We start from the raw sequence: 135,317 nt of genomic DNA on the forward strand, positions 1-135,317 counted from the left end.
CCAAAAAACTGAATGCCTATGGGCCATGCCTAATTATTATGGTCAATTTATTTTTCTCGTAATATCATGATGATAAGAATATAATATTTTTAGCTTTGAATAAAATTGAATCGGTTTATGGAAGTATGATAAATTATTTGACTATTTTTTTTGAGTTCATAGTGATAAGGATAAATTTTTTGACTTTGAATAAAATTGAATCGGTTTATGGGAATATGATAAATTGTTTGACTATTATTATAGTTGGTTAGATTATATATATAACCCTTAAATAAAGCCTCTCCATCACCATCTCCTCGCCTTCGAAAACTCAAAAATCCTCTCGTTGTCTTTGTTCTTTTCTAAGTGGAAGAGAACATAAATTTATTTTGTTATTCCCTCAAAATCAATTTTTCATTGAAATAAGCTTCTTCGTCTTGTAATGGCTTATCATTAATATCGTCTAAGCACAAGCTGCTTAGCAAGTTTTTCTATAGGAAGATAATTTCTTTAAATTCAGAACACACATTCGAGTATTTCGTCCATCAACAAGGATGGAGACAACTTCATCTGGAATATTCACAAGGTTTGATCTATCCCGTGTTAAAATTGAGAATCTAACATTTTAAAATATATTTTTTTACGTTAAAAATATTATTTTACGATTGTTTTTGGTTTGCAATAGAGAATACATATGTGAGACATTTCATTGAATGATATATATTTGCTAGTAAGCAACCCCCACAAAACTAAAGCGAAGCTGTAAACATCTAGCTGTATGCTTATCCTGTTTTTTCTTTAATTATGAGCGGCACATGATACTGTGTTTGTATGAATACAAAACATAAAATCTTTAATTTGATAATTTGTAAGTAGAAGATTTATCTCGAAAGAATCACATCATGATTAATTCATCTATAGGTCCTAACCTCGCACGTCATGTCATTGACATGTGAGGCTAGTACTTACAGCTGAATGGATCCTGATGTGATTCATTTTAGCTAATTTTTTACTCAAAAGAGATCAAACGAAAGAGTTTATTCGGAATTGGAGAGAAAATACAATAAAATAACAAAATTAAGGTTTACAGTTTCACTTTACATTGCTAGAATTCGGGGAGTTTCTTACTAACTAATTAAATACCATTTAGGGAAGGGCCTCACATCCTTATCTTGCAAACAATGTAAAGTGTAAAGTCACAAATCAACATTTCTAACTTAAATGGGAAAAGATCTTTAAATGTTGGATCTCCTTTTCTAAAAATATGATGAGAAATCAAGCCTTATGCAAACTCCGTTGATGTTACTTAAGTCATTTACTAGCAAGATTCAAGCTTTACCATGAAAGCAGAAAGGAAAGATCAAGATTTAACAAGCCAAACAAATATAGTTGAGCCCGTTTACTTGAAAACAGACAAAACATAGAATTCAAGATCAAACAGGATCTAAAAAAAATAGAGATTAATAGGGCGGAGCCAATCAAGAGGGAGGGGGGTCAGTTGACCCCCATAACATTTTAAAGTTTTGAAATTATAAGGTAAATTATCTAATGATTTTAGATATTTTGGTACAAAATTTCCTAGTTGACCCATATGTCATGCTATAATTTTATGTCTTTGACCCCATTCATATTTAATTTTTCATTCAACATTAATTTTCTTTCTATGTTTGTTTTGTTTTTTCCTAAAAAATGATTACAATTCTCTAATAGTTTTTTTACATATTGATTCTTTTTCTTTGTATCACCGGATATCTTGTTTTTTTTTCGTTCTTTTTCTCAAAATTGTTTTGACATATATTTCTATAAAATATCATAAATCAAGATAAAATATATTATTTAATATTAATATGTAATTAAATAAAAATAATAATATATATGACTCCTATAAACAAAAATCTTGGCTCCGCGATTATGTTCTTGGTTAATGAGAACTCTGTTCATGTAGCTCTTTAGGAATCTAAGGAGCACTTTCTTTTGAAAATATTTGGTTTATAGACACGTAAACATTTCAGACCGGGATCAAGATCATTTCAAAAGAGACAATGATTGATGCATGCATAAATATGGACCTGTTTATTTATTAGAACATGAAATTTTTTATTTTTATTTTTGTAACCAAAAAGTTTTGGACCAAAATTCAAAACAGAGCAATAAGTCCCCTGGACACCCCAATGACAAGATTCGAATCTGATATCTAAAGAACACTTTCTTTAGATTATATTATCGGTAAAATATATTTGATTATATCTTTTATAGATTCATTTACGAAATATTTTGTATACGTTACGTTGGTCCTCTTCTTTAAATAAACAACCAACAAGCTTACGAGACGATTAGACGGTCCAGATCTGATCGGCCTATACGTTAGGAAACCAATTAAGCCCGATCTCACCAATCGTCTCCCTCGACTTGGAATTTTCTTCTCGAAGTTTCATGTTCTCTTCTATAACCTTCTCGTAACCCTCCCTGGCTCGGCTTAGCTCATCGACTAGACATTTGTTCTTGTTGATGAGCTGAACAAGCATGGACCACAGTTCGTCCATGTGGCGCTGTTTCCGCATACGTGATCTCCTAGCTGACTCGCGGTTCGATACCTTCCTTCTCCGCTTCCGCTCATCATCTTCTGCATTCCGGCTAGAGTCCTCGGACGTGGCAGGAAAGTTTAAAAGTGGAACTCGATCAACAAAGGTTTGGAATAAAGACTTTGGATTAGGGTTTTCACATGGAAGGTTATAGACAAAACCAGCCATATACAGAGAAAAACAGTTATGTGTTTTTTGTAACCTAATGTATTAACAAGTATGATGGTATAGATCAATGAAATGCACTCTAATTTGGTTTTTATAGATGAATAAATTGAGGGTAGTGTGACCTTACACTAATAACTAATCCAAGTGGCTGAAGTACACGTAAAATTTTAATTTAATAGAAGGAGAAGAAAAAGAGAAGTTCTAATCGTGAGATGGATGAGTCATGAAGCAATTGAAAGTTGTAAGTAAGTCGATGGCATGAAGGGGACCATTGCGAGAGAAAATCAAAGATTATATTATAAATTATTCAAAGAAAGCGTAAGAGGCAGCAACTCGTAGACGCACCATGTTTCTTTCCGAGCAACCATATCTAAGTTTTTTAAGAGCATACTTTATTTTTATAAAGGGATAACACTTAATCGATAATCCAATGGTTTATGAAATTTGTGGGTAATGATGTAGCATAAACTGACTTTAGTCCTTGTACATAATTTATAGTGTTAAATAGTTGACAATGAAGAGGTTTTACCAAAACTACTACAGTTCTTGAAGCATAATTGCGAGAGTAGCTAAAATATGCTTTTATAAATTTTGCATTAGGTAACATTTTTTTACCAAGTCATATAAAAGTCTAGTAAACTGATAGAGAAAAAATAACACTTATAGCTAGGATGAAATATATTGGTAATTTATTTTTAGACTAATATTATCTTAGCCAATTAGAGTAAATGTCTACTTGGGGTTGGGGTATCGGATTGGTTAAATTTGCAGCTCGCGTGAGCTCTCTAGCTTTATTAGGTCGTAACTATTTAGTAGCAGTTATAATATTATTTTACCCAAAGTAAAGATTAGATTAATGATGTTTTCAGCTAGTAACGAAGTTTCCTAGATCCACTTAAAGCCAATCATCTTAGTGGCGTGATGGCAGCAAATTGCAAATGAGTCTTTTTTTTTTGTCATCCGAAATTAATTAAAGTTTAAAAGAGTCATTTCTGAAGAATGTTGTTTACATACGTGATATGAAGCGGTTCTGTACGAACTTTTCGTGCCAGAAGAACAATTGCAAACGAGTCTATTCATATTATAATGACATTGTTAGTCGGCTAACAATTTTGCTATAGAATATGAATTAATTCAATAACATAAAAATATAACTCTGTTATTCATAATCTATGTAAGAAGAGAAATTACGTTTCTATAAATATTAATTAATCCATTAATCCATTAGCTGCTCGAAGGGGTAACTAATGAAAGTCAATTAAAGTTTCAAGTGACGTATCACATTCTCACAATGAAACAATTATTTTGCTGATGTTATGGACCATTAAGGTTTGTGTTGATTATTGGAAAGCAAATATTATAATTTTAAACTCTAGTGGTAGAGATTTCTTGTTTGTCTTTTACTAGTTTCCAACTACTCTTGTTTTGTCCATTTTCGCTATTCCACAATCTAAAACTTTCGGGTTCATATCAACGTCCAAGAGGATATTACTAGCTATGAGGTTTCGATGTATGGTTTTGAATCATGAATCTTGATGAAGATATAAAACCTCGAGCAATCCCTCCTACAATATTAAATCGTTTATTCCAATCCATCTAGCTTAAGTTAAACCAATGCTCTCAAAAGTGAATTTCTTTGGCTAAGCATTGGTTTAACTTACCAAGCATTAAGTAATGAAGGCATTACTTTTTTTTGGGCACAAACTCATAGAAAAGTATTTTCTCTTCTTCCTCAAAACAAAATCCAAGTAGTTTTATCAGGATTTAATTTCTATTTTGAAGCTTTGTCACAACAACTTGTTGGGTGGTGGCTTGAGAGATAAACCAAAAAGAGTAAACAGTTAGTTATTATTGGACTTTGTTATAGATCAAGTCCATGTGTATGTAATTAGGGTTTTGTTTCCGAAAACGAAGAGAAAAAAACTAAGCTAAGAAGCTCATAATTTGAGAAATGTAAAGTTACGAATAGAGTAACAAAATGAAAAAAGTAAAATTTTATAGGTAGTTACTTGAAATAGACATGAGAAGTAACAACAAATTCAAGTAACTTTCTTCCTCAACACTTTCTAAATAGAATGGTGCCACAAAATAAATAGGTAATTTTATAGTTATGAATGGTGCCACAAAATTTTTTAATGAAACTTTAGGTGTTTGAGCAATTAATGAAACTTTGTCTTTTTCTTTTTTTTCTCTCGTGTGTTTTATCTTATGGATAAGTCTTTGAGCGGTAACAAAACAAATATCATGTTTGCGATTCCAAAAAGATGTATTTCTTGGACGATCTAAATAGACACCAAAATATACAAAAAAAAGAGAGGTAATTTAAATTACCTCTAATGCTTGTCTCTGGTGTCATCACCTATGTCTCTCAACACCTCTACACCCCTCGTCCTTCCACTAAACCTCCTCCATCCACTACCACCCCCTGCCCGCTGGCTATGTCTCTCAACACCTCTACCTCTCCACCCCTCATCCTCCATGTCTCTCAACACCTCTACCTCTCCACCCCTCGTCCTCCACATTCACAACTATCGACAACTCGGCCACGTAACTCCCCTCATCTCTAAACTCTCTAGTTACTCCTCCCCCTCCTCCACCTCTTCCACATCATCTCTCCACGTCACAAGTTACCTTCTCCATCAAATATCTGCTCAATCGGGTACCATCGAACCCCCCTGGTGGCTGACGTTCCTAGTTAGGAAACAAACCACTTTAGCCAGGGATCGATTGGTAACATAACTTCTGATATAATTAAATTTAAACGATTAAAGCAATAACCGTTTCACAAACCAGAAACAAATTCATAATCTATGCGTTGTGGGTTTTGGTTTACACCCGGTTTGTAACGGTCTCTTTGTTCAAACATTAATCATAATCGTAATTTTAATAAATCAAAAACCATAAAATCATTAATCTTTATGCGCCTTATCCAAAAAAAAAAAACTCCTAAAACCCTCTCACCAGCCATTGATTCACAATCTCAAATTCATCACAGCGAAGAAGATGCGATCTTCGTTTCTAGTTTCGAATCCTCCGTTTCTACCTTCTCTAATCCCTCGTCACAGTTCTAGAAACTCCTTCAGACGTAGCAGAGAACGCTTCTCCTTCGCTGAGTCTCTTCGTGTTTCTCTTCATGGAATCGGAAGAAACATTGAGGTTGGGTTATTTCCTTGACTCCCATTTGAACAACATTGAGGAGGAATGTTTTGTGTTTCTTAAAGATGGTTTTGATTTTCTGGGTTTTTTGTTGTATAGGTCGCTCATGGAGTTCAATTTGATGGTCCGATTATGGATAGAGATGCTTTGGAGGTGAATTTAGGTGATGATTTGATGGTTCAAGTGTGTGTGACTCGTACATTGCCTCCAGCTTTGACTCTTGAGCTTGGCCTTGAGAGCCTCAAGGAAGCTGTTAACGAATTGAAGACTAATCCTCCTCAGTCATCTAGTGGCGTCTTGCGATTTCAAGTACGAGTTTTTTCATATCTTGTTACTTCATACATATATGTTAATGCTGATGCTATTAGCTTAATATGTGTTTTTGAATTTGTAGGTGGCTGTGCCTCCAAGTGCAAAAGCTTTGTTTTTGTTTTGCTCTCAGCCGACATCTTCTGATGTGTTTCCTGTGTTTTTCCTCTCCAAGGAAACTTTGGAGCCTTCTTATAAATCACTCTATGTAAAGGAACCTCATGGGGTTTTTGGAATTGGGAATGCACTCTCTTTCGTTCATCCGTCTTCAATCGACTCCAAGGGACATAGCATGATGAAAACGTAAGCTTTTGCTTTTTAGCTTCAATGGGTTGCTGCAGGATACAACACTATGAATGTGCTTTAGTCTCATGTTCACATGTTCTAAAGCGCTGCATTTTACTTGAAGCAGTTAAGCTAACTAACTTCTGCAGATTCCTCTCAGATGAATCAGCTATGGTGACGGCCTATGGTTTTCCAGATATTGAATTCAACAAATACTCTACTGTAAATAGCAAGGGTGGCTCTTCTTACTTTTTCGTTCCTCAGGTGAAGTGGCATTGACTTTATCGTCTAGCTGTTGAATTACATCTTTAACTTGTTTTTGGTATATCTGGTTGATCTGTAACAAGCGTTCTTACATTGTACATGGTTTAAATATCCAAATTTCAACAGATTGAGTTAGATGAGCACGAGGAGGTCTCTATTTTAGCAGTTACATTGGCATGGAATGAATCTCTCTCTTACAGATTTGAGCAAACAATTAGTTCATATGAGAAATCAATTTTTCAGGTATGCTGATGTTCCAACATTTCTTTTTAGTATCTGCAATAAATTCAACTAAAACTAAGAATCTAAAAACATTCCAAGCATTTTGTTATACATGTCCAAGGCACCACGTTCTATCCTTGAGGATACTAAACAGTATATGTAAAACTGTGCCTAGGTTGATTATTAATTTATTGGAATCGGGAACTAAAAGCTTCTTATTCTTCACCTTTGTGAAAAAATTGTTCTTATATCCATTGAGTTCAAAAGAACAAGAGATGACGACATTAGGTTGTAACTCCCTGCTCTCTAAAAGTTGGAATGACGTAAGAACGTATGTGCTATGGTACTCTTTATATACACATGAACTGAGACAGCTCATCACCTGAAAGTAAAAGTTACTTGCGACTTATCTGTGCTTGTGGTTTGGAAGCAACACTAACAGTTTTAAAACATTACTTCAATACAAAAAAAACAATTTCTTTACGTTCAATAGAACTTTATCATCTGGTTTCTTTAGTTTGGAACTGATCAGTTGAAACCTTTTTAGTGCAGATTTGTTTGACTTCTGTCAAAATCTGATGGAAAGTTAATTTTTTTTAATAATTGCAATTGGTTCTTATATAAGATTTCCTGAATGCCTGTTTCTTCTTTGTTCTGTTTTTTTCTTTAATCTCACTTTTGGTTCATTTTCTGGCAGGTTTCTTCTCATTTCTGCCCAAATTTAGAGGATCACTGGTTCAAACATCTAAAAAGCTCTCTAGCTAAGTTTAGTGTAGAAGAGATACATCCAATTGAAATGGTACATACTTTACTTAGGTTCTTTTTCCCCTATTTCTTAAGTAGCTGAACAAGATGCAAGGACAGATCTGATTATTTGTCTTTTTTTTTTTTTGGTCAAAGATTATTTGTCTATTCATCAAACTGTTTCCTGCACAAATTTTACCTTTCTCATCTCCAGAGAGTCACTTAAACATTATCTGATATTAAAAATCTAGCAACCCGTGTTCCATGTGGATCTTATTTTGCTGACTCTCTGATACGTTCTATAAACCTAAAACTCTCATGCAAAATGGAAGAAGTTTCTTAAAAAATTGTTTTACGCGCTTGGCCCACATGGATTCTTCTTACAACTTTTTTGTCTGGACTAAGCATGTAAACTTAGTTTCCTTTTCATGCCACTCATTATTATGTTTATGTTTGCAGGAGCATATGGGCTTTTTCACTTTTTCTGGGAGAGATCAGGCTGACGTCAAGGAACTGGTATCTTCTTTACCCTGGTAATTTTCATCCCTGTATTTCAGAATTTATTTATCGTCCTTGAAGGTCGTCCGTTGGAATTTCTTCTCTTCAGACCATTTGGATTCTATATGGTTTGATTTCTAGCTTTTGTTGCAGAAAAGTATACAATCATCATGTCAGTTCCATTGCAAGCTTTCACCTGACGTTGTTTTCTCAAACAATATGGTACGTAAAGATATAAATATGGTTATATTTTATAAAAAAAACTTAGATGGGTAGGCCTACATTTTACTAAAGACTGTTCATCATACACTCATAGTAATTGCGGCATGTCTATTGTGAGAGATTCTTTACTTTGACTTATTTGGGAAGTGGAAGAATCGACATGTTGTTCAAATTATAAAGCATTTTGATTATTGCACAACGAATGTTACAAAGATGCTCAGTGGTTTGGAAGGGATGTCTTTGTCTAGTGGCTGTAACTTTTGAACCTTGCTTTTCTAGTTATCATCAAAATTTTAGGAACAGAATCTTGGGATGGTCTGAATTCAAGTTTCTTTTCCTTTGGTTTTCTTGTTTTTTTTTTTTTGATGCTATCAGCTGAATCGAGAGACTGAAGTGAGCAACTTCTTGAAAGATGAGGCTAACATCAATGCTGTATGGGCATCAGCTATAATTGAAGAATGCACTCGTCTTGGTTTGACGGTGAGCTGACCTTTCAAATCATCTGATAAAATCTCAAATTTGGATGTCTTTTGTCATAACACACTGCCACAGTACTTTTGTGTAGCTCCTGGATCAAGGTCTTCCCATCTTGCAATTGCTGCTGCCAACCATCCCCTTACAACGTGTCTTGCATGCTTTGATGAACGATCTCTTGCGTTTCACGCTATTGGTTATGCTAAAGGATCCCTCAAACCAGCAGTCATTATAACATCATCAGGAACTGCCGTTTCAAATCTTCTTCCAGCGGTCAGAGTTGTGCTTATTTATGCTTCACCAAATTATCTTGTTAGCTTGTTGCATGCCACATACTTCGCCAAACACTTGTCCCCTTACAGGGTTTGTCTTATGATTTTTGACAAAAAAGGTTGTTGAAGCCAGTGAGGATTTCTTACCACTGCTACTACTTACCGCAGATCGTCCTCCTGAACTTCAGGGAGTTGGCGCAAATCAATCAATAAATCAAGTAAGGTCGAGATAAGACCTTTCTTTGAAACTATACACACTTATTGTATCCCAGTTGGATCTGTTGGCGTTTTTCGTTTCTTTATCCTACAATTTATTTTGTCTTTCATGTGTAACAGATAAACCACTTCGGTTCGTTTGTCAGATTCTTCTTCAATCTTCCTCCTCCGACTGATCTTATTCCAGTCCGAATGGTCCTTACCACTGTAGACTCTGCTCTACATTGGGCAACAGGTTCTGCTTGTGGACCAGTACATCTCAATTGTCCTTTTAGAGACCCACTTGACGGTAGTCCAACAAATTGGTCATCCAACTGCTTAAAAGGATTAGACATGTGGATGTCGAATGCTGAACCATTCACAAAATATTTTCAAGTACAAAGCCATAAAAGCAATGGTGTAACAACTGGCCAAATTACTGAGGTCTTACAAGTAATCAAAGAGGCTAAGAAGGGTCTTCTTCTTATTGGTGCAATCCATACAGAGGATGAAATTTGGGCTTCGCTTCTGTTGGCGAAAGATCTGATGTGGCCTGTAGTTGCAGATGTCTTGTCGGGTGTAAGGCTGCGCAAGCTTTTTAAACCTTTTCTTGAGAAGTTGACGCCTGTTTTTGTTGATCATCTTGATCATGCCTTGCTTTCAGACTCTGTCAGGAATTTGATAGAGTTTGATGTTGTTATCCAGGTAAATATATCATCCTTTTATTTTTGCTTCATGCATCTAAGACTAAGTATTGAAGATGATAGATAGACTGATAGAGTTACACAGGTACTGTTGGATATCTTGTAGTACTTCTCAATTCAAAAATTTATTTGGGTTTGGAATGCCTTGAAGAAGTTTCAATAATGATAAGGAATTGAAACTATGTAAAGCATGACTAGATCTTTCATCTGCATCACATGTTTAGGGTTCTTTTTAACATATGCTGAATTCAACACGAGAATTCATTGAGTGGATATTAATTTTGTTGATGTGCATCTGACAGAGTTTGTAAAATGAAATCATGAATAGGTTGGAAGTCGGATAACAAGTAAAAGAGTTTCTCAGGTGCTAGAGAAATGCTTTCCATTTGCATACATTTTAGTTGATAAGCATCCATGCCGACATGACCCATCACACCTGGTCACTCACAGGGTCCAAAGCAACATTGTTCAGTTTGCTGATTGTGTGCTGAACTCTCAATTTCCAAGGAGGAGAAGCAAGTTGCATGGTCATCTACAAGCATTGGATGGTGCTGTATGTCCTCCAGACAAACCTTTTCCTTAAAATGCCTTATAAGATCAAACATGACCGTTTTCAGAAACATATGTATCCCTGTAGATTGCAAAAAAGATCAATTTAACTCTTACTGCTTTTAATAGTTCATTCTTTTATGCAGATTGCACGGGAAATGTCATTTCAAATATCTGCTGAAAGCTCCCTGACCGAACCTTACATTGCACACATGCTTTCTAAAGCACTAACATCTGAATCTGCTCTTTTCATCGGGAATAGTATGCCAATAAGGGATGTGGATATGTATGGATGTAGTTCAGAAAATTCTTCTCATGTGGTAGATATGATGTTGAGTGCAGAACTACCATGTCAATGGATACAAGTAACTGGAAATAGAGGAGCTAGTGGCATTGATGGGTTGCTCAGCTCGGCCACTGGCTTTGCTGTAGGATGCAAGAAGAGAGTAAGATTTGAATTGATTTTTTTCCCTTTTATGCGTGAAGTGGAAGAAGTGTCAGAACCATTTACTCATGTGTTTTTGTTTACCATGTCAAAAATTAAATTTGTTAATTGGTAAATCACCATATATCAGGTGGTCTGTGTGGTGGGGGACATCTCTTTCCTTCATGATACAAATGGATTGGCGATTTTGAAGCAGAGGTAGCCCTTTTCCTCTGTTTTTATTGTTGTAGTTTCACTGTTGGTGGATTTTATACACCAAACAGATATGCCATGGTTTATAAGTCAACATAACGATTAATTTCTGAAGTTTAATCTGACTTGTTAGGATTGCAAGGAAACCAATGACAATTCTTGTGATAAACAACCGTGGAGGTGGAATCTTCCGACTTCTTCCTATTGCAAAGAGAACAGAGCCTAGCGTGTTAAATCAATATTTCTATACATCACATGACATTTCCATTGAAAACTTGTGTTTGGCACATGGGTAAAAAACATATTAACACTTTTTACTTTGTTTTCCTTTCCCACTTTGCTATTATTTTAATGTTCTCTGGTTCTACAACATGTAGGTTTTGGAGAAAAGAAAAATGGATAAGATTTTTCTGAACTTTTAAGTTTTACATGTTAATTTTGTTTTATATACCCATGACCATAGCACAGATATATATAGAACATACAAGAAAAAGAAATCCAGTATTGGTAGCGTAGATGGTCATTTAATTTGTTCACTGTATCTATTTCTTAGTCTATAGTTGAGTCGGTTCTCCATGATTTACGATGTCCTTGATTATGTAGGGTCTTCATGGTTTATAAGAAGAAATAACTCAGCCAAATTACTATATATGCAGTGTGAGGTATGTACACGTTGGGACGAAAAGTGAACTTGATGATGCTCTATTTGTACCCAGCGTGGAAGAGATGGATTCCATTGTGGAGGTTGAAAGCTCTATAAACGCTAACGCAATCGTTCATAGGTTGTCTTGGGCTTTTGTTTTATTTTTGGGTTTTACATGTCCTCACTTCTCGTGCTCTTTGTTGACATTTAATACTTGTTCACAGCACTTTGGAGAGGTTTGCACGCCAAGCTGCAGAAAATTCCCTGGGCATTATCTCTACCAGTTCTCTTCTTCATCCGATGATCGGAAATGTACTTCTTTGCCAAGTCTCTGGAATACAATATTCGAAGTACAGGTAAGAATTCCTCAGAGACTAAATCTGAATATTACCGTTTTCTTTTTCTTTTTGTCTAATAAAAACTCTATTTGCAGAGTCAAACTGTGTGACAGACCTACCATATGTTCTGATGAATTCTCTCAATTCCATCGAGAAGGATTTATACTCTCCCTCACTTTGGAGGATGGAAGCATTGGCTATGGAGAGGTTGACTATTTTATTCTTTTTAACTTTTCATCAGTATATAGTACATTCTTTTACATTTGTGTTACTTCTCCCAGGTCCCACTGCCAGATGATTAGCTTGTATTAAACTTACACTGAGAATCATGTTCTCGTATTGTGTTTCATGAGCAGGTTGCACCTCTGGACAGTAATGTAGAGAACTTAATGGATGTTGAGGGGCAGCTTCAGTTAGTTCTTCACCTCATGAATGGAGCTAAATTTAGTTACATGCTTCCTTTGTTAAATGGCTCTATTTCTTCCTGGATTTGGAGTGAACTTGGAATTACTGTAAGCTTCCCTAGCCTTAGTTCTGTCAGAAGAAAATTAGTTTAATCCATACAGCTGCTCTCTATCAGGAGAAATTGCAAAGTAAAAGACTGTTCCGCAAGATAGACTGCTAGTTCTTCATTTTTTTCAATCTTGCTAGGTGCAAAAATTCTGGATCTTCGTAGTCTTCTTGTTAAGAAATAGAAAACTATCTACAGACGAATAATTGCCTGGGAATCATAATTGAAGGCTTATCAATTTCCTTCTTTTTTCTTAGGCATCATCGATTTTCCCTAGTGTCAGATGTGGTCTGGAAATGGCTCTTCTAAATGCTATGGCAGTAAGACATGATTCTAGTTTGTTGGGGATACTTCATTATCAGAAAGACGAAAATGGTTCTGCTCAGCCACATTCTGCTCAAATATGTGCCCTTCTTGATTCTGAAGGTACCGCATTGGAGGTCGCATACGTTGCTAGAAAACTTGTTGAAGAAGGGTTCAGTGCTATTAAACTTAAAGTAAGCCAACGTTTTTTAATCATACAAACAAGATTACACTCAATTATCAAGTAAGATAGCTGGATTATTATTTTATTTTATGATTGAGTGTTGGCTTTCTTAACGTTCAACGCTATTAAACTTATGACTCAGTGTTAGCATTTTCATGCATAAATTGAGGTGGTTGGCTTTCTCACTTTCCATTTTCAAGCTATCGATTGCTGACTGAGGGACAAACCTGCCTAAAATGACAGGTTGGTCGTCGAGTGAACTCTGTTCAAGATGCTTTAGTTATGCAAGAAGTAAGGAGAGCCGTTGGCGATCAAATTGAACTCCGTGCAGACGCAAATTGTCGTTGGACTTTTGAAGAGGCTACAGAGTTTGGTTTGTTGGTGAAAAGCTGTAATTTAAAATATATTGAGGTCTGGTACAGTATGAATTATCATCGCAATCTGATTGTGTTCTGAAGTATTACTCCAAAATAACTGATATCTGTTGCCTATATAACTTCAGTGATGAACTTTTTGTATATCTCAGGAACCTGTCCAGAATAAAGATGACCTTATAAGGTTTCATGAAGAAACTGGATTACCAGTGGCACTTGATGAGACTCTTGATGATTTTGAGGAATGTCCTCTACGTATGCTTACCAAATATACCCATCCTGGAATAGTTGCTGTTGTAAGCCCCTGGTCATTTTTTACATCATTTACATGAGCCTGACACTGTCAAAACATATGTTCTTTCTTGTGTGCTAATTTCTTTGATGATCATTTAATCTTGCCTCCCCTTTTTGATTGATTTGGAGGTGGTTCTTAAGTTTTTGTTGGTACAATCATAATATATCGGCACTATCATTTTAAATTATCGGCTCTATCTTATTTCATTTTTGCTTTCAAATTATATAGGCTTGACTTTGTTTGATCATACTTGGAATTGTAGGTTATTAAACCAAGTGTTGTGGGAGGGTTTGAGAATGCAGCCCTGATTGCTCGGTGGGCACAGAAGCATGGAAAAATGGCTGTTATTAGTGCTGCATACGAAAGTGGCCTAGGTTTATCAGCATATATTTTATTTGCATCATATTTGGAGATGGTAAACGTCAAAGCATCCACAGAGCAGAAGCAAGGAACATCCCCTTCTGTAGCCCATGGTCTTGGAACTTATCGGTGGCTTAGTGAAGACGTAATGATGAATACATTAGGGATATTTCGTAGCCCTTATAGTGGATTTGTTGAAGGATTTGTTGCTGATGCTAGTATAAATCTAAAGGATGTTAAGATAAACAACAATGTTATTGTTAGAACCAGTAAAGAAATTCCTGTCCAGAGGTATGAACTGAGGGTGGATGTAGATGGGTTCTCTCATTTCATTAGAGTCCACGACGTTGGGCAGAATGCAGAAGTAAGCTTGGCCTTGTTTGTGATTTTGTATCTCCGAAGCTAAAAAGATATAAAGCTGTTCTTCGTCAATTTCTCTCTTGTTTTTCACTCTGCTGTAATACATTTTTCAGGGAAGTGTAGCTTTGTTTCTTCATGGATTTCTTGGAACTGGTGAAGAATGGATCCCCATCATGAAGGGTATCTCGGGATCTGCGAGATGCATTTCAGTCGATATTCCTGGTCACGGAAGGTCAAGGGTACAAAGTCATGCTAGTGAGACCCAGACGGCCCCAACTTTCTCAATGGAGATGATAGCGAAGGCATTGTATAAGTTGATTGAGCAAATTACTCCTGGGAAAGTAACTATAGTTGGATATTCCATGGGAGCAAGAATAGCACTGTACATGGCTTTGAGGTTTAGCAACAAGGTGGGTTCCCTTAGTCTGGAAATTTAACATTGTTTAATGATGCGTATAATGGTATTTGGATGCTGTTCTATAGATCGAAGGAGCTGTCGTGGTATCAGGGAGCCCGGGACTCAAGGATCCAGTTGCAAGGAAAGTTCGAAGTGCTACAGATGATTCCAAAGCACGAATGATGGTTGACAATGGACTAGAAATCTTTCTAGAGAACTGGTACAATGGAGGCTTGTGGAAGAGGTGACTTTCTTAGTACATACAACTTTGTTAATATCTTTTTTTTGTTCTCCGGACTTAAACTGATCACTCACATGAGCGATTTTTACAATGACTAGCTTGAGAAATCATCCCCATTTTAGTAAAATAGCTGCAAGCCGCTTGCTACATGACGATGTTCCTAGTGTTGCAAAGCTCCTGTCTGATCTAAGCAGTGGGAGACAACCGTAAGTTCATGTTGCTTGCAACTATTTATATTTTTTATGAATTTGATTCAAATGCGATAATGTCTGATCTATGATGATGTTGCCCCCTTTGAAAAATAGGTCATTGTGGGAAGAGTTGGAGGATTGTGATACAAATATCTCGCTCGTATTCGGAGAGAAAGATGTCAAATTCAAGCAAATCGCTACTAGAATGTACCGCGAGATGAGTAAAAGCAAGAAGAGCGTAAACAATATCATCGAGATGGTTGAAATCCCAGAGGCTGGTCACGCTGTCCATCTCGAGAGCCCTCTTCGCATGATTCTCGCCCTTAGAAAATTCTTAACAAGAGTGCACAAAAGTTCACAGAGACAGCTTTCTCAGAAGCTCTTGTTAGCACTAAAAGAAATGTAAAACAGATTTGAAACATGAAGACATGGTTATGATCATATGATTGGACCAGTTTCAGGCCTTTAGTGCTCAACTATTTCAAATTCCAATTGTATTAGCTTCAGATATATGTTTTCAAGAATAATAATAAATTGATTCAAACACTATTATATAGATACTAATTGATAGTCTCTCTCTGTCTCACTATTTTAACGCTCAACAGGTACATGTACAACCATAGTCACACGAACAGACACAGGTTCCAAGCTCGCATTCCCTAGGACAGTACTTGTTGCAGGTCGATTGTCCATTTTATGTGCTATCGGCGGCAAGCAATTACAGTTCTTCTTTCCTTTGGGACATTTGCCGCCGATGCAATTCACTTCTTCTTTCACCATCTCTCTGGCATCACCTAAAGACGAGCCTTGTTCACAAATACACACCACATACGTCAAAACAAGACCAAAGCAAAAACAATTATATTAAAAAGAGAAGTTATCATAGAAGAAGCATACAAAATGCTATGATTGTGAGGGAGAACAAGAAGACAAGCTTGAGAGATGTTTTCTCCATTGTAAATAATCTCGAAATCTTTTCTTGTTTATTTTGATAGTACAAGTTAAGAAGAGAGAAGTCAGATTGTCTTCTTTTATATACCAAGTTTGATTACTCATTGTTTTAATCCAACTTGTGAGATTTCTCCATTTTAGGAAATCATTTTATAATTTGTTGATTTTGTTGTTGTAGAGGGAAATAAACCATATACATAGTTTGTGTTATAAATACAAGAGATAATGAGTATTTACAAATAGTGAATGCTATTGCCAAGAGAATCCAAAGACATTTTCAATATTGAATCAAAATTTCCTTTAACAAAAGAATGAAAGAAACAGCACAAAAAGTAGGGCCAAAACTTGTATGTGTCTCAAGTTGCTTGATGAACCTAACAAAACAAACAAAACAATGTCTCTACATGCTAATATAGATAAATTGTTTTCCACAATGCCTTGCCGCGAGAAAGACATTGATGTATCCTCTACCATGTCAAATTCATGCCGTCTTCGCGTGATTCTTGCTAGCTCTTAGAAAATTTCTAACAAGAGTGTGCAAATGTTCTGCAGAGAGATAGAGAGCTTTTTCAGAAACTCTTGTTAGCACTAAAAGATATGTAAAACATATTTGGAACCTGTTTCAGGCATTCAGAACTTAATTGTATCAAATTCCAATTGTATAGAGTGATGCAGAGATATTTTTTACAAGGAGAATAATAGACTGCATTAAACAATTTTATATATGTATTTGAATATCATTTGTTCCTCTCTCTGTCTTATAAGTTATGATGGTTTCTAATCTCTTTAACAATACTCACACAAACAGGTTCCAAAATTACAGTTCACAATCTTGCAGCTCTTAGGACAGTACTTGATGCATTCGTTATCTACGAGGCAAGATGCATTGGTCTCATAAATGTCCATTGTTGGTGCTATAGGAAGCAAGCAGTTACAGTTCTTCTTTCCATCAGGACAATGGCCGCCGATGCAATTCACTTCTTCTTTCGCCATCTCCCTCGCGGCACTCAAAGACAAACCTTCACAAATACACACACAACAAAACTTCAAACAAAACCGCAGCAAAAAAAATTGTATGACAAAGAAGAAGTTATCATACAAGGAAGCATTACAAAATGATATGACTGTGAGGGAGAACAAGAAGACGAGCTTGAGAGACATTTTCTCCATTGCAAATTTTAACCTCAAAATCCTTTCTTGTTTCTTTTTTTATTGTACAAGTGATGAAGAGAGAATTCAGATTTTCCTCTTATATAGAAGGAAGTTAAATGGCAACAAATCTTTTGTGTGAAGGTTTTACCAAGTTTAGTCTGATTTTTTTTTTATTACACTTTGTTTTAGTCCAACTTGTGAGATCACTCCATTTTAGGAAATCACTTAATAATTGAAAGGGAATGTTTTGTTTTTGTAGAGGGAGGAGATAAACCAACACTTGAGATATACATTGCTTGTAATAAATACAAGATAAATGAGTATTTACAACACAATGTACAAATGGCGAATGCTATTGCCAAGACATTTTCACTGAAGATATATTTCCTTAATAAGTCACACCAAAGAATGAACATAACAGCACAAAAACTAAGGCCAAAACTGGTATGTGTTTCAAGTTGCTTGCCCTTCTGATCTCCGTGCACGTGCTACTCTTTTCAGACACAGACTGGTTCTCTGGTTCTTTCCTTGTTCTCTCATCCTTCTGTTCAAAGAGAGCAAAGACCACATAAGACTAGTAAAAAGAGAGGTTCTGGTTTTCACATTCAACTACGATCTATATTTTGTCCCATCTATCATTCTTCAGAAGCATCAAAGCTATACACTAATACACAATAAATTACAAGGAATATCGCCTTTTCTTGTGGAAAAATAAACTGAATACCTGCCTGCAGACTTTCAGCAAGTGCCTCTATTCCGTGACCATCTGCGTGAAACGGCAGCTCTTTGTCCCCAGCATAAGATCCATTTTTTTGGTATGTATTTGAGCATTGATTCACTCTCAGTATTTTGTTTTCCTTAGCCAAAGAATATAGCTGGAGACAAATAACATTAATGTGTCAACAATGCTTTGCTTTTGTGTCCCTAAAGAAAACACTTATGCACTTAGCCAAAAGTACCTGCTCTTGTATACGCTCCCTTTCACTGGATAATTGCAACAGCATATCCATCAAAACCTTGTTCCTTGTAGTTATTTCTTGTGCATACCTCTCTTTCTCATCGTTAGCTACATCCAACAATGCTTCTATGGATTTGGCTTTTTGCCTTAAAAAGGTCACGTCTTTGTTGAGTTCAGAGTTTGTGGTAGAAAGCACGATGCATTGCTCCTCCACTGTCTCCATTCTACTCTCGGCTTTTGAGGCTTTAGACTTGAGATCTTCGATTAAGGTCTCCATGTCCCATATTGCTGAATACAACATGTTCTGCTGTTCTTGACTTGCTTCTGATGATACCTTGGAGTTTTGTACTTGAACTTCTAATTCCCTGACTTGCTTCTCGAGAGAGTTCACCTTCTTTGTCTTTTTATCATCAGCATCTTTGAGAAAATTTAGTTCCTCAGTAAGTTCAACATTTGCAGCATTTAGCTCTTTAATCTTAGCTTCTCCAGTCTCAGCTCTGCTTTCAGCCTCGTAAAGGTTTTCTTTGACCGACTCATTTGCATTTTCCATTTCAGCTAGATGTACCAGGATTTCTTGTTTAGAGGCGTTGACACTTTTCAGCTCAAGCTCGGTATTTTTCAGTTTTTGTTCAGCTGACTTCACATATTCCCTCAAAGTGAGTACTTCTGAAACTATCTCACTATTTGCTGCAATTGTTCCCTCAAGCTTTTGCACCAGAAGATCTTTCGTTTCGAGCTGTACAGTGCAATCTTCAAGCTTAGACTTAAGTTCGGATTCCCGTTGGGCTGACCCATTCAGACTAAACTGGAGAATCTGTAGACGACCAACAAGTTCTTTTGAAATACCCGTAAGCACCTCTGAAGAATTATCTGCCTCTAGAAACCGACCCCATATAAACTCTGATGCTTCTTCCATCCGAGAAGATACCTCCTCTGTGTAGTGTAGCTTGAGTTTCAATTGTTCTTCATTTTGCTGGAATTCCATTAACTTCTTCTCAAGCTCTAGCTCTCTTGACAATGACTTCTCTAGCATCCTCAAAGCATTTTTATGCCTTAAGTCCGATGGTTTCAGCGCATATTTCTGCCTTAAATCTTGACCGCTTCCTGAAAACTCCACTGACTCCTCGTTTTCACCTGCCAACATTTTTGTCAATAACAACGAGAAGCTAAGAGAACCAAAGCACAAAAAACTTTTTATGACCATATATCAAAAGTGATTACTTGTTCCATTTCTTATGTAATGAAGTGTTCTTCGGAGCTGAGCTAATTGCAAAGTGATCTCTGAGACTTGTCCTCTAGACTGCTTCAAGGATTCTGCAGATTCACCCAACTTGCCTTCGACAACGATATAATTTCCATGTTTGCAAGATGATATCTTATAAGAAGTGTCAACGATTTGAGCTTCCAACACATCCAAAACCTCGTCCACCTCCTTTAACTCAGACTCCAATATACCGCATAACAGATCAAACGCCAAAGCTTTTTCAAAGGATGCTGGAGAAGAATCAGGTGTCCCCATCCCTTCAAGATCATTATCCCATGCCAAAAGATGCATAAGAAGAACATGCAGGTTCAGCAGCTTCTCACTAGTATAAGCTGAGTCTATCTCTAATTTTGTCAACATCCTCAACATCTCTTGCTCCTCCTCACTCCTACTTGACACAGCTTCACCATGTTCCTCCCTAATGATTTCCTCCATTCTTGGCCTGCAAATCAAAATTTCAAAGCTTAGCTAAAAACAAGAAAAAATGGAAAAAATCAAAATGATTACATTGTAAGTTTGTGACTATGAATTTGTCTAGGAAAATGGATACTTAGGTAAAGGCACTATCTTTCGAATGGAGTTATCGCAATATCGCCTACTTAAAAAAAGGAGACAATGCTCATCTCCCAATCTACTAGTTCTCAATTAACACATTCTCTTGCCTAGAGAATATAAACACTTTTCTTCTCTCTCTCACTACAATGGCCTCGAGTTCCAATCCTAGCACTAGTCATAGCTAATTCTTCTTATATGAAACCAAGGAAATCATTCATCAACTAAAACGTCCTTCCCAGAAACACATTATAGTAAGTGCCAACCAAATCAAAATCCATACTTTGTCACAAAACCTATGCAAAGAGAAGTCAATTTGAGAAGAATCCACTTGTCAAGAAGCCAAGTCAGTTAGTGTTACATACTTGTAAAGACTCAGCATTTCAAAGAGATCCACCAGAAATTTCTTACTAATTTAGCAATTTTACTACAACAAGATTCAAACTTTACCATAAAAGCAGAACAAAAAGATCAAAATTCAACAAGAATAAACAGTTAGAAACAGAGAAAACCAGAGAGTTCAAGATTCAAACAGGATCTGGAAAGATCAAAACTTTACCGATGAAAATCTGTAATTCGAGTAGATGAATAAACAGAGAGAGCCTTTACTCCGTCAACGAACTTCAATTTTGCCTTTCAAGAGTGGTACCGTATTTTCTGGCGACAGAAAAATGATGCTAAAATGCGCGGAGGTTGTTTACAGGTCATCCAATGATAAAGAAAGAGCCGCGCATGTTAGTGTTTCCTGCGTATGTTAGCGGGAGTGCTATGTTGTGGTGGACGTTGAATTATTTGGTAAGGAAGAAGAACGACTGCTTAAGCATCTCTTATTGGTTACAGCTGAAAAGGCCTAAATATAACTGTAACCTTACGATAATATAGTTAGACAATTAATGTAATATTTCAACACTTAAAAAAAAAAATTGATTTACCCTATTTTTGTCTTTGATAACATGTATAATAACATGATACAATCACTTTTAAGATTATCAACACTGATATTTTGTATTTAAAAAATCAAAATTTGAAATATTCTTTTTTTTTTGTTAATATACAATTTAATTCTCGAAGCTAGTACAATTTATTATAGAATAGCATGTAAGTATAATGAAATTATATTGAATTTATGACATGTATCTACTCTAATTTAATTTTGTGACGGTGCCTAAACATGATGAATTAATGTATATCTGCAATTGAGATAACTTGTTCGCTGTCAACATATGGTTGAGACTTGAGACCAACGATGTGATTACTCTGTTTACTCTGGTTTAGTTGTGTATGGTGGTGAAATGGGAATGATCGTCTTTATAGGCAGTTATTATGGTGAAATGTTAAGAATATGACAGAAAGATCACTTGGATGAGACGAGGGTGATTATGATTGGGCTCTTAAGTGGCCGTAACTATGTATAGAATCACGAACGTATAGAAATCACCTTGATGTACGTGAACAACATTTGTTGAAATACATCATAAGATTGTTTGTTTTGTATATGCATGGACAAAAAGATCGTCTCACTTACCATTATTAGTTACGTCGTTCATGCATTATTGTTATATAGTGCATGTTAAGACTTAAGACATTAGACATTTGACTTATTGTCCCTCTCAAAAAATAGAAATAATCTGCTGTCAAAAAATATATATATATATAAATAATCTAATCTGTTCATAGGTTAGTTCGTCCGTCAACAACACTGATTCGAACCTTTACCTACATAATTATTAGGACGTGTCAAAGTTATGTTGCTAGAATAAATTTAGGTGATAACTCGATACCATTTTTAGAGCATAGTTAAAACAAACTTGGTTATATATATAACAAAAATCGTTCTACAGCTTAAATTGTTTTTTTTTTCTATTCTAGGCGTTCTACAATTTGATAATATCACTGATAATATACTATTTGATATAATGTTTGTCCGGTTGTTTGGATTTGTTTGATCTTCTTTAAATATAAATATATTACTAGTGTTACTTAACAAACTGATAAAAACTACAATTTTCTTGTCGTCAAACATAATTTATATATATATATATATATATATATATATATATTTCATATGCCTTTTTTTTTTTTGGCAAAGTATATTTCATATGCCTAAAAGTCCAAAATAATACTTATTCTCTTACTGCATGGGTAAAACAAATGACTAGGTACATAGTGGAGATAATCAATATTGACATTTTAATTAAGCACCCTAAGCTTAAACTATGATTCAAAACCTAAAAAAGGAAATGGTTGGGTTAATTGTTAAACAAAAAGTTAAACTATGGTTAATAATTAGAGAATTAAAAAATAGAAAAAGAGAAGATAAAGTGAAGGTGTGGGCTGGAGAATTCAATTATTATAAGGTTTAGTTTTTTAGGTCTTTGGAAATTGCAAGTCCCAAGGCCAACTAATAATGACCTCGATCTTTGCGCTAACCGGACCGTCCATCTACTCTTCCTTTTACACTTGTTCATGATTCATAGAAATATTGATGGTAGGAGAAAAAAATAAACAATTAGCGTTAGTAATCATTTACCTAGTTAATAAAATACACCTTGTTAACTTTTATAATTAAACTTAAGTAATTATGGCCATCGATTGGTAATTTATTTTATACTCCATTTCAATATTCTTAAACTAAGAAGTAGGTTTGGGCAAATTAAATAATTAATCGAATCGAAGGATCGAATCGTATCCATTGTATCCGAAATAGAAAGAACCGAACTAAACTTAACCGAAAATTTGAAAATATTTGAATGGATACTAAATTTTAAAATTGGTACCGAACCGAAATACTTTAAGTAACCAAAAATACCCGAAATACTATTATATGTCCAAAAATATTAGTTATTTATCTCCAAATAATCAAAAATACCTAAAAATACTCGAAAATAACCAAAAATATCCAAAATATCCGAAAATACCCAAAAATAACCTCCGAGTAACACACTAACACTTCGTGAGGATTGAGTTTGTTCGCTTTGTGATGAAGTACAAAAGGAGTCGAACCAGAATTGGCACCGGTTTAATGGAGTAATCGTTTTTTTTTAATAAGAAAAGAGTAATAGTTTAAGTATGATTACGACTAATCAAATTATTTTTAAGATATTTATAAAATGAAAAGTGGAGAATTCCACTGCGTTGTCCAATGTCAATAATAGAACTATAGAAGGATATATTTTTTGAAAAGCCTAAGAAATAATTGTAATCTTTTTTCTCGCTAGCAAAATAATTGTAGTTTAAGACCTCTATCGACCACGAAGATCTCGTAGATTATTTGACTAACCAAGATGTACGAATAATTTTTATTAGAATAAAGTTTCTCAACTCTCAAGTTGCCTAAACTGACAGAATGTAACAACTTGAATATCTAATTAAACTAAACTATTCCAAGATACAGTAAAAGATCTAATTATATGTTCAACAATGAAATATTATTTTAAAATTTTTAACATTATTGTAATTGCTATGAATATTTTAGTAGTAAGTCTTAGCAGTACTGTTTACATCTAGACTTGAGCTGAAAAAAATATTCTTGAGCGAAAGCAAGCGGTCAAAAGACACAAAAATAACTTTAAAAAAAAATAATAATAAATCTCCAACAAACCGTGCATGAAAATAAAAGTATTTGTTTAAGAATTTACCTATGATTCGGTACAAAATCCAAAACATTGAACATGAAACCAATAATTGTTATGATTATTCGCAAGCATTATTCTACCATATAGTATTTTATATAAACACTGGGCAATAGAAAGATTAACCCTCTTTTTATAGTATATGAAAAAAAAAACATTTGAATATGGAAACTTGAACTTATTCAACATTGAAACTAGCTGATAAAATCATAAAAGTATGCACATGTAAGACATGACTGACTAAAAAAATAAGTGTTGACCAAAAAAAAAAGTGTAAAGACTGACTAAAAGTAAGCTCATAAAAATAGTCTTTACACTTTTTTTTTTGGTAAGGAAAATAGTCTTTACACTAATATTTGTGTAAAATTATTTCGATATTTATAGTAAGACAATTAAAAATATTGTATAAAGTAAGCTTAAGCTAGATGGATTTTAAAGGAAATAATATTTTACCAGACAAACCTAATTCATTAATTATAAAAACAAGAAAAGGAAATCATGAAAGCCTGTTTTTCGAGGATTTTAATAACAAAAAATAAAATAAAATAATAGTAGAATAAAATAACCCCAAAATGAAAGTTGTCACTGTCAACTGATTGTAATAATTGGAATAACTACGTGTTTAAATTAAACCATACAGATTTAACTAATCAAATCAATTTTAACCAATCTTTGAAACTAAACCTTTTAGCTCAAAAAAAAAAATAAAAAAATAATCCGCTGCAAATTATAATGCTTGAATACTTTGGCTATGGCGGTGTTTATGTTTAATGATCAAAAAGCTCTGTTTTTTATGCAAGCGTGGGTATAAATCCAGAACCTTTTCCGATTTTATTTTTCTTCTCCTTTCTTCTTCTTCTTCACTTCCTTTTTTTTTTTCTTCTCCATTTCTAAAAAAAACCACTCGTTTGCTTATCTTTTTCTCTCTCTGTCTCTCTCTCTCTCTCTCTGCAGCTGAAGAACAGAGAAAAGGGTTTTTATTATCTGACCCAAAGGACCCAGTTTCAATTCAGCTTTTGTTGTTAGAAATTGAGGAAAAAGATTCAAAATTTGTTCATAAAGTGGTGGCACATATTCTGTAATATGGGTATCTTTCTTCTGACTCTTTTAGCTCGATTATTAGCTTAAATCTGGTTTAGGGTTTTTGGAGTTTGCACGGATAAATCATGATCCTTTTTGTCTTCCGTTGACTGATACTGTTCCTTTTCTGAATCTAGTGATTTGGGTTTCTCTTGTTCTTCATTGAATCATTGTTCTTCAAGGTGGATGTATCACTAAAAAACGAAGTTGAATGTGTTTGTGTGGTGGTTGGTTTGTAGTGGTTTTGATCTTGGAGGTTTTTTGATTAGTGGTGTTCATCAAGTTTTAGAATTGAAGATGGATTTAAGTGAGAAAGATGAGTTTTCAGCAGAGAAGAGGAATCCTGATAACTATGATTCGGTTAATAATCCGTCTGGAGATTGGCGAGTTTCGGGTTCTAACCCGATTGATTCATATCCTTCAGAGAATCTGATATCAGCTGGTCCTGCGTCTTGTTCTCCATCTCAGATGATGGATTCATTTGGGCAAACTCTTTGGTATGATCCCACTAGTGTTCAGGCTATGGGTTATGGCGGTTTTAGTGTCCAGAACAATGGTGGTAATGCTTCGTCTTCTTCGTTTAGGGGTAATATTGATAGATCTCTTGAAATGGGTTGGAACTTGCCTAATTTGTTGCCTCCTAAAGGCAATGGTCTTTTCCTGCCGAATGCGAGTACTTTCCTTCCTCCGAGTATGGCTCAGTTCCCGGCTGATTCAGGGTTCATAGAGCGTGCTGCGAGGTTTTCGCTTTTTAGTGGTGGGAATTTTAGTGATATGGTGAATCAACCACTTGGGAATCCTGAGTCGATTGGTTTGTTTCTTCAAGGTGGTGGAACAATGCAAGGGCAGTGTCAATGTGATGAACTTAATGTTGGTGAACCTCACAATGATGTATCTACAGCAGTGAAAGACCCAACTGTTAGATCTTGTGAACAAGCTAAACCGAATGTTCCTGGATCGGGCAATGTATCCGAGGATACTCAGTCTAGTGGTGGTAACGGTCGGAAAGGTAGAGAAACTTCTTCCAACACAAAGAAGAGGAAAAGAAATGGGCAGGTGAAGATTTGAAGTTACTCTTCTATTTTTGTTCTCTCAGCCTTTTTATGTTTCTTTTTAACATTCGTAATCTTTTCGGTTTGTAGAATTCTGAAGCAGCTCAGTCACACAGATCTCAGCAATCTGAGGAAGAACCAGACAATAATGGTGATAAAAAGCGGAATAGTGAGCAAAGTCCAAATTCACCTGGAAACAAGACAAACAGTGGGAAACGACAAGGCAAACAAAGTTCTGATCTTCCAAAAGATGGATATATTCATGTGCGGGCACGAAGAGGCCAGGCTACAAATAGCCATAGTCTTGCAGAAAGAGTAGAATTTCTACAACTATCTTGGAAGTTGAGTAGAAGCTATCTTTTATGGTATTTTCATCTAATTAACTTTGTGATTATAGGTTAGGAGAGAAAAAATTAGTGAAAGGATGAAGTTTCTTCAAGATCTTGTACCGGGTTGCAACAAGGTAAGGTCTTTGTTGATAATGATGGATATTAATATGTAAGAACAGAGACAACGCTAATGCAGAAAAATAAATTGTGTGTTTGCAGGTGACTGGGAAGGCAGTTATGCTTGACGAAATCATAAACTACGTACAATCACTACAACGCCAAGTTGAGGTATGACATTTCCTAATTCTCAACGAAGTGCTCTTTGTGTTTGCTTTTTGTAAATCAATTCTTTTTCTCATTTTCTTCTCTTTTGCTTAAACAGTTTTTATCGATGAAACTTGCAACTGTGAACCCACAAATGGACTTTAACCTTGAAGGTCTTCTTGCAAAAGATGTAAGCTATTTTTGCAAGTCTTTTAACTAATTCTCCTCATCCTAAGGTTCTAGTAAACTGAATTATATGCGCAGGCACTTCAACTACGAGCTGGTTCTTCATCTACTACAACACCATTCACCCCAAATATGGCAATGGCTTATCCTCCTCTACCACATGGATTCATGCAACAAACCCTTTCCAGCATCGGAAGGACCATTAGCTCTCCATTGTCTTCTATGAATGGTGGATTCAAGCGACAGGTATGTATTAGCGATTTAGTGGTCTGTAAAGTGAACAATCCGAGCTCATAATCTGATTTTGTTGGTGATTAACTTTGTAAAATAGGAAACAAATGGATGGGAGGGTGATTTGCAAAATGTGATCCACATTAACTATGGAGCTGGTGATGTCACACCTGACCCTCAAGCAGCAGCTACAGGTGAAATCTGAAACCTGTATTACCTTTTTTTCACCAAATGATATTAGTAATTTTTTTGGTAAACCTTCTCTGTAATTTTTTCTTATTACAGCATCTCTCCCAGCTGCAAATATGAAGGTTGAGCCATGATATTTCTTCTTGTTAGATAGAATATTAAATTATTGTAATCTTTTTTTTTTTTTCTTTTTAAAAGTTACTATATGTACTATATTATAATGATGTTACTATTAACGAATACGATACTACGACTACTACTACTAAGCCTTTGAGATTAGTGGAAGAAGAGTATAAATTGTGAACACCAACATTGCAAAATAGTTTTGTATAAGTCATAACATTTTTAGTTTGTTCTGCTATCTCAATATTTGTATTGTGGATTCGTTGTCACGACGGAAAATGCCTGATACGGCTATATGAAAATATAACTCGTTTTGAAAATTTGTCAAATAAATGTTATAATGTATAATAGGATATCCAATGGAGTATAGTGATGATACGATTTTTGACTGAGTATCATATTGTCGGAGTAATGAAATCATAAGAATATTTGAGAAAAAAAGTCTTAACAACGAAACTAGAAATGTTTTTTTTAAGAAGCCCTGTTTTTTACAAACCAAAGAGGATACACACTATTATATTTGAAGTAATATTATTCGTTCTCTATTTTAAAGTTTCATTTCTCTATCATGGAGTGAAACTATTTTTGTTTATAAATGATATTTTGACATTTAAAGTTTTCTTTTACTTGAACAATATTATAACACAATTTGTAGTCATTTAGTTAATTAAGTTGTAGATAATTTATTTTGTAAATTAAAAACTAGTTATATAGAAAAAATAAATCATCAAAATACAATAACAATAATATTTCTCTACTTAAAAATACATAACTTTTATTGAAATTTTGAGTTACAATAAAGTGAGTAGGTTAAATTCACAATTTAGATAACTAATTTTGTTTTAAAAATGAATAATTAAGTGAAGAAAAAATATATTTGGAATATTATTTTTAGAGTGGGAAATAGATGAATATGCGAGAGAAAACTCTAACTCTATTTAGAATCAAAAATAGAGTAATGGGTTGAAGATATCTTTAGCGAAACACTTTTTGAACTGCAAACGGTCTAATCACAAGTGAATATCATAAAAATAATTTCACATATATACCATCAAACAGATCAAATCTAGAACTTGAAAAACCTATTGCAAGATCTCTAATCCCCAAATCTACGAACCTATAAACGTCTAAAAGTATTGATCAAAGAAAACTTATTGAACTTACCGCTATTACTAATGGTTCACCTGCAAAATGATGTTCAGAGGCTTTTTTGTCTTCATCATTACCTTCGACCTTCTTACTCCATATTTGATAAAAATAAATAAAAAATTATAAATATAGTAAAAATCTTACCGCAATGATTGGGAGACTCCAGTTTTGTGGAAAATTAGCTATTGCTCCTTAATGGATGAGATTGTAGCAGTTATTATGATCCACGATCTCATCCATCAAGTTTATGAATTTTTCATGAAGGTTAAAATCAAAAAATTTGTGTGTATCATCTGTGCATAAATATATGATGCTTCTACGATTTTTTTTTTGTATTTTGAAGATTAAATTATTCAGATTTGGAAAATTCTTGAGCACAAGAGATAATGATTCCTCATCCAAATATACAACACCGACTCTAAAATTGTGTACTTTTTTTTATTTAGCAGACATGATTACTTTAAACTTTCACAAAACAATCATTAAATAAATTTCTACTTAAATATTTAAGAGATGAGTTATGAGATCATATTATATATGAGTTATGTCTTCATCAAGTTATGTATCTTAATCTCATATTTCTCATAACTCAAGTATGAACATTATGAATTCATGTTAATAAACTTTGTAGAATAATCAGAAATTGTTGATTTTCTTCTTATTTTGGGATATTATATATTTTGCCTCTGTTGTTGATATCATATTACTCATTTTGGCTTTAACAAGAAGATCTAAATAAATTGTACTAATTCAGTATAATACAAGAAGACGAGATTAGGTATGTTAGATAAGAAAATAATTCTGCATATTAAAAAATTACAGAATAAAATAATCTACTAAATAATCATTTACTTGCAAAATAGATTTTTATTTGTATTTAAATCAGAATGAAACTATGCTTTTTTTTTTTTAATTAGTAAAAAGATTTACAGAATTGTTGTAGACTAAGCCTAAAGAAAGTCAAACGGATCTCTCTGGTTTATTCAACTAAACCGGTTGGTTTAGTTCCATCAGATTTGACTATAAATGTTTTATATACCCAAAAAAACAAAGATGAGTATGGCGTCGAACTACTACTCTGCTCAGATAAAGCAATGCATTGGGTTGGGAGCGAGTCGCCATGTGAAGATGATCCATGGGAATATTATCAGAACTCTTCCTCATCCAGAGACGTTTTTGCATAACAACATCGTCCACGCGTATGCTTTAATCAGAAGCTCCATTTATGCACGCCGAGTGTTCGACGGAATTCCCCAACCAAACCTTTTCTCCTGGAACAATCTTCTTTTGGCTTATTCAAAATCTGGGCATCTCTCAGAGATGGAACGTACCTTTGAGAAGCTTCCTGATCGTGATGGTGTCACTTGGAACGTGCTTATTGAAGGCTATTCCTTGAGTGGATTGGTTGGTGCCGCTGTCAAGGCTTATAACACGATGATGAAAGATTTTTCTTCTAATTTGACTAGGGTTACGTTGATGACAATGTTGAAACTTTCTTCTAGCAATGGGCATGTTAGTTTGGGGAAGCAGATTCATGGGCAGGTTATCAAACTTGGGTTTGAGTCTTATCTTTTAGTTGGGAGTCCATTGTTGGATATGTATTCAAAAGTTGGTTGCATCTCTGATGCAAAGAAGGTTTTTTACGGGCTGGACGATAGAAATACGGTTATGTACAATACGCTGATGGGTGGACTTCTAGCATGTGGAATGATCGAAGATGCACTGCAGTTATTTCGAGGAATGGAGAAAGATTCAGTTTCTTGGTCAGCGATGATTAAAGGACTTGCTCAAAATGGAATGGAAAAGGAGGCTATTGAATGTTTCAGAGAGATGAAAATAGAAGGCTTGAAGATGGATCAATATCCTTTTGGAAGTGTACTACCTGCTTGTGGAGGATTAGGAGCAATAAACGATGGGAGACAGATTCATGCTTGTATAATCAGAACCAATCTTCAGGATCACATATATGTAGGCAGTGCTCTCATTGACATGTATTGCAAGTGTAAGTGTTTACATTATGCAAAGACTGTTTTTGATAGAATGAAGCAGAAGAATGTTGTGTCTTGGACAGCAATGGTTGTGGGTTATGGCCAGACCGGGCGTGCTGGAGAGGCTGTTAAAATTTTCCTTGATATGCAAAGAAGTGGAATTGACCCAGATCATTATACTCTAGGACAAGCGATCAGTGCGTGTGCCAACATAAGTAGCTTAGAAGAGGGCTCCCAGTTTCATGGAAAAGCTATAACTGCTGGCCTAATACATTACATCACTGTTTCGAATTCATTGGTGACTCTGTATGGAAAATGTGGTGATATTGATGATTCTACTAGGCTGTTCAACGAGATGAATGTCAGGGATGAAGTCTCTTGGACTGCAATGGTTTCTGCGTATGCCCAATTTGGAAGGGCTGTCGAGGCTATACAGTTGTTTGACAAAATGGTTCAACTAGGACTAAAACCTGATGGAGTGACTTTGACCGGTGTTATTTCTGCTTGCAGCAGGGCAGGGTTAGTGGAGAAAGGACAAAGATATTTTGAGTTAATGATAAATGAATATGGAATAGTGCCGAGTAATGGCCATTATTCTTGCATGATCGATCTGTTTAGTAGATCTGGAAGGATAGAGGAAGCCATGGGTTTCATAAATGGGATGCCGTTTCGTCCAGATGCAATTGGTTGGACTACTTTACTCAGCGCATGTAGAAATAAAGGTAACTTGGAAATAGGTAAATGGGCGGCTGAATCACTCATAGAATTAGATCCTCACCATCCTGCTGGCTATACCCTATTATCAAGCATATATGCTTCAAAGGGGAAATGGGATTGTGTGGCCCAGTTAAGGCGGGGAATGAAAGAGAAGAACGTGAGAAAAGAACCCGGACAGAGTTGGATCAAATGGAAAGGAAAATTGCACAGTTTCTCAGCTGATGACGAGTCGAGTCCATATTCAGATCAGATATATGCTAAGCTCGAGGAATTGTACCAAAAAATCATAGATAATGGTTATAAACCAGATACCAGTTTTGTCCACCATGATGTCGAGGAAGCTGTTAAAATAAAGATGCTTAACTGTCACAGTGAAAGGCTTGCAATTGCTTTTGGGTTGATATTTGTACCCTCAGGCCTACCTATTAGAGTAGGAAAAAATCTTCGAGTGTGTGTGGATTGCCACAATGCCACTAAACATATCTCAAGCGTCACTGGTAGAGAGATACTTGTCAGAGATGCTGTTAGGTTTCACCGTTTTAAAGATGGAACTTGCTCATGCGGAGATTTCTGGTAGGTTTTATCTTGGAATTTTCTGAACATAGAGCAAAGCATGATGAATCTCCATCACTAATCTGAAAAATCAAAACAGAGCCGGGTAGATTCAAGTAAGACTTATTTCTCTTTGCTTCCAATATTTTCTCATTTTCTGATGCTAGTCTTCTAATTTTATTTTTGTGCTGCCAATCTTTGTAATAGGATTCGGAGCCTGAATAGTTGCATTGGACTCCAATTGGGTGAATTGTTCATATAATTTGACTGCAACATGGACAAAGCTGGAGAACATGAATGGTAAGGGCTAACTGGATTTGTGATTTTATATATCATAAAGTTGAAGATTGGTGGTTTAGTTTCTGTTCTTTCGATACACTAACTGGAAATCGGTGTACTATAAAGGCGTGTGGATCCATAAACAAAGTATTCACGTTTTAATGATCAAAGTTGTCAGGAGAATGTGAACTACTATTTCTTTTGTGACCACAACGTAATAAAATCACATTTCAAACTGAATACTTTATACACAGTGAGCAGAGAGAGAGAGCAATAGTTCATAACAGTTAAAAATTTTGACATGTTAGTTTTTTATGTGATATAAGTAGAGAAACTTGGCATCTTGTCCAAACGCCTCAAAATATTTTCTGCCATCTGCCTTGTGTTACCATCTCCACGATGGAAGGCACTAACCAACATACCTGACAGCATCCTATCTTGTGATATTTCACTGGCATACTTATCTCCGCCTCTAATTATGAACTTGTCAATCATCCAAAATGCTTTCTGCAATAGAGACTCTTTCTTGTGTTCTTTGACTGCATTTAGAATTAGTTGTACTGCATTCATTTCACTCAGCATGCTTAAACTCTTCTCCACATCGACCTTGTCATCTAATAGCGTGCATATAGCAGCTAATGCTGACTCCACTACCTCTACTTTATCACTCTGCAAACATGCTAGTAGCTTCGTGATTGCATTTGCTTCAACCAAGCAAAATGTGTTTTTTGCAGAACATACCCCTCTGTGGATTGCACAGATTTCTATTTGCTTCTTTTTGGATGAACGGAGGGAAAAAGACCTAGGCATACTCAGGGATCCCATGAATTTCGTGCTCCTAGGTTGAGGTGGCCTCGATAAAGTCATAGTTGTAGATGATAGATTTTCTAGTCCAGTCGCTGATAACCTTTGAACTTCGTCGCTTGATGTTTTCATCAATAAATCAACAAACACTGATGTCAAATCATGGTTTCTGGCTAGGTACATCATTTGGGGCTCGTACAATGTAGTTGTGAATCTCACTAAGATGCCAACGAGACCTTCCAGAAAATCAGTAGCATACCTGCTTGTTCGTGTTCCACTTCTTTGAATCAGATGGATTGCATGCAGAATTTCAGACACTATGCTCTCGTTGACCAGTGCTAAATTAAGAGTCAGATTTTGATGAGGCAGTTTAGCAAGTAACTTAGCTGAAACAGCATGCTTTTCTGTTATTTGATTTGCTTCTACTGGGCACTGGATAAGATTCTCTGGCTGGCCTCTAGTTTTACATAGTCTCTCTGATAGCGTGTGACCGATGTAGGGGGTAAGTGCTATCAGAAGTTTTAATGCTCCAACCCCCAATTCTTCATGAGGATTGTTGATGAGTTCTATCATGGCGAAGCTTGCGTCGGTTTCTTTGATCACTGAGACAATTGTTGCCATCGCCCTGGGTGATTTGGACAAGGATAGGAGTATCCTGATCAAATTAATGTTAAGATCGTCTGGGCTTGAGTTCTTGAGCATTTGGATGATGTTGTATACAAAGTAATCCGAGCCTAATGTGTGGCCATGAGTATTCACCTCAAAGGTCTCATGTTCCAGCCCAGATTCCAGTATATTTGCAAGTATTGTAGCAGCTTCGTTCCTGGAGTTCATCAGATCACTAAAAACTCGCTTGGTGAACATCTCTTCGACCATGATCTTGATGATGCCAACTTCTACCAATATCTGGTTGTTGGGGTGATACAATGAAATATGAGCTAGAGCTTTGAAGGCGGCTCTTCTAGCGTCAGTATTTTCACTTTGCACCAGCCCAATGAGCGCAGGGCAAGCCTTCTCAGCTACGTAAGTTTTTTTCTCATGTCCAATATCAATTTCCACAAGGTACGCAGCCATTGCCACCTGAGTCTCTTCACTCCCTGCCATATATCATTCGGAAGCAAACTGATATTAATCAACATCAATTCATTGTTTATCATTTCACCCCAGGTAATGCTTACATAGTAACTAAGCTCCATATACTTTGGAGAGAAAAGCAGTAATGAATTACCTTCTGCTAGATGCCCCAGAAGAGGTTCCAATAGCCCACTCTCTGCCATTTGCTTGATATTCTCAGGACACTTCTCTAGATTTCTTAAGATTTTGTCTGATGTTTCAGATGCAAAGGCATCCAACTCTCTGTTATACTTCGCGGTAACTAACATCAATATCGCCCCTGTAGCAGTCCCAATCTTCTCACACGCATGTTGGGATTTCGAAAGCTCAAGCAGTAAGGCTTGTGCTGCATGTCTTACAGGCTGGTGACTGCTTCCCAAAAGTTTGATTATGCATGACATAGTTATTGTCTTCGTAATCATTTCCTGTAAGATACTTCGAAACATAAAAATCTATTGAAACAAGAAGTAGAAGTCCTTTGTCTAGGACAAAGAAATACAGCAGCGCATATCATGTAAGGTAGTGTGCTCTTGCATAATGGGTAAGTAAAAGAGATCCAACCTTTCCGTCATCAGTGTCTTCATCCGCCAGTGTCCTTAACAACCGTAGCAGCTCATACCTCACATCTTTACTTCTGTATGTCAGGTATCTATCAAGCAGCTGAATGATCCCAGCTTCACGGACTCGTACCTTGTTGTACTGTTTCCCTTCACAGGTCATTTGCAGATCTCTGAATGCGTCGATAACCATACTTTCTGAACCGCCTAAGGATAAAGCTGCATGAGCCACTTTGATTCTTGCTGCCTCGTTACGTACTTTCCATTCCTGAATGATGGTTTTCAAGACAACATTTTCACTTAATTCAGTGGTCAACTTTTGCCCGGTAACTGGACAGTTGATCTCATCGGAGTTTCCAAAACTGTCAAACCACTCTATTACTGCTTGTCTTTCGCAGGTTACTCCTGTTTCTGTGGTGACAGGATCATCCATTATCTCTTTGGTCAATGGGCAGATGAAAGCTTGGTATGGAGGCTCCATGAACTGTGTCACCTGTGGTAACATTGACAAGGATTCGCTAAGAATTCCATACTTTCTCTGGCTGCTAGCATTCGAGCTCTGGCTTGGGATATCTGGTATTTCGGTAATTTGTGATTGTGATTTACTGAGATCTCCATGCTCTCTCTGGCTGCTAACATATGTGCTCTGGCTTGGGATATCTGGTATTTCGGTTACTTGTGATTGTGATTCACTATGATTTCCATGCTTTCTCTGGCGGCTAACATATGTGCTCTGGCTTGGGATATCTGGTATTTCGGTCATTGATTGTGATTCACTATACATCATGTAACTTTCATAGGAAAATTCAGGATCAGTGGGATAGAGATCTTCCTCCATTTGCTCTGACACAATTTCCGGTGAATGCTTTGCAGAAATCTTCTGCTGCCCATTCTGTATCATCTCACTTTTACTACCATCTCCAATGTTAGCATTCTGCATCTCATTTGAAAGAGACTGAATAACCACTCCTATATATTCTTCCTCGTCGAATGTTGATTCGGGTATGGACTGCAAAGTTTCACCCATCTGCTTCACAACACCTTCAAAACCTGCCTCAATGCTTCTCAGATCAGTAGTTGATTCAGCTCCGTTACTTTCTTGAGATTTCTCAACCAGATTCTTGGCCACATCTACACTATCGGATAGTGATTCAAAAATATCAATTGAACATACGACGTTGCTCTCTGCTGTCTGTATCTCCATTAACACAACTGAAACTCGATAAAAGTAGCAAGCGCATTCGAGGACCTCTCTGTTTCTGCTTGCAAGGACTCCAAAGATGTGATCACCTCAGAAATGGACCCTAACAACGATCCAATCAGAGTATCACTTGTGCCTATATCTTCTTCTTGAGTCTGAGATCACAAAAATAGGCGGAAAGGTGAGAGATTCCGTTGGTTTCAGAATTGAGATGATTCGAAAGATATGATCAAGAATTTTTTTGAAGGTGCAAAAGGAAACAAGAGAAGATTGAAGAAAGTCTTACCGACATCCCATTTGTTCAAAGATGGTCTTGTCTCACTCTGCTTACCAAGTCTCCAACAGTTAACTTCATCTAGCAAAAGACTTGAAGGACACACTTGGTCCTCTGTTTCAGAGAAGTTGGAACCCACTAAAGGTAAATTTGTTGCTCTGATGATGATTGAGGAGACGACTTTTTAGGAGGAAGTGGGGTCACAGTAAAATTGAAGGAGTCAAATCAGAGACTCTGATTCAGAGTAGTTTGTTAAGCATATTCTTTACGAAAACATGTGTTTGGATTTTGTTGACTTTGTTTGCTTCTTCTTGCACTATCTCTCTTCTGCAGATGATGGTTGGTCTGAAACTTTTTGTTGTACTTTGACGTCTTCCTGATATTTCCGTGTACTTTGTTTAAATACAAAAGAATTTGGTGGGTACTGTCCAATGTCGTTGTCTTTCTTTCTTTATTGGGTTTTGTTTAATGATAAAATCTTGAATTGGTAAGATATGCCATTGGATCACATTGACTTGTATATATATCTCTCTTCATGTTCGTTGTAGTGGTGCAGAATAATATTTGATCAAGTCGTTGTTTCTTGCTTGGCTCTTGGGTATAAAATATATATATCAAAAGATGTGGAGTTTTTTATTCATTACCAATTGTTTTGAGTTAGTCTATCCTTTCTTTACACTTTTTACATTGCTTGAATTAAAATTACAAACTCTCTTTGAATTTGAAAGCATTGGAAGAGATAACTTTTCTCTGTTTTCCATCAATTGGAATTATGATGACTCTGACATACTTATTTGGAGAAAGAGTAGGCTTTAGCATCCTTCTTATCATAATGTAGCTAGCATTTGGAAAGATTTAAAGATCTGATGAGTCTTAATACTCCATCTAACATTCAGGGCAGAGTAAGTGATTGAGTCTTTGCCTGAGGGAGGTGTTTTGCGTAATAATCTCTGCTTATTCTGCTTTTTTCAAGTCAAGTTGCTCCATTTGTTGTTTCATTCATTCTCTCAATTGAAGTTAAGCGTTTGAGTCCACATTTAACATTATAAGAAAACCAATAATGGTATGAAAGCTTTCACAGTTCTAAATTAACAATAAAGAGCATACATTTTCCCTCTTTTCTTTTCTTAATTGTATCTAGTTTGGGTTTAGAATCTGAAATCTTTCATTTGACAATAATCATATGTCCATTGCTCACATCCATGTGAATTATATGATAGATATATAGAAGAAACACACTACTGAGAACACTTGAATAAGATCTATTTTAAGACAAAAATCATCAATTTGTAAAAGCTCTGTCATTTTCAAAACTCAAAACTTTACACTTAAAAAAAATAAAAGCTTTGCATGTCACAGGAGAGGACTCAGATTCGCCTTTTCTCAGACAAATTAGAGGATATACTCATCCGCCATGGCTGCTAATTCCTTATAGCCCTGCCATGAAAGAGAGTGTTACCACAATGTCTGGTCTATTGACTTCTTAAGAATCATCATAGTCGAGCTTAACCCAAAAAAACAACCTCCGGGAGCAGAGCCTCATACTTAAACTAATGAAGGTCAAGAACCCTAAAAAATCTCTCCTTTTTGGGAAATTTATAGTACCCAATTTCCAGTTTCACCCTCAGATGATTATTCAACACTCGGACCGATGAAAGGGTATTTCGGTCATTAAAGAAAAAATACAAAAAGTGCCAGTGACGGTTAACTAAACCGGATTCAGGTTTACTTAACCGGTTTTAGGAGTCCTCGTGAAATCATTCAGGTTTACATGGGAAGGTGGAAGTTGGGTGGGAATTATTTTGTAGCCTCGGCCTTAAAGGAGTGAAGCACAATGATCTTAGGATTTTGTAGGAGAGGTTTAAAGGAGGAAGCAGATGCCTTGTTCAATAAAATGAAAGAAAACCCAAATAGTGGTACCTAATTAGGGTACGTCTTAGAGATGGTGACACAGCTGTGTCTGGTGGAGATGCTTCAACAATAATTTTGGTCACTAAATATGTTGCATGATGGGAGATTGGACAAAAGCTTTCTTGAAACAGTTTCATTATCCTCTAGAGAAGAGGAGTGGTAGAGCATCCATCTTTCGTTCAAAGCAACTGTGAGGTGAATCAGCTTTTTAATTATATTGCTTTTTTCATGTGATTACTTCTTGACGCAGTTTACGTTTTCATGTTAAAGTTGTTTTGTGTCCGAGCTGCTTCATGGACAAGACTGGTGTTACTCTTTGTTCTTTCCTTGATAGGTTGCAAACACACTTGTTAATCAGTGATGAGAGTCTACATTATAAGAACTTTATTTCGCAAGCTAATCTATGTACAAGAGACCATTTTGATTGGAATTGAGATAAGTGCATGGTGGTAATCCAGCTTGGTTCAGGCTTAAGTATCCGTATATAGCAATCGGTGCTTTAGCACCCTCCGCTCATACTCTTCAGTTTGATAAGATTATTCGTCTTGAAGCTTCTATGAGACCGTTTCGCAGGATTTCAAGGTCTGTATATTTCTAACACAGTTGGTACAAAAAAGTATATTCAATGAAAGCTGTTAAGAGCTTCTCATGCCTCTTGCTAAGAGCCGGACGTGATTGTTAACTGTTTGAAGTCATCAAGAGAAGCTGGAGGTTTTTTTCCACCATGAAAGCTAGCTGGTTACAAGAACTCAACAAAAAGTTCAGAACTTGGAAGTAAAAATCTGCAGCTTTCCCTCATTGTTGACAAAGCTGCGCTCTCTATCTTTTGATGATCTATTGTCTAATCCTTAACAATCACAGGGATCTTCACTCTGTCACTTCAGCCTCAAGGTGGCTAGAGTCAGCCTTTATCGATACAGCAATGGTTAATTGTCCAACTCCATCAAATTCCATGGCTCCACTGCCTGCTTATCCGGTGGAGGAGGTAATACATGTTAGAGTGTACAAAGTACTATCTTTATTAATTGTACTGGTTTATTCACAATGAGACATCCTCCTATTACATCAGTCTGCAAGATCATTGAAGACGGAGAAGCCAGCAAACTTGATCGTGCATTTGCAGCTGCAAACTATTCAGATTCAGAGAATTGCTTCGATATTGAAAACCAAACTGATCCTCATGGATTCATTCAATGGTTGGGATTGGCAGGTATTCAAGAGTCTATCTGTTTCTCCTTGTTATTCAACTTACTTAATGGATCAGTGCTACTATCAGATATATGAAAAAAAAAAGGATTGCACAGATATGGTAATGCCAATAAACTATTCGAACCAGAACATGTTTCCACCATTTGAAAATGATGACAAAGGAGACCAAGACCCCACTGGACTACCACCGAGGTTTGTTCAAGTTTTTTCTCTTTTCTTTTCCAAATAACAGACCTAAAGCTCAGCTTTTAATCCGAGTCTGTTAATTGCGGAGAATATAGATGGTGTTGAAGAGATTTGGTAACAACATTATATTCTCCAATACCAATAGAATGCAGGATCCATGGAGCAGAGAAGGGTAAGTCACTCATTCCATATTCCATGTCAATATAATGAACAAGGAAACTGAACCCTGTTTGGTTTAAAGCAGGAACTCACCATACACATCTCAGGGCTGCTACGAAGACGACCCTGCGTGAATGAACAGAGGAGGCAAGAAGTTGCTGAGATTGAGAAATGGATCAGTGAGTATTACACTGATCTGAGACAAGAAGAGCAAGCCAAGTAAAAGGACCAAACACAACATTAGAAACATTGTCTGTGATGAGATCGTCCAAGAGTACAAAATTATCGAATTATTTTTTCTCCCAACCAACACAATTACGTTAAATTATGTAGTGGAAGTCCCATGCTAGAAATCCGTTGGATTTGTAATCAACCCGAGTTTTAAAGGATTTCATTGCTTATGATGAAACAAAAGACACAAACATGTAACCATATTGGACCGGGAGCTTCCTTATAAAATTCAGCTAGTGATTTATTAAACAAAATAGGTGATTAAGCATGATGCGGGGATAGCTCAGTTGGGAGAGCGTCAGACTGAAGATCTGAAGGTCGCGTGTTCGATCCACGCTCACCGCATTTTTTTGTTTTTTTTTCACACCAAATTAAAAACATAATAAAGATAGAGATAGCGATGCAAGATAGAACAACTCAAATTAAATGATACATTTTATCAAAAAAAAAGTTAATTGATATAGTTAATTATCCGTTCATCGGTTAAGTCGGTGAATATAAACTAATGTATTCATGCATCCTATGTATGCGTTAGTTGGGAGAGATCAGACTGAAGATTTGAAGGTCGCGTGTTCGATCCACGCTCACCGCATTTTTCATTTTTTTTTCCACACCAAATTAAAAACATAATTAAGGTAGACATCGTGATGCAAGACATAACAATCCAAGTTAACTGATACATTTTATCAAAAAAAAAAAGTTAATTGATATTGAAAAGATTTGTTTTTTCTTGTTATTGGGATATTCCGAGTTAATTATCCGTTCACCGGTTTAAGTCGGTGAATATGAATAATAATGTACTCATGCATCTTATGTATGCGTCAGTTGGGAGAGCATCAGACTGAAGATCTGAAGGTAGCGTGTTCGATCAACGCTCACCGCATTTTTCATTTTTGTTTTTTTTTTCATACCAAATTAAGAACATAATAAAGATAGAGATAGCGGTACAAGACAGAACACCCAAGTTAACTGATACATTTTATAAAAAAAAAAAAAGTTAACTGATACTAAAAAGATTTTTATTCTTGTTATTGTATTCGGAGTTAATTATACGTTCAACGGTTTAAGTCGGTGAATATGAACAATAATGTACTCATGCATCCTATGTATGCGTCAGTTGGGTGAGCATCACACTGAAGATCTGAAGGTCGCGTATTCAATCCACGCTCACCGCATTTTTCATTTTTTTTTTCACACCAAATTAAGAACATAATAAAGATAGAGATAGCGATGCAAGACAGAACAACCCAAGTTAACTAATACATTTTATTAGAAAAAAAAAAAGAAAGTTAACTGATATTGAAAAGATTTTGTTTTTCTTGTTATTGGGATATTCCGAGTTAATTATCCGTTCACCGGTTTAAGTCGGTGAATATGAACAATAATGTACTCATGCATCCTATGAATTACAAATAATGAGAATATTAAGTTTTGTTCCCAAATTTAGCACATCATCTACAAAGTTCCAAAAATAGCACAAATTTAATATAAAACTATATTTAATATGTACCTTAAATTGAAAATAAGGAATCCAAATAAGGGAAATGATCATCGGATTCAAAGATGTCAAGATATTTGGCTAGACTTAATTCGGTAAAGAAGTTGTTTTCTTATCGGGAATAATGCAAATTAAATGCTGAACTTTTTCATTACGTCGTTTTTAATCCCCAACTTTTCCTGAAACGATTTAAATGCTGAACTTTCTTTGACTTTCCATTTAAATGTCAAACTTTGTTTGACTTTTCCATTTAAGACCCGACGTTCATAACCCTAGAAATTGATTACACTTCGATGGCACACCACGGACTCCGACAACGTTCGATGTTATAGAACTTGAACTCATTATACCAAGTTGAGAGAATCACAAGAATGAATCCAAAAGAGAATGAGTAAATCCCAGAAGAGAATGAGAGAAATCTGAAGCTTTCGATTTCTAGGGTTATGGGTTTGGGGATTTTTCGATTTGGGGCAAATGAGTTTGATTGGGGTTTTGTAAATTCAAAAAACGACGTCGTTTATGTGTATTAAAACGGCATCGTTTTAATTTAAGAGGAGCTATTAACGGCATTTAATCGGCGTTTAATTGTTCCGTTGATCGACTTAACGTCGGGTCTTAAATGGCAAAGTCAAATAAAGTTTGGCATTTAAATGGAAAGTCAAAAAAAGTTTACTATTTAAATCGTTTCAGGCAAAGTTGAGGATTAAAAATGACGTAATGAAAAAGTTCATCATTTAATTGGCATTTTTCCCTTTTCTTATCTCATTGTTTGACCTATCTTATGTTGAAATACTTCTTTGACCCATTGTTTTTCTTGTTTGAAGGCAGTCAGGACCGGCCCAAATTCTTTGGATGCCTAAAGCAAAAATATTTTTGGCCCATTAACAAAATCTGTCAAAAAAGCAAAAAATACAAGTTTTAACATTTATGGGAATCGAAACTGTGACCTGGACATTAATAATGTTCGGACAGACCACGGTAACATTTTTAAAAAATGATGCCCATAAACTACTTATAATTATTGCTGCCTAAAGCCCTCGCTTCATGGGCTTTAGCCATGGGCCGGCCCTGGAAGGCACTATCGGATTCGTGCTTTGAAGCGTAATTTTCAATCTTACAACGATGAGTCCTTTCAACAATTCTACCTTCACCGAGATCTGCGTCATGCAATCCAAGAAGTTTGGTGTTAGCTATTTTGTAATGAGAATCCATAGTTGAACTCCTCGTGATGTAGATTTTTGTTTTTCTAAGTAGTTGTTTTGTTGTTAGATGGAGTTTGTTAGTGAGATCTAATGTTGGTTGAGTGTAGTGTACAGTTTTACACTATGCATTGAGTTTTTTTTTTTTTTTTTTCATCAAACACCATTTCTATTAAGATATCGGAAAGAGACTCTCCGGGAGAGTCTCTTTCTTTCTTTTTTTTTTTTTGATAACAAAAAAAAAAAAAAGACTCTCCGCTAGAGAGAGCCAATCAGGAACCGATGAACTTACATGGGAGAAGAGACTGTTACGAGCCCGAGCTTTTTTGGCTAACAAGTCTGCTCGAGTATTAGAACTACGAGGAAGAAATCTAACATTAAAAGAAGGGAAAAAACAAACGAGTGACCGAAAAGAGGTCATTTCTGCTGCAAAAGTTGGCCAAACGTCTTGGTTGTCGAGGAGAGAAATCATGTCAGAGCAATCGGATGCGAAGGCGCCAGTGGTAATGCCTAGCGAGATCATACATTCCATTGCCTAAAGCAAGGAATCAATTTCCGCGTGGAGCGGTGAGAGACTTCTTCTCGAACTCTTTAGGCCAAGATGAAGAATGTGGTCTTGGTCGACTAAAACCCAACCATGTCCACTTAGGGTATCCTCCGTATGCCAGGAAGCATCAATCTAACATTCCGAGATCCGGGGAAGAGAAGAGTGGGGTAGAACTGAGCGGGCAAGAGGCTCGGGATCTGCCGCATCTTTCAAGTTAGCTTGCTTCCAGACAGAAGCTTCTCGTAAAGCCAAGGCCAAAGTCTCCAAAGGGGGTTCTTTGAAGTTTTCAAATAGAAAACGATTACGGCTTTTCCAGATATACCATAGTATCCATGGAAAGAGTTCTAAAACATCCTCCTCTATTCCAAACTCTCGACCTCGCCAGAAGAGGAAATCGAAGTTGTAGAAGAGGGAATTTCTAGGGAAGATGTGTCCGGAAGAGGGAATAGGTGATAATGCCCAAATTTGTCTCGAGGGCGGGCATTCAAAAAGAAGATGGTTAATAGATTCTTCTTCCCCTCCGCAGCGAGGGCAAACTTTGTCGGTACCAATATGTCGGTAGACAAGTTTTTGGCTTGTCGCTAGACAACCCGAGATACATTACCACGCGAAATGCATAAGCTTCCGCGTAGTTTTAAGCTTCCATACTTGTGCATGAAGAGTCGAAACACCCGGTCCCTGAAAAGGGGGGTCACAAGTAGGACGAGACAGAGCTCTCCCGGCCCAATTGTGGAAGTCGGATTCACACACTCAAGTATTTTGTTAAGTGGGAAAGATTATTCTTGAGGGACAAAAATAAATATGTAAAAAACTTATAAATCGATACGAAAATTGCTATAGTATTTCTCTCTTGAGAGGAAGATCCCCTTTTCATGGCCATTGGCCTCTATATTTATACATAAATAAACGACATTAAAATGAGTAATTAAGCACAATTATTTCTTCTTAAATGTGTCCGTTTTGATTCTTCGGCTTTAATGCTCAACGTTTGAATTTGAGTTGACTCTGATCTTCATGGGCCTCGCCTCTTTTGGCCCAAGTGTCCTTGAACCGACTTGCCCATGCCTTTTTCATTGAACTCGTGTCACAGTGCAGTCACTTCGGATTCTCGAAATGGTGACAACCATTTCGAACATCCCTTCGGCTCACGGGTCCAATGGGCTTCATCCTTTATGGGCCATTACCCTGATTACGTGGCAATCTTTGGTTGGTCTCGTACTTCTGGTGCGGGATCCGACACCAACAATTAGCCCCCCAAGTTCTTCGAAGTGCTATTCCAATTCGGAGGACTTTAAATGCTCAAGTGGCCAAAGATTGCGCTCGAGAATCTTTATGATTTCCCGCCGAAAATCCCATCACTCCTTTAATTTCGGCAATAGCCATTTTTAACCGAGTGACATCTGTCATCATTATGACCGTATATTGATTAATTACTATTAAAACGGGAAAAACCTTCCCACTTCCCACACGACTTCCGAGGCGGTTTCATCATTAGCTTGAGGTAACTTCTTTTCACCATTACTCTCTTCTTTTACTTTTGTACTTTAATCAAAACCTCTCTCTTCGTTCCTTCACCAAAACCCTTCTTCGCCGGATCTTGAATTTTTCTTTCTTCCCAATGACTTCTGATTCCGATAGACCCGAGTCTCCGTCTTTCGACGAGAGGCGTTCTAGTAACGACGAGTGCACCCGCCCTGGTGACATTGCCGGTCCGCACTATAGGTCCACTTGTACTCTTCAATCCCTCGAGCGGTTGAAAGAGCTTTGCCGGATTCCGCCGGAAATTATGGCGGAAGCACAAATAGCTTCCCCCACAGAATCCCCAGAGAACCATCGTGATGGTTACTTCTGTGTGTATGAAATTTATTTCAAAGGTTGCGGGCTGACCTTTCCTCTTCCCGAAGCCCTAGTTCTATACCTAGCGGCTCTTGAAATCGCTCTTCCCCAATTAACCCCAAATCTTCTCCGTACTATTCTTGGAATTATAACAATCGCGGCGGAGGCCGGTTACGTTATCGGAGTTGCTGAACTAAATGAGCTTCTGAGCGTGAGAAGTTCATCGAAGAAAACGGGGTATTTCTCAGCATATCCCAATGCCAACAGGAACATCATTTCACATCTTCCGAACAAGGATGAAAATTGGCATCATCCTTGGTTTCTAATTAAGAAAACTCCCGCTTCGATTGGAAATCTCGCAGATTTTCTCCCTTCGAAGTGGTCTGCGAAACCCGGTAGTGATTAGGTTGCCCGTATCTTTTCCGATTGTTTCTTTATCTTTATTGGCTAACACCGTTGTTTCATTTCGCAGCTTTCATCGCTTCCAATCTCCCATCTGAAGAGTTCATCGAATTCTTCAAAATAATTCTTGAAGGGGAAACCCTTTGGAATTCCTTCACTCTTGAACGATTCCTAGAAGCTAACCACAGACTCAGGATTAGTCCGCCTGGTCATCTTCACCAAATTCCTCCCCCTCCCTCAACTCAGGGAATGTCATCTCGGGCCCTTGCGGCCAAGCGTAAGTTGCTTTCCAAGCCGATGGCTGAGGCTTGCGAGGAGAAGAAAAAGTTTCTCGCGACTTCTATAGACAAGAAGGACTACAGTAGAACCTTGCTGGTTGATGATGGCAGCACCGAGGGAGCTCGATCTGTCGCTTCCTTCAGATTAACTCCTCGTCGCGATCGTCGCGACTCACGTTCTCCTCGGAGGGATCGATCTCCTCGCCGTGATTCACCTCGTCCTTCCCGAGATGATTTTAGTAACGAGCCAATTAAGAACTTGGTTCGCCGAAAGAGAGACAAGTCCTCTCGCAGTGATCCTTCCCCGCAGAGGGAAAAGTCAAGGGCCCGGACTGACCGCTCACCTCGGTCATCCCCTCCTTCTGAACCAATGGGTCCTCCACGACCGGTTGACATGTCCTCCTCTTCCCAGCCTGATAGTGGAAAGACCGCCCGGAGCGCGTCTCCGAAAAAAGGAGATTCTGAATCTCGAGATGCTCCCTCGAGGCTGAAGCCTGCTCTTGTACCTCAAGTCAAATCGCTTTCAGGTTTGGTGATTTACACACACTTAAACTTTTGTCTTTATTAAAATTCCAATTTTTACAATTCTTCCTTCTTCGCAGCTATGGAGACAGAAGGCAGCGTCTTCCGATGCTTCAGGACCCGTTCGGGTTCGATCTTGCCAGATTTCAACAAATGGCGCCCTGCGATTCGTGAACGTTATTTGCTTCACGCGCATCACTCATCTCGGGTTAGTTCCGCTTTCTTTTATGTATATTTTTTATTGTATTGCCATTCTGCGAACTGACTCGTCATCCCGGGTTCATGTATAACGCCAGGCTCAAAGCAAATTTAACGACATGATCGAACATTACGAAGGGTTGGTCATTGGCCGGGAGAAGGAGATTGACATGTGGACAAAGAAACTCTCCGCCCTTGAGGCCGAACTCAGTTCTTCTGCCGGCTCCAAGCATGATCTGGAGGACAAAGTCGACAATTTAACATCCGAGCTCGCGCAGATAAAGGGGGAGCTGCAGGGTCAGTACGACCAGAACTTCAAACTCCAGGAAGAGTTTTCTGGTATTCAAGGTAGGCTTCAAGAGTCCGAATCAAACGCTGATTCCCTGAACAACCAACTCATCGAGCTCAACGCGAAGTACAAGGCGATCGCCAAATTGCGTGACTCCGAGTTGGCGAGGTCGGCATCAAAAGCCAGAAAAGAGGTCAAGGGACGTGGGATGGAGTTGATCCAAGAGGCCATCCGATTCATGCAGACTGAGAAGGCTAGGTCTGACTTGGAATCTGACATCAAGGAGCACGAGAGCAACCTGATCCTACTGGATCAAATCCATGATGCAGATTTCTCCGAGGATCAAGAGAGAACCGAACTATCGGCTAATCTTTCTGAAAAGTGGAGTCGCTTGGCAGCTCTTCCTACTTCGACCTTCAACCCTTAGGACTTCGAGGAATTCTTCACCGAATCGCCTCCTATAAGCGAATCAGGTCTAGACTGGGCAGGTAATGCTTGGCTCCTGACATTTATTACCTTTCCTTTTCTTGCACCTTTGATTGACTGGAATTATTATTCCTAGGCTCAAGTGAGGCGGAGGACGTTGTCCCGCCCGTAGCTCCTATGGTATCGGAGGTCACTCCGGAGGTTGGTTGTACCGCGGAGGGTGGTCAGGGAGCTTCATCTGATCAAGCAGCTGCCAAGGACGCGAATGAAGCTTCGACTGTTGAGCCGGACTCCGAGGTGGCTGCTGCTCCGTAGTGGCTGTGTCCACTTTAAATTAGGGATTGTCCCTTTATTTTTAAGACTTAATTTCAAACTTATTTTTGCCTAAGGAGGCTTTATTATTATTTTCTTTTGAACAAGATATTTGCCTGAGGAGGCTTTTAAACCTTTCTAGGTTGTGACCCAAGGGGGTTTGGTTAAAATTAAATGCGGGTTTGCAAAGTCCGCTTTTAACCTTTTGTGGCCTTGTGGCAATGCTTTCGAGATTTTTAGGCTGATCAGACCTTTCTCTTTAGAATGCGAGAACTGAGCTCGGCTTAAAGCGAGTTTCCCACTTCGGGTTTAGTCAACTCGGTAAACTTGTTGGGCTTGAGCCTTAGAAACTTTTGTAGTTAATGCGACGGTTGCCTTTTCCTTTCTCAAGGAAAACGGCTCGTCTTTTAATGCAATAATTGCCTTTTCTCGATTTTCCAAAAATGATAACCCACTCGGAAACGCTACCATTAATGGATTTATGGTTCCAAGACAAACCCTAAATCATTATAAATAAAGGCTTACCTACCTCTAGGCTTTATTAAACATGACTATAGAATCTCACTTGAGAAATATTTTAAGAATGGAAAACGAAGAAGTAGCCCCCATCGCTCCCGGCAGCCCACTTTTCTTGTCCGGCGACGGATTTGAACCGGCTGGCGTTCTCTTTCCTCACGCCGTCTTTCACTTCCCTTCAAAGGAGAAGAAAGAGGCTTGCGACTTCATCGACAAGGTAAATATTTAAAGTTTTTGACTTAAAAACATTTTGCTTCATCTTATTCACTTTTTTTTATGTTAGGTCGCCGACAAGCACCGTCGCTTATGTGAAGAGAGGCAGCGGCTGGGCCTCAAAAGGCAAACACTCGAGGCTCGCATCGCTCGAGTGGAGAGGAAGATACGGGCCTTGGAAAGCGATCCCTTTCAATGGGAGTGGCGGAACTTCGACTCCGTTGCTGAGATCCCGAAGATGCTTCGGATGTATCTCCGCGCCAGAGGAGTCCCAGGTCCCGTGAACGCCCCTGTCTGCGCCGTTCCATCCGACAGTGAAGAGGAAGAGGACTTGGAGGAGGAGGCCAGCAACTGCCGGAAACGCGTTCGGGATCGTTCCGAAGTGGATGCCACGAACAAGGCGTCCACTTCGGAAACTAAACCGGCGATGAAGGAGCCTGTTCCTGAGCCTCTCCCATAAATGTTCTTTTAACTTCTTCACTTTCTTTTTTTTTTTTAAAAACTCGTAATGGGCTTCGGCCCTTTTTATTTATGGAAATATTTGCTACTTTCCTTTCTTTCCAAATATTCTTGGAGATGCGTCTTTTAATGCATGATCCATTCGAGGGCATAAATCTCTCCGCGAATCACTCCATTCCTTGGATAAAATCCGCAGCTTGCTAAGGATATGGGGTTCCTATAAATTATAGGTTCAATTTCCTTTTACTTCTCATCCTTTTTTTCATTTTAGCAGGTATGGAGTTCAATCTTCGCTGTTCAGAATCTATGCCCGACTTCTCCAGAATCGGAATGATGAATGAAGATGTTTCAAATGAGCCAAACAGGCAGCCTTCCCCACTTCGCGGCTTCTCGAGATCTCAGATCCAAGCTCCATGTGCTTTGATCAGGAATCTCCCAATCAGAGACCAAGGAACAGCGACGGCGTTCATAGAGACACTTGAGCTTCAACACCGGAAGCTTATGTCGGAAAAGAGGAGACTCCGGAAGAGGATTAACCGGATGCAACACAGGCTTACTACAGTGTCAAGAAATCTTCACATCCTTGAGTCTCACCCCGGAGAGTGGATTGAGCTTGGAATCTCTGACTTTGCTCGAATTCCGGACTGCATGATGTCAATCCTCGATCTTGCTGGTCAAGGAGTTGAAGTGTTCTGCTCGTCAACAGAGATTTCGTAGTTCGAAGTGTACGATGTGGGACACTTCTTTTTTTTTTTTTTTTGAATAAAACGCTTTACTTCCAATCTCTTGTATGTTCGCATAGCCGAACCTTCTTCCTTTAATAAAGAAATAAAACAAAAACTTTATTAATAGCTGAACCCGTTTTCGAGCTGCCTACGTACCCATTTCGGGATCAAGCCAAATCGTAGTTCATGTACATAAACAATGCATTAAACATAAAATTTCTTTAGGTTGATCACATTCCAAGGTCGCTTGACCGGATTGTCTTCTAAGTCTTTCAACCTATAAACACCGTTCCGAACCACTTCAGTAATGATGTAAGGTCCTTCCCAATTAATACCAAGTTTACCGGCACCTTCTTCTTTTTTGTTGTCAAAGACGCGCCTTAATACATAATCTCCCACGAAGAACGGCCTACTTTTAACTTTAGAATTGTAATACCGGGCTGCTGCTTGTTGGTAATTCTGGATCCGAATTAGAGCTTGATCACGCCTTTCATTTATGGTATCTAGTGAATCATTAAGCATTGCTGAATTTTCTTCCTCATTTAACGGTGCTTCCGTTCGGCGAAGTCCGGGCACATTGAGTTCGGCTGGTACTACCGCTTCCATGCCGTAAACCAAAGAGAATGGAGTTTCTCCTGTAGGTCGTCTAGGGGTTGTTCGATAGGCCCACAGGACGGGCTGGAGTTCTTCATACCATCCTCCCTTTAGATGACTTAAGCGTTTCTTGAGATTGCTTAATATTGTCTTGTTCGCGGCTTCAGCTTGTCCGTTTCCTTGCGGATATCGTGGAGTAGAATAACTAACTTTGATTCCCCAGTCCGCACAAAAGGCATCAAACTCGTGTGAAATGAATTGTGGTCCATTATCAGTGACTATTTCGTACGGAACTCCATGTCGACATATAATGTTCTTCCAAATAAAAGTCTTCACCGCCGAATCCTTGATACCAACATACGCCTCAGCTTCAATCCATTTCGAAAAGTAGTCCGTAAGGACTAAAAGGTACTGTACACCTCGAGTTGATTTGTGCAATGGTCCAATGATGTCCATTGACCACCTCATAAACGGGTATGGGGCGGAAATGGAGGAGAATAACTCTGACGGTTGATGGATTAATGGCGCATGGAGTTGGCAGCGCTTGCATCTTTGGGCGAACTTAACACAATCTGTGATCATAGTGGGCCAAAAGTACCCCATTCTTTTAACTTTAAAAGCCATAGCTCTTCCTGATGAATGACTTCCACATAATCCTTCATGCACTTCGCTCATGACGATTTCGACTTCGGGCCCAAAAATGCATAATAGGTAAGGGTCACTAACACCTCGCCTATATAACGCATCTTTTGATAGGCAAAATTTCGCGCTAACGACTTTCATTTTCCTGGCCTGCCATTTATTCTTTGGGAGCTCGCCTGTCGTGATGTAGTGCTTTATTGGCTCCCTCCAGTCAGCCCCCCAGTCTTTAGCCGGAATTTGGTCAACTCTGTGAAATATCCGTGGCTCTGGTTCGGGATGTTCGTTTGGTTCAAGAATATTCTCCTCGAGTAATGGCTCGGTTTCTAACATCGTTTCTGGAATCATTTCTTCAGCTAAGACAACGGGTTCCTTGTTAGATGTATTTGATCCCTTTGACTTTCTTCGTTTGTTGGGTGGCGGTTCGATCTCTGGTTCGCCACGGTCGCGTGCCGCTGCTCGAGACCTTGTAACGACGAGGGTTTCCTTGCTGTCTTGAATGCTTCGCTCCGAGATGCATTCTACTGGAATAACTCTCTTTAACTCAGGATCTGATGTTGACGCCAATGCGGCAAGTGCATCTGCAGTTGTATTCTCTCCCCGAGGTATACGGATTAATTCAAATTTCGAGAAATTTTTAGATAGATCCTTCACCACTTCGAGGTATGCTTCCATTCTTGAATCTTTGGCCTCATAGTCTCCATTAAATTGGTTAACTACTAATTGCAAATCGCAATAAGCCAATATTTCCTTTGCTCCAACTCTTTGTGCTAGTCGAAGTCCGGCAATAAGGGCTTCATATTCTGCCTCGTTGTTGGAGGCATTAAATAACAATCGGAATGATTGTTCTAGAATTTCTGATGTTGGAGACTCCAACTTGATTCCCACTCCTGATCCTTGTTTTGTTGAAGACCCGTCTACGTGTAATTTCCAAGTTTGGTTCTCCGGTTGCTCTATCGTTCCAGGTATTGGTAGTTCGGTCAGGAAGTCTGCTAAGACCTGAGCCTTCATACTGATCCGGCTTTTGAACTCTATGTCGTACTCGCTTAATTCCACCGCCCATTTCGCCAAACGTCTGGACTGACTTGGACTATGAAGTATTGTTCGGAGTGGTTGGTTAGTTAATACTTCAACCGGATGGGATTGAAAATATGGACGCAGCTTCCGAGCCGAAGTTACCACCGCGAGTGCGAGTTTTTCCATCATTGTGTATCTGGTTTCTGGATCCGTCATTGACTTGCTCACGTAGTAAATTGGTTTCTGCTCCCCACGGTCTTCCCGAACCAAGACTCCACTAACCGCGTGGTTTGAAACTGATACGTACAAGTAAAGTTTTTCATCTACTTCCGGTTTGGACAGTACAGGTGGAGTGGTTAAGTATGCCTTAAGCTGCCCAAAAGCTTCTTCACACTTCTCATCCCAAAGGAATCCTTTGTTCCCTTTTAGAATTTGGTAGAAAGGCAACAACTTATCTGTTGACCTCGAGATAAAACGGTTCAAAGCCGCAATCCGCCTAGTCAACCGTTGTACTTCTTTGAAGTTTCTTGGAGATGGCATGTTCAGAAAGGCGTTAATTTGATTTGGATTGGCTTCAATCCCTCTTTCTGTCACGATATAGCCAAGAAATTCTCCGGATGGGACTCCAAATGTGCACTTCGCCGGGTTCAGCTTCATTTGATATTTATTGAGAATATCAAAACATTCCTCCAAATGTTTAACATGATCTTCTTTCTTCAATGATTTAACCAACATATCATCTATGTAGACTTCCATAGTCTTCCCGAGGTGATTGTGAAACATTTTGTTCACCAATCGTTGGTAAGTTGCTCCTGCATTTTTCAAACCAAAAGGCATTACCTTGTAACAGTAGATACCTCTATCTGTGATAAATGACGTCTTTTCTTGATCTTCGGGGTTCATCATTATCTGATTATAACCCGAGAAGGCGTCCATGAACGTTAACAGCTCATTTCCAGCGGTGGACTCTACAAGTCGATCTATATGCGGGAGCGGAAAACTATCTTTAGGGCATGCTTTATTCAGGTCTGTAAAATCGATGCAAACCCTATCTTTCCCGTTCTTTTTCTTGACAACGACAGTGTTTGCTACCCACTCCGGATATTGCACTTCTCTTATGGACCCTATCTTCAAAAGTTTATCCACTTCGTCGTTTACTATTTTTGCCCGCTCCACTCCTAGCTTTCTTCTTTTTTGTTTTACCGGTTTGAAGCTTGGATCTACATTTAGTTCATGACAAATTATACTCGGATTTATGCCAGGCATGTCCGCTGCTGACCATGCAAATGATGCTTTGTTTTTCCTTAAGAGTTCGATCAAAGCTTCTTTTATTTGGCCAGTCAACGTTGCTCTAATTCGAATTTTCCGATCTGGTTTATCTTCTTCTAATACTACTTCTACTACCACATCCTCTTTTTCCTGCCCACTAGGAAATTTTTGCCTTAGTCCTTCTTTTGCGGGCTTTGTTAATTGCTATTGGATCTTCAAACGGTGGCTAGCTAAGTAACAACTCCGCGAAGCTTCTTGATCTCCCCGAATCGTTTCCACCCCATTTGATGTTGGAAATTTGATACATTGATGGTATGTAGAGGGGACTGCTTTCATCCGATAAATCCAGGGAGTCCCGAGGATGATGTTGTAAGCTGCGGGCTTATCGAAGACAACGAAGTCCACGATCTTCGATACCTTCTTGGCAAGGACCGGTAGCTTGATTGTTCCGAGAGACATGGCTGACTCGCTTGTGAATGCAACTAACGGAGATGGGGGTCCTACTATGTCTCCTCGGCTGATTCCCATTTTTTCTAGAGTACTTAAAAAGATTAAGTCGACCGAACTGCCTGTATCTATAAGGATCCTCGATACTTCGAAGTTGGCGACATCAAGGGTAATGACTAGAGCATCATCATGAGGCCTTTCGAGGTACCGCGTTTCTTCTTCATCGAATGATATTGATGCACCTTGAAAATCGACTTCTTCGCTTAAGCTTGCTTTGAGTAAGACATTTCGTCGATGCTTTTTGATTGAACTTATTGAATCTCCGCAAAATCTGGATCCTCCTAGAATCACATTGATCTTACCCTTAGAACTCCTTGGTTCTTCCTCGTTGGACAATCTTGGTCTTTTGGAATCTTGATCTTTGGAGTTTTCCCTTGCTTCGTGGTATTCCTTCACAAAATCTTTTATATCGAATTTAGAAAGATCGCCACTAGCCCAAAGCTCTGCGAGGTGCTTTTTAAGAACGCTGCAATCCTTGGTTAAATGTCCGGTTATTTTATGAATGTCGCAATATAGGCTTTCATCACGGACCCAAGTGCTTGATCTTCCTTTCCCTTGGAATTGCTTCCCGACGGTATTGTTGAAGGGTTGCGACCCAAACTTCCTTGGTCCTTTGCTCTCTCTAGGCTCGAACTTCTTGGTAGGGACGGTGATTGCCGGCTTTTCTTGTTTATTCCGTTTGGCAAAACTTTCTTTTTCGTCTTCTACCTCCATCCAGTTGTTTGCGCGGAAGAGTGCATCCTGAATTGTGTCTGGTTTATGAAGTATTAAGTCTTCTTTAAACCTTGAATCATGTCGCAATCCTTTTCGTAGGGCAGATAAAGCTGATTGCTGTGAGATTCTTGGGAGTTTTGACAGCACTCCTTTGAATTTGGTGATGAAAACTCGAAGTGACTCATTAGATCCTTGCGTTAAGTTCCAAAGATCGGCATCCGAAACGCTTTTATCCATAAGGATAGAGTATTGCTTTAAGAACTCGGCTGATAGTTCGTCGAAATTGCTGATCGAACCCGGCTCTAATTGGGTGAACCACATTAGAGCTTGGCCACACAGATTCTCCGAAAAAAGCTTGCAGTAACCTGCATCCTCATCAGCTTCATCCAATTCGACTCTTCCAGCAGCGATCAGAAAAGCTGCAAGATAGCTTTTTGGATCCTCCAATCCGCTGTAAGGGTCCAATTTGAGTTTCCGGGAATCTTTGATCCTTAAACTTGCAATTCGCGGGATAAAAGGGGTTCGCCTAGCTTCTTCAATGACTCGATTGATGTCTGGCTCCGAACTTGTAGCCTGATGAAATTTTGATTTCATTTCTTTTAATTCCTGGCTAACCTTCCTCATGGTCTCGAACTGGTCGAGGTTCTCCTGCTCGTACTGAGCTGCAAGTTGTTCTTCATCCCCGAGCTGCGTCTCTTCTTCCGACGTCTGAGCTACATTATTAGTAGCACCGGGAGTTGTTTGTCCGCTGGTTTCATTTCGTGCAGCGGAACTTGGCGAGTTGAATATCCCTCTTCGGGTTCCCACCGGGTTTCCTGCACTTAAGGAGCGAACACGAGTTTGTATATTATTGACGTTTTGACTAAGAGATACCTGGGATGTTTGTAACGTATCGACGGCCTTCTCCACATCCGAGAACTTTTGTGATATGTCCGACATGGTTTGCTGCATAGCTTTGAGGGTTTCGGCCAATGATGTCTCAACGGCGTCTCCTCCGGACATTATCGCTTATCTTGGAAATGTAGAAAAGAAGAAATCTGACCACTCAAGAATCCTGATATCCCCACAGACGGCGCCAAAATGTGGAAGTCGGATTCACACACTCAAGTATTTTGTTAAGTGGGAAAGATTATTCTTGAGGGACAAAAATAAATATGTAAAAAACTTATAAATCGATACGAAAATTGCTATAGTATTTCTCTCTTGAGAGGAAGATCCCCTTTTCATGGCCATTGGCCTCTATATTTATACATAAATAAACGACATTAAAATGAGTAATTAAGCACAATTATTTCTTCTTAAATGTGTCCGTTTTGATTCTTCGGCTTTAATGCTCAACGTTTGAATTTGAGTTGACTCTGATCTTCATGGGCCTCGCCTCTTTTGGCCCAAGTGTCCTTGAACCGACTTGCCCATGCCTTTTTCATTGAACTCGTGTCACAGTGCAGTCACTTCGGATTCTCGAAATGGTGACAACCATTTCGAACATCCCTTCGGCTCACGGGTCCAATGGGCTTCATCTTTTATGGGCCATTACCCTGATTACGTGGCAATCTTTGGTTGGTCTCGTACTTCTGGTGCGGGATCCGACACCAACACCAATAACCGGACTTTACCGTGTAATTTCCGGATTTTGTATGAGACCTACTAAAACCATCGCTCAAGTAAGTACAACTTGGTCGGATCCCTAAGATGACTGGAATATCTACAGGATTAATCAAAGATTGAATGCGATCCAATTTCCACGTCTTCAAGGTTTGGTCGATGAGGTCATTAACATAGAGATGTGGATCTCTAATGTTAAGAATGCTCTTTGCAGGCCGTGCAAGAATGGTAGGAATCCACGGGTCTTCCCAAACTCGGGTTAACATTCCAGAGCCAATGGTCCGTCGAAGGCCTGAAACAAGTAGTGGTTTGGCCGCCATAATACTCCTCCATCCATAGGAGGGACGATTAGAATTTCCAATATGTAGAGGATCACTAAATCAAAAATATCTACCTCTCAAGACCCTGCTCAAAAGAGAATTTGGGTATCTAAGGAGGCGCCAAAGTTGTTTTGCTAATAGAGCAAGATTAAATTCTTCAAGCGTTCTAAAGCCCGGGCCGCCATCAGAGTGTGGCGTGCAAAGCTTATTCCAAGCAATCCAGTGGATACCATTACTATGTTCATTAGTTTTCCATCAGAAATTCGCAATTGCACTACTCAACTTTGAGCGGATAGCCTTAGGGAGAAGAAAACACGACATGACATATGTCGGAAGGGCCTGTGCTATGGATTTTATAAGGACCTCTTTGCCTCCTTTGGACAATAATTTAGCGGACCAAGTATTAAGTTGTTTTTGAAGCCTATCCCTCACGAAAGCGAAAACTTGAGTTTTGGAGCCATGAATCTTCTCTGGTAATCCCAAGTATGACCACATGCCCCCATCTTGGAAAATACCCAAAGACTCCTTGATAGTATTTCGGGCTAAGTTGTCAACATCATGGCCAAACATAACCGAGGACTTTACAGTATTTAACTGTTGTCCCGAAGCCTCGCCATAAATGCGGAGAATTTTGATGATTTCCTCTCCTTGGATTGGGTCTGCTTTACAGAAAAATAAGCTATCGTCCGCGAAGAGGAGGTGGGAGGTAGAAGGGCTAGCAGGAGAAATTTGAAGACCTTGAATTCTGCCATGCCATTATGCTTCTTTGAGGTTAGCCACCAGAGCTTCGGTACACAAAATAAACAGAAAAGGAGAAATAGGGTCTCCTTGTCGAATTCCCTTCGTCGGTGTAATGGACCCTCTCGGTGCTCCATTCAAAAGAACTTTATAAGAGACTGATGAAATGCAAAAAGAGATCAAATCTACCCATTTTTGAGCGAAGCCCATTTTGAGCATTAGGGCTTGTAAAAATGACCACTCTACCCGATCGTATTCTTTACTCATGTCCGTTTTTATAGCCATAAACTTTTTCTTGCATGCCGGATTGGTTCGTAGAGCATGAAAATTTTCTTGCGCTATAAGAATGTTGTCTGTAATAAGTCTTCCCGACACAAAGGCAGATTGAGTCTCAGAAATTAATTCCGGAAGAAGTTTTTTAAGATGGGAGCTAAGGACCTTTGAAATAACTTTGTAACTCACATTACACAAGCTAATTGGTCGGAACTCTGTCATTTTCCTCGGTCTATCAGTTTTTGGAATCAAACAGATATTTGTCTCATTCAACCGCTTATCGAAAGAGCCTGAAGAATGGAAGTCTTGAACTACTTTTACTAAGTCCGGCCCGGTTAAATCCCAAAACCGTTGGTAGAAAAGGGCTGTCATTCCATCCGGGCCCAGAGTTTTGTCCGGGTTGAGCGAAAAGAGGGCTCGTCTAACTTTCTCAGGGGAAATTTCTTTTATAAGATTCTGGTTCATAGCTTCCGAGATCAAAACTGGCACGTCCCAAAGGGCGGAATGGAAGTCTTGTGGCTTTGAAGTAATGAAGATATCTCTGAAGTAGTCCACCGCTAAACCCTCTATATCCACTTCACTATCAACCCACATACCATCTTGGTTTAACAACCCAATGATCTTGTTTTTTGCTCTTCTTTGCTTGGTAATAGCATGGAAGTATTTAGTGTTCTTATCGCCGACTTGGAACCATCCCTACTCTTTGCCCTCCAAAAGATCTCCTCTTCCCTGTAGGCATCGCATAGTTTCCATTTTAGGGCTAACAAATCTTCTGCAAAGATGGCCACATCTTCCTGGGCTTGGTCAATTTGATTTTGTAAGTCTATAATCAACTTCTCAGAGTTTGTAGAACTCGATTTCTTCCAAATAGAGATAGTTTTTCTACAGCTTGAAACTTTTTGCAAAAGAGGAACACCTTCTTGAGAAGGGAAAGTCCAGCCTTGAATGACCGATTCTTTGAACCCCGGTTTGCCAATCCATCTTTTAGCAAAAATAAAATTTTTGACAAACCGGTGAGGACTATTCTGAATTGAAGCTAGGAGGGGTCTATGATCAGAGCCCCATAATTTTAAATACTCCACATTTGTGTGGGAGAAAATTGTGTGCCATTCTTCATTACCCAAAGCTCTATCTAACCGCGATTTGATAAGACGACGAACTCTCCGACCCGTAACGCCACAACTACGACGCCCCACCCAGGAGAACAAGTTACCCTGAGATGGAACCTCGATCATTCCACAATTTTCAATCATACAACGGAAAGGAAGGAACGATGATTCCGACCGACGTTTACCGCCTCTCTTCTCATGGTTTCCAGTAATTTCGTTAAAATCACCGATCATAAACCATGGATCAGAACGAGTAATGCCAATACGAGTCAAACGCTCCCAAACTAGTTCTCGGTACTGAACGACCGGATCTCCATACACAAAAGTAATAAAAACTCTGTTTCCATCAATAATAGTCTCAATATCAATAAGCCAATATCAATAAGCCGATCACTAACAAAACCAAACTTAACCGGATAGTCCTTTGAATAAAAAAGAGCGAGACCACCACTGTTACCACTTGGTTCAACAGTTTTTAGTGAATCAAAACCTAAAGATACTTGCATATTTTGAAGATGTGTAAGGTCATTTTTAGTTTCCGATAAAAAAAAAAAAGAAAACCTGGAGAATACATACGACACATTTCCTCCAGTCGACGAGTCGTAAGTTGCGCACCCGCCCCTTGACAGTTCCACGCTAGAATCCTCATGTATTAGTTCCGGAAGGAGAATAAAACCTCGCCGTACTAATAATTGAGAAAATACTCTCCATAAAAAAGGAGGAATATGATATAATCCGGATAATACAAATGAATCTTAAAGCCAAACTTCTTATTTTGGTGGGCCAAACAGGCTTTAAGTCCATAAAACTTTCTAGGCTTAGACAGACCTGAATAAAAACGTAAATGGGCCAAGCCCAAACCCGTTTTAATAGCAAATATCCTAAAACGATACTATCTCGACCTAGCTCGGTCATAATGGAGATGGAGCGACGGCGAGACTCGGTGGTGAAGAACGGTGGTTGTGCGGTGGATGACGCATCACCGAAATGAAGGAGACACGAAGCCAACACTTGTCTCACCGGTACACGAGTCAACCAGTGGAAAAGGAGTGAGATAGAGAGCTTCCGCCGACACAAAATTTCAGCCATGGGGGCCGAGAAGGCGCCAACAATGGTCGTGGCAACCGGCAAGAGATATTTAGTGGCCGAGCCATAGATGGGTCTCGACGGCGGCAAGCCGCACAGTCGGAATAAACAACAAACTTTTTGAATCATGTAAATAAAATAATTTCTCCTTGAGCCAAGAACACCCGAGAGTAACAAGTTTGACACAACATTATAACTTAGCAAATTGCTAGAATTAGTGAGGGGAGTTCAAATCTATTGACGGAGATCCAAGAGCATCACTTCGTCACCGTCCGTACAAGCCATCACGAGAGAGAGAACCTTGTTCTGTGAGAACGGAGAGAAGCGGAGGAGATCGCCGGCGAGAAGAGAGACCAACGATGCCGGAGAATGGAAGTCGCCGGAGAGGTCTCGCAAGAGGAGCAAGCACCGATCAGTAAAGGCTACCATCGGAGAAGCAACGCCGGAGGGAGAAAGCCATTTCGTCAAGGTCTTGCGGTTCCTCGTGAAAAAGCTAGTTTATTTCCTCCTTCAAACTCGTTCTCTCTTGCAGATCTAGGCCCAATTAGTACAGCTTCAAGAGAAAAGATAGGATGGGAGAGATGAGGAAGACAAGAGAAGCTCGGATCTGTTGTCGGAGATCCGATCTCAACATTTCGCCACTGTCCGTACAAGGCCGTACAATCTCCTCTTCAGAGAGATGTGTTCTATCAGTCTGTATAACTGTTTTCCTGCCTAAAATAATTCCATCAAGTAGTTACTCCACTACACAAATACTTGCTAACATATATCTTCTATGTAACTATGTTGATGGAGCATATATTTGTATATATATTGTAAACAAAAAACCAAATTTATGAAGAAAATTTTATGGAGCATTGAGTTATCACTCTCTATCTACTACCAGCTTGATTGACATGTTCAATCTACTAATGTTATTTTTGTGGGTAGAACCCAAAAACTAATGTTATTTTGAAAGTTTGTGCAGTGTGTGCTATAATTGTCCAAAAAACTTGTTTTAGTACTATTTTAGAATATTTCTCTATAAAAATAATATTTTAATTAATTATTATTAATCATATATAACTTTAATCAAAATATATAGAACAAATCCACGCGTATCGTGGATTCAAAACCTAATTCAATAAAAAAAATAGAAAAAATAGTCTACCAAATAATATTTTATGGATTGTCTATGTGAAAACTAACATTTTTTTGAAGTATATTATATAGCGTCCTTAGCAATTTTAGATTTTTCATTAAAAATAACACTTCATGACTGTTTTGGCGTTACATATGTGATTGTGTTATTTGTATATAACTGAAACACGTCTACTACTAATAACGCTTCATCAGAAAAGTTGTTCCCTGAAGGCCTTCTATTCAGTTCTCCAGAAAAACAAATACTATTAGAGCATGTATATGGGTGATATCCATATAGTATCATTAGGAATTTTTTAGTATTATTTATAATGTTTGTTTATTGTTTGAGATTTTTTATGATACTTCTACTAAATATGTTTGCATTGGTGTGACCGGTTTAAGTATCATAAAAAAAAATTACAAAATCAAAAATAAATATATTAAAACATAAGATTACAAAAGGTAATATTAAGATTTAAAAAAAACGTAGAATATACTTAAGCAAAATAAAACATAAAATTCAAAAAAACTGAAAAAAAACATGATGATAAAAATAATTTAGTCGCTTGTAGTCAATTACCTTGACTCCATTGAAAATCTATATGTTGTGGTATGTCTTTTAGTGAGTTGATGAAACTTAGATATTGGTTCCTCCAGAACCATTTTATTTGTCTGATGTATATTTCTTGCTTGTTTGATAACCCCTTTATGTGATTGATGCCAAATTCAAGAAACGTGTAGTATCTGCAATTTTTGGTGTGTAGTATCTGCAATTTTTGGTGTGTAGTTTCAAATTTTATTATTCACATTGGTGTTAATTATGTAGACAGAATCCAACATGTGGCATAAGTTCTCTGATCAGTGCTATTAAAAATTGATACTCTGTTTCGTTTTTAGGCTGTTTGAGAACTGCTTCCTTGCAAAAATTAGTATAAGAAGAATTTGGCACCTACAGTGTTTTACTAAACAAATTCTTAACCTTGTCGATGAAAGAATATACGATGTAGAACCACGCAATGCTCCAAGGAGAATCAAATGAGAGAGATGCGAGTATCCCAAGAAGTATTGTCACATAGGCTGCAGCAAGACTCCAATAGAAAGACACCATGTCATTGAAAGATTCATCATCTTCCACTTCACTATCTGGTTCTTGAAAGTTATTGTTGTTGCAGGTCAGAAGATGTGTTAATGATACTTTGCAGCAGAAGATGTGTTAATAAAGTCTCACTTACACCAATTCTGTGATTTTTTTCACTCTTGCAGGTAGAGGGAATGCCACAGACTGCAAAGTAGAGAGCTACATACCCTCCAAGTGAGTTCCTTGCAATGTACTCAGAAACTTATTCAAGTGAAATCTTGATCTCAAACTATAACACAAACAGAATTAAAGAACATGGATGAATTCTAATATCTATTGCATCCTGAACTTTCCCATGCCCAAAGCAATACCAGAAGACTCCATACCCACACTATCAGGTGTTGAGCTGGAAACTATTAAAATCCATGAGTCTACGGCACATAGCAACAATCTATAATGAAAAAAGCTAACACACTGCACCTCCAAAATCTCCTATACTTTCCAACATTAAAGGTTCTGAATTCATGATTAACAAGTCAATAAACAACGACTATTGAATTCTAAGACCATATATTCCCAAATCAGTCTTATACGTTCATGAGACAAACAAATTAAACAACCAATTCCATCAGACATAGCAGAACGAGCAACATAGATACAAAAATCAAAACTTTCAATACCAAACTCGTTATGTAACACAGAAAGACAGAGAACAAACCACCTAAGGCAAAAGGGAACCAAAGTTCATACATTTCTTCAAAGGCTTATTAGTGGCCTTAACCGCAGCTGGAGCTAGGTTTTCGAGAGAGAGTTGAGAAAGAGGTGAAAAACCCTAAACGGCGGAGGAGAGATGAGATCGAATCTAAACAGAAGAAATGGAGAAGTGAAATGGATCGAAGAGATGAAGCCGGAGGGGAAGCGGAGGAGAGAAAATCGCCGGAAGCGGAGGAGAAGCAAAGGAATGATCGGGAAGCCAGAATCAGCGAAGGAGAGAAATTCGGTGGGTTTCTCTCGCGAGAGAAGAGAAGAGAGAACAAAATGATTTTTTTTTTCCACTGCTTTCGGGAAAACGCAACCAATCAACAGCCGCCATGTCATCTGATACTAGGTATCAGAAGTTTCACTGGACTGATACGGATCAGGCCCGTTTTAACTGTTTGATCCTTTAAATAATATTTTTTGGGCTTCTGATACTGTAAAAGTATCACCCATACACATGGTCTTAGTTTCTTAAGGACTTTTCAAAAAGTGTTTTGCAAATTAAATTTCTACAAAGTGCTAGAGCAGATCATCTCTAACCTAAAAAGGACAAGAATCTCACACCTATAAAATTATTCTTTTACAATGGTGAGTTTGTGTACGGTCCCACAAATAGACACAACTAATTATCTATCTATTGAATAATTTAGATGAATTTCAGAAAATCTGAAATTATAAAACTACTATATGCATATATCTTATGACAATCAATAGTTAAAAATTCAACAAGTTTGGAAAGAAGTTTTTTTATTTTTAAGTTGGAATATAGTTTTTTTTTTTTTTTTTTTTTTTTTAACTAAGAGGGGTTTTGGGTCTAGGCCTTAATCCCCCCATGGACCAGGAACAGCCTTTGCTAATACCTTATAACATGGCGTAAAGCATCCCTTCTACCGAGTTGGAAAATAGTTAAAAACACCAAATCAACAACATAAAGATAGATAGGGATAATGATGATCGTACAAAACACATCCTATATTAATAATGCGAGATGATCGATATTTGAAGACAAAAACCTTCTCTCTTATTAGCACATTGTGGGAGGAAGCCAAAACATGCGACCGGGTGGTGGAGTAGAGTCGGAGAGATAACGTATGGTGCGAGAGGCGAGATCACATATGCCAAAACCGGAACTATGTCCAGCAAAGTAGACAGAGTTAGGGTTAAGACCAGGGAAGTCCTTGGCAGAGAGACAGAAAGATTCATTCTCGCCCAAGAAAATGCAGAGATCGCCAATGTCATCGGTATAAGGACCAATCCCTTGCTCTTCGTCTTGCCGAAACACCATGATCTTGTGGGTCTTCCTGCAAAGGTCTTTTCTGTTTATGTAACGTGCGTCTCCCCATGTCGCAACTTCTCCTTTGTCCGTAAATCTCTCCACAAACCTGACAACAACACAGATGAACTCATCTTCAATCCCTTATAACAACACAAAGTAGAGAAAAAGACAGAAGAATGGGTTTTTATTACCATGCAACGATGAAGGATTGGCCCGAAGCTGACTCGACTAGTTGTTGTTGGATCCTGAAACGAGAGAGACGCATTTCGTTCTTCAACTCTGGTAATTCGTCAAGAAAGTTAGAGAAGAGGAATCTCTTGTAGCCACTAACCGGAGTGGGAAAACCGGTTTTCGGTGTGAAATCTGTTGGACCAGTGTAGTCAGGGTTACAATTGTTCAAGTAAAATCTCCGGTCTCTCTCCGAGTAAATGACGGTAGAAGAATGGAAAGATGGGCAAGGCACGTTGATGCGAGTCCACTCGGAGTCACCAGTTCGACAAAGACTGACTCGTGACCCGTAAAACTTGACGGCGACTACACAATCTTCTTCATTTGAAGATGAGACAGAGACATTAACATGGTGTTCATATTTGTCTCTGGTTATTGGAGGTAAAGAAATGATCTTCTTCGAAGGGTTTAAGATGTTAGTGAGACGCACTGTTAAATCTTTCTTGTTCACCAAAGCTAACCATCCTCTTGATGATCCTATCCTACGAGATTTATAGACCTCCTTTGATAGAATCTTGTTTTCGATCTTCACTTGCTCTTGTCTCCTCGGATCGTATAGGTTAAAGTTGACAACTTTTCCACCGCAAGGAGATATTCCGACAACATCGTCGCCGAGGAGGAGGTAAGGTGTTGCCGCCGCCGTGGCCGTAGAGAATTTTGACCGTCGGAAACAGAGGAAATGGTTCCGGGCTGATGAGAGCTTTGAGATTCGGCACAACAAAAGCTGAGACATTGTTGTAAAACCCTAATTTAGGAGAAGAGAGTCAAAGACAGCAAAACCCTACAAAATCCAAACTTTGTTCTTTCCTTGTGGAATAATTTATTAGAGGTGCAAGAAAATGTAAAGTTTCTATAACCGGAAAAAGCCTGTGAAGAAAATTCAGAAACACACCCAGTATTTCTATGCTGTTTTTAACATTACCCCACTATTAATAGTTGTTACATAGAAGTTCCTGTCTGGTATATAAATGATCATGATTCATATGCACATATTTAGGTTTGATTTTCTATAAAACTCCACATTTGAACAGATCAATACGCTGTCCTATGACATAGGAATACCATATGTGCTGCGATTAAGCATTATAAAATCAAAGGAAATGATCAGTTAGGCTTAAATCGATAATCTATTTAGGGGTGTCAAAATGGGTTAATACCCATGGGTAACCCGAACCCGCCCATGATTTTAGTGGGTTTGGGTAGAATTTTTTTACCAATATATATAAATGGGTTTTAGTGGGTTACCCTATTAGGGTTATGGGTTTAATGGATAAAACCCATTAGGGTCATGGGTTACCTATGGGTTTCATAACGAAAATTAAAAAGTAAAATTTATATATATCTATATTAATATATTATGTAAAATTTATATAAATATATGTAAAATATCTTCTTTTCTTTACAACTATATATGTAAAATATCTAAAATAACTATTAAAGTTTACATTTTACCTAAAAATAAAAGTAAAAAGTAAAATCCGATTCGGATGCATCTAAAGAAGATTCAAATGTTCTTTAAATTAAGACTATTTTTTCTTTTTTATTTGGTTTTATGGTTCTTTGGATTTGTGGTTTTAAGATTTTAGGATGCTTTTCTATTTTAATATCTAGATTTTTTTAATTTATTATTTAAAAACTTTTGTTGGTTTACAATTTTATGTTATTTTTTGGATTTTTATTATTTATATATTTTATTATACATATATATGGGTACCCATATAACCCATTAAGCCAATAGATTTCTACAATAATGGGTTTGGGTATGTAAATTCAACCCATATAAATATATGGGTCGGGTCAAACCCGTCCATTAAACACTCGAACCCATATGGGTTTGGGTCGGGTCGGGTCGGGTTACCCATTTTGACACCCCTAAATCTATTAAGTGTTGGGGTGTTTTGTAGACAAGAAAAAAAATATATTGAGAAATGCGGTGAGCGTGGATCGAACACGCGACCTTCAGATCTTCAGTCTGACGCTCTCCCAACTGAGCTATCCCCGCTTCTTATTTATTAACTTATTTTATGTAATAACTCACTAGATAATGATATATTGTATCAATTTTTGGAAACTTGTTTGTTTCCATTTTTTGGGTTAGTGGAGTATCTTTTCCTATGGGTTCAATGGTGTAGGAAACATCAAACAACCACTTCTTTAAAGCAATTCATATGATGTTTGTGGCTTCAATTAGCCTCTCTTAGAAGGAACAAACTTTTTGATCAACAATTCAATAGCAAACTTGCATGGTTTTAAATATGTACTACGAACTCGAATAGTTCTGCTGCAATTATTCTTCCTAATAACAAAGTGACCTTAGTCAAAAGGATTCAAACTAGTAAAATGTAGATGCTTTGTTATACTTCTCATGAAAATATGAAGACATGAACTTGTTTGCGAAATTAGTTGCTTCGATAAAGAGGTTTTACTATGTATGCCATAGCATATGAATGTTCATTACATAATAGGAGAAGATACTCATCAAATTCATCTGTCCAGATAGTACAAGTAGTACATTTTCTCTAGATTCTTCTGATTTGTTGTGTCCCAACATGAAGATGATTTTCACTTATCTAACCTTGTTTCCTTGACCAGCGAATCATCACATTGTCCTAAGATCCTCTCTTTCCAGTTTGTAAGTGAATTTTGAAGCTGTTAATTGTTAAACATGAAACTTAACACCAGTGTTCTAAAATACGCTATACGCTAGGCGTACGGTGGAGCACCGTATAGCGTATAGACGTATATACGGTCGTTTATGCGGGGACTATACGGTAGATATTTTTTATTAAATAAATATAAATATATATAATAACAATGAAACATAAATATAGTAACATGATGATACTATACATGAATACAAAAAAATTCAAATTTTCAACTTTACAAAATATTTTTAAAATTTTAAATAACTAAGGGTCTGACTGGTTTAAACGCAGCGGTTGCGGTTGCGGTTGCGGGAGTTTGCGGAAGCGGGCGGTTGCGGCTTTAAGCGTTATCAAGCGTTTTGAACGACTGGTTTAGCGTTTGAAAATTAGTGCGTTTACGGGAGTTTTATGACTGGTAAACCAGCGGGTGCGATAGCAGTTAAATAAAAAAATGACCAAAATAAATAAAAAATATTTCAAAAAAAAAGAAATAAAAACACCAATATATTATGATGATAATATTAGAAAAATTGAACATGCTTAATAATTAAAACCATAAATAAAGTACTAAATAATTATTCAAAAATAAATAAATTTTGTAACAAGATAGTACTTTATGCATCTGGTTTAACATCAAAAATTGCATCAAGTAATGGGAAAAACTGTAAATAACGTTGAATTCAATCAAAAAGCAAGTGAGTTTCTATTCGAGAAAACAAATCGAAACATATATTCAATCAAAAAGCTAAGCAATACGTAATGAAAAAAAAAAAAACGATGCCATGAAAAATATTCAAAAAGTTACACATGAGGTGATGAATGAATAAAAAGATATATGATACTTACATTTGGTTATTAATTTTCATCAGTTTGGATGGAAAACATTGAGAGAATAGAGTTTCAGAATATTATTAGGGTTTCTGATGAGAACGTGATACAAAGTGATACAAAGATGAAGATATATATAGAATTAATATATATTATTATAATAATTATAAGTAAATGTTTAAATTTTTTTTTTTAATCCAACCGCTACCGCCCGCAACCGCAAACGCTTGCGGAAAGGAGCTTTTGAAATTCAGCGATTTTGAGCGGTTCGAAGCATGACGGAGCGGTTTCTATGATTGGTACCAACCGCTAACAACCGCAACCGACCGCTAGCAACCGCTAGGAGGGTGCTAGCGAGATAACCAATCAAGCCCTAATAAGCATAAAAATAATGGAAAAGAATGATAATTAAGTTATTTTATAGTTAATTATTATGATTAATTTTTTGAGAGCCAAACTAATAATTTTGTTAAATCATTTTTCCAAATATTAATAAAATGACATTGTTTTGTTTTGAGTACTTTTAAAAAAAACGTCGCATATGCGGATTTCACCGTATATACGCCGTATAATCGCCGTATTTGTAGAACGTATAGCTTTCACCGTATTAAACAACTAAATAGCTATAATACAGTACAGCTTTCTACCGTACAGCGTATATATGCCGTATATACGGCCGTCCAGACCGTATTTTAGAATACTGCTTAAAACACTTTCAAAGTGTATCCATCTCAGCACCGAAACCTCTGTGTGAATCAGAGTATCTTATGACTTCAATTTCCTTGCACGAGTCAAAAGTCAAAACTTCAGCAACGTTAGGACTGTGCAATAAACAAAGAGACAGAGACAGAGACAGAGACGATTCCTTGTTTCTCGAATGTTGAGAAAGACTCTAACTTTAATCTCACTAAGAAGACCCTTCTCTTCAATTTCCCGAAAACCATCGCCTAAAACCCTAACCCCACACCAAAAGTCCTCCTTTGAATCAACTCTCCACCATTCACTAATCACCCACGACACTGATCAAGCATGGAAGGTCTTCCGATCCTTCGCCGCCGCTTCTTCTCTCCCCGACAAGCGTCTCCTAAATTCTCTCATCACCCACTTGTCCTCGTTACACCACGCAGATCAAAACACTTCCCTCAGGCACAGACTCAAGCGTGCCTTTGTTTCCACGACTTACGTTATCGAGAAAGATCCGATTTTGCTTGAGTTTGAGACCATCCGTACGGTTTTGGAGTCAATGAAACTAGCGAAAACTTCCGGGCCAGCGTTGGCTTTGGTGGAGTGTATGTTTAAAAACAGGTACTTTGTTCCTTTTGATCTCTGGGGGCGTTTGATTATTGATATCTGTAGTGAAACTGGAAGCCTGGCTGCGTTTCTTAAGGTTTTTAGGGAAAGTTGTAGAATTGCAGTATATGAGAAGCTTGATTTTATGAAACCGGATTTGGTAGCTAGTAATGCGGCTCTTGAAGCGTGTTGCTGGCAGTTGGAATCTCTGGCTGATGCTGAAGATGTGATTGAATCTATGGCTGTGTTGGGTGTGAAGCCTGACGAATCGAGCTTTGGGTTTCTTGCTTATTTGTATGCGAGAAAGGGGCTTCGAGAGAAGATTAGTGAGATTGAGAATTCAATGGATGGTTTTGGGTTTGTAAGTAGAAGAATCCTTTATTCTAATGTGATCAGTGGATATGTTAAGAGTGGTGATTTAGATAGTGTTTCTGATGTTATACTGCATAGTCTTAAAAGAGGAGGAGAAGACTCGAGTTTCCGTGAGGAAACGTACTGTGAATTGGTTAAAGGGTTTATAGAGAGTAAAAGCGTTAAGTGTTTAGCCAAACTGATAATCGAAGCTCAGAAGCTTGAATCTCTGTCCATTGACGTTAACGGTTCAGTTGGGTTTGGAATCGTAAATGCTTGTGTCAAGCTCGGATTTTCGGGTAAAAGTATTCTCGATGAAATGAATGCTCAGGGAGGATCTGGAGGGATTGGGGTGTATGTGCCGATCTTGAAGGCCTATTGCAAAGAAGGCGGAACAGCTGAAGCTACTCAGCTGGTTACAGAGATCAGCAGCTCTGGGCTTCAATTAGACGTTGAGACCTATAACACTATGATCGAATTTTCCATGACGAAACAGGATTTCCTATCTGCGCTTACATTGTTTAAGGATATGAGAGAAACAAAAGTATCAGATTTGAAAAGATGCTACTTAACAATAATGACAGGTCTCCTTGAGAATCAGAGACCTGATTTAATGGCAGAGTTTGTGGAGGAAGTTGTGGAAGATCCTCGCGTAGAAGTGAAGTCCCATGATTGGAATTCCATCATCCATGCCTTCTGCAAATCTGGGCGCCTAGAAGATGCAAAGAGTACATTCAGAAGGATGGCTTTCCTTCAGTATGAGCCAAATAACCAGACATACTTGTCATTGATCAATGGATATGTGAGCTGCGAGAAGTACTTCGAGGTGGTGGTTTTGTGGAAAGAGTTCAAAGACAAGAAAGCAAAACTGGAGCATGCTCTTGCGGATGCGTTCTTGAATGCATTAGTCAAAGGAGGGTTCTTTGGCACGGCGTTGCAAGTGATAGAGAAATGTCAGGAGATGAAGATATTCGTGGACAAGTGGAGGTACAAGGCAACGTTCATGGAGACTCAAAAGAATCTCAGATTGCCAAAGTTGAGGAAGAGGAAGATGAAGAAAATGGAGTTTCTTGATGCCTTTAAGAACTGGGCTGGTCTTACCACATGAAAAAATCTCTCAACGATCAAATCCAAAACTTTTCTCTTGGTGCGGCCATGATAAGATTAACAGAGAGAGTTTATAGTCATTCGTTTTTTTTAACGTTTGGAAGCTCAAAGATTGTTTCCGCATATGCTTAACTCAATTCTTTGAAAGTTCCAAGAGAGTTTGGATAGTTCTTATTTCACATTATTAACTCATTAAGTATGCACAATAATAGCATCCGATGTATCTCTTGTTTCTTATATTATGATTTATTATGCATTTTAGAGTACAGAATAAATTACACGTCAATCAAAACTACTAAAACCACAGCAAGCTGGAACTGTATCTTTTGGTAAACTTCTGTGGTCGATAAGAAACTGCAAGTAATCTGGAGTGCCACAGCCACTGGTTTGATACTCCGACCCAATGCCTTCCCTTCTGCCAAGCTTTGAAACACTCTTTCTGTGTATATTTACAAGTAAACCGAAGCCCACCTCTGAGTTGAGGTTAAGCATCAACATTCCTTATTGCTGATTGCAAAGAATCTTTCCCCTTTGATCAATGTTGCTGTTGTATTGGCCTGAAGAAGCAAACATACTCTGCCCTGAATGTTAGATGTGGAGTATTGGAGCTTCAAATATGCATGTGACCTGAATGTGCTGCAGCTCAGTTGAAGAAGTATGGCGACTGTAGGACCTTCCTCAGATCAAAGTCGCCTCGTTCTGGTAATGGCGGAAAACTTATGTCTGGGAAGGACTTTTGGAAACTCTCCAACAACTATCAATACACAGATAAACCAGCCATCATGAGTTTAGTTATAAGAAAACAAAGAAATAAAATTGTAACGTTGGTAGTATTCCCCCTGAAATATGAAATAAGTAGATTCTTTTACGTTTTCTAAGATTGGTTTTTCGTAGAGCTCGACAAACTTCTCTCTGAGTATTGTGTTCATTATTTCAACATCACATGCATGCGTCCAGAACGAATCATGCACCCCTACAAATACGAAATTGGTATGAAGAGTACGAATCTAGAATGAGAAATCAACATCAGGTAAATGCATATGGAAAGGCTATAGAGCTGACCTGCGAAACTCAAGCCCACCCTGTTGCAGGCAACTGCTGTCATCATCATGTGAGACCCATCAAGAGAATGTATAAAATTTGGTGCAAAAGCAGTCATCTGCCTCCTCGCCGCGACCTGAACCAAGAATACAGTATGTGGTGCAGAAAGATGAGACTATTCTGCTTAAAACTCATCAAATCAACCCAAATGCTACATTACGATAAGATGTAGGCTGAACCCTACTCTTTCTACAAATAAGAATGTCAGAAAAAAAGTTATGGTGAATGAAATTTGGTTGGGTTACCTTATCAGTCTCACGGCTTAGAGTCAACACCTGAAGGGTAGTCTTAACCTGCCAAAATTGATGCGTCTCAAATTCAGTGATATTCTATCAATTTTTTTCAGCTGATCATTTGTGCTCCTTCATTTATCAAAGAAGTCAAGAGCATTACCAAATGTCTTCCAGGCTTCCGATAAGGCTGTACAACTGGAAGTCCAAGAGGAGTCGTCCAACAAACTGCTTTGTTTTCTGAAGCTATTATCTGTCCACCACAGAAAACAACTCTCATTGTCGTAACCATTTGTCAAGTGAAAATTCCTTCGTAACTTATAATTTCTTAAGCGGAAGCCTCAATAAGAGCATCACGGATATAAGAACTGACCTTTGCACAATCACCAAACCAACTCTTGATAGCTCTAGCAGCTTCAAACATCTCTTCCAATGCTTTCAAAGTGATCTAGAAACAGAACCAAAAAAGGAGTGAACATTCGATGCCAAAATGCAAAAATCAATCGCAGATTAAAAATGCATAACCATAGAAAGTATATTGTTGCCCAAATCAAGCAATTAAATTATCATTTCCTTACTTTTGCTGCATAACAAGCTGCATGAAAAGTCAGTGAATCGTCCTCAAAGGTACCACGTTCTTTTAACCTCTTCTTTATTTGGTCACGTGCGCCAGAATAAGTAACACCATACACTGATGTCATGACAGTCTGTTTTACCAGCTTTCTGTCAACCTAAGGAATTTCAATAGTAGAGTCCTGTTGTCAGATAGGATGATTACAAACAAGCATTACAGTGACACATAGTAGCAGTACATCTGATCCTTATAGTGGTGGGATAAGAATGGGTTGTCAGGCAACATGTTTGGCAGAAAGTGGCCAATATAACAAGCAAGAGATGTGAAAAACCTGGTCGAGCATGAGTTTGGCATATGTGGCATTTGGAAATGTTTCAGGATCTTCCTTTGCATCTTGCTGCATGATCTTGAAAACCCTGATTTAATGAAACCAAGTTAAAATCCTGTCTGAGTAGAGTGTTACTATAGCCAGAGAGATAAGGGAATATAAAGATAGATAAAGTACCTAGCCGCAATTTCTGCATAAACATCTGCCGGCTTTTCACCTGTTACAAGGTTGACAGCATCTGCGCCCAACTATAATAGAACCAATTTGAAAGAAATGAATCAGAGAACCTTCAGGAGAAATACATTTGCCTATGCTCGAAAGGATGCATACAAAAAAAAATTATAGTTACTGTAAAACTAATGGCATACCTTATCCCTCCCAAGAGCAGCATAGTGTTGTAAACCATTACATGAACCATCCTTGCAATAGAAAAATAATAAAGGAAAGTAAGATTATCTACTTACAGATGATGATCTCGAAGCAACAAAGGCGCCTATATAATTTTCATTTCGCCAGAATGTCACAAAAGTTGTTCATGTACAAGTATAGATAAAATCTAGCGAGTACCTGGTGGATGGGGATATGAGATATAGCAGCTTCAGGAAAGGGGCTTCTCAAGGCTTCTGAAAGATTAATGCAAGCAGCCAAACATTGAAAGGGATCCTCTGCGTTAAGCCACCATCTTTTTCCTTCAAGAGGTCTATCAGAAGAATCATATATATCTTCCAAGTGACTCTCAGTAAACGCAATCCGATCCTCATAAGCCAGCTTATCGACTCCACCAGCATATAAGTTTGCTATATGTATCTTCAGCCAACGCAACCCGGATTTCCCAAGAGGCTTTCCCTCACAAAACTCAAGGATGCCTCGGCAGAGATCAGACCCGAGATGGTTAAGATATGGATGTATGGGATATGCTCGGCCACGAAAATCAACATTGTGAGGGTAGTAGAAACCTTCCTCGTCCTTCATTTTACGTGCCACCTGCTCAATCAAATCAAGATGTTTTTATACATCACAGCAGCAAAAAAGAGTGCAAAAAGAAGTCTTCTCTTACCTCGAGTTTGAGCTCTATATCACACCTTTGTGAATGTCTCTCATTATTTTGCTTAATTGCTTTTTTCGATTCCCATTTCCAATTTTTAAATTTTTCATGGTCTTCCCTTTCCGGCTCCTCTGGAACGGGTACCTTTTGTAGTTTATAAAGACGTGAGAAAAAATCAAAATTTATGAAAGAGATGTAGGAATCAAAATTCTTCATTCTTCTGAAGAAGATGGCTAGCGGATGGGTGAATAAGAGAGATCTTACATCTTCACGGTCAACCAGACCACCAAGGCGACCTCCATTAGCCCAGATTCTGTCCACCAAACTTAACACCTTTTTGTTTATTCTCCATTTGGTGTTTCCTAGAGTATCTAAAGCCTGATTAAACAAAAGGAATCACATGAACTTATCTGTTAATAACACAATATTCATAAATTTCGCAACTCCCATCTGCTTTTAAGCATCCAATAAATGGTTAAGCTCAAGAAATATTAACTCGCAATACAGGTAAAGGAACTCAGACCTCAAACACTGGCTCCAGTTGCTCCTTTGGCGTTCGTCTCATTACAGTACGTTGTTGTATAGCTCCATGTGTTCTCATGATGAATGAAGGCAAGAAAAGGTGTGCCCCTTGATCATACCTGTAAAATACTGTCAGTAGCAATTCTAGAAACATACTTGAGCAAACTGTAGATATCCCCTGTATGACGGCTATATAAGAACGAATGCCATAAAAGGATAAATCTATAAAGGGGATCTAGCAAGAGTAAGAAAGGAACAATATAAGTCCTAATTATTGGTGAAAAGATCTCATACCCTGTCCAGTTCTGGGGAGGTATTAGCATTGGCAAGTAGGGAATGACCATATGTCTAGCCTGTTTAAGACAAAGGAAAATTGTGAGAAAAGAGTAGGAAGATTGTCTCAGACTCAATTAAAAATGCCTTGATCTATAGTGGTAAAAGATTGTTCCGACCCAAACATCACAAAGGTACAACTGATACCAGATAAAAGAACAGTAAAAACATAGTCCACGATTCTGCTTACTGATTTGTCAAGGCCCTTTAGGACCAAAGGATCGCATTCGATGCAACCATATCTCCTGCTCGTTTTTCTGAGGAAGAATACAATAGAATGTAAATAAACAGCAGAGACAAGGAGAGGGAGAGACAGACAGATACATGTGAATGAGCATAAACAGAAATGCAAAACTCTTACGTATTTTCTAATGTGACAGTTCTGAAATTTTGCTTAAAAGCAGGTCGGATGTCAGGTGGACCATCATCAAACTGTTCAGCTGGAGGTTGTATATATGCATTTTCAATCAGCAGCTGAATCAAACGTGCGCCGACCTAGAAGCACAAGAGCCAATATGATTGAATCACAGAGAAGAGAAAAAAAGAGAAGGAAGAGAAGAATTATTATAAAGCTCTGTGCATTAACAAGTGTGGAAGTATAAACAAACCTTCACTTGAGCCTCTTGACCCCATGGCTTGAATGAGTCATGTTTCCTCACTAATACTTTTACTTCCCTCAACTTATTTTTTTCCATCAGTACAGTAGCTCGTTTCCTCGCCTTTTCCGTTTCTTTGGCCACGGTTTCTTCTGAAACATGCACAGCTTCTGTATTGATCGTCTTGCCAGTTGCATTTTTTTTATTATTTTTCTGCAAAAAACTGTTGATCCTGACCTGATCCAGTAACAAAATACACAAACCATCAAACCAATATACACTTCATAACCCATGGGGCCAAGGCAATATGTATCAATGACACATTACTATATTCACTCTCAAACTATATCATGAAATAGCATCAAAAGCACCACGAGAAATTAAAACCCACCTCCTGCTCAACGGCTTCCCCGATCTGAGTAGCAGCATTCACTAACTTAACAATGCCAACACCTTCAACGTTAGTCATCAACAATCCCATCATCTTATTCATAGTGATAACAGCCATCTTATCAGCCGGTAACTGCTCCATAAAAGGCGCATACGGAATTTTCCCTTTCTTGATTTTGAATAGATCAAGATCAGCTTGAATAGCATTACGCACAGGCTCAAACCAGCCGAGAAACAAAGTCTTCATATAAGGCAAATTCGGTGCAAGCTTCTGCTCACACATATCTGCAAGAATCTCTCGACACTCTCTGGCCGCTCTTTCCCATTCTTCAGTCTCCATTTTCACTTGTCTTTGTCTCAGCATATAGTACTTTTGTGCTCCCATTCCCGCAATAACTCTCTTTGGCGGTGTCGCTGCAAGCCTAGCTTTTTTACGGATTCTCTCAGTTTCTTTCTCCATTTCTGTTATCAACTCATTAACTTCATCAGACCCAGAAGACTCATCTTCAGGATCAGTCGAATCAATAGCTTGCGCAGCTGTAGCATACCCTTCAAACACATAGCATTGACCATAACGAAACGAGCTCAATCCACCAAATTCGTCAATTGGGTTTATCGATAATCCATTTCTAACGCCAATAAGATTAACAGAAGAAAGAATCCCACGAACTCTATTCACTTGAAAATGAGTACCGGAGCTAGAATCAGATAAAAACTTAACCTTTCTCAATGAAGCTCTTCCCAAAATGTTCCTCCACATTTTTTAATCGTCTTTGTGATCGCCACGAAATGGTAACTTCTGATAGATTACTTCTTCCGCGAGCTATGTAGCTACTGGATTTTGTAGAGGTATCAATACAAACATAGAAATCAAAGAGTGAAGATTCGATGAACAAGACTTGTGTGAAGAGAAGAGAGATCTGGAGAAAAGAGAAGGCGCCGTGAAAGTGAAGTACACAGCCACCGAAATAAACCCTTCATAAAACCTTCGGTTTCTGCTTCACATTTCATGGATCTTTGTAAAACCCGACCCGCTTATCATATCCGTTACCGAACTTATTTGGGCTCAAAGCCCATATTCTAGCACGAGTTATTAATTGTTAAAAATAAAAATATAACAACTTAACATAACATCAACAAATCAGAGTGGCGCAGCGGAAGCGTGGTGGGCCCATAACCCACAGGTCCCAGGATCGAAACCTGGCTCTGATACAATCTTTTTTTTTTTCTTTTTCTCTTTTGTAACTCTTGGGCTTCTCAAGCCCCAATAAATTACCCATAATTGCCCCAAGACTGATCATTCAATAAGCCCTTCATAGTATTTTTCGGTTTTCGGTAGGACGAGGGGAGATTAGTTTTAATGTTAATACTTTTGTTTGGGGAAAATCACATATTTAACCCTCAAAGTGTAACTAGGATGCACTTTAAACCTCGAAAGAATTCTACTAACACTATAAACCACTAAAATTGTTTTACTAACACTTTAAACCTCCAAACTAATTTTTCTGTTTGCAAAGCCATAAAAAATGATGAAACAATCAATTTATGTTTGTTTGATATATATTTCTTTAATTTAGTTTTAATTTTAATTAATTTTATTATTTATAACGATTTTGACGATAAAAAAAAAGTAAAAAAAAAAATCATCATCTTCGATTATTCACCGTCTGAACACAATTTTTCAAATTTTTATTTAGTTGATTGTATATGTTTACCATCTTTTTATTCAGTTGGTATTATGAGATTCCAATTTATCTACTGTAGAGAGAGTAAAGATACTTATGGATCAGTCTAAAAGATTGTTTCAACAGTTTATCAAGAAATTTCATGGTCGGACAGTGAGTAAACGATGAAAATAAAGTTTTTTTTTGTTTTTTATAGATTTTTATTAATCGTAATAAATAATAAAATTAACTAAAATTTAAATTAAATTAAATAAACATATATTAAACAAACATAAATTGATTGTTCCATCATATTTTATAGCTTTGCAAACAAAAAAGTTAGTTTGGAGGTTTAAAGTGTTAGTAAAACAATCTTGGTGGTTTATAGTGTTAGTAGAATTCTTTTGAGGTTTAAAGTGCTTCCCAGTTACACTTTGAGGGTTAAAAATATGATTTTCCCCTTTTATTTATATGTAAATGAAAGTGATACATAAAAACATAAGAGATTAGAATATGTTATTGTTACTCATTCGATTAGACCATATGCAAGGGGAGAACTTTTGAGTGTGTTCTTAAGATTTAAAAATAAGAAATAAGGTGAACAGTAGTAAAACAGTTCTAACTTATGCTGCAAAATGTTCTTCCTGAAGAATAGTTTTTATAATTTTAAGAAAGTTGTATTCACTATCAACATTTTTATTATTTTAAAACCCTTAAGAACACGTTAAGTGTTCCCATTGCCTATGCTCTTAGAAAGTACATAGTGAAAAAATAAACAGATCAGAAAGAGGCCACGTGCATCACGTGACAACCTTAAATCTGATAGGTTAGAATCCCGTCTAATCACGTGAACCCCACGTGTCATCACAAACAACGGTTCATTTAACGGATAATCACATCGTTTCGTACACGTGTCAAAACCAGGAAACTGACGGACAAAAACTCAAGTAACCTCACGTAGTCTCTCCCCCAGGTAATCAAAACTCAGCCGAGTCACGAGTCACCAAAAAAAAAAAAACCAAATAAGCAACTACAAGAAGCTCGTCGACGGCAAAAGTAAAAAAAAAAACTCTCCGGCGAATATGAGAACCGGAAAAGGAAATCAAGAGGAAGAAGATTACGGAGAAGAAGACTTTAGCTCGAAACGTGAAGGTCCTTCTTCCAACACTACTGTTCATAGCAACAATAACAACAACAGAGGTAATTGTTCGATTTGGGAGATTTTTTGAATTCGTAGTTGTTGTTTCTTCGATTTGTGTTTTCATTGGAGCTATTGTTGATCTAAATCGAGATTGATTTGGTTTGGAGAGTTTGTGATGAGATTTCTTGTTTTCTCTGTATGATTCGGTGTTTGATTTTGAAAGCAGATTCAAAGGAAAATGATAAAGCTAGTGCGATACGTTCTAAACATTCGGTCACTGAGCAACGGAGAAGAAGCAAAATCAATGAAAGGTATGTTCGAATAAACAGAGGATTTGTGTTTGGGAATTTTGCTCTGCCTCAGTCAGATTGTGGTTATTGGTATGGGACTTAGTTATACTATATCATCTTTGTTTCCTTAGTAGTATGAGTGCTGAATTTATAAATCTCTTCTCAGATTTCAGATATTGAGAGAACTGATTCCCAACAGTGAACAGAAAAGAGATACTGCTTCCTTCCTTTTAGAGGTATTCAATTTTATGATGTTTAATACGAATGTTATGGCATTTAGATTTTGTTAGCCTTAATATTATTGCTGTTACAACATTCTAGGTGATAGATTATGTTCAGTATTTACAAGAGAAGGTGCAAAAGTATGAAGGATCGTATCCAGGATGGAGTCAGGAACCAACAAAGTTGACGCCATGGGTACAATTTTCACCTTCTTCTTTTGTCGGTTTCTCAACGAGTTTCTGTGATTGTAGACATTGTAGCAGCCTTACTATTTCGATTCCCACTGCTATTTCACTATTCTGAGCATGTTTTTGCACCTGCAAGTCTTTCTGCTGCCAGTTTTGTGTGACTTTTAGCTGAAGCTTATGTTTTCTTGACTGGAACAGAGGAATAATCATTGGCGAGTTCAAAGTTTGGCAAACCATCCAGTAGCTATAAATAATGGATCTGGTCCAGGGATACCTTTTCCTGGAAAGTTTGAAGAAAACACTGTGACTTCGACACCTGCAATTGTGGCAGAACCGCAAATCCCGATTGAATCTGACAAAGGAAGAGCTATAACCGGCATATCGATTGAAAGTCAACCTGAGTTAGATGACAAAGGATTACCACCACTACAACCAATTCTTCCAATGGTACAAGGCGAACAAGCTAATGAATGTCCTGCAACTAGTGATGGGCTACGCCAAAGTAATGACCTGGTTATTGAAGGTGGAACCATTAGCATCTCTAGTGCCTACTCGCATGAGTGAGTTAAACCTGATGTTCTAACTCTGCCTCATTTCTGTTACTTTTTTTTTATCGAATTGATCTGTTGGTTTCTTAATAATGTGTATTCTGAAATAACCAGGTTATTGAACTCATTAACACAAGCTCTCCAGAACGCAGGAATCGATCTGTCGCATGCAAAACTTTCTGTGCAGATTGATCTTGGGAAACGAGCCAATCAAGGACTAACTCATGACGAGCCATCAAGTAAGGTAAACTAGTCGGCTTCACTTTTTATGTAACAGTAACCATATGCGGTGATGTTGATACATACTTTCTTTGCAGAATCCATTATCATCTGATACACAAGCAAGGGATCCAAGCATTGAGGAAGAATCTGAACATTCTCACAAGCGGATGAAAACACTGTGACATTTCTCTCTCAGGCTCCACCGCTTTGGAATATATAAATGTATTGACAGATTCCTTCTATCGTGTACATTGTTCGGCTTCTAGGGGCTTCCTATAGTCGTTAAGATAAACTTTGGTTAGTAGATTCTACGTTTTTTGTGGTTCTGAGTTTGTATCAACTTCTGCATCATTCATGTAACCTATCAAATATAATCTCTTCTGGAATAGCAGATTACGTTTCAAGTTATTGCATTATTTTTTCTGATTTTGTCTTCCTTTTTTTTGTTGTTGTTTATCCTCGTTGGAGAGAATGAGATCAGGGCAATAAAAGACTATTATAGAATCATTTGAAGCTAAACCAAAGATGATGATATGATTCTTTTATCTATTGTTGTGATAACCCATAACTTTGAGAAGAAAAGCATAATCAAAGGCAGTCTCTTCGCACTGAGCATAGCGACCACCTTCACCAAAATGGCCTCCGTTCATATTTGTTCTCAGAATCACTGCCCGTGAGCAGTCGTGGCACGTACTGTCCCGTATCTTAGCCACCCATTTTGCGCCTTCCCATACTCCAACCCTGACCCAAAAACACACGCAAACTGTGATCCAAAGATTCTTATTTAAAACAAAAATGGGTTTAAGGGTTCTTGTGCGAAGCTTGCCTTGAGTCATGAAACGAAGTTGTGACAAGCATGGACGGATAGCAAACATCTTTTCGGATGTTATCATATGGAGAATAGCTAAGGATGGATCGGAAGTCGGTTAAGTTGTCTGGGTTACCGAATTCTTCATGGTCTAGGAGTGTGAGAGGTAAATTTGGATCCGATAATGTGTTTAACACATCAACAAAAGGAACCTGCCCAAATGGTACACCTTGATGATATGAGCTTTTGATTATTCTTTACACAACTTAATGCATTTGCTATGCCATAATATTCTTACCTTCAAAATCGCAGCTTGAAATAGACTCGGGTGCATATTCATGGCTGCAGCTGGAAGAATAGCTCCTGCGCTGTACCCAATAGCAGCAAGATGATGTCTATGAACATAGCCCTTTTCGATTAGATATTTTGCACTGTATATGAAATCTTGGATTGAATTTTGTTTCAACAATCTAGTTCCGGATTTGTGCCATGAAAAATCCCCACTGCCTCCTCCCCTGAGGCCAAAATGAAACTCTTATAGCAGCACATTCAAATAAACCACTCTTATACCAAGTGAAGACAACGTGAAGCAGATGATAATTGACTGCTTTGGTTATGTTTAGTGACTGACCTCACATCAGCAAAAGCAATCACCCAACCACGATCAAGCATACTCAATCGATTTGTGCACCAGCTTTTGTCCAAAACTTCACCGTAAGCGCCATAACCTATCAACATTCCTGGGGATTCACTCTTCTTCCATGCTTCTCGTGAATACAAAATTGTAAGAGGGACTTCAACTCCGTCGTGCGAAGAAACTTCTTGTCTTTCACAAACATATGCATCAGATGAGTCCTCCCATTTAGGCATTCGAGGACCATCTTCTCCCTCGCTTGTTCTATCATTAAGTTTATCGCTATTCTCTATAGAGCGATCTGCAGCGTACCATGGTTTACTACTATCAGAATTATCTAAAACCCCTCCCTCCTGCTGCACAATTGAGAACAATCTTCTTGACACGTCATAGTCGACGATAGTGTCAGGAATCTGCAATTCCAAAAATAACAGTAAGATATTCAGAGAAAGTATCAGAGTAGAAAGAATAATTCAAATGCAAATAAACTATGTTATGGTTCAAAGCTAAAACAAATAGAGGAACCCGTTTCCTAAAGTAAGTAACTAAGTATATATACCACAGGAGACGAAAGCACCACTCGGTATATAGAGCTCTGGAAGTTGTGGTTTGAACCCGGGGCAACACTGCATGAATCAAATGGAAGAGGAAAATACCAAGGAACAAGATCATCCATATGCTGCAAAAATAGAAACATACCTTAGTAAAAATGTATGAACACCAAGGGACAGAGAAAAAAATACAAAGCAAGATTAATCAGAAATACCTTTGTATGTGCTTTTATGGGCATATCAATGGAACAGAGCATAGGTAAGCCGTTCTTATTAAGGAAAAGCACTAAGTAGTCATTGAACATGTCCATATCTTGTATTACCACATCATCATCTGGACAGAAAACAGTCTGACAAGAAAAATCAGTATTATTCTCCATCTTCAAAAGGTTTCGGAAAATGAGTGTTTATAAAATAACCAAAACCTGCCAGTCAGATGCTTCTTTTCCCTCCACTAAGCATCTAGTTAAATAATAGCCTTCACCAGACCACTCACTAATTGCATTTGAGGGAGAATTTGTAAGAATGTAAAAGAACCCATTGTGATGTTCAAGAAAACACTGCACACCAGGAACTCGCTCACGAGCTCTTTGCAAACCAGTCATTGGCTTATCAGCATTTACAATATAAACCTGAAAAACAAGATAACTCAGCTTGAGCTTAAAGTATATCGGTGAGACGACACCAAGAAAACAAAAAATGCAGTTGAAAGTTAGAAACAGGTAAATTCCTCGGATGAAGTCCTTGAGTTTGAATTGATAGTAACAAACTTGCCATCTTTTGTGGTCGTTATGTCTACACAGAAACTGGAATCCCTTTCAGTAAACACTACAGCATCATCTCTCCCATCTGATTCAACATTTGTGACAACAACCCTGCAAAAACAATTCACAATTGAGCAAACACTCCCCAAGTTTAATAATATTAAAAGGCTATCTATCTACAATGAGTCACTGTACTTGCCTGTGAGGTCTTTGGTTTTCATCTGCAACAGTGTAAAACAATGTGATTCCATCTAAAGCCCATGCCAAGCTTACAACTCCATCAACTTCCAACCTCGGAAGTAAACGACTAGTTCTCAAATCCTTAATTTGGAGAATGAAACGCTCACCTCCCTCGGGATCAACCGTATACGCAAGATAGTTATGATCAGGTGACACCCGACAAACCCCAACATGAACATAACCTGAAGTAAGTAGTACACATAACACTTACTTAATGATTTATGACTCTAAACCAACACTGCAACATTATATACTAAAGGAATAAACTTTACCAAACTGCTCTGCAATTTGATTCCAGTCAAGCACAACTTCTTCTTCTTCTGCTTCTTCTCCTCCACGAAAAAGACCAGAGAGCCAATTTGTTTTAACCTTCTCCAATCTCCTACACAGAAGAGGATACTCTTTTGCTTTGGGTATGTATTGCCTATATGACCTGCTCAAGTACAATTTTAAACCCGAATCAATCAAAGCTCACTCCTTTTGACTCGAATCAAAGAAAAGTTGCAAGATTGGAGAGATGAACCATTGTCCCCAACGCTCAGGAGGAGTGAAAAGCTCTTCAGGAATGCGAGTTTTCATCTCGGAGACTAAATCACGCCTCAGGGTTTCTGTGTCTGCCATGAAAGCTTGAGCGTATGAGTTCTCACGCTTGAGGAAGTCGACGAAATCGGAGTCGTCCGTATTCTTCATCCAACGGTAAGGATCTTGCCTTGTGATCCCATGAGATGAGATTGCTAATGGGATCTTCTTTGGAACCGGAGGAGCTTCCGCTGGAACAGAGAGTGATGATGTTCGTCCAACAAAACATTGCGTCGAGAAAGACAAAACAGATGATATTGTCGCCGGCTTGTAACGCCGGAGAAGAGATGTTACTGCCATAGCAATGACAGAGCAAACTTAAACCTCTCCAGCGACTTTATATCAAAGTTTCGATATTTTGGATAATTTTTGTATTCAAAGTTGCAAGCTTTTTTACTACAACAAAAAGAAAGTCTCGTTTTTTTTTTTTTTATAATTTGCGAATCGAATGAATAAAATGCGTCTTCTTTTGCATTGTCGCTTAAAGCAAAAGCTATACACTAATAATGAAACAGATCATATACCATCCTCATTTACTTCCCCACAATTGGGTGTAACAAAACTTAATATATCTCTAATTTTTTGCTGCATTTGTTTCTTTCTCTTCTTCAACATCCTGCAAGTATGTGAAAGGCAGATTTAGATTAAACCAAGATGTTCTCTTGTTGTGTCTTTCAAAGACCAGAGAGAAGGCAGATTTAGATTAAACCAAGATGGTTAACTTACAGAGTTGCCAATCTTGTCAAAGTCATCATCACCCAAGCTTCCATCATCATCACCATCACCATCATCTGCAAGGTTTTACAATTTACTCAAACAAAATCAATATTTAAGACAGCTAAAACTTGGGAAGCTACAACAAGTCAAGGTCTCTCACCAGGAGCTTCGTCGCTGTCTTCTAGATCTCCCAGAAGGAATGTATCGAGATCTTGCTCAGATGATGCAGTAGATGTTCTGTTCATTGTCACGTTCTTTTCAGCTAATTCTGTCCCTCCAACCCCTGGACTCTTCTTAGCTTCTTCATCTTTACTCCCTGCTTTGCTCCTAAGTTCCTCCATGTACTTTCTCTCATATCTGAGCCAAAACAAATAATTTCCGCTTAATCCATGCAGCTAAATTCACTAATACTTCTCAAAAATACACACACGAGTAAGGGCCAAGATCTTCCTCTATGTACTTTCCTTTAAAGGTTCCTTTTGGTTTTGCTATTCTAATTTGTGAGTTACATGGTTTTCCAAGATACCTACTGAACCGAGCTAGAAGCAGCATAGATGATTCGCAGCAACTAGAGAATTCACTAAGACTGTCTCTGGATCATATCTGTGCTCCTAAGGTACAATCACATCTCCCATATGCATCTAAATATCTAATCACATGTCTTAAGCTGTAGTGATTAAGCTATGAGACTTCATAGCCTTAGGGTTTCATTTTACCAACATATACATCGAATCACGTGTCTTAAGCTGCAATGATTAAGCTATGAGACTTCCTAGTCGTAGGAATATACAGGTCTTAAGCTATCTTTACCACCTCCTACACGCTTAATGCAATTCTCAATTTAGGTCTTTCCTCTACTTAAACTGAGTGTCAATAACATTTTCAGACTTTGAGAAGAGATGGTAGAGCCTTACGGTGCAACATGAGTGCTCACTAAAGTAAAGTATATCCTCCAGAACCTCCTTTCTTTCATCACTCGCGGGCATAATTCATATCTCAACTTCGAAATTTGCTGCAACATACACAAAATGAAAACATTAAACATAAGAGATGAATCTACAAGTTAACAAGTATGCAAGATCAAACTAATTCTCAGATTCAAGTATTACCTTAACGGAACCAAGAACAAGAGTGGCATGTCTCTCCTGCCACTCCGAAAGATCCTTCCGAACATTCGACGCACTAGTTTCCAAATCAGAAACTTGCGACGATTCATCTAATCCACATTCATCATAACACATTGCAAATCCTCAATTCCAAAACAAAGAATCACCAAAAGAACAAAGATAACGCAACAACAACAAACAACCATACCTTGTACAGGAAAAGCCTGAAACGTAGCAGATGTCAAACCTTTAACAAACTCTCTCAAATCATCAGTAATACCAAAGCTAACAAGCTCAGATTCAGAGATCACAGAACCACCACCACCAGATCCTGATCCTAATCCTCCAGGTATAATGTCGGCAATCGATTTAATATTCTGGATCTGATCAGCTTGTTTCAACGCAACGACTTTAAGCTGATCCGCTTTCGTTGAAACCTCGGCGGCGAATTCCTTAGATTTCTTCGCCGTCTCGGCTACAAATTCGGAGACATTGAGAGAATCGGCTTTCTTAGAAGCTTCGAGAGCGAACTCTTTGGATTTTTTAGCGGTTTCGGAGACGAGATTGACGAAAGTTGTTGAAGATGATTGTAGTGTTATGGTTTGTGATTTCTTCGCTGCTTCTTCTGCAAATGATTTCGCTCTCTTCCACAGATCTTCCATTTTTTTTTTCTCGGTGTAATGATTTTTTTTTTTTCCGATCTGTTATTTAGCGTTACTGACGAAATTAAAGGCAACGTTACGGCAAACGCGGAAGAAAACTTCTGGGTCACGCAGAGGTGTTTGACTTTTAAGAGTTTATTGGTCGCACCATTCCTAACTTCCTATTGGCCAATGGATAATTTTGTTTTTATTTGAAAATATGGATTATTTCAAGTTTTTGTGTTTCAACAATTTAAATCTAAATGTTTCGAGTTTAAGAAAAGAAGTAATCACATAAAATAAGTGTTTGAAACAAAGTGAAAGTGTGAAATACTTGGACACCATAATTCAGTCCATAACTTCACCAACTTTTTTTTTTTAAGTTGGATTTAGACTTTTCAAGAATTTTTTTTTGGTATCAATGTTCCTTAAGTAAAGAATTTTCAAGATTTTACGTAGAATAAGTGTCAGTTTAATCATAATTCATAACAACATTATATTATTTTCTACCAATTTGTTAACCACTACAATAATTTTACGTTAACTATATTCTGTAGTTGATTTTGGTACTAGAAACGTTAAATAATCGATAAAAGTTAAAAACCAGCACAACTAGATCTCAAATTTTCTACAACATGGTGTTTGTATATAAATCTCCTACAGTACAAGAAGAAAAGGCACAACTATTTTTGCCAATAGCTATAGTACATTTTTCTATATATTAGCAGGAGAAGTGGAGAACAACAAGAAGAACAAAAATAGTTATGGTTTGAAGTAAAAAATACCATAAAAAGAAATAATAGTTTAGGGAAAATAGAAGAAAAGATAGATGGGAAGAGATTGTGAGAGGTACGAAAGAATATATGGTTGGGGTGTTGTCGAACTCAAATCTTTGTATGCAGCAAGAGACCACTCTCTGCCCCCGACGGGACCACTCCTCCGCCAAACTATATATTATTATTTGTATTGATAATATCGTGTTAATTCGTGTAATATAATCGTAATTATCAATTAGCCTACTATACACACGAACATAGATTAAATAAAGTTGAATCGAGTTCAAAGATGTATACAGTGGCTTGTGGGTGAGGCTGATAGGGACGTGGACCATTTTTGGTAGATTTTGGTGAAGAGATCGAGCCAAGTTGCCCATCTCTTTGGAGATTTATCCAAATCTTTTCTGATTGTTACGTTTTGTTTATATATACTTCAATTTTTTAGCAGTCATTAGCTTGTCGTTCCAATCTACTTTTCATACTCTTTTTGTCTGAATGCATTTCTCTATGTATATTTGGTTTCAGATAACGTAAAATCACTTGTATTTATTACAAAATGATATATAATTTTAGTTTTACAATATTAATAGTAATATATATATATATATGCTAATTAAAGCCTATTATGGCAAAGTAGACATAATAGGTTAAGTAAAACTAGGAGATCCATACATAATATAATTTAAGGAAAGATTGCAAATAAATCTTAACTATTTTGGAAAAAACATGTGATTCTTTATTCGCTGTAGTGGCGGAAACATTAACATCATGTGATTAGTGTGTGTTAACATCATATGATCCATGTGTGTTAGTTGGTGCAATAATAACCAAACTTAAGATTAAGGAAGTGTTAATGTATTGATGGTCGGCTCATGATCGGAGTTTACTATTAAAACGACTTTTTTCTTTCTTCGCCAGCTCGTCTCATCCTAATTAAGCTACGTTCAACTGCAGCTATATGAACTTGGTTGAGCCATTCTACAAGTTATATATTTGCAATTTTGCATTGTGTGATACAGTATCATACAAGCTTCGCCGGAATTTTGGTTTCGTGACTCATACGCAACCTATGCGCGTATGTTGAAACTAAGTCTCTGACGCTCGCCGCAACAGATATTCCGTTGGTAAAGTCCGCCGTATAAGTTAAGGTTTTTTTACCTTGCAGCGACGTGAGAAGAGAGCAAAATATTTAAATTTTTGCTTGGTTCCCAATTGCATAAGAAAATAAATATAAATACATGCCACTATAGATCGAACAGACCTATAAGGAGGGCAGCAAAATGGACATTCAGTGGCCTAAATTAGAGTCGCGAGTTACGTCTATATGGAAATTTGGTGAAAAATCAAACCCTCTAAGCTAGAAAGTGTATCTATAATTATGATTCTTTACATTTTTTTTACACCACTCATGATTTAATTTGTCCAATTGGTTTAATTTTAGTATTGGTTCTGTTCATATATGTTTTAGGAATGTGCAAGTGTGCAACATATAGTTCTATGAACGATAGCAACGTGGCAACGTGGCAACGTCGGGTTAGTTCAAACTTCAAAGAGCTGATAAAATGCTCTTTTAAAAAAATGGTTGCAATTATACTTTTACGACCAAAAAATGTTCTTAGCTAAGATTTTCTACATATCGATAGTTTTGTATAAAACAAGCATAATTTTTACATTCATGCCAAAAAAAATAAAAAATCGTCACATTTTCAACCAAATTAATTTCAAAACAGGTTACCCAATGAAAAAAAAATGTCTCATAATAGTGCGTTTTTCATGTTTTACTATTTGGTATATTCATTGGCAAAAGAAAAAGTAAGTCAAAAGTCGACTCTTCAGTAAAATAAAGGTCAATCTTTCTCATGAATAATGCTCTCACGTTTTATACACATTAAAGCTACTTATCAAAGGTGATGATGAGAAACGAAACATTTTCAGAGTTGAATCATGTACTAAAATATAAGCCCTTGGTTTTTATACGTACTAAAAAATGTAATGCAACAATTTTAATAGAACAAAAACAAAACAAATTTTTTTTAACGAGACAAAAATTTAAAAGTGTGCACGTTAGCAAAAGTCAGAATCTCACAAAACCTTCTTGTCTTCGCATCTGGCTTTTACAGCTCCGTCTGACGTGGACCTTTTTTAGTCTCGTACCGACGTCTCTTCGTTTTCTCCAAGAGACTCTCTCTCTCTCTCTCTTCCTTATTTTTAGGATTATTATTTAACGAATTTTTATTATACTTTTGTCGATAAATCAATTTAGCAGTCGTGTCGTGTATAAATGCAATTACGATACTTTTTTTTTTTTTAATTTATACGTGCAACAACGAGTTTCTTAAAATAATTTAGTAGTAGTACTATTCACTTTATAGGTGAGAAAAAAAAAAGTTAAAAATTTGGAAATTTTTAAAAAAAATTAAATGAAAGACACGTGACACGTGCGTGACTGCCACTCTGTCTCCACATGAAAATCTGACTCACGGGTCTGCCTCACGTCGCGTGCAACTTCGCTTTTTAATATTCCTCTAATTCTGTCTTTTTTAAAGTTAACATTACTAAATTTAAAAATAACCCCAAATAAAAAGAGTTTTGACGATATTTATCTGTTTCTGGAAGCATATCTATATTCTTAAGTTTCTCTATTAATGATTCAAAGTGGTTCAAGTTGTTTTTGAGGTCAAACAAAATGCATATATAAGTCGACGAAATTCTATATGTTTGTGAACTGAAATATATATTTTTGAAAAAGAAAGTTAATTAGTTGATCGATTGTTTGCATTTGTATTTATTTGGCATAATAATATGTTCTTTTAAAATAAATCACTCTTATTAATTCATAGTAAAATATAAAGCCTAGGCCATCTTTTTGTTTGATACTCCCTCCGTTTCGTTTTAGTTCTCGTTTAAGGTTTTCTCACACAAATTAAGAAAAACATTAAATTTTCTGTTTTACCATCTATTAATATATTTTATAAAAAAATCATTGGACGAAACATTAAAACAGTATGGATAAAACTGGAATTTTTACCAAACATTTGCATCGAATATCTAAAATGACAACTATTATGAAACAAAATTTTAAATCTAAAACGACAAGTAAAACGAAACGGACGGAGTAGTTAATTAATTAAGCTTTTATTTACTGTAAATTGGGAAAGCTTAATTTTCTTCTTTAGTTAGGTAGAAATAGAATTAGGGGCGGTGGTGTGTGTCTCTGTGTAGTTGACCGTTGACTCAGATTATTTTATAGTTTTTGATTAACTAATACTAATAATAACTCTATATGGCTTAAGTAATAAGTATTATTATTGCGTAACGGAAGACAGTTATTTAGTAGTTAATCACAGGTTAAAATTTAATGATTAATTAGTGTGTTTAGTGTAACACTAAACTGAGACTGAACCAAGAATCCTGTGGATTCCATAGGCCTAAAAGGCTATGACCTGATAAGACCTAGTCGTAGGGTTGGGGACCATACTGTAAAACCCAATTTTGATTAATAATGTATTTATAATGAATTTTAAAAAACATTTATGAAAACCGTTTTCGAAAAACTGTTTGGATGGTCAATAGACTCAATACGAAACATATATAAATTTAAATTTTATAAAAGCATCATTATAGGGGGATGTTAGCTGAATCTTAGGTATTAAAATGATTTATATTAAATAGTTAATACCTTAATAAGCTAAGAAACGTTCCTTAGCTTATTAAAGTATTAACTATTTAATTTAAACCATTTTAATACCTAATAGGTGTCACGTGTCACGTTTTGATTGAGCGGATTTCACATATTTTACAGATACGCCTTCTAATTTTTTCGATAATAGAGCTCGAATTCGTGATCGAAGTATGCATCAACAATTGAAGAATGATTTGGTCGAGCATATATAGACAAAATATAGAAGAAATTAAGTTTAAAATATTTGTGATTTATGTTATAAATTGTATCTCATGTATGTTTTAATTTTTTTAATTTGCAACAATTATTAAATTTTCTATAATTATAAATTTTATTTTTATATTAATATATATTTTTTTAAGAACCACATGTTAAAAGCCTACCATTAATCACACAAAAATCTTAACTCAAAAATACTATATCTTAACAATCACTTTTACAAATAAATTATTTAAATATTACTAAAATCTATCTCTAAGAAACTACCTATAATGATGCTCTAAGGGATTTGCAATAAATAGGTCAAATACCAAAAAAAGGGAAGAAGAATTTTGTAATTGCAAGGCGCTTTTTTATACTCCAGTTTGCAACTTTGCATGTTTGTTTGTCTCATTTAAAAGGAAAATCAAAAGAAAATAACTTTTTGGCAAGTGAAAATCGTAGACAATAAAAGTGAAAAAAGGTTATCCAAAGGGTAAAGTTTTTTCTTTACTTATATCATGGTTATTAGCCTTGTTTGAAAAATCGCTAGGCGCTAGTCGGGCGCTCGGCATGGGCCTAGCGATTAATCGGAAAATCGGATTAAAATCGGGGATTAATCGGGGATTAGTTTTAGGGTTATTTTAATATTTTTAAAACATATTAATCCAATATTATTTTCAAAATTGCAGTAAACACATAAAAATGTATTTTTGAGACAAATTTTTATGATTTTTATTACAAATTTATGATTTTTATTAAAATTTGAACATAAGTTATTGTAAAACATTACAAACTCCCAATTCAAATAATTGAATAACAAAAATAAAAAGTTTGTTTATACTAGCAATCTAAAAATAATCGGGGTATGTAAGATTAGGCGGGGAATAATCGGATTAGGCGGGAAATAATCGAATTAGGCGGGAAGTAATCGGATTAGGCGGAGAGTAATCGGGTGACTTATTTCTTTAGGAGATTAGTCATTAATCGAGGCGGATAGGGTGGGCCTAGCGATTAAACGGGGAGTAATCGGGTCTAGGCGGGGATTTTTAGAACAAGGGTTATTAGTATCACTAATGTATGATACATCAAACTAGATTTTTGTCATTCGTTATGTTTTAGTATTACTTGACTAAAAATAGATTAAATATTTTAATTTTATGAAAATTAACGATATATTAAAAGCGGATTGATGTGCGTAGCAAAAAAATTTCCCCCTAGCAATATTTTCTTCTTCTAAATTACTTACATTTTACTATAGTTTTAAAAATCAAATGGAAAAATATTGTGAGCTCGTCACAAAGTTTTCCACCACCGACCAAGTTAGAGAACATGTTTTTTTGTTCATGTATGCAAGTATGCAAATATTTTTTTATATAAACTAACATAGTTAATTACAAATTTTTAATATATTTTTTGTTAATAAAGAAATTTTTTACATCCCAGTAATTTATTACAACAAAAAAAAAATAGGAAACTCAGAAAGTGTAGAAGCTAGCATTTACTATAATACTAGTATTTGCATTATTTGATCATTGCCGGTCTAAATGACGCACTTCCATGAATTCGCTTGGAAATTATGTTGCATATGTCGGCCACGACGTTTTTTGCTCCTTAATTCCATGGTCCAAATCCCTTCTTATATGCGGAAAGTATTATTATACAACATTATAACTGATAAGTGATAATAATAAGTGTAGTTATAAAGTTCAAAAAAAAATGCATGTAGTTATAAAAATTCATTCATATAAAAAGAAATAAAAATAACTGTAGTTGTAACAATTAGCAACTACTCCGACTCCGAATATATAAAAGAAGGTTACAGTGAGTTAAGCGATATTAGTATATATATTACTCATACCAAGTAAAACGTACTAGTACTACATTTTTTTTTTTTTAGTACTACATTTTCTTTACCGTTATAAAAATGTCCACTACATGCCTGCACCGTTAAGGGTAATTTCATTACCATGCAAACTTGTACTGTATATTTTATAAGGGTCAATGCAGGAACAATACTATAATATTATAATAGAAGAAAATCTCAAAAAATTGGACCAAATTAATTGAACGACGAAGAGAAAATCCAAGTTCGTGACTAAGAAGTGACTAGTCCATATACGTTAGTAACATATAGAGCCCCGCGCTTGAATCTCGACAAGACAAAACCATGAATTAATAAGGAACATGGTCACCTTCACATCACTTCGATTCGGACAAACGTAATACTTTTATATATATATTTAAAAAATCTTTTCTTTATAGCTAAACCCTTGCCTTCGATCTCCGAAAGCAACATTTTGGACCAACGACCTCGAATACACACAAACAGAGTTTATAAACAGTGTTTTAGCCACTATTTAACTATTTCGTCTCTACGTTAATCCATGAATATTTTTTTTATTTTCTCCTTAGGTAATAAAAGCCAATCATGGTAGATATTATTAACCATGTGTAATAATATCAAATTGCGCCAACGGGGGCAAATATATCTGTCATTTACACAGTAAAAGTAGTAAAGGTTTCTATAAAATTCTGAACATATATACACCAATAATTTAGGCCTCTTGATTGACTCGATGTGTGTATCAGAATTGAACTATTTAACACGATAGTATTAGAAACTAATTTGGAAAATCCAACTCACATGATAGTTATGTCTTAATGCCACCGTTTGGAGACCCCGACATTCACTTTCGATTTTCGGAGCTTTATTTGTCCATCTATTAGCCAGTACATTGTCCAGAAAATTCAAAACACTTGTGAATTGTTTTACAAATTAGCTCGAGCTTTTTTCCGCATTTTTTCTTCGTTTGCAATAGTGAAAAATGCTTTTCAAAATTATAAAAACAATTCTCAATATATACCTCATTATTCGACCCGGACATTCATTTTTTATTTTTAGAGCTTATTTTGGTCCATATGTAAGTTAATGTAATGTCCCAAAAATTTCAAAACACTTGTGAAATGATTGATCTTACTTATCAGTTCAAACTTTTTTTCTTGTTATTTTCTTTTCACAATATTGAAATTTATTTCAAAATAGATTATTTATTCTGAAATTGCTATAACTCAAACATGTTTTACTGTAGATATTTATAAAAATAAGTAGCGAAAAAAAAAGATATCTTTGAGAATCGATTATTTAAATCTTCTTCATTTACCACCAATTGCTTTTTTTTTCCTAAATCATAGTAATAAAAATTACCTCTAATATATTTTGGCCTCCAACACTAAAACTTACTAATAAACAATAGATGTACTAATATTTTGAGATAAATGACAAATATCATGAATTAGGTATTAGCTTGAAAATGAACAAGTGGAAGAGTAAACAAAACGTGGGTCGTGGGATAGATATGAGAAAACCAGAGGGGAAGGAACACAGTAAGAGAAAGGTAGGTTCGGCCGCAGCAGATCCCTAGACCGGCTCTCATGCAGCACGATGCTTTATTTTGTATGCCTAACCATGTGACTGCAGTCTCTCCATTTAATTCAGTTGGCCGCTACTTGTTTCTTTGTTTTTTTTTGTTCTTAACCTGAACCTATGATCAGTTTTTAACTCTGGTTAGTGGTTACTCACACACTTTTTTTTTTTTTTTTTTTTTGTTAAAAGTGGTTACTCACACAGTCACACACTTGTTGTTACTACGTCCAACTTGTTTATTTTTGTCAAAATGTCTCAAATTTATATAAACCCATATAATACTTCTTAATATGTTGATTGGTTTTGTCACTTTGATTTCTTATTTTTTTCAGGTATATATATACATATACATATATATATAGGGCTGTAAACGGAGCGGATATCCGGTTTTTTTAGGATATCCGTATCCGTATCCGTATTATCCGCCAATTTGGTATCCGTATCCGGATCCGGAATTCCGGATATCCGGTATCTGGATATCCGTTAAAAATCCGGATATCCGTGAATATCCGTAGACATGCAAAAAAAAAAAAATCATTTTTTCATATAAAAATACTGTATTTTCGTATAAAAATACTGTATTTTCGTATAAAATACCATATTTTCGTATACAAATACCGTATTTCGTATAAAAATACAAAATAACCGGATATCCGTTATCCGTTTTTAAAATTAACATTATCCGTATCCGTATCCGTATCCGTATCCGGAATATCCGTATCCGTATCCGTTTTCCCGGATATCCGTTTTTTCGGATAAAAAACGGATACAGATACGAATATCCGCGGATACCGGATAATAATCTCAGGCTTACATATATATATATATATATAGCTAATAATTGCAAATATTTGAAAAATCGACATCACATGTAGAGGTGTCAAGCGGGCCGATAGCCCGCGGGCTTTGTCCAAGTAGCCCACGGCGGGGCGGGCTTAAACATCATTTTTTATGCCCATAAAATAGCGGGCCTCGCGGACAAGCCCATACGGATTACGGGTTTTTGCGGGTTTTGTCCGCGGATTTGCGGGCCGGCCCGCGGACTACAAATATTTAATAAAAATAAATAATTAATATAAATAAATAAATATTTTTACATAATTCTGAAATATATGAACATATAACGAAATTTAATGTATAAAATTATAAGATTTACAAAAAAAATTAATTCTAAATTTTTTTTAATTGAAAAATTGTTAATTTCAAATTTTAAAAATTAATTTTATTTTTTTAATTATTTTAAAAATACTTAAAACTAAGCCCGCATGCCGGCCCGCTAACCCGTTGGACTTAGCGGGGCGGGCCAGGACATATCATTTTTGTCCGCGGTCCTAGCGGGCCGACCCGCCGCGGTCTCATAAACTTAAATGCCCATCGCGGGCCGGCCCAAATGGGCGCGGGCCGGCCCGTCTGACACCTCTAATCACATGTATGAAATCTAATTCCTGAATATTCAAAATATTGTATTTTTTTCATAAGTTCTTACATGTTATACATTTTAGTCGTATGTCGTAAGTACATTTGGGTATGAAATATTCAGATAATTCATCATGGGTACTAGATTTCGATGTCGTTTCATTTGTAAAATATCAGGATTTTTAAAATACTTTCTATACAAAATTATTTACATGTTTGAATGATATGTAGGAAAAAATATATCAAATTATATTACATGTTGTAAAGCTTTGAAAGTTATATTATATGTTGGAAAAATTATATTAAAAACTTTGAAAACACTACATATTTTTGTGAAACACTTTAAAATTATGCCAATAAATAAATATATAAAGTTTTCAACATTGTTATATAGATTCAATCATGGCGGTCTGGTGGATCATCAGTGTGTACAACAAAACACATTCCCCATTCATTACCAAAAAAAAAAAAACACATTCCCCATTTTCTTAAAAGAAATTCCAAAAATAAAATCGTTTCCCAACATATTTACGTTATGACTTACGTACGATCGTATGGGACTCACATATTCACATCTAATAGTAGTATTTGTCAAATGGAGCTCAGTTTTCTTATAGAAAAAAGATGGAACACAAATAGTGTGTGTAGAAAAAACTCACACAATTAAATTCCATAGTGTTTTCGGTTGTTGAAAAACATGGAAAATGCCGGGGAGGTCTCGAATCTGATGTATTCATTTATCAATAATTTGGTAATGTGTAATAATAAAATAAATAAAATCTTTAACGGAATATTGGGAAAGAGATGTGAATGAAGAAGGTACGGTCAATAGACAATGGTACGTAAAAGAATAGTACATTGCCACCCTGTAAACTCTGTAAGCGTTATGTTTTCACGCTATTGATTTTGCTTTTCCTCTGTCTCTCAACATTTATGTGTTCCATCGGTTTAGTTCTTGAATCTTGATTGTTTTTAATTCCGACCGAATCTTTAAACAAAACTACTTGATCGTAACAACATTTTACGTTTTTTTTTTCTTTATCAACAACATATGTATTATAACGAGGATTTAAATCCATGTAGTAGTGACTCAACAAATATCTTGGTCCATTACTTACGTTTTTTTTAGTTACTCAATTTAATTGGATCATTTAAAATAATCATCAACGTTATGGAAAAACAAAACAAAACAATAATGTTTCTTTCGGAAACAAAACAATCCTCTTTATTTATGGAAAAATTTGTTGGTCATTTTGGTTATAAGAATTTAAAAACGGTTGATCCTATCGGTTGTAGTGGCGGTTTAGCTCTTTATTACAATAATGATTTTAATGTTTCAATTATTTACGAAAGCAATCGTTTAATTGATATTGAGGCTATTTATAAAGAAAAAACAATTTATCTCACATTTGTCTACGGAGATCCGGTACCAAAAAATAGAGACCAAATTTGGGAACGGTTAACGCGGATTGGGATATCTAGAAATTCTCCTTGGTTTTTGATCGGAGATTTCAATGAATTGACCGGAAATCATGAAAAAAGAGGTGGTAAATTGAGACATGCATCTTCCTTTAACGCTTTCAATTCAATGATAAATGATTGCGGCCTCATGGAATTTCCATATCTTGGAGATTGGTTATCTTGGAGGGGATGGTGGGATAAAAAGCCTATTCGGTGCCAGTTGGATAGAGCGTTAGCAAACGAGGATTGACATGAATTATTCTGCAATTCTTATGTTGAATATTTACAAATGGTAGCTTCAGATCATTCCGCGGTAGTAGCTTCAATTGCTGATAAGATACCACGTGGTAAGCGCTGCTTTAGATTTGATAAAAGATGGATCGGAAAAGAGGGATTACTAGAGGCAATTTCAAGCTGGTGGAATCTCGACTCTAGTGCTGAAGATGGAAATTTTGTGGAGAAATTGACTAACTGTCGAAGGGCTATTTCATAATGGCGGAAAGATTTATCTCCTTATGGACGAAAAACAATAGAGGACTTGAAATCGGAACTTAATGCAGCTCAACGGGATGATACGACAACAAGAGAGGAAATTACGGAATTAACATTGCAGCTGAAAGAGGCTTATAGAGATGAGGAGCTATATTGGTATCAAAAAAGTAGGGGCCTTTGGATGCAATTAGGGGATAATAATTCGAAATATTTTCATGCTCTTACAAAACAGAGACGTGCAAGGAATCGGATTACTGGTCTACATGATGAAAATGGGATATGGTCTGCAGAGGATAAAGATATTCAAAACATAGCGGTTTCCTATTTTAAAGATTTATTCACTACAACTAATCCTCAAACCTTTGAGGAGTCTCTAGCAGAGGTTCAGACAATAATAACGGATTCGACTAATGATTTTTTAACGGCTCCCGCGACGGAATGTGAGGTCCGAGCGGCTTTATTTATGATGCATCCAGATAAGGCACCCGGACCAGATGGGATGACAGCTTTGTTTTTCCAGAAAGCCTGGATTACAATTAAATCGGATTTGTTAACTCTCGTTAATTCTTTTTTACAAGGAGTTTTTGACAAGCGGTTAAATACGACTAATATATGTCTTATTCCAAAAACGGAGCGACCGACTCGGATGACGGAATTACGGCCTATTAGTCTCTGCAATGTTGGTTACAAAGTTATATCAAAGATCCTATGTCAAAGACTTAGAAGATCTTACCAAATCTTATTTCGGAGACCCAATCTGCTTTTGTAGAAGGGCGACTAATTTCGGATAATATACTAATAGCACAAGAGATGTTTCATGGTCTGAGAACTAACCAGTCATGCAAAGGAAAATTTATGGCTATTAAGACGGATATGAGTAAAGCTTATGATCGGGTTGAATGGAGTTTCATAGAAGAATTATTAAGGAAGATGGGTTTTTGCGAAAAATGGATTTCGTGGATGATGTGGTGTATCACAACAGTCCAATATAGGGTCTTACTTAATGGACAACCAAAAGGGCTAATAATTCCAGAGAGGAGACTTAGACAAGGAGATCCTTTATCTCCTTACTTATTCATTCTCTGTACGGAGGTACTCATTGCGAATATTAAGAAAGCGGAACGTGAAAACTTGATTACAGGTATCAAGGTATCCACAGCTAGCCCGTCGGTATCTCATCTCTTATTTGCTGATGATAGTTTGTTATTTTGCAAAGCCAATAAAGAACAATGCGGGGTAATTTTGGGAATTCTAAAACAATATGAAGCGGTTTCAGGGCAACAAATTAATTTTTCAAAATCATCTCTTCAATTTGGCTACAAAGTTGATGAGTTTATTAAGGAAGAAATAAAAGCGGTTCTGGGTATCCACAATCTTGGTGGCATGGGATCTTATCTTGGTCTACCGGAAAGCCTTGGTGGATCTAAGACAAAGATCTTCTCCTTTGTTCGAGATAGACTTCAAGTTAGGATAAATGGTTGGTCGGCTAAGTTTTTATCGAAAGGCGGAAAAGAAGTTATGATTAAATCGGTAGCTTCGGCATTACCAACATATGTTATGTCATGCTTCAGACTACCAAAATTAATAACTTCTAAATTTACGAGTGCGGTCGCAAAATTTTGGTGGAGCTCAAACGGTGAATCGAGGGGAATGCATTGGATGGCTTGGGATAAACTTTGTAGTAGTAAATCGGAAGGTGGGATAGGATTCCGGAACGTGGATGATTTTAACTCAGCGTTACTGGCTAAACAATTATGGCGTTTGATTATGGTTCCTGAGTCACTATTTGCAAGGGTATTTAAAGGACGGTATTTCCGGAAATCCAATCCATTGGATAATATAAAATCGTACTCTCCTTCTTATGGTTGGAGAAGTATAGTGTCAGCTAGATCTCTGGTTCTTAAAGGACTTATTAAAAGAGTTGGTTCTGGGGCGTCCATCTCAGTATGGGAGGACTCATGGATACCAGCTCAATTTCCGAGACCAGCAAAAAGTAATGGTTCAATTACGGACCCATCTTTAAAAGTTAATCAACTTATCGACAGTCGGTCAAACTTTTAGAATATGAATCTCTTGGCGGAACTTTTTGATCCAGAGGATGTCGCGCTGATTAGTGTTTTGCCTTTGGGTGTCTCAACTAGGCCTGGGCAAAATACCCGGAACCGAATACCCGAACCGAAAAACCCGAACAATACCCGAACCGAACCCGAACCCGATTTTTAAAAATATCCGAATGGGTCCTAACCTCCTACCCGAAAAAAACCCGAACCGAACCCGAACCGAATCCAATACCCGAATGTACCCGAATATATCCGAATACAAATATACACCTAAAAATATTAGTTATTTTTATATTTATAATACCCGAAATACCTAAAATTACAATCATAAATCCGAATATATTAGGTATTTTAGATATTTTTGGTTATATTTGGGTAAAGAGTAACCAATGTATTTTCGAGAAATCGGGTATTTCGGTTAGATTTGGGTATATATGAGTTAAAAACCCGAACCCGACCCGAACCCAAAAATATTCCGGGTATTTTTGGTTATTTTCAGGTATTTTGCTTTTTTTTATTAAAATACCCGAACCGACCCGAACCCGAACCGAACTTTTAGAATACCCGAATGGGTCTTGACCCCCTATCCGAATAGACCCGATACCCGAAAAAAAATAACCGAACCCGAACGGGTACCCAAATGCCCAGGCCTAGTCTCAACTAAGGAGGATACCCTTGGTTGGCATTTCACAAAGTCAGGAAATTATACGGTTAAATCGGGTTACCATACCGCACAGATAGAGACTTCTGATGCCAACCTTAAATTTTTTGGCCCGGATATCAAATCTCTGAAAGCTTATGCATGGAAGGTGAAGTGTCCACCAAATCTACGACATTTTTTGTGGCAAATATTATCAGGTTGCATACCTGTTACAGAGAATCTGAGAAAGAGAGGTATAAATTGTGACACCGGATGTGTTAGATGTGGCGCTGCGGAGGAAACAATTAATCACACACTTTTTGAATGTCATCCTGCAAGACAAATCTGGGCTCTTTCTCCAATCTCTTCGGTTACAGGGATTTTTCCCTCGACTTCTATTTACGCGAACTTGGATCATCTTTTCTGGAGAATTCCATCAGAGATTGATTCATCTTCATTTCCATGGATAATTTGGTATATTTGGAAAGCGAGAAACGAGAAGATTTTTGATAATGTGGATAAAGACCCATTAGAGGTTCTACATTTAGAGGAGAAAGAGGCACAAGCTTGGCAGGTTGCTCAATCTGAGCTACATATTGACAACCAAGGTTCTTTAGATACTGTAACTCGAAATCGCGTGAGAGAGATTTCATTGGATTCCAGTTACTTCGGACATCGGTGTTTCGTGGATGGATCATGGAAAATGACTGATATTTTTTCAGGAACAGGGTGGTACTGTACATCGGCAAATGGAGAGATGCCAACTATGGGAGCTGCAAACATCCGGCAAAGTCTATCCCCCCTACATACAGAAATCGAAGCTCTACTCTGGGCGATGAAGTGTATGATTGGTGCTGACAACCAAAATGTAGCTTTCTTTACAGACTCTTCAGATTTGGTGAAGATGGTGTCTTCCCCAACCGAATGGCCGGCCTTCTCAGTGTACTTGGAAGACTTGAAGAGTGACAAGGAAGAATTTTCTAATTTTTCTTTATCTTTAATTCCGCGTAGCGCAAATGTAAAAGCGGATAATTTGGCACGAAAAATTTGTACCAAACCGCATCATATCACTTATATAAACAACATTCCCCAGGAACGACTATTTTGAGCATCTATTTTATTTAAACTGTTGACAAAAAAAAAAGTTTAACATAAACACAAAATATTATCCATTTATTATTTTATTTTTTATATATGATCCATTTATTACTATTGTTTATACATGTTTTTGGCTTCTTTTCTCGTTCTCTTGTAAATTCTAATATAAGGAAAACAAACGTTGGACAATAATTTGATACGGTACAATTATTCCATATGGTCGCTCTTAAAAAACACCCATTTGCAGTTATCTTTTTTTCCTGATTTGAAATGGAAATAAACCCATATAATATATAGTATATATATTCCTTTTTGGTGCAAAAGTTAGGAAATAAATATATATTCTTCTGAGATTTATGGCACATTGTATATATCTTAATAATATTCCATAGAATCAATACGGGTCATGAATCTCTCTTCACGATGGAATATATATACGATTTATTAAGATGGAATTATGGAATCATATCATTTCTTTTTCACACTAATAAGGAAAATATATTACACGATTTCTCAAGAATCATATATAATCGGCTTAAAATTCGAAACAGTAAAAATTAAATTTTCACATCTTCTACTCCGAGAAATTTGGGTTACAGATTAGAGGAGACCTTGTCATAATTACTATTTACCATCACGTGGTTAAAACATAAAAATAAACATATTATTTCACATGCTAACTTATCCGCGCATTTTAGCTATTTTCCACTTAAAACACGCTGCTGGTAACTAACATACGCCGAAAGTTACAGTTCACAGTTCACACATCTTTTCTCTTCCTTCTTCTTCACTGTATATTAAGAACAGTAAGCAAAATCTTTTTTTTTTTTAATTTCCTCTGATCGAAGCCGCGGGAAAGTTAAAATAATATAAAGAAAAAATAAAAAAAATTCCTGAGAGTTGCTCGTTTATGGGAGAATCGTGTCAGATTAATTTCTATTTTTGTTGGTTTAATTTTCCATTTTTAATTTAATAATTTTAAAGAAATATTATTAGAGTGTTAAAAAAAAAAGATCTTGTGGGTCGCCATTATATATGCAGGTCTTTCTCCAACCTTTTGCTCCTTCGAAATTTACTGAAACTACTTTATTTTTCTCCTTCTCTCTCAAGTGTCAAGATTCAAAGAGTGGCTTAAACCCAAAACGGAACATTAATGGGTACGTTTCTTTTTTTCTTTACTTCTCATTGTTGATTCTTCTTCATACGATTTTTGGCAAGAAATTTCCATTAATGGTCATGAGTTTTTCAGTATTTGGTAGTTGCAGGTGAAAGCTTTTTTTTTTTTGGTTATGATTATCAAATTAGGATTAAAAGGGTTTTTGTTTTTCTTCTTCATTCTTCTTCTTCTGGGGTTTTTCTCTGTTAAGCTTTTTAAGAAGTTTACCTAGGATTTGATGTCGGTGGTATCTCTGTTTATTGTTATTTACAAGAAAACAGAGAGAAAGAAGAGACTTTTTTCATGGGTTTTGTTCTGGTTTTTGAAAGTTTCTGTCTTTCAAACTCACTGATTTTTTTTTGGGAATATTTTGATTACAGATGTTGGTATGAGTTTTTCACAAGATATGGATAATGAGTATGAGAAACTGATAAGAAGAATGAATCCACCAAGGTATATTTCAACTTTTTTCTTCTTCTCCTTTTTGTTGTTATAACTACTTTTAATAGTGATATGATTTTGGATAAAGCCTCTCTTTTTTTTTGTTTTTTTCAGGGTTGTGATTGATAATGACTCTTGCAAGAAGGCAACTGTGATAAGGGTACTTTTTAATTTTGGTTCATGTACATTCATCTCTGGTGTATCATTTATGTAGCCTTGTCCTGAAGTTTTGTTTTTTTTTGTTTTCTTGATGTTGTTAGGTGGATAGTGCAAATGAATATGGGATTCTTCTTGAAGTTGTACAAATCCTTACTGATCTTAACCTTACTATCACTAAGGCGTACATATCTTCTGATGGTGGTTGGTTTATGGATGGTATGTTCTAATTCTTAAATGGTCTTTTTTTGGATTGTCTTGCTTTTGAACAAGGAATTGATTCTCTCTTCAACTTGGCAGTGTTTAATGTCACTGATCAAGATGGTAACAAAGTCACTGATGAAGTTGTTCTTGACTATATCCAAAAGGTGAGTGTTTTTTAAACTTGTTCTCTTTTTCTTATTGTGAGTTATGGGTATATGAGAGTTTAATGAGTGGGTTGTGGTTAATTCTCAGTCTCTGGGGCCTGAAGCTTGTTTCTCCACTTCCATGAGATCAGTTGGTGTCATACCATCAACAGACAGTACAGTTATTGAGTTAACCGGATGTGACAGACCAGGCTTGCTGTCTGAACTGTCAGCTGTCTTGACCCATCTCAAATGCAGTGTCCTAAACGCTGAGGTTTGGACACACAACACCAGAGCAGCTGCTGTGATGCAGGTCACAGATGACTCAACCGGGTGTGGTATTTCTGATCCAGAGAGGTTGTCTCGGATCAAGAATCTTCTCAGAAATGTGCTTAAGGGAAGCAACACACCAAGGGAAGCTAAAACCGTAGTGTCTCACGGTGAGGTTCACACGGATAGGAGGCTTCATCAGATGATGTTTGAAGATAGAGACTATGAACACCGTTTGGTGGACGATGATTCCTCCATCCAAGATGAAAGACAAAGACCGGATGTTTGTGTTGATAATTGGCTCGATAAGGATTACTCTGTGGTCACAGTTAGATGTAAAGACAGACCAAAGCTTCTGTTTGACACAGTCTGCACTTTGACTGATATGCAGTATGTGGTTTTCCATGGAAGTGTTGATACTGAGGGCACAGAGGCATATCAGGTAAAGAAAGATCCCATTAACATAGAGCAGAGAGTTTTCCTCTTTCCATTTTCTTATCTGTCTTGTCTTTGCTTTGCAGGAGTATTATGTGAGACATATAGATGGATCCCCTGTAAAATCAGAGGCAGAGAAGCAAAGAGTCATACAATGTCTTGAAGCAGCTATCAAAAGGAGAGTATCCGAGGTACATGATCCAGGAATATATAGTTTTATGGTATATACTCTCTTTGTAACTGTAACTGAGGATCATTGTTTGATGTTTTAGGGATTGAAGTTGGAACTGTGCACGAGTGATAGAGTAGGCTTATTATCTAATGTGACCCGCATATTCCGTGAAAACAGCTTAACAGTCACAAGAGCTGAAGTGAAAACCAAAGGAGGCAAAGCTCTAAACACATTCTATGTCAGTGATGCATCTGGTTACTCAATCGATGCCAAGACCATAGATTCCATAAGACAAACCATAGGCCAAACTATCCTCAAAGTCAAAAACAACCCTCAAGAACAACAACAAAGACAGAAATCGCCTTCTCACGAATCCCCAACCAGGTTTCTCTTTGGGGGTCTCTTCAAGTCGAAATCTTTTGTCAACTTTGGCTTGGTCCGATCCTACTCTTGAAGAAGAACTTCACTTAGCTGTGAGGTTCAATCTCCTCTAGGTTTTAACTGCTTTAAACTTGAGAAGAATCTGTAAATCTATCACCAGATATAATCTTAAATTCTTGGTCTAGGCTCCAACTAGTTGATGTCATGACTAAGTGTCAAGTGTTAACCTGCTCTTCTTGTATATATATCAAATCCTCCTCATTATCTTCTTCTTCAGATTATTTATGTCAAATTAAAATTTCCATGGCCTAAAACAAAATAATTACAATAAGACATAGTTATACTTCACAATTGGATGATTCAAAGAACTTAGTTATTTTTGGAAGAAATATGATTGAATGATTCCAAAACAAACCTCCCAAATTTACACCAAAAATTGATTAGTTTTTTTTTGTTATTGGCGTATGATATCGAGAAAAACATTACACATAAGTCATAACTGCAAAAGAGTTTTCATGAGTAAAATTTGTATAAAAGAAATCTAATCTATAACATGTAATAAAAATGAACATGTGAGGGTGTGTGTAGATATTGTCACCACCGAACACTTTATGGGGGCGTGTTTACTGAAACTATGTCGATGAAGATAATAGATTCTCGGGTCACATGTTGAGACCAACAAAGTGATACACCTCCCCACCACCACAACACCGCCCAATTTTCTTTTCACATTCATTGTTAAATGTTACATTTTTTGTCTTTTCAATTTGAAATTTCTCATAATTACTAAACTAACATATTGACATGTGACTCGTCTCAATTACATGGATTTCAGTGTGGGTTTAGGATTCTTCATAGCAGAGGAAATCTTTTAAGTTTCAGAGATTGTCTTTATAAATTATGATATTGCAGACTATCACATGCATATTTAACAACATTATTTTTGAGTTTTTTTCTTCTCCAATTACAAAAAATGAATATCTACTCTTACTGTAGATATTCATGTTTCAAAAATTTGTTTCCGACAATAAGAATAAGCATTTTTGTTTTACTTTCCACAGGTTGAGATTAGTGATTTATTTATAATGTGATTTGATTTAAAACATTTAAATTGTATGAAATATATGTAAATTTCGATTGGTAACATTGCATAATCGCATAATGACATTTATACAATACGAATTATGTATTTATGCGATATGTATAAAACATTATGCATTTTCATCTAGAAGAATTAGCTAAAACCTAAAAATAAATACACGGCCGTACGCGGCCACACATGTTTCCAACAATAACGCATTCCTCATGCCAAAATTAAAATTCTCATCTAATATAAGACTAAAACATAAATGTTATAAACCATATGGATGGACTCCATAACCGGCCAATGACCCATTAGGGTTTTACCTTATTCTCTGTATCCTGCTATTATCCTTGTATATATATCCCTTATACTATTAATGAAAGATACAGTTCACAACACGTTATCAGCACGATAGCCTTTCACCCTAAAAATTAAAAATTCCGAAACCCTAAATCTCTCTCACAAAAACCAAAACCAAAACCCTAGCCGTCTCTGCAAACAAAATTCTAAACTCTATCGAGATAAGTTTTCTGTTCATATTTGTTTCTGCACGAATTTTGCACGGATTATCTGTTATCAATCCTGTCTGTATTTCTGCACGAACTTTGCACAGATGATCTGTTATCTATTCTGTCTGTAGTTTTGCACGAATTTTGCACGGATTATCTGTTATCAATCCTGTCTGTATTTCTGCACGAACTTTGCACAGATGATCTGTTATCTATTATGTCTGTAATTTTGCACGAAATTTGCACGGATTATATGTTATCAATTTTGTCTGTATTTCTGCACGAATTTTGCACAGATTATCTGTTGTTAATTCTGTCTGTAGTTTTGCACGAATTTTGCACGGATTATATGTTATCAATTTTATCTGTATTTCTGCACGAATTTTGCACAGATTATCTGTTGTCAATTATGTCTGTAGATTTGCACAAATTTTGTATGGATTATTTATTATCAATCCTGTCTATATTTTTGTACGATTTATGCACGGATTATATGTTATTGATTCTGAACGGTTTTATGCCGTATATTACAGAAACTCTATTTTTTTTTTATTTTTACTAATGTAATAGCCATGTTTCCATGAGCAAAATTTTGAGTTTCTCAGGAATCATGATTATATATATTGAGATTTTGTAGGAGGTCCCAACCAGCTAAGAGACATAACTGTTTCCAATCTCCGTATTAGATCTCGGGTCTCTCTTTCTTATCCAATTAAGATAAGTGCTATTTATTATGCTTTATATACATAATCCAATTAAAGTTTGATAAGATAAAATTTGCATGAAAATTGGCGCATGTGATTTGATTTATGATTGGAGAATTAATTGAGAAGTTAGTGAATGGAAAGATGTTTAATAGCATGATAGATTGAATGTTTTAATATAAACCCTAGGTTAAACCGAAAGTAAACCAAAACCCTAAATCCTAGGTTAAACCGGTTTAATAAACCCTAAGTCACGGTTTAAGATTAAGTTTCCCATATAAGGAAAGTTTCCATAAATATAAAATCTCCATAAATAGAAAGTTTCCATAAAAGGAAAGTTTCCAGAAATAGAAAGTTTCGTAAAATAGCAAGTTTCCCAAAATAAAAGGTTTCCTAAAATAGCAAGTTTCCCAAAATGGAAAGTTACCAAAATAGGAAACCCCTTCATAAGGAAATATTCCAAAACCTTAAAGTACATAATTGTTTAGGATTTCTTTCTAGATGAGAAATAGAAATTTTCCATAAAAGGAAAGTTCCATATAAGGAAAGTTTCCATAAATAGAAAGTTCCATACATAAAACCGAAATCCTAGCAAAAACCCTAGTACTATAAATCGCGGATGCTAAAACCCTAAAACTTAATCGCGAAATCCTAATATCCTAATCTAGTATGATCCGATTGTTTGGTTGTTGCATACTAGATCAATCTTCTAGGGTTGATTTCATCCATATATATATATAACATGATTGTTTAGAAAACACTTGCTGAAGACAAGCATGGCTCGGTCTCAAATACCGCATGACTTGGTATAACCAATTACATGAGTTCTCATTTAACTCTATATATTATAGATATCAGAAATCAACTATTATGAATACACGGCACTCAATGCCTCTGGTGACAATTATTTAAAATAGGCTTTGGACACTGAGATTGTCCTAAAGGAAAAAGGGTTTGGTGAATCTATTATGGAAGGAAACAATGTCACCAGAAGAGAAAGATATAAGGCGATTACTGACATACGCCATCACCTCAATGAGAGTCTCAAAATCAGTACCTCACTATTAAGAATCATCTGGACCTCAGGACAGAGTTGAAAAAAAAAAAAAAAAAAAAAAAAAAAAAGAAATCAATATAACCACCAAAGAACGGTGCTATTACCCAAAAGCCCGATTCGATCGGGAGAATCTCAGATTCCAGGAATTCAAATCCATGAATGAGTATAACTCAGCACTATTTATAATAGTGTCAATACTGAGATTCTGTGGTGAGGAAGTTACTGAGAATGACTTGCTAGAGAAAGCATTCTCGACCTTTCACACAAACAATATATTGCCTCAGCAACAATATCGTGAAAAAGGTTTTTACCACATATGCAAGTCTAAACTCTTGTTTTTGGGGAGGACTCCTCTGTAGAGAGTGCTAAGGAGTGAGGCTTTGGAGAAACCTTGATGAGAACATTGATTCTGATATGATACTTGTTGAGCAAAACAATGAGTTATAAATAGTGAAATGAGACCTCCTGGTCCTACCCCATTATCAGAAGCCCGTTGGGCTGAAGAGCCTAAAGAGCCTAAAGAGCCTAAAGAGACTAAAGAGTCTAACCACGTCCAAAGAGATAAGTATCATGGACACAGTCATGGTAAATGGAATGGACGTGGTAGAAGTGGAAATTATAATTTATATGATCAAGGAAACCATTCATATGGTTAAGGCCACCGACCCGACTTTGGTCGTAATCGAGGTAGGCCACGGTATACCCAAACCACAACACTCAAATAAACTTGTTTGCCACTGATGAGGAATGGGGAAACCATTGGACTAAGACGTGCATGACACCTAAGCATCTCGTTGATCTCTATCAAGAGAGTTTGAAAAGAATCAAGAAGCTCATTTAGTTCATCACGATGGTGAAGAAGATTTCGACCATGAGATAGATGATTATGAGAATTCAATAAACGAAATATCTAAAGACATGGTTCATTAGCCAAATTGCGGGTATAGCTAAATTTAGTGAAGGCTAAGGGTAGGCCCATGGCAGGCCCATATTCCCAAGGGCACGCATCCTCAGATGCTTCATATTCACCTAGCTCAAAGGGGCTTGTTGAGTTTCAAAGAAATGTGTTTGAATGGTTTCCACATTGAAACTAAGGGTGAAGGGAACAGAAGATTCCCATATATTACTAAGAGCACCCAAGACCATGAGAAGGTCTTAGAGACTATACCCGCGCCATAGACCTTTACTATGCTAAGGTCAATATGATAGAGGCTAATACAGTAAACAAAAGGGTTTACTGAGAAATTCACTAATGGCATGACCGGCTTGGCCAGCCTGGTTCTAACATGATGCGTAAAGCTGATATTAAAATCAAAAGGGCACACTCCTTAAGGACCTCACGTGTGCAGCATGTACACAAGGGAAACCCATACTAAGGTCATCACCAGTCAAAGCAACTAGAAACATGGTGTTTGCTAGATTGCTGGCCCAGACCATAAGTCTGTGAGCCCACATACTTAAGACTATATGTCTAGATAATGCTGGTAAATTATGTCTCAAGCGTTTTATGGCTACAGTATGTCCATGAGGGGGAGAGTAGTATACCCCGTGGCACATGTCCATACTTGAACTGACAGTAGCTGCTTGGGGACACACAATATTACATGCAACAAGAGCTTATACGCATCAGGCCATTCTAGTGAGCATAGATATTCCCCATCCCAATTACTAACGGGTCATGAGCCAGACGTTTCCCATCTTAAGACATTTGGGTGTTCAGTCTATGTACCCATTGCACCACCACAGAGAGCAAATGATGGGACCTCAAAAGGGGATGGGAATATACGTTAACAATGATTCTCCCACCATCATTAAGTATCTCGAGCCAAAGGCCAGATTCAAGGATTGTCATCTCAATGAATCCGTTTTCCCAACACTGGGTGGAGAGACTAACAAGCTGGTCAAAGAACTTACATGGAATCAAACATCCTTCACATGGCAAGATCCTCGGACTCCATCAGAGATCCAAAAGACTATATATCTGCAAAAGCTAGCTAAAACAGTTGCCAAGATTCCTATAATGACCCAAAGAGAGTAACAAAATCGTACATACCAGCTTGTAATGCACCAGTACGTATTGATGTTCACAAGGAACACAATCAAGTTGCTACAGAGGCTACAACACGTAAGAAACGTGGTAGACCCAAAAGGTTCCAAAGACAAGAACCCTCGGAAATCAAAGAAAGGTGCAAGGAAAACCGTGAAGGTTCAAGAAACTATAGACATGGCCGGCTAATAGACATAACCCTAAGGTACCAATTAATGAGGTTTGGGACGCCAAACCTCAAGGTCCTGAAGGTGTAAAGAGATCTCTATAAACTATATCATGTCTAGAATATAATGGAACCAAAAAGATGTCGACATCAATGATAATATATTTGCGCACAAGGTAGCAACTGAAATGAATGAGGATCAGGAGCTCACGTCTATACTAGAGTGCACTCAAAGACCTGATTGATTAAAATGGTACAAGACCATAAAACGTGGAGCTAAGAATCATTAAGAAGAAGAATGTGTTTGGTCCAATACAAAGGACACCATTCAATGTAAAGCCAGTGGGACAAATGAGTCTTTGTGATAGTGTGAAATAAACATAGTGAAAGCGTGATATATCAGACACGGCTTGTCGCACAAGGATTCACACAAAGACCAGAAATAGATGAGATATACTCCCCTGTGGTGGATGCTAAGACATTTAAATTTTTGCTAAGTCTGGCTATATAAAAGAGAAAGATTTGCGGCTAATGGATGTAATGCCTGCATATTTATATAAGTCCACTGGATAATATATGAGATTACCAGAGGGTATTGAGCTCAAAGATAAGAAAGATTCTCGAGAACATCACTGCATAAGGCTGGACAAATCCTTATATGGACTGAAACAAAGCGGACATATGTGGTATAACCGGTTAAGTGAATATCTCATCAGAGAAGGCTATAAAAACGATCCGATCAGTCCATGTATTTTTATCAAGAGGTTTGCAAACAAAGGATTTGTAATCATAGCAGTGTATATGAATGATTTAAACCTCTGGGTAATCGACCAAACAGTTGAGTATATCTAAAGAAAGAATCTGAAATGAAAGACCTAGGCAATAATTAAGTTCTGTTTGGGATTACAACCTGAGTACGTGAATAATGGAATCATTGTGCATCAAATGGCATACACTGAAAGAGTACTCAAGGAGATTTAATAAGGACCAGGCCCGCCCATTGACCAGGCCCAATGGTGGTGAGAAGCCTCAGATTGGATAGTGATCCATTCAGTCTGGAAATGCCATACCTCAGTGCCATATGAGTTCTAATGAATTTGGCTAGACACACTAGACCAAACATTTGTTTTGCCGTGAGTCTCCTGTCTAAATTTAGTTCATGATCAACCCAAAGGCACTGGAAAGGTTTAAAGGAAGGTTTGGTTAAAATTTAAAGTTCATTCTTCCTGCGTTGTTTACTTGGGTTTTATTCTATACTGATCTAACCAAAGAAAGTCTAGTTTGCTTTGGTTTAGTTTGATTTACTAATGCAGGATATTCATAAGATCAGATTATGGTATGGTCAATGAATAGGAACTATGTGTGGCTTGATCCCTTCCAAGGGTACGTAGGCAGCCTTCCTTAAGGCGCATCTACTACTACATCAAAGACCATCATATTTGAAGACAACGCAGACTGTATTGCTCAACTCAAGGACGGCTACACTAAGAGAGACCGGACGAAGCACATTTTGCCAAAGCTCTTATTCACTCATGAATTACAGAAGGACGGTCAGGTCAAAGTTCAACAGATCCGGTCAAGTGAGAATTCAGCCGACCTATTCACCAAATCATTGCCGACTTCAACGTTCCGGAAGCTCATTCATCAGATCGAAATGTGCGGACTTAAGGATCTAAGTGATGCTCAAATCAGGGGGAGTAATGCGTGTTGTACTCTTTTTCCTTCACCATGGTTTTGTCCCACTGGGTTTTCCTGGTAAGGTTTTAATGAGGCAACATTCCTCAGCGCATTATAGAGATCCCGGTTTAGTATCGGGCACGGTTATGTCTTCCAAGGGGGAGTGTTATAAACCATATGGATGGACTCCATAACCGGCCCATGGCCCATTAGGGTTTTACCTTATTCTCTGTATCCTGCTATTATCCTTGTATATATATCCATTATACTATTAATGAAAGACACAATTCACAACAATAAACATTTTATTAAGAAAAGCAAAAAAACACACTAAGCATAACATTATAATAGATCTCATATCTATCCAATCTATTGACCATTGACCAGGTTTTTTTTTGTTTGTTTTTTTTTTTTGCCATATTGAGTCAATACAGGCACCACAACAACAACCACACTTTCACCCAATTTCTAATTTTTTACGTTTTTAAAAATGGATTTTCTTCTTTGTTATTATCCATACTATTAATTACTCTATTAAAATCCTCACGCTAAGCAACCCCTAATTTCGTTCTCATCATCTCCCTCTTTACAAATCAGCTTAAAACCCTTTAAAAGAAAAAGAAAAAAACATTCAACATTTAAAACATCAACAAACCCAAACATCAATCCACACACAAAACAAGACTTGATACATTATCAGTTTGTATCAAGAATCAAGATCAAGAATCAAGATCAAGAACCAAGAATTAAGAACCAAGAATCAAGAAACAAGAATCAAGAACCAAGAATGGAGGATTCAGGGCGTAAAGGAGATCCATTTCCAGGTTTTGAGATGAGAGTTCACAACGACGATTGCGTTTTCCGGCGATCTCTTAGCTGCCGGCTTCAGAGAAGAGCTCCTTGTCCTCTTCTCTTACCACCAAGACCTCCTCCTTCTGCGGAGGCTCCTTCTACTACGACCAACGTTTCTGCGTCTACGTTTTGTCAAAACGGCACAGATCCGATCCCTCTCTTGTCTCCTCTCGTTCTTCCTTCAATGCTTCAACCTAATCCAACCACCACCTCTCACTAATTCTTTTTTCTCTTTCCATTTTTTAGGTTCCTTCTTCTTTCTTCTGTAATGACTATTTTGGAACTTTTTTTAATTGAAATTTTCAACATATTAACGTAGATTCAAATCTGTTATTGTCTCTATACAAATTTCACAAAGATCGTCTTCTCTCAATATTAGACTGAAGATTTTATTTTGTTAACACATCATTTATATTTTGTACAAAATCTTAGCTTATTGTGCATCATAAATCTTGTCCAATTAATGCCACTATATTCCACCAACTTTTGTTTCTGATTTATTGTCCCTACAAGAAATTATTCAAGGAGTGTGTGCACCTCACGCCACTCACACCAATTAATACCTATTGAATTTGGTGTAACATAACTGGAATTGGTCCAAAAATTAGAGAAGACAAAACCTTTTTACATGCTTCCACAGCTACCAACAAACCTAATGGAATTTTTTCTTCTTATTCAATGTACAAGTTTCTTTCAATCACAATAGATAAACCTTGACTTCTTAGTCTTTCACAAAATCTACCAACAAATTATTGTTTGAGAAATTCCTCAAAGTACCATACTTTCAAGTTTTTTTTTCAAAAATACCACTTTTAGTTTAATTTTCCAAAAATACCACTAAAAGTTTTTTTTTTCCAAAAATTACCATAAACACGAAAATTAATTTTCAAGAGTGTAGAAATTAAAATTTTGGGCCTTGGTTAACTATTTTAGATTTAGGGTATAGTTTTTAGGGGGTAGGGTTTACTCTTTAAAAATTAGGGTTTAGTTTTGAAGGTTGAAATTTTAGCTTAGTTTTGTGGTATTTTTAGGAATTTTTTTTATTTTAGTGGCATTTTTTGATAATAAAACTAATAATGGTTGTTTTGGAAAATAAACTCATTTTAGTGGTATTAATGAGAATTGCCCTTATGTTCTTAATTCTGATCTTTTTTTGGTGAGTTTTTTTATTTTGATGAAGAAAAGAGAACTTTGTGAGTTTAAACACTAACCTTGTTAATTTTTCTTCATCACATTGTTAATGGTGCGTTGACGTGGGAACCTTTTTTCCCATAAAACAAAAATTTAATTGAGAGTAGAAACTGATGAAAAATCTTAAGTTTTTTGGTAAAATTTCTTTTTTTTTTTGGTGAGAATTTTGGTAAAATTTCTAGAAAAATGAAAAAGGTTTTACATATTTGTTTGAAATTATTAGAAAGTTAGATAATGTAGGACCAAATTCATTGTCATTTGGATAAAGATCATAAGAATATTGGAGCCGTCAGATTATTTCTTGACTTAATCTACCTCACTACTTTTAGTCTTTTACATTTCTGTATTATCTTTACATACCATATATTAAGGAGTTACTTATTGCATTATTAGACTTAATTTTGGATTATAATATATAAATGTGGGTTACCAAAATTGAATTCTCATTTACACATGTGTCCTTTAAAGTCCAAATCAAAAATCTACTTAAAACACGTTTTGCGCCCACTTGATTAATTACGAAGAAGAAAAGGAATTCAAGAACAAGGATTAAATATGATGAATATGAAATTGCGATTTGATGACTACAATAAAGGAAAAATAACAAAATCAAGTACTCAATTAAATTAAAATTCTCATCGATTTACATAATTCCCTTTTCTTAAAAAAACTTACAAAACTTCTAATTTAAACGTCTAAAAACCCTACATTATTCCAGAAAAAATAAAAAACAAAAACAAAAAAACTTGTTCTAAAGTCACAAAGAAAATTAAAAAAAAGTGAGAGAGATATGTTTACGGTGACAAGAGTTTCACTCTTAATCCAAAGACCGACCAATCAACGAACAAAACCCATTTTCTCTGATCGATTAGGCCACGACGTTTCCTGAGGTGCAGGGCACGAGTCGCTCAATCTCTCAATCATCTTCTTCTTTTCTCCCAAACTTCGTTTTTATGTGATTTTGTGTTCCTTTTTTCCCCTCAAACCCAAAAATTAGGCTTCAGTTTTTAAGCCTCCGTCTTCGTCTTCCGTCGTCGTTGTCGAGAGAGGTTAGTTTGATTTTCTTCAAATCTTTGCTCACTTGGATCCTTAAATTAGTGGGTCGTTTTCAAAATTTTGATTTGATTCGATTTTCGTTGATAGACCATAAAACCTAGCAATTACGACGATTAGGTTTTCAATTACGACGATTAGGTTTCGTTTGGTAGATTCTAGAAACTTAGTTCATGTCTATGATCGTTTCTAGTTTCGTAGCGTGTAGTGAATAGTTTATCAAATTCACTTTTGTTTTGAGTTGTTACCTAATTTAGTTTTAGCTGATTTTGATGAATATGTGAAGAGAGTGCTTTGTGGGAATAAGAATCTGGTTATAGTTGTAATGATATCCAATTTGCGTTTCCTCTGCTTATAGGTGGTTTTAGCTATATGGATATCTTCAACTCCAAAACGGATGCTTTGCTTTGAACCCTTGATGCGAGTTCATGCGTTCTATGTATGTGCATCGTAAGGAAGTAATGGGAGAGAATCGTCAGATTAGATCACGTTCTTGGAATAGAATGCCAACCAAAAGATGCAGTGCAAATGGCATAATGGAAGAGTTTATTTTGGTAGATGATGATGAGGTTATCATTCTTGATTTTCCTGAGTCATCAAAATGTAAAGCTCCGGGTACATCCAGAACCAGGAAGGAGTCTATTTTGCCGAGAGTGATTAGCATTGACGATGATGATGATGATGATGATGAGGATGAGACGGAAAATGTTCAGAAAGCTGGGAGTAGTTCAAGCAGTAATCCTCCTGCTGCTAACTTGCAAACATCTGCAGAAGTGGATAATGACGATTGCCAATTCATTCAAGAAAAGTGTGCTACTTTTAGATTTTCGAAATGCAAACAGACTTTCTCTACAATGCCCTCTTCTGGAATTCGATTTGGTTTAGGCTCTGATACTGACAGTGACTTTTCCGAGAGCGACTGTTCTGATTGTGAGATTTTAGAAGGGTCTCATAGAGAGGTCCGCGAGCAGTGGGAACAAGCAGCTCTCTTGAGAAAAATGAAGAAAGCAGGTAAAGCTGGTCTTAGTGAGGAGGCTGGTCCTTCAAATCTCCACAGTGACACTAGTTTCAGGCCTGGTTTTGGAAGAACTGAACAAAATGATCAAACATCTTTCTTCTTTGCCGCAAGAACTCCAGATGGTGGAAAAGCTGGTCTGAGTGAAGAAGCTGGTCCTTCAAATCTCCACTGTGACAACAATTTCAGATCTGGTTTTGAAAGTAGAACTGAACAACATGATCAAACATCTTTCTTCTTTGCTGCAAGTAATCCAGATGGTGAAAAAGAAACCTCTTCTACTTTCTTTGGAACCGATGGTAGAATTCCTGATATGGCGACTTACTTTGGCTCGGTAATGGAGGAAGACAGCCGAGCTAAACACTGTGCTAAATCTAGTTTTTTCAATAAAGAGGATTTTCGGGGGCCTTCTCCACTGTCACCCGAAATACGAGCTGAACATGAAAGGTTTGATACACCATCATCTCATTTTACTTCGCCAAAAGAACCGATACATCAAACTAGTTTCAAAAAAGTTGTAGAACAGCCAAACAAAGTGCAAGTTCAATGTGAAACTTCACAGTCACCCGAAGAGAACCAAACGAAAAATGCTGCGTATCAGTCTTATACCAAGGAAGTTGAAAATGAAGAAGACGCCTCAAAATTTTCTCCGCCAGAGACTTCTGATGGGGGTGGAGATACAACGCATGTGCTTGGCACCCAAAGTAATGGAGCCAGGTGTGAGCACGGGATCTCGAGTTTAGATGAATCAAGAGAACCGATCATTGATCCGATTCCATCTACAAGTGGACAAATGCAAGGTAGTAATGGTACAGCTCCTGCAATCGATGTCATGCTTAACAGAGAGATGTTGAAGGAGACTGATGAATACAAGAAAGCCCAAGAAGAAGAATGGGAGTCCAGGCAACGACAGTTACAGATCCAGGTTTGACCATACTCTGCTCAAATTTTTGAAAGTTCCCGTTAAATATTGAAAACTTTAAGTGTGGCCACCGGTGAATTATATTGACTTTAAGTGTTTCTTTCACCTTCAAAGAACCTATTCAACTTAGTTTATGTCTGCTGAATTATATTGTGCCTATTACAGGCAGACGAAGCTCAGAAGCAACGAAAGAGAAGAAAGTTAGAGAACACGCGACAGTTGGAGATGGAAAGAAGGCAAAAAGAGAGGGTGGAGGAAGTGAGAGAGACACAGAAGAAGGTTTTCTACTTTTCCTCAGTGATTTCTCTGAATAACGTGTTGATTCGCTGCTAATTCCTTTGCTTTTCCATCTCTATATCACAGGATGAAGAAAGCATGAACATGAAGGAGAAAGTCCGTGCAGAAATAACCAAATCGCTTAAACTGCTGGAACTCAAGAGCTTTAACATGGCATCGTTGCTTCGAGGCTTAGGGATTCAAGTTGGTGGTGGAATATATCCTCTGCCACATGAGGTTAGCCCATCATCTATCTTTTACAGTTAGTTATATTTGTTAACATCTTTTGTATTCACGTATCATGATCGAAACAATTGTAAAATTAGGTACACGCAGCATACAAACGAGCCGTACTGAAATTTCATCCTGATAGAGCATCAAGAGGTGACATCAAACAGCAAGTTGAAGCAGAAGAAAAATTCAAGCTTATTGCTCGCATGAAGGACAAATTTAAGCTTATTGCTCACTAACATTGACCAAAGACGTTTTATGATAATCTTTTTTTGAATTTCTTAGAAGGGACAATTCTCTCTGTAAATAGTTTTTTGATTATCCAACAAAAAACAAAATTGTGTTGGTAGGTTTTAAAGAAGGGAAAAATAGAACAAACACAGTGGTAATGGTATCAACGTCTTCTCTTCTTGCCTTTGCCTTTACCAAGTTGTCCAGATTTGAAAGCATGTTCTTGTTCTTGAAGAAAAGCCCAAGCTTTGCCATGTTTCTCTGCTCTCTCTTGCTCATGCGCAGCTTTCTCTTTTGCTTTAACCGAGCTCATGAAGTAGCTGTCTTTGCGCAGCTCACGCACTGCTCCTTTGGCTTCCTGTTTTAGCTTTCTCTTCAACTTTTTGAGGTCAGAACGGTATTTGTCTGGATCGTAATCCCTGCCTGGAGCAAAGCTGCACAACAAACGTATATACACCATTATAGAGATTATCTCGTGTGGTCTGTGTAAGTATTGACTATTGACTGAGTGAGAGAGAATGAATTTAGGGGAGAGACTTACTTCTCCTCAAATTTGGGATTGACCATTCTGATGGCCACTGGCTTATGCTTACGCATGGAGAGTGGTTTGCGTTCCTTGTGATGCTCGTCGGTTTTCGTTTCGATTAGCTTTGCGACATCTTCTAATTTCTCCTTGAGAGTTTGTGGGATCTTTTCTTGGTTCCCAATTTGGTGCAATAAAGTTGAGATGGGCATGAAGATCTCTGGAAAGGAACTCAATCCTCCGTTTGTCTCCACAAACCCTCCAAGAGTATCAACTACACTTGAAAGGATGCTTGCTCTGTTGAACCAAAGCCAAACGTATTATTACACACTTTTGCTGGCTATTGATGTCTTAGAAAGAAAATTGATTTCAGAAGAGAGAGAACAGACCTGAAATCATCAGAGCTGAAATATGGAGAGTCTGCTGGCTCATTCATTATCTTTAGGAAGTTCAAAGGCATGACCTCCTTTACGTTGTCTTGTATGCACAACAATGGAGTCAACGATTTTAATTCCATGAAATGATAAAACTGTAACACAAAACAGAAAAGCTCATCAGCCTGGTAAATAACAGTTGGCTCTGTGCATCTTCAGTTCTTACTTCTTAGATGCAGTATTGGGCTTTTATCAATCTAAAATTATAAGCACAATACAAAACAAGGTCTTGTTAAAAGACGTACCTCAGATTCCGCAGATGATGGTGACTTTTTGTCTGAAGCAGCCATCAGGAGAGTCCGAATAAATAATATGGCTTCAGGACAGAACTTTTTAGATTGCTTAGCAACCTACAGTACATTTTCGTTTGCATGAGAAAATGAAAATGGAAATCGCGAAGAAAAAGGGTGGGGATCAACTTCTCCTTACCAAAAGAACAATGGAGCATAAAAAGGAACCTATGGCAATATCACGACCAGAGGAAATGGGACAGCGCATGAGATATTCACACATCAACAATATTGATGGGGTCATCACAGCATGGCGAAAGTCAGAGCATGGAAAAATCATGGACCAGAGCCGCAAGAGAAACAATGTTTTCAAAGAAGGCCAGCATCCATCCTCTGAAAGAATGTTTCTGAACTGATTAGGGTGAAAAGATACTAGAGGCATGTATCTTAATGGACACTAAAACACAAGGTTATGGTAGCATCACAAACCTGGATTCTTGATAGCCTCGCAAAATTGTGCACGGGTCTTCAAAAGCCGCTGGCGAGCACATATTGCAGCAAAGTAGGGGATCTCCATGCTCATCTCAATCAAAGGTTTGACAAGCATATTTAGTAAATCAAAGTTCAAGGGCTTTTTGCTTGTAAGAACGGCAAAATACTGCAAGAGAACACCATAGAAGACCTGGGTAGCAAACAACAACAAACAGTCAGAAAGCAAGTGAGGCATGAAATGGCCTGAGAACTTAACCAGAATTAAATCTTTGAGAAGCAAAATTCAATCTTACCTGCATCTTTTTTCGGTTTTCAGCTTTAATTTTAATTGAGTGTGCTATCCGGATTCGGTTGACAATTAAAATAACATCTTCATTTGAACAATCTTCCACCAGGGCAAGCAATTCCTCGAAATTCTTTGGAGGATCAATCATGAACGGAATATCACGCTGCGTTGAACTCAATTTCTTCATATTGGTTTTTTGTTTCACTGTTCCAGACAACCCTTCTCCTTTATTTGGAGCAGCATAGTCATTCTTCAACTTTTTATGTACTCTTGGCTCATCATCTTCTTCATCATCATCCTCCTCCTCATCTTCCAGCTCATCCCCTAGCTCATCATCACTTTGTTCCCAGTCTTCTAAATGATGACGTTTTCTCTGCTTCTCATCACCCCCATCTGACTCATCATCTTCTTTTTCTTCACTTTCTGAATCCTCAGAAGAGCTATCATTCTCATCACTTTCTGAATTATCAACATCATCCTCTCTTTCAAGAACATCATCAATCCATCCCCTTTTCAGCTTATCTTCTTCAACTGAGAAGGAATCACCAAGATCGTCACCAGAAATGACCCTTGGCCTCTTTGTTGATTCCTCACCGCCAATTTCCTCATCCCCATCGCTTAACTCCTCAGTTTCCTGCATCCTTTTCTTACGCTCTTCCTAAGAGTTTTGAAAAATTGTATAATGATTAAATGATGTCAACCATAAGACCTTGACTTCACAATAAGATAAGAGCCCTTATTTATAGTGGTTTATCATATACATTTCGTAACAGTCAATGTAAACCTACAATGGCTTTTGACAGAACATACCTCAAGAGCCTCTAACTTTTCTCGCTCTTTCTGGGCAATTTCTTCAGGTGTCTTTGTCCTCTCAGAAGGACGAGCACGAATATCCATTGCCATATCATTCAGCATTAATACATAAGGATTGCGTGTATCCTGCAGACAAAAGGATTAAACGAAAAAGAAAACTTATGAACAGAAAATCCTGATAACACCCATATAGATACATATGCTCCGTATTTAAACAACTACAAACTGTGATCTATGTTCACCTCTTCGACATCAAAAGGCTTAGTTAAACTCTCCATCGCCTGAGAATTCACTAAGGACTTGAAATTTTCATCCAGCTCATCCATTAGCTTTCCCTTTTCCTCCTTTTGCTTAGCTTTCTCCATCTGGAGACCAAAAAATATAAAGAATTATCAACTGCACACTGACATGCCATGCAAAAGAAGATACCAGGAAAACAGCGGAATAGTCACCCTGCCAAGTTTGCTCTTCATGATGATCTCTTCCATGACTTCCTTCTTGCTCTTATGCCTCTGCAGATAGAATCCAAAATATCTTCAAGAACTTATATGTCAACCATCAAGGTAAATTACACACAAATATCTACAAGACCTGTTCTTACCTCTTCCTCTCCAGATGCGTCAACCTGTCTGTTTCTGTTTAGATGCTTCAGTCCTGTGATGGTTAGACAATATTAGCTATGTCAAAGTTTAACAGACACAATCAAAGTTGAAGAAGCTGTTAAAATGATATCAAGAAAAACATACTCTTTGATGCAGAAGCTTCTAGATCATCATCTTGAAGATCTTCATCAGACAAAAGTCCAGAATCAAAATCATCCCTTACAGAAGAACCACCAAGAGCACCATCTTCATAAATATCTTCTTCCCCATCAGACAAATTATACATACTCTTCTTTGCTAGTTTCAACTACATTACCATAAAAGAAAACATACACAAATTCAGTTTCTTTCTCAGTGAAGTATATGATTCTCCTCTCATCAAATAACTAACCTGACGCTGTCTCTGCGATCGAATTATACCCTTATCGAATTCACCAAGCTCATCATCATGTTCTCCAATACGCTTATCCAAAAAAACCGAAGCTTTTAAGCTTTGCTCATACTCTTTCTGCAGCGTGTTCTTCCTCTTATCAACAGCACGAGTTCGAGAGACACTGACGAACCGTTCTTCACCTTTACGCTTCTTTCCGAGGATATCGAACTTCCGGCGAGAGCGGATTAATTCAAATGGATTATCGACCTTCTGGGTCTTAGCTTTCATGGCGACTGCATCTGGTCCCATTCTTCTTTCGCCTTTTTTGTTAGGCTTCTTCTTCGTTTTGTTATCTTTCCCCATAATATTTTTGCTCCGGCGGCGGCGATGACGGTGGTTGCTAGGGTTTACGAATTACAGTAACGAAACAAGGTTTTGGGAGAGTTTTGTTTGTTTAACCTTATATCGAATTGCTCAGGCTACAAGAAGACGAAGAAGCGGGCGGGTCGGATATAGTTTCGACCAAAAAGCCCATTTTTTAAATTTAAGGCCCAAATTGGGCCTTTCTTCTTTCTTCTGAGAAATTGGCAAACACAAAGAAATTGCTTTTAGTCATGAAATCTCATACTGTAGTATTTTGTACATAAGATATGAAAAAGGAATCATACAGCAGATTCGGGATTTGATCATACAAATTACGAAACTATAATTTTGGCTGTATAAAAAAAAATCGGTTTTGCGGGTTAGTTCATTGCGGATAAGCAAATTCAAAATAACTACATTTATGCGGACAACGAAACAATCCGTAGACATGATAAGTAGGAAACCATTAATAAGAGCAAACTAATCCGTCAAAACTCGCATAATATTTTAATCCGCTGCAAACAGAACATATTAGCTCGTTTTTATACCCCTAAACATTTTTATAGCCGTAAGAAATCCATACTTAAAACTAAAGTTTTTTACATACAAACATAAACAAATAAGTTGAAAGAAGTAAAAGTCGTAAAATACTCGCACCCACAAAATCCACAACCATGAAATAAAGTAATTTTTTTAGAAAGGTTATATTAATTTAGATGTGAATAGATAACTATTTCAGGCAAGAAGCCAGAAATCTTTGTGACGTTTAGTTGTAAGAGTGTATCCACCAAGTTTCTTGCCTCTCTTACGAACCGCAATAGCCATGCAAGGAGAGTTGTTGATGCAATACTCGACGAAGTCGTGTTTGGGCGCGGGTCGGGACTGCGACGCCCATACCATTAGTAGCCGCCATGTAGCATGTTGTTTCTTCTGGCCTAGAACCAATAAGGACGCTTCTCGTTCTCTTGCCTCTTTCACTATGGTCGGACCCTTCTCGTCACCTTTTACAACCACCACTTCTGTCTTTACCTAATCCAACAAATTATTGATTGATTTCTTTCTAGTTATTAGAGTAGGAAAAAATGTTTTAAATATATATGTATGGTGAAAATTGATATCTAGTTAAAGGGTTATATATACTATGGTTCGTTAAATGAAATACAACACTTTACGAAAATCTGATGATCTGTGTTGTACAAAATGAAATGAACATATATATATATCGCTAATTCTACTTTAAAATAAAAGTCTAAAATTGTTCTGTCTGTTTGTCATATCTATTTACCTATATCTTATTCCATCAATTTCTTTCATGTTTACTATTCAGAAACATATGAACTATTTCTAAGCATATACATAAATTGAGATTAAAAAACAAAAACTGTTTCAAGATTTATTCGTAGGTAAAAAAAAAGGTATGGTAAAGAGACATATAATGAACCTCGGGTCTTTTAAGTTCACACATGGTTTTCAAGGCTGAAACCTTTTTATCAGCTCTTGACGTTGTTGGTTTGTCACAAGATTCGTCTTCTCCTTCTTTTTTGTTAGCTAGATCACCTAGAAAACAAAGCATATATATATATATATATATATGTTATGTAAAAGCAACAATACTTATTCTTGTGGGAGATTAAATTATACCAAGAAAGAGAGAATTGACCTGATTGAGAGGTTTTAGCTTTAATAAAATGGAGAAGAAGAATGGAATCTTGAGGCTGAGCACAATGCGAGAGAGTCCAAAGCAAAGCGTTCTTAGCCTCCGAGCAAGAATCAACCACAACCATTATTCTTCTTCCTTTTATCCCTATGGAGGTGGTTGGTGGCTCGTGGCTGCAGCCATGCTGGCTCGTAGTTGTCGGTGGTTGGACTCTTACATTAGCCCTTATTCTGCTCAGAAAGAACCCTTCTCCTTTCTTTCCCATTCTTTCTCTCTATCTCTCTTTCTCTCTTTGACTCTTTGCCAATGGAAGGACAAGAAGATGATATAAGATGGTGGAGAAAGTAAATGAGATTAAGAGCTATAGAATAATGAGTAATTATGATCTCGCTTTTGGTAGCTCCCCACACTTTTATATACGTAATCCTCAGTTTCTCCCCAAACTTTAGTACCCACATTTTTATTTAATGAGTAGTTATTATCCTTCTTTTTGTTGCCCCTTAGACATTTTGTGTAGTGTATAGCACCGACATCCACATTCCATATTCACAATCTAATGGGATATAGAATCGTTGTGAATTTTGCACCGACATCCACATTCCATATTCACAATCTAATGGGATATAGAATCGTTGTGAATTTTGCAATGACTAATTATGTACAACAAAGCATAATTAATACTATATATTTTTCCTTTTCTTTCATTTTATGTTTTATCAAATTCTAAGTCCGTAGATTAATCATTTACGTGAGTTCTTTTGTACTGTATTATGTTTCTCCCCGGTCTAATTATCGAAATCCATTGTGGGTGAATAGAGATGTCTATTTACTTGATACTTTTGTCTCCAAACTTTATTTTTTCTATTTAATTAATTGATACTTTTGTATTGCTTTGAGTATGATGGATAATGATGTCTCTACTCTTTTGTTTTAGTATTAGACATCGAGTGTTGGCCATTTTTCTTCATCATGCTCATCATCATACCATAGGTCCCAACACTAATTTCTGCCAACCGATAATTATTACGGGCCATGTGATATAACATAACATAGCTATAATTTTTTTGAAGTACATGAATTGTCATAACTGATCTTTAATTAACGGAACCAATAAAAAAGTTCGTAATGTTTATCAAGAGAAATGTCTTGTTCGGTGTGTGGTTTGATTGCATATAGATCTCATATTTAATTAACCAATAAAAAAGTGGGTTTGTTATTTTAAAAAACAAAATCTCCAACTTGGTTTTTAATTAAATGGATTTGGCATGATATCAAGTAAATGTAACCAACATAATTATCTTACCTTTTTTTCTAAACCAATTAATACCTTTCCTTTTTCGTGTGCCAAGAAACACATACTTTTTACATTGGTTACACATTTATGATTAAATATTTTTAAAATTAAAAAAATTAAAAAATCCAGCTCCTTGATCACTTTTTTTATCTTTCATTCCCTAAAAAAATTTCTTGAATTAGTGAAGTTTTTTTATATAACTTTTCTTGCACAGTTGCACTAGGATTAAGGAATAAAACGATATACAATAAACGACGGTAGTCGAATTTGTAAACCGGTAATTGAAAAAACAAGTCAACATTCCAAAAACATGAAACTTCCTAAGAGCATGCACATAGGTGATACTCATAAAGTATCATTAACAATTTTTTAGTATTATTTATAATGTTTGTTTATTGTTTGAGATTGTTTATGATACTGGTAATAAATCTGTTTCCAGTGGTGAGACCGGTATCGGTATCATTAATAAAAAAAAAATTATTTGCAAAATCGAAAATAAATATATAAAAACCTAAAATTACAAAAGATAATATTACAATCTATGAAAATATTGATTTGTAACAATTGATTTTGCAAATAAGCAAAAAAAAAAAAAAACTCTAAACAGAACAACAAGTTACAAGATGCCAGTCAATTTTGTTGCAATTTGAAGTTTAGATCACACGTTTGTGTGTTTCTCTCTTTTGTACAACCATGAAAAAGATTTTTCTCTTAAACATTCATATTTGCATACATGATAAGTTTACACACATTACACATACACACACAAGCTGTTATTGACTTGGACCTCTTTTGCTTTCTCTGAATTCTGGATTTCAGGTCTTGATGGCATTTTAGGTGCTTGTCTTTTGCTTTCTCTGAACTGAAAATCTCAGCCCAACAAAGAGAATCAGGGGTCAAGTCATCAACAGAGTTCACAGCTTCTCCACCACATGCCAAAACCAAAAGTTCCATGTTCCTCCTCTTTGCTCTTCTAAGAGCGATTATCTGGAGATACATATAAACATATATAAGGAAACAGAATGATAATTCGATTGTAACAACTTGTATACACAAGAAACAAGGTACAAGACAAGAGACAAGCTTAGTGGAAGATCCATGCATATAAGAGATTCTAGGTGAATCTGTCAACAAAAACAGAGACTCTAATTGCCCTAAAATTAAAGAACCCTAATAAGAAATTTGCCATCATCAGTGTTACAGTGTTGTTACAACAAATATATACAAGAACAGATATCAATCAAACAAATTCTAAAACAATTTTGCAGTCAATTTTTAACTAATAATTGCAAAAAGCTTTTCATGTTCAAGAAATTGAAGAATAACGAGTGATTGTTATCTACACCTCTGAGTTCCAGTAATCCTTCAATAGGTTTATACATTGCGATACTACTAATATCGAATTTACCATCATCAGATTGCATCATCGACTCCATCAAATTCTCAGACATCCATCTCTGTAGCAAGTCAAAGCACAGCTACAAAAACCAATCCCCAATGAAAATCAGATTAAACCTCATCGCAACAATCACAAAGAGAGAAGAAATCATCGTAAACTTTCAAAACTCACTGTACTCTCAGCTAATCCAAGCTGAATAATCCCGTCCGTGTTCTTAATCCGATCGTACGGATCCGTCTTGACTCTCTCCAACCCAATGTAATAAGGCGAATCGGAAGGTTTCGCCAGAGGAACAGCTCGAGAGGAGACTCGAACTCGTCCGATCGAGTTTCCACGAGAGAAGAGATTAGTCCGTGACGACGTTCTCGGTAACTCCGTCGGGTTGGAGGGAGGAGGACGGGATCGTTTTAGGTAAAGCTGGAGAAAGTAGAAGAGACAACAAGGAATGAGAGAGCCGACGAAGACATTTTTTTTTCTCTGTTTTCACCAAAAATACATTCACGGTCGAATAGCCTTCTGCCACATCATCTGATACTGAGTCTCATAAATATCAGTCCACTGATACGGATCAGACCCAATTATGTGGTTTTATCTATTAAAAAATTGTTTTTGGGCCAATGATACTGAGAAAAGATCACCGGTGTACATGGTCTAAGCTCTTTTGGTATGCCAAGTCATAAAATATCCCCACAAAATCTCCACGTTTCCTTGTGTTGCTCTCCAAAGAATCCTACTTAGCTCCGATTACGGACCAAAGCTTTAAATAAATCTTCCTTAAAACTAAAGTTTGTTGCTTTTTCTCATGCTTAATTGATTCTTTTGTCCTTCTTCTTCTCTTTCTCTTTCTCTGGATTTCAACAGATTGATCCAAGTCCAAGGTATGAGAACAGTTTAACATTAAAATCAATGTTCTTATGTTTCTCTGATTTCTTCCATGTCCCGTCTTAATTGATGAGCTCAAATCTTGTGTTTTATCATTGTTAATATCCATTTAATAAGTTTACGTTGATTTATTAATTCAGATCAATGGGTATTCTACTTTGTTGTTTTCAAATTCCGGAGAACAATGATGAATCTCTAAACGTTGCAAGAATCAGAACCTTCACTAACCCAATAACGAATAACTTATCCCCCAAGGTATCTTCCGCATTATAAACCCTAATTTCTCCTTTTTTTTTCTACCAAGAACAAGAGCTAACTTACATTTTTGATCCAGCTCGAGCAACTATTTCCAAGCTTAGAAAGAGAGGAAATTTACTCTGTTGCCAACGAAGAAGACGTTTGTCCGACATGTTTCTATGGTAAACCAAAGAATTATATAAAAACTTTGAAATGAGATTGAAAAACTTTTGATTGATTAAGATTATGTATGTTAATAATTCAATTCCTATTTGGATTGGAGACAGAGTATATTGATGAAAACCCGAAGATAGTTTTGCAATGTGGACATATATTTCATCTTGCATGCATCTATGAATGGATGGAGCGAAGTGAAGTTTGTCCCTTTTGTTCAAAGGTTTTTTTTATATCTAACACATTTTATGGACCGATCTTCTCTTTTTTTAGTCTTGCTCGTCTTATGTACCAGTATTCTATCTATTTCTATGACTTTTTAGTTTCGGAAAGTAAATTGGATTTTTTTTAAAAAAAAATTTATGTTTGTGATTTTTACAGACAATGCTTTTCTTGGAGGGTGAAGAAATTACAGAGCAGGTGGAGTAGTAATAATAAGAGATATACTCATATTCTTTTCGGCGGCTACAATTTCTATTCTTTGACAATTCTTTTCGAGTTTTTTTAACTCTTCCAATATTTTTATACATTCCATAAACATTTCTCTCATTCTTAAGGAGTAGAAAAGGTAGAAATGGAATACAAGTCTGGTAAAGCCGAAGGTCTCCATGCCCAAGACTATGTCAATGTTGGGGGAATTATAATCAAGAGTCAGGATATCATTCTAGCGAGTAACCAAGATAATTTTTTCAAACATGTTAAATATGACGGTATACTTAAGTTGGGCATATATACATTTAATAATAAATTATTTATATGTTTTAAAAATTATAATCTCTAAACTAATTATTATTACATTTTTGAAAAAACATATTACTATGTTTTGCTATGGTTTTGCTTATGTTTTGCTTTTGTTTTGTTTTTGTTTTTAATATTATCTTCTAAATATAATTCTTCCAAAATCTTCACTTTCCCAATAGATATATAATTAGTATAAAAATTGTAGATTTCAATTTTTTAGATATGTTAGTAAAAATAATTTAAAAACTGTTGAAAGTAGATTTATAAGAACAAAAATAAATTAATGAAAGTGCCACCAAAACTTGAAAATTCGAAAGAAAACATAAATATAGGTTATAGCTCAACACAAGAGAATAATAGTAAAAACTAAAAATAAATATTGATAATAGATGAGTTTCATTTGCTTGAAGTTCTTGTTTGTGAGGTCAAAAAATTAGTTGGGTGTAAAAGTAGATGATTATAGGAAAATATCAATGGATATGCATAGACGAATAGATAATTCACTCCCTTCATTTTGCATTGTTCCCTTGCTTCTGTTCATTTTTTTTACGCATGTACCCCTATAGCATCAAGGGAGTCGCATATATAGTATAGGGTTGTATCATTGCAGACGGTAGGAGAAGATTTTGCGAGATATTGTTTTGGGGAGTTTTGTTTATTTAATTTTTTTTTTAAATTTTTTTCTTGCCCAGTTACCGAACAGTCGTGTTTTTCCTCATCCTATATGAGGAGGAGAGACGGCGTTTTGAGGCTGAAAGAAAAAGGAAACAACTCCCCAAAACTGTCCTCTCGCATTCTTTTTCTCTGGTTCTGTTTTTCGAGCAAGGGTTTATATCTCAGATCTGGGTTTTGTTCTTCTCGTTTTTTTCTAGTAATTAAAATCGATTTTTTATGTTTGATTTTGCTTTCAACGACATGTTTTTCGTTGTCTAACTAGACTTTATCCATTTTTTTCCAGAACCGATGCCTCCGATTCTGCTTCCTCCCCGGTTGATTGCGTTTAGGTGTTTAGGTGTTATTCACGGGTTCTCCTATTCGTTTTTCTTTAAGAGAGTTCAAGATTGTCACTGGCTTACCTTGTGGGAAGTATCCAAGTATGAAGAAGAAGAAGAAGAAGAAGAAGAAGAAGAAGAAAGTTGTTTGGGCTTGAAGAAGATGTAACCGTGGACATGGTTATTACGATGTTGAAGAAAAGGATTGTTTCAGATCTCAATATGAGGATCTGATTATAGTTAGGAGATAGCCAAATTATCGCCTAACATTGTTATCAATACATAGAGACATTGTTGTCTTGGGTTGATGAATAGTTATAATTTTTGAGGTAATAACATGGTCATAGTTAGCCACTAACGTCTTATTGGGGTACTACTGTTAGCAAAACGTGAATGTTGTTTGTATGAATGTTTTTAAAAGTTGCTTTAAGTTAATATCTGCCTTATTTTAGTTAGCAGCTAGTCGTATTATCGACTAACAATGTTACCAATCAAAACTTGTTGTTCGGTGTTTGATGATTATTTACAAATTTCGTTTGGTGTTTGATGATTATTTAATATTTGGCTTATTTTAGTTAGCAGGTAGTCGTATTATCGACTAACAATGTTATCAATCGAAACTTGTTGTTTGGTGTTTGCTGATTATTTTCAACTTTAGAGGTGAAAACATTATCGTAGTTATATATCATATAACGTATTATCGGGATACTATTGTTATAAAAACAGGGATGAAGGTTTGATGAATGGTTGAAAAGTTTTAGGTCAAATCATGCATGATTATAGTTAGCAGTTAACGTATTATCGTGGTAACACGGTTAACATAACAGTGAATTCTGGTGAGCAAACGTTGACTTACAGTTGAATAACACATGCATAATTATAGTTAGCAGATAACGTCTTGTCGAGATAATATCGTTAGCGAATCAGCAATGGGAGTTTTACGAATGGTTGAAATGTATTTAGTAAAACAAGCATGATGATAGTTAGAAGATAACGTCTTCTCGGGGTAATATCGTTAGCAAAACATGGATTGCGGTTTGATGAAGTGTTGAAAACATACATGATGATAGTTAGCAGCTAACGTATTATCGGAGTCACATCGTTAGCGAAAAATAGCCCTGTGTGGCGAACAAACGTTGAGTTACAGCTGAATAACTGATACATGATAATAGTTAGCAGATATCGTCTTATCCAGGTAATATCGTTAGCAAAATAGGTTGAGGGTTTGATGAATGGTTGAAAAGTCTTTTGGTAAACACATGCATGATGACATTTAGCAAATAACATATTATCGGAGTAACATCGTTATCAAAACATGGATCTGTGCTGAGCAAACGTTGTCTTACAGCTGAATATCCCATGCATGATGATAGTTACCAAATAACGTCTTATCGGGACAATATCGTCAGCAAAACTTGGATGGGAGTTTGATGAATGGTTGAAAAGTCTTAGGTAAAAACATGCATGATGATAGTTAGCATATAACGTATTATCGGAGTAACATTGTTATTAACCCATGGATATGTGCTGAGCGGACGTTGACTTACAAGTGAATAACATATCTGGTGTAATTATTTCTGTATCTTTATTTTTCTAATGCCGGCGGAAAAATATCTTCGAAGATATCGTTTAGCATTTAATGCTGCTGTACCTATACTACTCGGTTAACGTTATCTTTGTTTTGTAGGGGTGTTTGCGTCTTAAATGTTGCAAGGGAAGAGAGAGGGTTAAATATCTAATAATCAAGCATATCCACTTAATTTTCGTTTCGTCTGGGCATAGAAATTTAACTCACCCATGATTATATAGAAAAATGTAAAAAACAATAAACAAATTAGCTCATTTTTTTTATTGGAGTCATGTGACCCCCCTACCTTAAACATAGTTCCGCCCTTAACAAAAGATTGTATAACATCTAGTAATTGAAATACATACTATGACGACGATATAACAGAAGAATAATATGCCTCTATCCAAGTGTCCGAAATTAACATTGGTAATTGGTAAACAAGGAACCAACCTTTGTGATCCACAATGCAAAGCAATCGTTGACTCCCGAACGACTGACATTTATGGACTGGAGGTAAGAGAATTACTTAAGTTTTAGTGAGTATATATATATATATATATATTGTTTAATTAATTTGTATCGTAATTTGTTAGTAGTTTTTTTTTGTTTTGTTTCATACTGTTTAGACAGCTGTCTGTGAGATCTATAAAGCACTTGGAGCAAACTAATTTCTACTTTTCTAGGGAGCGAAGTAAAACTTGGATATGTGACCGGAAACGTCGACGGTATCCGTGCACAAGACAAGGTTAACGTTGGCGGCATAATAATAAATAGTCAGGATTTTCTTTTAGCACGTAACAGACGCTTTATTAAAACGTGTTAAATTTGATGGTGTACTTGTGTTGGGCATCAAATCTTCATTTGCGCCAGGATCTGTCACGATTTTGGAAAACATGGTGAAACAAAAATTGATAACTAAACCCATTTTCTCGTTTTGGCTGAGGTCGTACAAGGGAGATGGGAAGGGCGAAGATCCTAACGGTGGCCAGATAGTGTTTGGTGGGTTTGACCCCAAACACTTCCACGGAGAACATGCCTATGTTTCAAGCGACGACCGCTGGAAGATCAAAATGTCCAAAATATACAACAATGGTAAACCAGGAACAAATCTTTGTGACTTACAATGCAAAGCAATCGTTGACTCGGGAACAACCGACATTTCTGGCCCCGAGGTAAGAAATTAGTTTTAGTGAGTATATAGTTTAGTTTGTATATATCGTAATTTGTTTTGTTGCATACTATTTAGGAAGCTGTCCGTAAGATCTATAGATGAAGCAATTGGAGCACATAGAGTAACAATTAAATGCGATAAGGTTCCTGCTTTGCCGGATATCTACTTCGAAATTGGAGGAAAAAGTTCTTCGCCTCACTAAAGATGATGTACGATCAGGTTTTGTGTTTGTCATGGGATATAGAATCCTAGTGAATTTTAGCACAAAATTAATTAGTCATTTTATATAGACTAATTAAACCAAAGCATAATTAATAGTACTATTATATAATTTCATTCTATTTTTTATTGAATTCTAAGCCCGTAGATTAATCATTTAGGTGAGTTCTTTTGTAATTATGTTTCTCCGGTCTTATCCAAACACACCACTATATATATTTTCAATTTAAGCCTACTGATCGATCAATTCCTTTTCATTTTATAATGATTTATCGCTGCACATATAATATTCTTATGTCACAGGAAGCGTATTGGTTTATTCAAATGTGTCTTGAGTTTTCTTTAAAATCTTTATCCGGTTAAATAAACTTTACTTCTTCCTGCACCTCTGATAAATTATTCCTCAAGGAAAGAACAGAGTTTTGGTGTCTAAGGTTTATTGTTTTGTATTCATCCCTATCTCTCTCTCTCTCTTTATTATCTTGTTGATTTGGTGGTTTGAACATCTTTCCAACTTATAGGATTTTTAAGTACAAATTATCCTTTAGAACTAGAAGCCTAAGACACTTTTCTTGCGTTTCAAGAAAGAGTCATGTTAGTCATTTTACTTACAAATTAAAACTGTTTGATCTAATGTGCTTGCTCCTTATAAAGTTTACAGTTTTATTATCTTCAATTCAATGCATAAGTTGTGTTAACAAACGACCCTCTCTTTTTTTTTTCCCTCTCATGCAATATGGTTTCTAGTTTATGGAATTTCGCGTAACACTAGCAATTTCGTTTCTTGTTTATGTCCTGTATTTACTAGGTCGAGAGTTAAGACAACTTTTCAAATGTAGCGATGGCTCACCATTAACATTCAGCAACAAAAGTTTTAAGTAAAAAATTCCCTTCCGTGTTGCATTATAATCCACATAAACAACAAGGGCTGAAAAAGAAAGCAAAGGAAATTCAGGCAACAATAGTTTAAACAAAGAGTGAGTAGATTGAAATAGGCAAGAATAGTATCAGGCAAGGACAGAAGCAGAATATAAGACCTTCAAGCTGAGTGTGAGAGAGGATCAAGTTTGTAGATAGCACTGGACCACTCAATCTTCCCCCGAATTTTGCATCCCTCGCGTCTCTCCAAGGAAACCTCGGCAGACCAAAGCTCCAAACTCTCAGGATCTCCGAGATGCGCAGTCCAGAAGATGACAACGTTACCAGCAGAGTTGCTGCAAAGTCTACAAATATCATATTTGACATTGGTTAGCTCACGGTTCTGCCAGTTTGGATCAAGAGAGCAGAGCATTCTCGAACCACATAGAGACAGTTGCAGCTCTTCCAAACCCTTCACTTCCTTCCAAATCAACTCATCTGGCTCACACCACAGTATTCTCCCGCGAGTACCACGACAGTATAACAGCTTCCCTATGGTACACCAATTGTTTCTGTTTTTTGGCGTAGAAGAATCTTTTTTTCCGCTTGTCTGGAATATACCTTCACTTAGCAAAAAGTAAAAGCTTTGAGCCTCCTCATCCACCGCATAATAAACCTTCTTCTCTTCGATCACAACACTTTGGTGGATATTGTGGGACATCTTAGGCGTAACAAAGTTAACCCAAGTTTGAGTCTTTGGATCGAATACTTCTGCCCAGTTTGAGGAATCAAAATCCTCCCATCAACCTCCCAAAACGTATATTTTCCCGTCTACTAGGCCTGCCGACGCGGAAAAATGAGCCATCTTCATGGACGGGACACGGTGCCATGTGTGCAAGAAACAATCAAGATATCCGAAATGGGATTGCCGTTTATGAGTCCACCGATTACATAGATCCCACAATCAATCACAACGAAAGAGGATGAATTCGGAGCTTGATTAGGGTTTGATAGGATCAGGCTCAGCCGATGTTTAGGGGTGAGGATGAACCATCATGGGATTGGGTCAGGAAAGATGCGTAAGCATACGTAGAGAGATGCCTCGGTGCAACCTATCCGCCGTCTTAAGTGACAGAGTTCAGGGGAAGCTACGAGAGAGCGGTGGCTCTTGGAGGCGATAGCTAAAGCTGCGTGGTCCAATCTCGAGACCTTAGCCAGGCAACTCACAGCCACCGCATCTGGCAACGAACATAACCCAGACCACGACGGGGACGCCTCCTTCGATTTCTTCCTTCTCTTACTGTGCGATGGCACTTCAGAAGCGTTATTCGACATGGTCAATCCTAATTCACAACAACAAGAAATCGCACATCTTCTTTTCATTGCTTTTCTACTCCTCGATCTTGGGTTTTTGTGAAGACCAAACAATTTTACCAACAAAATAAGAAAAAGAAAAAAACAGAACACCAGTTTTACTCTTTAGAGACGGGGACAACTAAACAAACTTTATTTTATACTGATTAATAATCGTAGTGAAAAGGAAATCAACAAACTTGTTGTTTAGGGTTTATAATATTATATTTGTAATCACATACAGTATAAACAAACACATTGGTTTATCCGTTCGTGTTGGCAAAAAAGAAAAAAAGCCCAACCGAATGGTTTGAACATCGAGTACAGTTTGGATTGGTTCAGTTATAGTCATCAAAATGCCCACTCCTCAGAATATCTTTGTAATTACAAAGACCTGATTATTCTCCTCTGTGTCACCTTCCTGTATTAGATTCAAAATAGCTAAATTACATTATCTAGTTCTACTTTTTTTGGGAGCTGGTTTTGTTACATGGTTTGCTTGGGTTATAATGAACCAATCCAATTGCTACATTATGATAATTAAGATGTAGGCTAAACACTACTCTTTCTCCAAATAAGAATGTCGATGTCGAGGCATAATTCCAATTGATGGAAAACATAGAGAAAAGTTGTGGTGAATGAAATTTGGTTGGGTTACCTTATCAGTCTCACGGTTTAGAGTACTAGGTGTTTTCACAATAAGATCCACAGAGTTAGACTCCGCGATAAAGAAAAATGTATCTCGGCATTTTTACAAAAACTATTTCACCAAGCAATAGACATCATTCCGAACAATGGTCATATCATTGGCCCCTGCTTTTTGGTTACCTTGTCACGCAAGCAACAGAAAACAAACAGACCTAACAAACGCAAGAGAAACACGAATTATTTCACCTCTGTTAACGAGGTGAAAAATTGGGAAAGACAAAGATGATTATAAACTCTCTTTGTTAACTACATTCAGACATTATAATTAAACTCTCTCTCTCCCTTTCTTTGTGAAATCTCTGTTTACTCTGCCTTTGAATAGTTTTTTTTTTAAAGTTTTAATTTTTTTGGTTGTTTTGTAAGCACAGAATTTGCCATCGCAACTATTGCAACAATTCTTTCACGCATAAGTCCATCGCAATATTTGTGAGAAAAAAACGAAATTTTATTTGTCACGAATTTGAAATACATTTTCTCGCAAATACTGTACGATTTTTTAAGAAATACATTTCGCACAAATAATGTAACAAATTCAGGGTTATCTCGCTCGATTTAAGAGGCAAATTATGGGCTTTTATGGCTCAACATCATTCCTTAGTTCTAATTGGGTTCTATTTTGATTTGGGTTAATAGGGCCCAACCACTAAAGTTGGTTTCCCAACCACTAGAGTTGGCTTGTTGTAAACTTGTTAAGTTGTAATGATGTGCAAATTTGCCACTTTTATTTTAATGCAACAAAACTTCATACAAAAGAAAAAAGGACAAAAAAGGTCCGATCAATTAAGTTCCCGTTCATTCTCTCCGACCGTCAAATATATTACAATTTTGCCCCATATTGAAGCAAACAAACTTATAAAATTACAAAGAAAAAGGAGCTTGCTAATTTATATATGATGATATAAGAACATCGAACTTGCCAAAATATATTAATTAATTGGATGAAAAGAGCCTAGCCACTATTTATATGTATGTGGCTAATTGTTTTTATTGTTGACGATTATAAAATATATATATATGGAAGTGCTTCATGCGGCGAAGCAGCCAAGGTTGCAGTTGTAAACAGGTTCAAGAGTCAGTTCGAGTTCGTTCCTCCTCATTGCCATTGGATCTTCTTCTTGATACAGACCACTGCATTCACAATCATACATAGGATATATATATATA

The 135,317-nt window shown here is 36.8% G+C and overlaps 24 protein-coding genes, 3 long non-coding RNA genes, 3 other non-coding genes and 1 pseudogene across 36 annotated transcripts in view; 14 read left to right on the forward strand and 17 right to left on the reverse strand.

Moving 5' to 3' along the window:
* Window positions 1-2,029: 2,029 nt before the first annotated feature.
* LOC9324752 (basic leucine zipper 8) lies at window positions 2,030-3,087 on the reverse strand. The gene has a single exon (XM_002888643.2). The coding sequence runs from the start codon at window positions 2,727-2,729 to the stop codon at window positions 2,337-2,339; it is 393 nt and encodes a 130-aa protein (XP_002888689.1). The 5' UTR covers window positions 2,730-3,087; the 3' UTR covers window positions 2,030-2,336.
* A 1,949-nt stretch (window positions 3,088-5,036) lies between these two features.
* On the reverse strand, window positions 5,037-5,554 carry LOC110231090. Its single transcript, XR_002334188.1, has 2 exons — window positions 5,228-5,554; window positions 5,037-5,187 (listed from the first exon to the last, which is right to left on the reverse strand). It is a non-coding gene; the product is annotated as an uncharacterized LOC110231090 (long non-coding RNA).
* A 121-nt stretch (window positions 5,555-5,675) lies between these two features.
* On the forward strand, window positions 5,676-16,006 carry LOC9324753 (protein PHYLLO, chloroplastic). 3 transcript variants are annotated; one of them, XM_002887166.2, is made up of 28 exons: window positions 5,676-5,885; window positions 5,985-6,194; window positions 6,280-6,497; window positions 6,629-6,743; window positions 6,870-6,986; window positions 7,663-7,764; window positions 8,169-8,225; window positions 8,361-8,429; window positions 8,805-8,909; window positions 8,982-9,176; window positions 9,295-9,393; window positions 9,512-10,075; window positions 10,403-10,627; window positions 10,770-11,069; window positions 11,199-11,266; window positions 11,394-11,552; window positions 11,917-12,042; window positions 12,128-12,259; window positions 12,337-12,448; window positions 12,598-12,753; window positions 13,010-13,249; window positions 13,483-13,650; window positions 13,766-13,909; window positions 14,171-14,632; window positions 14,742-15,038; window positions 15,112-15,269; window positions 15,365-15,472; window positions 15,572-16,006. In XM_002887166.2, exons 1-28 carry the CDS (start codon window positions 5,733-5,735, stop codon window positions 15,861-15,863), a joined length of 5,151 nt encoding a protein of 1,716 aa, XP_002887212.1. In that variant the 5' UTR covers window positions 5,676-5,732; the 3' UTR covers window positions 15,864-16,006. The 3 variants fall into 3 exon arrangements, with proteins under 3 accessions (XP_002887212.1, XP_020865835.1, XP_020865834.1); XM_021010176.1 differs by having other exon boundaries at window positions 5,697-5,885; window positions 8,169-8,242; XM_021010175.1 differs by lacking the exons at window positions 5,676-5,885; window positions 5,985-6,194 and having other exon boundaries at window positions 6,405-6,497; window positions 6,640-6,743.
* On the reverse strand, window positions 15,887-17,079 carry LOC9323278 (putative defensin-like protein 262). The gene is given in 3 exon segments (XM_002888644.2): window positions 15,887-16,141; window positions 16,144-16,263; window positions 16,355-17,079. Coding segments are annotated over 3 exon segments (264 nt in total). The 5' UTR covers window positions 16,413-17,079; the 3' UTR covers window positions 15,887-16,055.
* A 79-nt stretch (window positions 17,080-17,158) lies between these two features.
* Window positions 17,159-17,730, reverse strand: LOC9324754 (putative defensin-like protein 263). The gene is made up of 2 exons (XM_002888645.2): window positions 17,521-17,730; window positions 17,159-17,427 (listed from the first exon to the last, which is right to left on the reverse strand). Exons 1-2 carry the CDS (start codon window positions 17,576-17,578, stop codon window positions 17,195-17,197), a joined length of 291 nt encoding a protein of 96 aa, XP_002888691.1. The 5' UTR covers window positions 17,579-17,730; the 3' UTR covers window positions 17,159-17,194.
* Window positions 17,731-17,829: 99 nt separating this feature from the next.
* LOC9324755 (WPP domain-interacting tail-anchored protein 2) lies at window positions 17,830-21,136 on the reverse strand. 2 transcript variants are annotated; one of them, XM_021010177.1, is made up of 5 exons: window positions 20,894-21,136; window positions 19,740-20,224; window positions 18,520-19,652; window positions 18,289-18,435; window positions 17,830-18,104 (listed from the first exon to the last, which is right to left on the reverse strand). In XM_021010177.1, exons 2-5 carry the CDS (start codon window positions 20,215-20,217, stop codon window positions 17,949-17,951), a joined length of 1,914 nt encoding a protein of 637 aa, XP_020865836.1. In that variant the 5' UTR covers window positions 20,218-20,224; window positions 20,894-21,136; the 3' UTR covers window positions 17,830-17,948. The 2 variants fall into 2 exon arrangements, with proteins under 2 accessions (XP_020865836.1, XP_020865837.1); XM_021010178.1 differs by having other exon boundaries at window positions 18,285-18,435; window positions 20,894-21,133.
* A 3,523-nt stretch (window positions 21,137-24,659) lies between these two features.
* On the forward strand, window positions 24,660-27,664 carry LOC9324756 (transcription factor bHLH49). Of its 2 annotated transcripts, none has more exons than XM_021035762.1 (9): window positions 24,660-24,771; window positions 24,921-26,102; window positions 26,189-26,413; window positions 26,496-26,561; window positions 26,647-26,715; window positions 26,810-26,881; window positions 26,956-27,123; window positions 27,209-27,302; window positions 27,394-27,664. In XM_021035762.1, the coding sequence occupies exons 2-9, from the start codon at window positions 25,344-25,346 to the stop codon at window positions 27,429-27,431; spliced, it is 1,491 nt and encodes a 496-aa protein (XP_020891421.1). In that variant the 5' UTR covers window positions 24,660-24,771; window positions 24,921-25,343; the 3' UTR covers window positions 27,432-27,664. The 2 variants fall into 2 exon arrangements, with proteins under 2 accessions (XP_020891421.1, XP_020891422.1); XM_021035763.1 differs by lacking the exon at window positions 24,660-24,771 and having other exon boundaries at window positions 24,826-25,053; window positions 25,184-26,102.
* Window positions 27,665-29,627: 1,963 nt separating this feature from the next.
* LOC9323279 (putative pentatricopeptide repeat-containing protein At1g68930) lies at window positions 29,628-33,173 on the forward strand. Its single transcript, XM_002887168.2, has 3 exons — window positions 29,628-31,942; window positions 32,034-32,126; window positions 33,087-33,173. The coding sequence occupies exon 1, from the start codon at window positions 29,629-29,631 to the stop codon at window positions 31,849-31,851; it is 2,223 nt and encodes a 740-aa protein (XP_002887214.1). The 5' UTR covers window position 29,628; the 3' UTR covers window positions 31,852-31,942; window positions 32,034-32,126; window positions 33,087-33,173.
* Window positions 32,133-36,395, reverse strand: LOC9323280 (putative U-box domain-containing protein 42). 2 transcript variants are annotated; one of them, XM_021035911.1, is made up of 4 exons: window positions 36,067-36,395; window positions 34,584-35,935; window positions 34,138-34,447; window positions 32,133-34,006 (listed from the first exon to the last, which is right to left on the reverse strand). In XM_021035911.1, exons 2-4 carry the CDS (start codon window positions 35,781-35,783, stop codon window positions 32,418-32,420), a joined length of 3,099 nt encoding a protein of 1,032 aa, XP_020891570.1. In that variant the 5' UTR covers window positions 35,784-35,935; window positions 36,067-36,395; the 3' UTR covers window positions 32,133-32,417. The 2 variants fall into 2 exon arrangements, with proteins under 2 accessions (XP_020891570.1, XP_002888693.1); XM_002888647.2 differs by having other exon boundaries at window positions 34,584-36,170.
* On the forward strand, window positions 35,877-36,478 carry LOC110224214. Its single transcript, XM_021010073.1, is given in 3 exon segments — window positions 35,877-35,914; window positions 36,028-36,127; window positions 36,129-36,478. Coding segments are annotated over 3 exon segments (252 nt in total). The 3' UTR covers window positions 36,243-36,478.
* Window positions 36,479-38,063: 1,585 nt separating this feature from the next.
* LOC9324757 (lysosomal Pro-X carboxypeptidase) lies at window positions 38,064-39,412 on the forward strand. Its single transcript, XM_021010074.1, has 5 exons — window positions 38,064-38,124; window positions 38,424-38,547; window positions 38,827-38,950; window positions 39,035-39,175; window positions 39,407-39,412. The coding sequence occupies exons 1-5, from the start codon at window positions 38,064-38,066 to the stop codon at window positions 39,410-39,412; spliced, it is 456 nt and encodes a 151-aa protein (XP_020865733.1).
* Window positions 39,413-40,022: 610 nt separating this feature from the next.
* Window positions 40,023-40,095, forward strand: TRNAF-GAA. The gene has a single exon. It is a non-coding gene; the product is annotated as a tRNA-Phe (tRNA).
* Window positions 40,096-61,004: 20,909 nt separating this feature from the next.
* Window positions 61,005-61,477, reverse strand: LOC110224170. Its single transcript, XR_002328882.1, has 2 exons — window positions 61,396-61,477; window positions 61,005-61,306 (listed from the first exon to the last, which is right to left on the reverse strand). It is a non-coding gene; the product is annotated as an uncharacterized LOC110224170 (long non-coding RNA).
* Window positions 61,478-62,911: 1,434 nt separating this feature from the next.
* On the reverse strand, window positions 62,912-64,270 carry LOC9323282. The gene has a single exon (XM_021010127.1). The coding sequence runs from the start codon at window positions 64,235-64,237 to the stop codon at window positions 63,464-63,466; it is 774 nt and encodes a 257-aa protein (XP_020865786.1). The 5' UTR covers window positions 64,238-64,270; the 3' UTR covers window positions 62,912-63,463.
* Window positions 64,271-65,433: 1,163 nt separating this feature from the next.
* TRNAF-GAA lies at window positions 65,434-65,506 on the reverse strand. The gene has a single exon. It is a non-coding gene; the product is annotated as a tRNA-Phe (tRNA).
* Window positions 65,507-67,800: 2,294 nt separating this feature from the next.
* On the forward strand, window positions 67,801-69,960 carry LOC9324758 (pentatricopeptide repeat-containing protein At1g68980, mitochondrial). Its single transcript, XM_002887171.2, has one exon. It carries the CDS (start codon window positions 67,855-67,857, stop codon window positions 69,724-69,726), a length of 1,872 nt encoding a protein of 623 aa, XP_002887217.1. The 5' UTR covers window positions 67,801-67,854; the 3' UTR covers window positions 69,727-69,960.
* LOC9323283 (DNA-directed RNA polymerase 1, mitochondrial) lies at window positions 69,935-76,146 on the reverse strand. Its single transcript, XM_021034917.1, has 19 exons — window positions 74,846-76,146; window positions 74,467-74,691; window positions 74,220-74,353; window positions 74,049-74,115; window positions 73,820-73,878; window positions 73,527-73,644; window positions 73,268-73,381; window positions 73,016-73,147; window positions 72,526-72,942; window positions 72,327-72,377; window positions 72,136-72,206; window positions 71,962-72,046; window positions 71,635-71,787; window positions 71,430-71,504; window positions 71,220-71,309; window positions 71,072-71,119; window positions 70,788-70,902; window positions 70,595-70,698; window positions 69,935-70,479 (listed from the first exon to the last, which is right to left on the reverse strand). The coding sequence occupies exons 1-19, from the start codon at window positions 75,602-75,604 to the stop codon at window positions 70,369-70,371; spliced, it is 2,928 nt and encodes a 975-aa protein (XP_020890576.1). The 5' UTR covers window positions 75,605-76,146; the 3' UTR covers window positions 69,935-70,368.
* On the forward strand, window positions 75,985-76,056 carry TRNAM-CAU. Its single transcript has one exon. It is a non-coding gene; the product is annotated as a tRNA-Met (tRNA).
* A 1,291-nt stretch (window positions 76,147-77,437) lies between the features above and the next one.
* LOC9324759 (transcription factor BIM2) lies at window positions 77,438-79,545 on the forward strand. Of its 2 annotated transcripts, none has more exons than XM_021034830.1 (7): window positions 77,438-77,708; window positions 77,876-77,960; window positions 78,106-78,175; window positions 78,261-78,356; window positions 78,548-78,909; window positions 79,012-79,141; window positions 79,215-79,545. In XM_021034830.1, the coding sequence occupies exons 1-7, from the start codon at window positions 77,591-77,593 to the stop codon at window positions 79,299-79,301; spliced, it is 948 nt and encodes a 315-aa protein (XP_020890489.1). In that variant the 5' UTR covers window positions 77,438-77,590; the 3' UTR covers window positions 79,302-79,545. The 2 variants fall into 2 exon arrangements, with proteins under 2 accessions (XP_020890489.1, XP_020890490.1); XM_021034831.1 differs by having other exon boundaries at window positions 77,484-77,708; window positions 79,012-79,136; window positions 79,215-79,527.
* A 51-nt stretch (window positions 79,546-79,596) lies between these two features.
* Window positions 79,597-83,016, reverse strand: LOC9323284 (protease 2). The gene is made up of 11 exons (XM_021034829.1): window positions 82,640-83,016; window positions 82,389-82,549; window positions 82,076-82,298; window positions 81,843-81,987; window positions 81,538-81,744; window positions 81,328-81,462; window positions 81,121-81,240; window positions 80,559-80,974; window positions 80,226-80,442; window positions 79,946-80,139; window positions 79,597-79,860 (listed from the first exon to the last, which is right to left on the reverse strand). Exons 1-11 carry the CDS (start codon window positions 82,993-82,995, stop codon window positions 79,662-79,664), a joined length of 2,373 nt encoding a protein of 790 aa, XP_020890488.1. The 5' UTR covers window positions 82,996-83,016; the 3' UTR covers window positions 79,597-79,661.
* Window positions 83,017-83,067: 51 nt separating this feature from the next.
* LOC9324760 lies at window positions 83,068-85,255 on the reverse strand. The gene is made up of 6 exons (XM_002888651.2): window positions 84,727-85,255; window positions 84,522-84,628; window positions 84,327-84,424; window positions 83,573-83,769; window positions 83,422-83,486; window positions 83,068-83,311 (listed from the first exon to the last, which is right to left on the reverse strand). The coding sequence occupies exons 1-6, from the start codon at window positions 85,178-85,180 to the stop codon at window positions 83,270-83,272; spliced, it is 963 nt and encodes a 320-aa protein (XP_002888697.1). The 5' UTR covers window positions 85,181-85,255; the 3' UTR covers window positions 83,068-83,269.
* A 15,990-nt stretch (window positions 85,256-101,245) lies between these two features.
* On the forward strand, window positions 101,246-104,038 carry LOC9324761 (ACT domain-containing protein ACR4). The gene is made up of 8 exons (XM_002887173.2): window positions 101,246-101,566; window positions 101,946-102,018; window positions 102,121-102,166; window positions 102,267-102,381; window positions 102,463-102,530; window positions 102,619-103,221; window positions 103,301-103,405; window positions 103,487-104,038. Exons 1-8 carry the CDS (start codon window positions 101,563-101,565, stop codon window positions 103,838-103,840), a joined length of 1,368 nt encoding a protein of 455 aa, XP_002887219.1. The 5' UTR covers window positions 101,246-101,562; the 3' UTR covers window positions 103,841-104,038.
* Window positions 104,039-111,629: 7,591 nt separating this feature from the next.
* Window positions 111,630-112,289, forward strand: LOC9323285. Its single transcript, XM_021035536.1, has one exon. The coding sequence runs from the start codon at window positions 111,799-111,801 to the stop codon at window positions 112,081-112,083; it is 285 nt and encodes a 94-aa protein (XP_020891195.1). The 5' UTR covers window positions 111,630-111,798; the 3' UTR covers window positions 112,084-112,289.
* Window positions 112,290-113,842: 1,553 nt separating this feature from the next.
* LOC9323286 (J domain-containing protein required for chloroplast accumulation response 1) lies at window positions 113,843-116,963 on the forward strand. Its single transcript, XM_021034682.1, has 5 exons — window positions 113,843-114,103; window positions 114,466-116,047; window positions 116,210-116,323; window positions 116,408-116,557; window positions 116,647-116,963. Exons 2-5 carry the CDS (start codon window positions 114,536-114,538, stop codon window positions 116,788-116,790), a joined length of 1,920 nt encoding a protein of 639 aa, XP_020890341.1. The 5' UTR covers window positions 113,843-114,103; window positions 114,466-114,535; the 3' UTR covers window positions 116,791-116,963.
* LOC9323287 (nucleolar protein 14) lies at window positions 116,793-121,023 on the reverse strand. The gene is made up of 13 exons (XM_002888652.2): window positions 120,554-121,023; window positions 120,307-120,469; window positions 120,162-120,214; window positions 120,013-120,072; window positions 119,803-119,925; window positions 119,558-119,686; window positions 118,755-119,405; window positions 118,459-118,651; window positions 118,169-118,362; window positions 117,985-118,089; window positions 117,695-117,834; window positions 117,324-117,602; window positions 116,793-117,216 (listed from the first exon to the last, which is right to left on the reverse strand). The coding sequence occupies exons 1-13, from the start codon at window positions 120,896-120,898 to the stop codon at window positions 116,946-116,948; spliced, it is 2,706 nt and encodes a 901-aa protein (XP_002888698.1). The 5' UTR covers window positions 120,899-121,023; the 3' UTR covers window positions 116,793-116,945.
* Window positions 121,024-121,461: 438 nt separating this feature from the next.
* LOC9324762 lies at window positions 121,462-123,054 on the reverse strand. Its single transcript, XM_021034042.1, has 3 exons — window positions 122,559-123,054; window positions 122,340-122,455; window positions 121,462-121,927 (listed from the first exon to the last, which is right to left on the reverse strand). The coding sequence occupies exons 1-3, from the start codon at window positions 122,818-122,820 to the stop codon at window positions 121,634-121,636; spliced, it is 672 nt and encodes a 223-aa protein (XP_020889701.1). The 5' UTR covers window positions 122,821-123,054; the 3' UTR covers window positions 121,462-121,633.
* A 1,406-nt stretch (window positions 123,055-124,460) lies between these two features.
* Window positions 124,461-125,731, reverse strand: LOC9324763. Its single transcript, XR_002334215.1, has 3 exons — window positions 125,420-125,731; window positions 125,195-125,327; window positions 124,461-124,836 (listed from the first exon to the last, which is right to left on the reverse strand). It is a non-coding gene; the product is annotated as an uncharacterized LOC9324763 (long non-coding RNA).
* A 293-nt stretch (window positions 125,732-126,024) lies between these two features.
* LOC110224271 (E3 ubiquitin-protein ligase At3g02290) lies at window positions 126,025-127,454 on the forward strand. The gene is made up of 5 exons (XM_021010247.1): window positions 126,025-126,126; window positions 126,271-126,385; window positions 126,465-126,549; window positions 126,655-126,764; window positions 126,923-127,454. Exons 2-5 carry the CDS (start codon window positions 126,275-126,277, stop codon window positions 126,968-126,970), a joined length of 354 nt encoding a protein of 117 aa, XP_020865906.1. The 5' UTR covers window positions 126,025-126,126; window positions 126,271-126,274; the 3' UTR covers window positions 126,971-127,454.
* A 3,039-nt stretch (window positions 127,455-130,493) lies between these two features.
* Window positions 130,494-131,796, forward strand: LOC9324764 (aspartic proteinase A3; the record flags this gene model as incomplete). The annotated part of the gene is given in 5 exon segments (XM_021010075.1): window positions 130,494-130,642; window positions 130,644-131,016; window positions 131,095-131,202; window positions 131,204-131,234; window positions 131,756-131,796. Coding segments are annotated over 5 exon segments (702 nt in total), but the record flags the coding sequence as incomplete, so codon positions are not given.
* A 389-nt stretch (window positions 131,797-132,185) lies between these two features.
* Window positions 132,186-132,963, reverse strand: LOC9323288 (annotated as a pseudogene).
* A 1,948-nt stretch (window positions 132,964-134,911) lies between these two features.
* LOC9324766 (floral homeotic protein APETALA 1) overlaps window positions 134,912-135,317 on the reverse strand; it is a 4,192-nt gene continuing 3,786 nt past the window's right edge. The window contains exon 8 of the mRNA XM_021010319.1: window positions 134,912-135,281. Coding sequence (XP_020865978.1) covers window positions 135,179-135,281 — 103 coding nt within the window. The 3' untranslated portion in view covers window positions 134,912-135,178. The remainder of the gene's footprint in view (window positions 135,282-135,317) is intronic.

This window comes from Arabidopsis lyrata (genome assembly GCF_000004255.2).
Source record: "Arabidopsis lyrata subsp. lyrata unplaced genomic scaffold ARALYscaffold_2, whole genome shotgun sequence".
NCBI lineage: Eukaryota > Viridiplantae > Streptophyta > Magnoliopsida > Brassicales > Brassicaceae > Arabidopsis > Arabidopsis lyrata.

What these genes read in the sequence shown, in the direction of transcription:
- LOC9324752 (XM_002888643.2), bottom strand. Translation starts at nt 2,729, where the DNA reads ATGGCTGGTTTTGTCTATAACCTTCCATGTGAAAACCCTAATCCAAAG.
- LOC9324753 (XM_002887166.2), top strand. Translation starts at nt 5,733, where the DNA reads ATGCGATCTTCGTTTCTAGTTTCGAATCCTCCGTTTCTACCTTCTCTA. An exon ending in ATGAGAAATCAATTTTTCAG is followed by an intron (nt 6,987 to 7,662) that starts GTATGCTGATGT and finishes ATTTTCTGGCAG; the next exon opens with GTTTCTTCTCATTTCTGCCC. An exon ending in GGAGTGAACTTGGAATTACT is followed by an intron (nt 12,754 to 13,009) that starts GTAAGCTTCCCT and finishes CTTTTTTCTTAG; the next exon opens with GCATCATCGATTTTCCCTAG.
- LOC9324754 (XM_002888645.2), bottom strand. Translation starts at nt 17,578, where the DNA reads ATGGAGAAAATGTCTCTCAAGCTCGTCTTCTTGTTCTCCCTCACAGTC. An exon ending in CCTCACAGTCATATCATTTT is followed by an intron (nt 17,428 to 17,520) that starts GTAATGCTTCCT and finishes GTATTTGTGAAG; the next exon opens with GTTTGTCTTTGAGTGCCGCG.
- LOC9324755 (XM_021010177.1), bottom strand. Translation starts at nt 20,217, where the DNA reads ATGGAGGAAATCATTAGGGAGGAACATGGTGAAGCTGTGTCAAGTAGG. An exon ending in GGGAGCGTATACAAGAGCAG is followed by an intron (nt 18,436 to 18,519) that starts GTACTTTTGGCT and finishes ATTTGTCTCCAG; the next exon opens with CTATATTCTTTGGCTAAGGA. An exon ending in CACTTGCTGAAAGTCTGCAG is followed by an intron (nt 18,105 to 18,288) that starts GCAGGTATTCAG and finishes CTCTTTGAACAG; the next exon opens with AAGGATGAGAGAACAAGGAA.
- LOC9324756 (XM_021035762.1), top strand. Translation starts at nt 25,344, where the DNA reads ATGGATTTAAGTGAGAAAGATGAGTTTTCAGCAGAGAAGAGGAATCCT. An exon ending in ATGGTGGATTCAAGCGACAG is followed by an intron (nt 27,124 to 27,208) that starts GTATGTATTAGC and finishes TTTGTAAAATAG; the next exon opens with GAAACAAATGGATGGGAGGG. An exon ending in CCCTCAAGCAGCAGCTACAG is followed by an intron (nt 27,303 to 27,393) that starts GTGAAATCTGAA and finishes TTCTTATTACAG; the next exon opens with CATCTCTCCCAGCTGCAAAT.
- LOC9323279 (XM_002887168.2), top strand. Translation starts at nt 29,629, where the DNA reads ATGGCGTCGAACTACTACTCTGCTCAGATAAAGCAATGCATTGGGTTG.
- LOC9323280 (XM_021035911.1), bottom strand. Translation starts at nt 35,783, where the DNA reads ATGGAGATACAGACAGCAGAGAGCAACGTCGTATGTTCAATTGATATT. An exon ending in AAGACACTGATGACGGAAAG is followed by an intron (nt 34,448 to 34,583) that starts GTTGGATCTCTT and finishes AGTATCTTACAG; the next exon opens with GAAATGATTACGAAGACAAT. An exon ending in TCTGGGGCATCTAGCAGAAG is followed by an intron (nt 34,007 to 34,137) that starts GTAATTCATTAC and finishes GATATATGGCAG; the next exon opens with GGAGTGAAGAGACTCAGGTG.
- LOC9324757 (XM_021010074.1), top strand. Translation starts at nt 38,064, where the DNA reads ATGGGAGATTGGACAAAAGCTTTCTTGAAACAGTTTCATTATCCTCTA. An exon ending in TCCTCTAGAGAAGAGGAGTG is followed by an intron (nt 38,125 to 38,423) that starts GTAGAGCATCCA and finishes GTGGTAATCCAG; the next exon opens with CTTGGTTCAGGCTTAAGTAT. An exon ending in CTGCTTATCCGGTGGAGGAG is followed by an intron (nt 38,951 to 39,034) that starts GTAATACATGTT and finishes CTATTACATCAG; the next exon opens with TCTGCAAGATCATTGAAGAC.
- LOC9323282 (XM_021010127.1), bottom strand. Translation starts at nt 64,237, where the DNA reads ATGTCTCAGCTTTTGTTGTGCCGAATCTCAAAGCTCTCATCAGCCCGG.
- LOC9324758 (XM_002887171.2), top strand. Translation starts at nt 67,855, where the DNA reads ATGTTGAGAAAGACTCTAACTTTAATCTCACTAAGAAGACCCTTCTCT.
- LOC9323283 (XM_021034917.1), bottom strand. Translation starts at nt 75,604, where the DNA reads ATGTGGAGGAACATTTTGGGAAGAGCTTCATTGAGAAAGGTTAAGTTT. An exon ending in AACTGGAGCCAGTGTTTGAG is followed by an intron (nt 73,382 to 73,526) that starts GTCTGAGTTCCT and finishes TTGTTTAATCAG; the next exon opens with GCTTTAGATACTCTAGGAAA. An exon ending in TAAGCCGTGAGACTGATAAG is followed by an intron (nt 70,903 to 71,071) that starts GTAACCCAACCA and finishes TTCTTGGTTCAG; the next exon opens with GTCGCGGCGAGGAGGCAGAT.
- LOC9324759 (XM_021034830.1), top strand. Translation starts at nt 77,591, where the DNA reads ATGAGAACCGGAAAAGGAAATCAAGAGGAAGAAGATTACGGAGAAGAA. An exon ending in CAACAATAACAACAACAGAG is followed by an intron (nt 77,709 to 77,875) that starts GTAATTGTTCGA and finishes TTTTGAAAGCAG; the next exon opens with ATTCAAAGGAAAATGATAAA. An exon ending in CAACAAAGTTGACGCCATGG is followed by an intron (nt 78,357 to 78,547) that starts GTACAATTTTCA and finishes TGACTGGAACAG; the next exon opens with AGGAATAATCATTGGCGAGT.
- LOC9323284 (XM_021034829.1), bottom strand. Translation starts at nt 82,995, where the DNA reads ATGGCAGTAACATCTCTTCTCCGGCGTTACAAGCCGGCGACAATATCA. An exon ending in GAAAACCAAAGACCTCACAG is followed by an intron (nt 81,988 to 82,075) that starts GCAAGTACAGTG and finishes TTGTTTTTGCAG; the next exon opens with GGTTGTTGTCACAAATGTTG. An exon ending in ACTTCGTTTCATGACTCAAG is followed by an intron (nt 79,861 to 79,945) that starts GCAAGCTTCGCA and finishes TTTTTGGGTCAG; the next exon opens with GGTTGGAGTATGGGAAGGCG.
- LOC9324760 (XM_002888651.2), bottom strand. Translation starts at nt 85,180, where the DNA reads ATGGAAGATCTGTGGAAGAGAGCGAAATCATTTGCAGAAGAAGCAGCG. An exon ending in TTGTTCTTGGTTCCGTTAAG is followed by an intron (nt 84,425 to 84,521) that starts GTAATACTTGAA and finishes TGTATGTTGCAG; the next exon opens with CAAATTTCGAAGTTGAGATA. An exon ending in TTGACAAGATTGGCAACTCT is followed by an intron (nt 83,312 to 83,421) that starts GTAAGTTAACCA and finishes ACATACTTGCAG; the next exon opens with GATGTTGAAGAAGAGAAAGA.
- LOC9324761 (XM_002887173.2), top strand. An exon ending in AGAAGGCAACTGTGATAAGG is followed by an intron (nt 102,167 to 102,266) that starts GTACTTTTTAAT and finishes TGATGTTGTTAG; the next exon opens with GTGGATAGTGCAAATGAATA. An exon ending in TCAAAAGGAGAGTATCCGAG is followed by an intron (nt 103,406 to 103,486) that starts GTACATGATCCA and finishes TTGATGTTTTAG; the next exon opens with GGATTGAAGTTGGAACTGTG.
- LOC9323285 (XM_021035536.1), top strand. Translation starts at nt 111,799, where the DNA reads ATGGAGGATTCAGGGCGTAAAGGAGATCCATTTCCAGGTTTTGAGATG.
- LOC9323286 (XM_021034682.1), top strand. Translation starts at nt 114,536, where the DNA reads ATGCGTTCTATGTATGTGCATCGTAAGGAAGTAATGGGAGAGAATCGT. An exon ending in TGAGAGAGACACAGAAGAAG is followed by an intron (nt 116,324 to 116,407) that starts GTTTTCTACTTT and finishes TCTATATCACAG; the next exon opens with GATGAAGAAAGCATGAACAT. An exon ending in TATATCCTCTGCCACATGAG is followed by an intron (nt 116,558 to 116,646) that starts GTTAGCCCATCA and finishes TTGTAAAATTAG; the next exon opens with GTACACGCAGCATACAAACG.
- LOC9323287 (XM_002888652.2), bottom strand. Translation starts at nt 120,898, where the DNA reads ATGGGGAAAGATAACAAAACGAAGAAGAAGCCTAACAAAAAAGGCGAA. An exon ending in GATCGCAGAGACAGCGTCAG is followed by an intron (nt 120,470 to 120,553) that starts GTTAGTTATTTG and finishes ATGGTAATGTAG; the next exon opens with TTGAAACTAGCAAAGAAGAG. An exon ending in AGCCTTTTGATGTCGAAGAG is followed by an intron (nt 119,687 to 119,802) that starts GTGAACATAGAT and finishes TTTTGTCTGCAG; the next exon opens with GATACACGCAATCCTTATGT.
- LOC9324762 (XM_021034042.1), bottom strand. Translation starts at nt 122,820, where the DNA reads ATGGGAAAGAAAGGAGAAGGGTTCTTTCTGAGCAGAATAAGGGCTAAT. An exon ending in AGCTAAAACCTCTCAATCAG is followed by an intron (nt 122,456 to 122,558) that starts GTCAATTCTCTC and finishes TTTGTTTTCTAG; the next exon opens with GTGATCTAGCTAACAAAAAA. An exon ending in GTGAACTTAAAAGACCCGAG is followed by an intron (nt 121,928 to 122,339) that starts GTTCATTATATG and finishes TTGTTGGATTAG; the next exon opens with GTAAAGACAGAAGTGGTGGT.
- LOC110224271 (XM_021010247.1), top strand. Translation starts at nt 126,275, where the DNA reads ATGGGTATTCTACTTTGTTGTTTTCAAATTCCGGAGAACAATGATGAA. An exon ending in CGAATAACTTATCCCCCAAG is followed by an intron (nt 126,386 to 126,464) that starts GTATCTTCCGCA and finishes TTTTTGATCCAG; the next exon opens with CTCGAGCAACTATTTCCAAG. An exon ending in TTTGTCCCTTTTGTTCAAAG is followed by an intron (nt 126,765 to 126,922) that starts GTTTTTTTTATA and finishes TGATTTTTACAG; the next exon opens with ACAATGCTTTTCTTGGAGGG.